General features: G+C 42.8%; 2 protein-coding genes and 2 long non-coding RNA genes across 12 annotated transcripts; 2 read left to right on the forward strand and 2 right to left on the reverse strand.

Annotated features, from left to right (window-relative positions):
• Nucleotides 1-1,328: 1,328 nt before the first annotated feature.
• On the reverse strand, nt 1,329-3,606 carry LOC125291106. Its single transcript, XR_007192925.1, has 3 exons — nt 3,171-3,606; nt 2,965-3,055; nt 1,329-1,959 (listed from the first exon to the last, which is right to left on the reverse strand). It is a non-coding gene; the product is annotated as an uncharacterized LOC125291106 (long non-coding RNA).
• A 9,007-nt stretch (nt 3,607-12,613) lies between these two features.
• On the forward strand, nt 12,614-55,254 carry cltca (clathrin, heavy chain a (Hc)). 8 transcript variants are annotated; one of them, XM_048232828.1, is made up of 35 exons: nt 12,614-12,946; nt 22,153-22,360; nt 22,839-22,841; nt 25,144-25,412; nt 25,649-25,810; nt 26,916-27,029; nt 29,094-29,267; nt 33,581-33,778; nt 34,067-34,267; nt 37,365-37,517; nt 37,680-37,802; nt 38,171-38,308; nt 38,658-38,822; nt 40,406-40,586; nt 40,771-40,934; nt 41,474-41,485; nt 43,029-43,154; nt 43,391-43,533; nt 43,699-43,933; nt 44,514-44,636; nt 44,753-44,898; nt 45,115-45,298; nt 45,479-45,671; nt 45,872-46,029; nt 46,207-46,371; nt 46,631-46,738; nt 47,483-47,650; nt 47,925-48,074; nt 48,249-48,380; nt 48,500-48,610; nt 48,747-48,917; nt 49,856-50,077; nt 50,322-50,342; nt 52,859-52,934; nt 53,156-55,254. In XM_048232828.1, exons 1-35 carry the CDS (start codon nt 12,905-12,907, stop codon nt 53,293-53,295), a joined length of 5,079 nt encoding a protein of 1,692 aa, XP_048088785.1. In that variant the 5' UTR covers nt 12,614-12,904; the 3' UTR covers nt 53,296-55,254. The 8 variants fall into 8 exon arrangements, with proteins under 8 accessions (XP_048088785.1, XP_048088795.1, XP_048088847.1 ...); XM_048232838.1 differs by lacking the exon at nt 22,839-22,841; XM_048232890.1 differs by lacking the exons at nt 52,859-52,934; nt 53,156-55,254 and adding an exon at nt 51,846-52,493.
• A 6-nt stretch (nt 55,255-55,260) lies between these two features.
• On the reverse strand, nt 55,261-56,620 carry ptrh2 (peptidyl-tRNA hydrolase 2). The gene is made up of 2 exons (XM_048232905.1): nt 56,526-56,620; nt 55,261-55,856 (listed from the first exon to the last, which is right to left on the reverse strand). Exon 2 carries the CDS (start codon nt 55,852-55,854, stop codon nt 55,339-55,341), a length of 516 nt encoding a protein of 171 aa, XP_048088862.1. The 5' UTR covers nt 55,855-55,856; nt 56,526-56,620; the 3' UTR covers nt 55,261-55,338.
• A 4,443-nt stretch (nt 56,621-61,063) lies between these two features.
• On the forward strand, nt 61,064-117,824 carry LOC125287301. 2 transcript variants are annotated; one of them, XR_007192340.1, is made up of 7 exons: nt 61,064-61,297; nt 63,742-63,914; nt 64,569-64,698; nt 103,394-103,567; nt 107,963-108,085; nt 117,266-117,334; nt 117,716-117,824. It is a non-coding gene; the product is annotated as an uncharacterized LOC125287301 (long non-coding RNA). The 2 variants fall into 2 exon arrangements; XR_007192339.1 differs by lacking the exons at nt 117,266-117,334; nt 117,716-117,824 and having other exon boundaries at nt 61,066-61,297; nt 107,963-108,949.
• The last annotated feature ends 8,691 nt before the right edge of the window (nt 117,825-126,515 follow it).

Genomic DNA, 126,515 nt, shown 5'->3' on the forward strand with positions numbered 1-126,515 from the left:
TTCCTACCGCTGAAATCAAGAAGACGCCTATGTAGTCACAAAGCCAGAACTGAGAGACTAAGGAGAAGTTTTTATCCCCAGGCCATCCGAACTCTGAAGTCACACTATACTGACTTTGCACACATTCACTCCTCAGCACTCTCAAACATTTCCCAACTCTGAACTCACACTATACTGACTTTGCACTCATTCACTCCTCAGCACTCATGACCCCCACACACACACACACCCACACACACCTACAAGAGTTTTAGCACTTTTACATCCCTCTCCCTATGCTACAGACCTTTTATTTATTTTCTTATTTCATCACACGTCAAAACACACACACACACACACACACACACACACACACATATCTGACTTTCTCCAACTTTTGCACACTTTTTATTTATTATTTTTGATTTCTCCTCCATCTACCCATGTCCTTGATTGCCTAGCCTTTCTGCCCCCCATCCCCAACACACACACTTACATCATCACTGTCATCACTTCACATACATACAGCACACTGCTGGCTACAGTAAGCCTCCTCTACATACTTGCTGCACACTGCCCCCACATACACAGCACATTGTCTTCAGGATCTTCTCCAACACACATCCTCTACATACTTACAGCACACTGCCCCCACCTACCCACACACACTACACACACACACACACAGTCACTGCTCCACTCCCCTCCCGCCCACACACACATCTTCACTGTCATCACTCACATAAATTACATACAGTACTCTGCTTGCAATAGTAAGTCCCCCCCCCAATACACAGCACATTGTCTCATGAGGAAGCTTCTCCAACACACATATTGCACACTGCCCTCTCCCCACATACACAGCACACTATCCCATCTCCCCTGTCATCCCCCAACACACACACCAAGACCCCTGGCAGTTGGGTTAGCCCCTTGAGCCGTGGATCTGCCCAAGGTTTCTTCCTTGGTAAGGGAGTTTTTCCTTGCCCCTGTTGCTCTTGGGTGCTCCTTGTTGGTGCCCCCCACCCAATCCCAATCCTCCCCCCCCCTTTTTATGCAGCCCTTGCCACTTAATCTACTAAACCCCTCTTCTACTGCACTTTTTACCCCCCCAACTTTGCACAAATAGGCTGACACCAGACATAATTTCACTGCATTTCTTACTTCCAGTAACTATATGCATGTGACAATAAACTTCCTTGTACTATCCTTGTACTTGTACTTGTACACTTATAGACCCTTTCAAGAGAGTTCCATTATCAGCATCATAGTTGGCCCCAAGACTTCCTTTTTAACATTCCATATGTTATCTTAATGCAGAGGAAGTAGATTGGGAACCAAATAGAACGTTCAAGCATTGTTTTTGTTTTTATTGTTGAAAGGGTCTATAGACAAAACGTATTGTCAGTAATGTGAGGTAAACCCTGGAATAGCCCCAATAAGAGTGTCCTACATTCAACACTTTTAAAACTCACTTAAAACAGTGGCTCCTAGAGAACCAGAGATGCACTTACTTTTAACTACCACACATGTCATCACCCATACACTAACTGTTAAACTGAATGCAGTATAGAGGTGGATGAATAATGTCTTTGTCATCATGTATTTCTGTTTGTTTTGTTTGTTTGTTTTGTCAATGTATGTCACCATTATGTGTTTAATTTATAGTGTATGAGTGCTGTATGACTGCTGGACTACTGCTTTTGTTTGTCCTGTCACCTGCATAGGGACTGCAGATGAAAAGTAGTTATTTTTACTAACTGGGCATATATGCATGGTGTTTTTTACACAATGTTCATAAATATGCATGCGGTCCCTATCAAATAAACCAATAAAATAAAAATTACTTAAAACTTATCAAATGCAAAAACATATGAGGTGCATTGCTTATTTGACAGTTTATTAACAGGTAATGGTGAATAAACCTATTCTTTGGGCTTCTATAGAGGACCACGGACAGAAGCAGCATCAATGCAGCATCTAAGGAAACAACATTTCATACATAAATGTCAAATTTATCACATAAAAGTATGATGTTGGAGGTATATCAAAAATGTGGTAACACGTTACTTGACGGGTGAGTCCATAACACATTCATAGCAGCTGTCATAAACTGCACATAAAGCATTCATGACTGTTTCATGAGACATGACTCAACATTCATACCAAACCTTTCATGAATGTGGAAGACGAGAACTTGTCAAAATAAAAGTCAAAGCAAATAAGTTTTGTTTCATAAAATGTATTTGTTGTATGATGTAACCTTTGCAGATAATTTCTTATCTTTTGCTGCTGGGAATGTCCAACCATTCCAGCATACACAAATACGGGTCAGCTGAATGTACAGCTAGTTTACCTCCCAGTGTTAAAGTGTTAAAGAATGACGACAACTTGTCAAAATAAAAGTCCAACATCGTATTTGTGTAACCTGGATACCATTCATTTAATCTCTCCAGCCTTTGTAAATATTTTATGAATATCTTATGAAGTCTACATCGAATGTCACTTTACTATACAATTTGTGATGTATTCGTAATCACTGAGTTTAACACTGGGAGGTAAACTAGCTGTACATTCAGCTGACCCGTATTTGTGTATGCTGGAATGGTTGGACATTCCCAGTAGCAAAAGATAAGAAATTATCTGCAAAGGTTACATCATACAACAAATACATTTTATGAAACAAAACTTATTTGCTTGACCATGTTCTGTCTTTTTGGCACTGGAGTAGCCCATTGACTCAAATGTGATGTGATCAGGTAAGAGGTTTGGACCAAAAACGGCAATGCTGCTTTGCGACTTTGGACTTTTATTTTGACAAGTTCTCGTCGTTCTGTCTTCCACATTCATGAAAGGTTTGGTATGAATGTTGAGTCATGTCTCATGAAACAGTCATGAATGCTTTATGTGCAGTTTATGACAGCTGCTATGAATGTGTTATGAACTCACCCGTCAAGTAAAGTGTTACCAAAAATGTTTACTCACTGGCTTCCATGACCACAGTCTGATGTGAGATCTACATACTCATGTCGACGACAACGTTCCTTACATCTTCCGTTACAAGCTGCATGGATATCTGAAAACAAGCACTATCTATAAATTACAGCACTAGTGACTATGACTCATAACTAAATGACTACCTAAACAGGTTAACAACATTAGTGAAATGGAAACATTTAGTATGATGTTACCATAGAATTTATAACATTTAGCATGACATAGTGCAACCATCATTAAAGCAATGCACAGCACAATGACAGGCCTCATGTTTTCTCTTGCAGTGTTGATATTCTCAGATGAATCTGGAGAAGTTTCTGTCTGCAGTCAGGCAACAGCTTTTATAGACACTAATGATCCCTCCTATTTCAATATTACCACACACATGTGTGGTTTCTACAATAAATGAAAACAACAAACATGTAAGTTGAACGCAGAGCTCAGATAGATAAATTAAACACAGGAAAGCACACTGGTGTCTGTTGGCCAAGTAAGTGGTGCCTGTTGTTTCTTTGCCCTGACACTGACTATTAATGATTGACATGATGTATCAATAAAAGACCGTTTATAGGAAATTAGCATCTGATATGAGGTTGTCTGGCAGGGCATTGACCCATGTAAAACATCTGATTATGCCACCCTGTGAATTTCTCTATAATAATTACATCAGCCCTATTCAGCTTTATTATACAAAGAGGCAGGAAATGTGGTACCATTCATTAATCATTTTCTCAAAATATATACAAATTAAATACAGTTAAGAACACAGGTATTCATACCCCTGGCAGATATTGATTTAATGCTGATTTTCTCTTAATCAATATGTTTATTCTGACTGAAAATGACACTGTCACATGGCAAAAGTTTGTAAGACAATGTCGGAGAAACATGGAATTAAAAAAAAAGAAGCATTTTCATTTTTTAAACATTTTTATGATAAATGGCAAGTCCAAAATTATTCATACCCTTTTTAAATAATCAGAAAAATCTTTATTTGCATTCACAACTCTCCAAATTCTTATAATATCTTATAATATCTAACAAGCCTCTCCATGTCTCCACAATGATTCTAGACCACACCTTTTTAACAGCAATCCGGGTTTTCAGTCAGGAAAGATTATTTGCCATCACTCTGGACTTGTGCTCACTTTTTTGACGGATTGAGGTCTGGACTCTGGCTCTGCCACTCTAAAATGTTGATATTGTTCTCAGTTAACCATTTATTGCCTTGTTTGGCTGTATGTTTTGAAACATTGTGTGGTTTAATGATGTTAAAAAGGTGCGGTCTACAATCATTGTAGAGACATGAAGAGGCTTGGTAGGTATTATAAGAACCATTTTGAGAGCTTTGATGGCAAATAAAGATGTTTCCATTGATTATTTAAAAAGGGTATGAATAATTTTGGACATGTCATTTTTCATAAAAATTTAAAAAAAGATAAAAACAATTATTTTTTGATTCCATGTTTCTACCACATTGTCTTACAACCTTTTCAGAACAAACATATTGGTCAAGAGAAAATTAACATTACATCAATATTTGCCAGGGGTATGAATAATTTTGTTCTTAACTGTACTGTATATATAAAATTTAGATGGTCATATTATTTCATTTGTTGAAGTGTTCAAATTATTCAATATTTCATTACTTTGGCAGTTTGTAGGCTATTGAACTCCAATGACTGCTGCTTTTGTCTCGTTCTCACGCTTCAGAAAACTGAAGAGCTTCAATAGCAAACACACACTAACCATGGTTTTTAAACATATTCTTGCCTGAAAATGTTATTAGTACATGCAGATTTTCTTTAATTTTGTAAAAGAAATGCCATGTATACAATGACCCTCTGATTAGTATTTAGATGTAATTAAAGTGGTGGAAGGAAAAACAAACTCATCATTGTGTCCTCTATGGTAAAGTAGGTTGGTCATCTTTGACAGAGAGGAAACATAATCATTGGTGTAATGACTACAGAAGGGACCCAGGTGTGGAGTTTTGTCAAAATAAATGGACACTGTGACATTCTCAGATGCTGCTGTAAAAAAAAAAACAAGGAGTCAAATGTATTTCTGCTTGTTGAAACTGTCATGGTAACTCTTGCCAGTACATCAACTAATGGATAAATTGGGAGGTGTTAGACACCTATAGGAACACATAGTAAAAAAGCTATTGGTAAGAATTGTTTTTGCAGATTGGTGAAAGAAAAGCCTAACTTTCCTTAACTACTGGAATAATCTTCAATGTAACAAAAAATAACTCTCTACTTTACTGTAATCAATTCAGAGCTGTTATCACAAACCTTCCTATGTCAAATTGTACCTGTTTTATGTAAATATTTTATTATTTATTATTGTTATTATTTTATTATTATTTTCTGTATTTTTATTTTTCCATTCCTCCTTTAATGTTACGTAGGTTATCTTATTATTTATTTTTTAATTTGTTTTATTTACCACAATTATTATACTAAATCTCTTGTAATGTCATTGTTACTGTAATCTCGGCTTCACTGAAAATGAGGACTACCCTCAATGAACCTCAGAGAATAAATAAAGGTTGAATGAATGAATGAATATACAATCCTAAGTCAGATGCCTTATTCATCCATACGTATCTATTGCCTCATCATGAATGGTTTGTGGCTTGTCTCAACAAATAATAGAAAGTTAAAAAACACAAGATCAGAGGTGTCAAAATTCGGCTTCTCAAAGTAAAAGTCCTACCATGTGTTGGTTCTACCTGTGCACTTAGCATGGGTGTTTTCACTAATTAGCTCATCTACCTGGCTGAGGACATATATATTACAAAACTAGATAATGCATTAGTGCCGCCATCTTGGTGGGGGCAGCAATCACTGGAGGCTAATGGAGAAAAAGGTGTCTCTGATTGGAAATCAGACAGGTGTCTCTAATTGCTGGCTAGTGTTTCCCATAGACAGTAGGTGTCCCCAGCAATATTGAGGCCACATTTACATATGCCACCTAATAGAACTCGACAGACATGAGTTGTGCCAATTAGAATCAGATGGTTTAGTGAATGGTTGGAGTAAATATGTGGCAGGAATTTTACTTTCCAAAGCCGGACTTTTACGTCCTCTGCACAAGATGTTAAACACAGAACAGAAAACAAAACACATTGATCACAGATACCTGAATGGCTGTTTCTTTGCCCATCTGACATTTACTGGTAATGATTGACATGATGTGACACTAAATGCTATTTTGCAAGAAATTGACATTTTTAATGTGGCAAGTGTTTGTAAAGATCTACGCGACTAACTTGCCAACCTTTGCACCCAAGATTGCAGAATTTTTGTGGTATGTTGATCTCAAGTAGGCACCACTCATTTGAGGTATAGAGCCATGCCACAAATATGTAGTGAACACAGGTCTGGGACCTTGTAGAGAAAATGAGGATGAGTTTGGCTAGAGAACATTTTGTGAAATGTACATGGGTCATTCTATAATTCGGGGTACATTTCGCGTCTCCATGATAAAGATAGTTATTATTAAAAAAAATAATCTTTATGGAATCAATTTTGAAAACAATTATGCTAATAAAACAACCTTTCACCAATAACAATGCTTTATATTTATTTTAGACCCAATTTATCCACAAAATATTAACTAAATGACTTCTACATCCCATATTATTGACTGTCTCTGACTACAGATTCATGCATTCAACTGATGTTGTCAAGTCTAACGATCTATTTTTTGGAGATTAATTTACTAACTCTTATAACATTAGTTACAATGTCTGTTTTTTCTGTGCGAGATTTAAGTAAAAAAAATATAATTTTCGTCCATCTCAAAGTTATTTTCAACTCTGTTATAAAACCGCTTAAAGGAGAATTCCGGTGTGATATTGACCTAAAGTGTGTTGAAACATGATACCGAGTGTGAATGTGTTTACGTAAATAATTCCATGGATTAGTTTTGGAATCTGATCCCTTATCATACCTGTTGATTCGTACTTGTCGCTCGACTTATCGGGACTAAATTCAAGATGGCGGCGAATGGTAAACTTCGTGAAGGTACTGTCTGTATAAATCGTCTTGTAAATAAACTACCAGTGCTTTTTCAAAGTTCTCAATGCCTCATTTTAAATGTCAAGGCCCTCGGAAGTCTACCAATGAAGTATGGAGCTACTTTGAGCCTCGTAAATGGTGTAAAACAGTGATTTATTTGCATGGCTAGGCCGATGCCTGAGGCACCCCCATCGAAAAACTGTTGGTAGCATCGGCTAACTAGCGCCAGATTTCTGAGTGCAGGGGACAAGCCGAGATGAGCTAGACATACGTTCACACTCAGTATCATGTTTCAACACACTTGATCAAAATCACACCGGAATTCTCCTTTAAAATCCCACACAGACTTTGAATATGAAGCATGACACCTACACAGAGAGATGTCAATTCCTCTGACAGGAAACTTTGGAAAGGCAAAAATGTTGAGGATAAACCAACAGTAGATTAATTATTTGTCAACTCTGTTATTTCGTTATTGGAGTGAAACTCAAAAACTTTTTAAAAAACAATAATATGATTAAAATCCATGAATTTCTGGTTTTATACATGCAGTAACTGTTGAGGTTAGGATGTGGAGCTAAGCCACAAAATGATGAAAAAATCTGTTAATTCTGTGTTAATTCTGCATAGATTAATGATAACAGTGCTGCATAGATTAATGATGTGCTGTCAACTCTGTATTCAATAGCATTTAGTGAGAGTGTCACTCTTAAAATTATGATTATGATTTTTTTGTTTCAAATGTATATCGGAAGATGTGTAACAACTAAAATTTTTACCACAGGATTTTTTTTTTTTAATTATATGTAAAAGCTCTTTACAAGGTAGCTTTTTTTTTTTTTGAAAATATGCACCTCTTGCCAGTGGAATGTGTTGTTTTTTTTTTATTTCAGGACAAAAAGTAGCAATGTTATCAAATGTAAAGTTGCTTCAGTGACTGTAGAGACAAAAGTTCTTTTAGAGAAGGCATAATTGAAAAATCACATTTGCTAAATAATTTACAGTTTGTCTCTAACAGAGTTCACAGATTTTTCTGTTAATACTTAATTTTTTCAAATAAATACTTGAAGTCTTACAGGTTTAAGCTCAGCAAATATTGCCGTTAACTTTGAAGTGTGTTCTATGACTATAAAAAAGTTCAATGATAAAAACTCATTACATTACATTCTCTCTACACTTGGAATGTACCCCGAATTTGAATGACCCACATGTAAGCAAAATGTGAGTTTCAACAGTCACTCAGAAACCAGGGCATGTACAGTAAGAACTGTTGTTGCAGGATGGGATGGAGAGTGGTGGAGAAGCGTGATTTATTTTCTCTGAATAGTATATGGCATCTCCATGTGGCAGTCATATCAGGCACCGCTATATAGTACATCACATTCCCTATAATGTCCATTTTGATAAGATTGCCTTCAATCCTGTACAGAATTTAACAAGGAAGCATATTTTACTTTAACCTTTAAAAATAGCACTCACTATTTCTCAGGTGATTTTATTTGTTTTAGAGAACATGAAAATTAAAAGAAAAGATCTCCTGTCTCCATGTCTTTATTTTGTAAACATATCATACAATGTATATAATGTGTATATATTAGAAACAACAAAACAACAAGAAATATGCTAAATCTATCTTTCATATTCAAAAGATTCTGATAAGCATGGATACAATCAGCATTAAAAAAATAAATAAAAAAAACTTGCTGTTGAAGCTGTAGATGCTCATTTTAGAAGTTTAATGCAGAACATGTTTTATAAACTTACCTCTGTTAGAACCATTGGAAGGAAGTGGTGGTAGATCTGTAATATTTCATGTTCGCCAGTAGAGAGCAGTATTACTCTGATATCTCATGTACAGTAGTTCTTCACATAAACAGAGCCACTGCCTATACATTATGACACTGGCTTTGTTAGTTAAGTTAACAAATAATCACAAGGGGGAACAATCAAATGGGCCCTTCCACTGTAAAAATTAACTTAAAGGCATACAGCAGAATATATAGCTGGAAGAAAATGTCTAGAGATGTGCCAAAAGAGTCCAAGATGTTCTCAGTGCAAAAGGTCACACTTGTCACTTTAGTCGTTAGAAACTGTTTTAATCTTATAGAAATAGGAAATATTTTTGTCTTTGGTACTGTCTACACATTTCCTGCATATTCTGGTGGTATTCTAGAGACTGAAAGTAATTAGTCAGTAAAACATTGCTAAAACATCTAATCTAACGGTGGTCTAAAACTCTAGGCTTTAAGTATTGTGCCGTCATTTTAACAGAGTTACATGAAAAAAACCATGTTTATGCAATTACAATTTGCATTATTTTGTGAACAGATGAAATTATGCAAATGCATTTTTACAGATTTTACAGTTACAGATACTTCTTTCAAATTTACATTGAGCACTCTTAACTTCAGCAGTAGTAATGCATTGTAGGCTACAAATTGTGAGTGATGCAAGTCACCCCGCTCACAATCTGTTTGATCTACTGCCCTCTGGGAAGAGGTACAGAAGCCTGCGCTCCCGCACTACCAGACTCACCAACAGCTTCATACACCAAGCCGTGGGATGCTGAACTCTCTCCCTCCTCTCCCCCTCCACCCTCAGCTACATAACATCCTGGACATTGGACCCAAAAATGGCCGCCTGCACTACTCCACTTGCACACTTGCACACTTGCACACTTGTACACTTTACAACTGGTGTTGTTGTCCTGAAACACAACACTTCTGCTGCTCTTACATAACTTGCACCACTATGCCACTTTCTTCTTACTTAGGTCAAACAGAACTACCCAAGCCTTTTATTGGCCTGAATTTGCACTAGTATTTGTATTGACTGTCTATGCACAATTTCAACCACATTTTGCTGCTCTTATTTTTTTCATTATTATATGTGCCCTCTTATTTACTTATTTACTTACTTTTTTGTTTACTTGAATGTTATGTTTGTCTGTGGACCTAAATTGGTAAAATATGTCTTGTCTTCACCGTGGGATAGTGAGAAACGTAATTTCGATCTCTTTGTATGTCTGGAACATGTGAAGAAATTGACAATAAAGCTGACTTTGACTTTGACTTTGACTTTGACATACAAGTCTGGAGAAGTTGAAACAGCATTTTAAGTTTCTGGAATCCTAACCACACCCAGTACACTCTCTCTGGATCCATCACTTACAGATCCTGACCAAGCAAAATACAGGAAAGGCCAACCACACCCTGAAATAAGTAGGCCTACTAAAGCCCCTTCTCCTTCAGCTGAACTTCTCAATTGCAAAATCAGTCTATCCCATGTAAGCTGTACTTGTTTATGCTTATAAGTTGTGAAAATAGTTCAAAGCATACACGTGTACATCAGCTTGGATATTAAGGAATGTAACTACAGCGTTGAGGTAAATGTTCACTGTAAATGTACAACATGACATAGAGATGGCAAATTATTTTACCAATATTGCATTTGAATAACATGTTACTGTACCCCCACCAGAGTCCTCCTGAAATCAAATCAGACAATCAGAGACATCGGATTGACCAAACACATATTTTGAAGAACTGTCTAAAGCGTATCATTTTAATTTTGTTGGCAGTAAACTGCATGTCACTAATGGAAACCCCAAGAAGCCCATTATGTCTGATGTATAGTCTATGGAGTTGGATGCCTTTACAAAATAATGGAACTAATATGTTTTCAAGGTGGGGAAAACTTTGGTGCTGGAATGATAAGAGAACACTGTTCATAGCAACAATGGTAGCTCAACCACTGCTGACGAGTGGAGTGTGATTCAACTCAGCCATGAATTGCTGCATTGCATCTGCCAGAAAGGAACTAGATGGTAATATTGCTGAAAAAGCAGTATGGTTGGACTCCTTAAAGACTAGTGGGAAACTGAGCCAACTGGGCAGGAAAAGAAGGCCATGTGTAGGAAACACTGCCATGCTCCTTCTCATAAAGAGTTCTGACATCTAGTCCTAACTCCCCACCACCACTCAACCCATAAATTCATTATGGTTCAGCTACCATGTTTTGGAGTGTCAAAGCATTTCACTTAACACATGAGAGACCTTCAGGTTCTTTTAAGTCTGCATGCATGTGCAGATCCTTATAATGTAGGCTATTTCCTTTGTGTGCCCCTAAATAAAGGGTTGGAAATAATCAGAAAGCTCATGATACCATTTAATTACTATTCATTTAATTACTATTCTATTAATTACTATACTTTGATTCAGGCATGATTCTTTGATTCATTTTGATTCATTATTTGCTTTCGTTGATTGCAATTTCCCTGTCATTTAATCTAGTGCTGACAACTGTGAAAATAGCTTAATGTAAACATTTTTTTTAATCAGATTGCTTAACCTATTAAAGAAACCCTTATTGTAAGCCCATATTGTAGTGGTGTTCCACTGGTTGCCCTGAGCAGCGCACATCAAATTCAAGTCGCTAATGCTTGTCTACAAAGTGGTTGCTGGGTCTGCTCCCACTTAAAAGACTTACGTTACCAGGGATGGATTACTGCACGGGCCTACCGGGCCCAGGCCCAGGGGGCCAAGGGGTCAGGGGACCCTGAAGCCCAAGCCTTTGCATGGAATCATTGCCTCAATGTCAACAAATCAGGATGTAGGCTATGAATCTACAGAATCACCAGAACACAGGAAATCACATCAAACAAATTAAAAAACCCCCCCCCACATTTGCGACAATTAGTGGGGGGCCATTAATACATCTGGGCCCAGGGGCCAGAAAGTTCATAATCCGTCCATGTATGTTACCCTTTGGCCGCTGCAAGGAACGTCGTCTGGCACTGCTGCCCTTAAACATTCGGCAATGCAGACTATTTTAATTTGTTGTTCCCTGTCGGTGGCTACCAGAGCTGAGCATCCCTCTCTATCAAGAAGCTCTTGAAGACCTAACTCTTCTAAGAGTACCTACAATAACCAACCCAACACACCTACACACCTAATATGCGCTTACCACACACACTTCCTTTCTTCACTTATTCTACTTCCCTCTACTTCTACCACTACCTTCTTTGACTATACTAATACTTAAACTTCTGCACTCTCATTCTCTGGTAGTAGGCTAGAATGTATTGTTTTATTTCCATGTAGTTTGTTGCAGGCAGGTGGGATAAATGGGCCAAAACAGCATGTCAGGAGCGATGGCCTGTAAAAGGCATTTACATGTGCAAACCACTTAATGGAATATTAGTCTATTAGTATATTTTTTCTTTTCTTTCCACCTGGCATTCTATGGATTATCCTCACAGCACATGATCAGGTCTATAAAATAAGCATAAGGAGATACCATAGACAGTAAAAGAGAGTTACACATAGACAGTTAGGCTAAGTATACTCATAGGAACTGACGTCAGCTCACGAGGACGAATGATGTGGCAAAAATCAAAGGGCGATTCGCAAAGAAATAGTGCCAACTTATCTTAATTGACCTTGCCAGTAGAAGCAGTAATGTGTCAAACACATTAGAGAGACATATAATTGCTTTGTTGAAAATATTATTCTAAGGGTTAAAATGTAATGCACACCATACTATTGACATAGTTCGTTTTTATTTTCATCTAATTGTGGATATTCTTCCGCCTCACTGAAACATAGTGCCATTTCCGGAATATTTCTCGCCCTGAACAGTTTCCGCCGCCATTGCAGGTTTCTTGAGTTCAATTCAGCGGCCGCTGTTTGTCATTCTGGGGAAGAAACACTTAGTCCATGTCAAACGGGCCTACGGAATCGTAAGATAACTGTCATCACAAGTACCTAAGAGAAGCTTCTGTCCATTTTTCGGTCTCTTTTCAAGCCGTCTCAGGACTGCCCGGCTTGGATCTGAGTGAGAAAGCAGTAGTTTGTTAGCTAGTTTTAGGCGAATTAGGAGGAGAGAGAAGAGGAACCGCCATGGCTCAGATCCTGCCTATCCGATTCCAGGAGCACCTGCAGGTAGGTTATGATGATGGGAAAATAACTGCCTGGTAAATAAATTCATTCAAAAATCAGTGCTGACCAACGCTTGTTTGTAACTTACGACAATATCATCGGTGACTTGGACAGCTATCTTACTAGCTCGCTCGCTGTAAACGAAATGACCCTTTCACTCGGCAAAGGAAGCGAAAGCTAGCTAGGGGTTAGCTAGACATTAAACAGCTAACATTCGATGTAAAATGACTAGATAACTCAAGTCGTTTTACTTACAAAAATGTGTTTTGTTCCGCACCCGCAACTCGTCGTTGGGCTGTTGTGTAGTTTACCAGGCTGGCTTGCTCTGTGTCTATGAATCTTAATGCCGAAGCACCCAGCTAGCCATAAAGTTAACTGTGAGGTAACTAGCTGCAGCTGGCTAACGTTATCGCTAGGTGGGTCCTGCGATTCGGTATTAAGTTAGCTTGCCAGCTAGCTAGTTAAATATAGCGAAAATTAGCGATAGTCCTTCGTAGTCATGACCGATTTGTTTTTTAGCTCTGCTTGTTTGGCCAGCTGAAGACATGTCTAACGTTATGTGGCTGGCTATCTGAAAAGTAGTCGACGAGTAAGATAACAAGGCTAACCTTAGCTATCGGCTGACGTTAATAAGCTTGATAGCTGGCACCAAATTGAACGCCATTTACGCATCTGGCCCTTCTGAGGTGATGTGTAAAGATTAACACATTGATATTTGTAATTTGGTAACTATGTTGTAACGTTACTGACCATTCAGAATAGACACGACTGAGAAACGTCACTTTCAATGAATGACATTCTACCGCCAGTTGCAAGTTTCCGTTTCTGATAACTGGCTAACGTTGCTAGCTTTGTGAGGTGGATTGCTAGCTGACATTGCTTATCTAGAAACACTAGCTTCCTCTTCTGTATAGATGTCATTAATGTAGTTACCTTAGGTGTCGACGTGTCTGAAAGCTTGCTCTTGCAATGATGTGAATAAACATATACTTATCAACGAAACCTCCTCTTTATCAGCAGTATTAATAACAATTATAGCTAGATGTTGGCTCTTTATTTTTTAAAAATTCATGCATGTGCGGAATAATTTAGATGGTGGGTTACATACCGAATTCGTTTAGCCACCCCTTCTTCATAACTGAATTGTGTTAGTAACTTGAGTTGTGGACATTATTGGCACCGAAACAATTGGTTGGTTATAGATAAGGTTCTGAACTGTAGAGGCGTTGGAGTATAGAACCGCCACACCTATCAGGGAATATGAGACTCCATGTTAACGTTAGTTGTCTGAAGGATGGATGAAGCATTTACAACAGAGTGACGAGTTGGGCAGTTTCAATAACGTACAGTTTTCTCCAACTCTTCAGTAGTGGACATGTTTGAAGTGTTGAATGACAGTATTGGCCAGCATGTTTTGGAAAACTGCCTGCTCATTATGTGTATCAGAATTTCAATATTTTCACTGTCGTTCACTTTGATATTTACAAATGCACTTTTCTGTGGCAACATGCACCACATATTTGATAGGAAAGTTTTAAAATCAGTGCAAGGTCCAACCTTTTGCACAAACCTATTGGAATTATTGTATTGATTTGATGCATTTCTAATACCTTGACCATGTTGTTCATTCAGTGGCATTATTGGTTGGCATGTTAATTATTGTGAATGTAATATCTTCTGTTACAAACCTGCAATACTGTGGAGCACTTCCTTGTCATTCAGTTTCAGGGATAACTCATAATGTTAATCACTGCATTTTCAGTGGCTATACTGCTTATGGAATTAACACTGGAAAGTTGTTTAGTAGTCATGACAAAAATGTGTTGCGTTTTAGAAGTTGTTGAAATACTGTTGTTTTAAACGTTCACAGTAAAGAGGTCACCCCTGTGTTGACCAGACTTATGTTTGTGCACCTGTGTCTATGGCAAGTACATGTATCCTGAGTTGGCTTTGTGTCCTTGCTGTATCAAGGTCATTTTACTGTGTGATAAATAAATAACATGTGAATGACTGGTTATCTGAATGTCCCATTTGCAGTTGAGTATGGATCTCTGTTGTATCCTTATCTGTTGCAGTGGAGTGGTACATAACAGTTTCTCTTCACATATGTATGATATTGTGAATGGGAATAATACTGGAGATAGCTATGGACTAATAGATATTTTGATTGGGTCTGTGTTTGCCTTTTAAAGGGCACGACAACCTCAAAGTTTTTTTGCATGGTTTGTCAGATGACTTAGACACCGTTTGAAACTGTAATTAAAGCCATTCATTCTAAAATATTATGGTAACCCATAAAAACGACATAAAACCTGGTTGTTTAAACATTGGGTGTCGCTTTGTCACGCAGAATTGAGGGATGTCCCTCAGGGAAGAAATTACTACATTATTACAACATTTATCACACAAGTTATGTGTAAAACATAGAATTCACCATTCCTCACATTAAAAAATAAATACAGTATTTGTAACAGCAGCTGTTGTATTATTTTGGGCTGGTTTGACTACTAGTGTTTTAACAGCTACCGCATGGTAGGTTTTTCAAACACTATGAGCCTTATTTTCTTGCACCGCTAGCAATGTTGTAGACACGTTTCATTAAAAACTTTAATTAGATCACAGAGTGCCATCTCTGCCTTGATATCTGTGAATGTGGTGTAATAAACCATCAAAAATGTGATTTGTTGCCAGCAACTCTGAAGGGATGCCTAAACTAAACAGTGTTAAGTGTGTCCATTCAGTTGCCTGTTGATTGCACTTGACCGGTCACTGGACCTAAAGACTAATTAGATAGAAACTAGTCCTCACAGGGTCAGTGGTCTTTGTGAGCCTTGCCTTTATGCATTGCCATAAGGCTATGCACAGCAAACAGGGTGACATTACATATCTGTGTCACTATAGACTGTATCATTTTACATTTTTGTTTTGGATAATAGCCCAGTAATTTGTATTTTTTTAAAAGTCTCTGGTGTGTTATGATGTTGAATTGATTTTGGCAGATTAGCCTCAGACAGAGCTGCCTCTATCTTGGATGAGAGGGATGTGCTGGGCCCCCAATTCAGAGGATCAGTCTGTCCATTAGCTAATGGATGAGGCACCATTCCAGTAGAATTCCTGATTAGCAGGAGGATCAACAATTCAGCCAGCCTCAGATTTACAACCTTTATAGGACATGTATGACACATGAATGGCACTGCCCACTGCAAGGCTAGTTAGTGCAAGGACTGTTCTCCTTCCTTGCAAGTCTTGGCCCAGGGTCTAGTTAGAAGAAACAGACTGCTGCGTGGTGGGATTCCTGACATTCCAGCACATCCTGTTTTCCCATTTATATAGCCGTGCCCCATTTCTGCCAGCTCAGTAGTACTGCTGCGCCAGTTTCACTTCACTTGTGGGGTCCTTTGTTGGAATCCAGGTTTTACACTAAATGATTATCCATCTGTGGCAGTCCCTCTGAAATGTATCTGTTGGCACTTGTGGAAGAGTGCTAAAGTATTGGATGGAGGAGAATCTCCTGGCTTTCTAAATGTGGTAGCATTACACTTTCTCAGTTGAGTCATGAAAGCTCATGGGGTGCACTGTATGGTGGTGTGAATACTGGTCAGGTGTCAGTCAGGTGCAAGGATAGCGCTTTATAGCTGTGCCCTGTTTAATGCTTCACCTTGAGCAGTGAGCTGCAGGTTGAACCTTGAACTCTCACCTGGTAACCTCTCCATTGTCTCATGACTAGCTTGTGGGGGAGTGCAAGAGTTGCTCAGGAGTGTAGATTCCTCACGAGTGGCCATACCTCCCCTCCCCAATGGCTAATAAAACCTCAGTTCAAAGGCAGAGAAGAGTGCCCCTCACTGCCAGGAAACCAGTGGGCTAGTAGTTGGTTAGTATGAAGGGAATGTTTGTAAGACCACACACACACACACACACAGTGTGCACATGCACACACGCACAGTGGACACAAATGCATGCACACATACTCAAGTACACATACACACAACAGAGTCCTTGGAGCTTTCCCTTCTGTCACTGCCTAGCTGGTCACATGTAGCAGGCTGTCACATGGTCGCCTTGGAGATGTAGTGTTGACTTAGCCCGGGACAATGGGACTCCGCTTCCTGTTATGGAGCCAGCGGACAGTGAACGCTGTGAGTCTCAGGAGTCAGCACTCTGCACATCCTTCCCTGCCCTTCCTTGAACCTTTCCCCCTGATGCCAGAGGCTGGTGTGCTTTTTGTGCTGAGCCAGGTGCCATTTGCCCCCTCTGCCGTGCAACAGAAGGGTTAACTCAGCAGCTGGGGTTCCTGTGGATGGGCAGTTGGAGCTGAGAATGAAGTGATTGTGTAGCCCCAGCTCAACTGGTAGAGGAAGGAGGATGCTGTCAGCAGCTCAAGGTTGTGGGCTCTGACTCCCAGAGGCACACATAGACATGAAATATAGCCTATAGCTTACCTACACAGCAAGTTGCCGCGGGTAGATTCTGCTATATGAATGAATAAAGATATGAATGACTAACACTGTACCAGATTGACACACAATACTTCTGTAAATAATTATATTTCTTGGCAACATGATTGAAAGCTGTGGATAGATGAATAACAATAAGCATCTCGGACGAATGCAGCTGGTCTAATTTGTACAGTGAGAGGGTGTGTGTCATGTTGGCACAAGTCATTTTAGATTCCCTCTTCCTGGCACGGTGTGGTGTAACAGAGGCAAGCGTCTGGCCCGCTCCTTGTGATGTCATAATGAAGAGGAACCTAGTCCTGCTGGTATTTCGACACGGCTACTGGCTAAAAGCAATTTCATAATATTCCTAAGAAAAGGCCCTTCCGAGCTGTAGTGGAGTTTGCTGAGGTCATCAGTGCTTCTTTCTGTCATCAGTTACGGGAGGTGTGGAATTGGGGGCTGTGGTGGTGGGGGTATCGGGTCTGCGGCGACGCTGCCGTGGACTCGACCGAGGACGGATCACAACGCACAGCAATGCAACATTTTATATCCTTTGGATGCTACGCATGCCCTCCTCCTTTAACATGCCCCACCCCGCCCCAACTGCAGTGTATGAATTGAGTTACTTTCAGTCGGACCACGCATATTGCACAGTAAGCCAATTGGCTAACTACTACAATTATTTGCAGAGGGGTTTGTGTGGTTTGCTTTGTTTAAAATTGTTTGTATTTGAGGGCACAGTAGTGCAATAATGCCTGCTGAAATTACATGTGAGCAATTTTCCTAGACTGTGAGTGTTGGGCCAGACTAAAAGGGTGTAACTAGAAAGTAGGCATTGCTAAACTTGCTTCGAAAAAGGAACCATCACTGCAAGAGAATAAAAAGTGCTTGCTCTGCACTTTCATGTCGTATTGCTTGGCTAGGATCCTGGCAAAGCTTGTGTCAAGGATGTAAGTCATGGAAGGTTCTGTCGCCATCAGTGCTTTTTAAAACCTGAAATCACTGCATTTTTGCATTTGGTGTATGTGGAGAGGATTGTTCAGAAAAGTCCCAGCCTAAATCACAAGTCTAACATGCTTGGCAGACGGAAGCTTTTAAGATGTAGATCTCTGTGTTCTGTGCAACAGATGTGAGCCAGGAAGATGAATGAAGACCACAGCTTTTATCTCTCTCCTAGGTCCCTGAAATGGGTCACGGGGAGACCAGGGCCCTGACCTTTGATGCCAGTAAAACCCAGGCAGGCTTAGGTTCAAGCCACTCGAGATCAGACCAATTCCTGCTGGATGGAAAGAGCTCAGATGTCCTATCCTGCCCACTATGAATCATACCACCAAGGACTAATTCATCCCTGTTGTTCATAATTTAATCCAGTCCCTAAATGGTTAAAGTTCCTCAGGGTCAGGATCAATTCAATGGGAATTCTTTGGTTCCGTCGCCCAATACTCTGTGTGTCTGTACCGGGGGTGCCCAACAGTGCGCTGTCTGCCTCTCTTGTCTGTTTTAGCTCAGCTGAGTCATATTTTGCCTGTGAGCCGCGGTTGCAGCACAATCGCTGAGCCTGGCATGTAATTGGCCCGCGGTCCGCTAGCTCTCTTGCGCACACTGCCAGCGTAGTCAAGGACATGGCTTCCTCCTGGCCAATGGGAGCAGGGCAGACGCAGCACTGATGTCATAGAGCGTGTCGTCATCAGTGCTACTGTAGATGGTGTGTGGCAAAATGCTCCACATAACCAGGGTGGCTACTGGGAGTTTGCATTTGAATGGCAGGAGTTGATAAGTCGGCTCATTTCTGATTTCGGTGACTGGTCACCTTGTATTACTAATCTAAATCTAAGCAGGTGCTCGGCCTAGATATTTAACATACTTTCATTTGACTATAGGCTAATAGTCTGGTTTTGGGCCAAGGGTTGAAATAATTGTTCTTAGTAGGCATGGCAAGTTTTTAGAAGGCATGGCAAGTTCTGGGTCTGTCTGAAGCAAACCTAGTACTACTGGTTTTGCCCCTGCTCTTTCATTGAGCAAAATGACAATGACCCTGGTATGCATATTACATGTGCATGGGTGTGATTCAGGGTGTGGCTACCAGGCTTGCTTCATTGATAAAAAGGTGACCTCAGAGCCGTTGAGCCCTTCCTGGAACACTGATCTCTGTTGGCTGATTACAACTGCCTGTAGTGGTGTGGATTGATGAGATTGACATACTCGCTGAAATCTGAATGTATGTGTGTGCGCGCACATGAGTACTGCTACTAGTAACTGTTTTGATCACTGACAGTATTTCAAAATAGAAAAGGTATGCTGTATAATGTTAAGTAAGATTAGTGAAGAATGTCTTTTTTTACATTAAAGCGAGAGTTAAAAGTGAAACGTTCGTTACGTTCCTGCATTTCTTCTTTGGTTGTGAAGATGTCGTATTGGAGCTTAGGCCCTACATGAAGAACACATGCACTGACCCCACCCACTAATTGATGATTACATTTTTTGCCTGATTTGGTCATCGAAGTTAGTAGACTATTCGTTCAACCCTGTGGTCTGTGAAGTAAAACAGTAAATGGGGCCATCTGCTTATTTTTTTTTTTTATACCGTATCTCTGTTTTTGTCAGTGTATTGCAGACTTGTTAGCGAAAAAGGTTGTCTTCATATGCTGAGTGTACATGTTTGGCCTGCAATCTCAACCTCGTCACCACATCCTCCCTTTGTGAGTGAGCTTGAGAACAGTGATCCTCTTCACATCCGAACCTTGGTTGACATGTCAGTGATACCTCTCTGCAGTCTCTCTGATCTTACCCTCCTGCCTGACCCATCCGCAATGTGAAAGACGTCCAGCAAAATGCCATGGTGGTGAGAATGTCATAGGAGTGGGTCTCCACATCAGTGCTCTGGCGCTCCACTGACGTGTGTGTGTGTTTTTATTTAAACGCTCAGAGTGAGATTACATAAGCTCCCCTGCACCCCCATGTCACCCCCGTCAAGTTGCATTCTCGTCAACCCCTACCCTCTGCCCCCTCCATCCCCACCTCCACCCTCAGGCTGTACAGCCTCGGTGGGAAGACGAAGAACACCACAGACGAGGATGTTTTTGGTTCCAGCTGCTCTCCCTCCACCACCGCCCAGCCCCATGTTCAGATTCAGGCTCCCTGGTATTAGCAATCCGTCTGGTATGTCCTGTGAAAGCAAGACCCACTTTTCAGGCTATACTTCAGGATCTAGGCTAATCGTTTCCAGGAGACGTTAGACCATAACAGCGTTCTGTGAAGGATCCTCAGGAAAAAAAATCCTAGAGGTTACACACCCAGAAAGGCACAGTTGATCTCACAGCTCACTGACTGGAGTGAGGCTTTACAAGCACACAGACAGAGATACTATCATGCCCCCCAAGCACTCACTGGCAAGTACCAACCTAGCCGCTAAATGGATCATTTTAACGTGTCCTAGTCCTTTGCACTGTTTTGCCCACATCCAATTTGCTCATTGATGCATGTTGAAACCAGAGTCCTGACTCCCATTGCTAGGCTGTTGTATGGCTTGTTTTCATCGAGAGCGCACAGCTTAGCTCCTTGCAGCAGCTTGTGCTTTGTCAGGAGTAGCAGCAGCAGCAGCAGCAGCAGTAGTAGTAGTAGTAGAAGTGGTCAGGGTACTGTGGTTGCCAGGGAGAAAGGTGGGGGAGGGGGGGCGAGAGAGACAGAGCGAGAGAGAGACAGAGAGCAGGAGGAGGCAGCTGGTGCCAGGTGGTTAATCTGGTGTCCCACAGGCTTTTGTTTTTGTCACTGCTGTTAACCCCCGCTCACGTCTTCATCCCTGTGCTGGCTACACGCACACACACGCACGCACGCACACAGACAGGTTGGCGATTCACACAAACCTACTATGCGCACACAGAGAGTTTGCCTGGCTGAGGTGGGTTCAGCTTCAGGTCAAGTGTAATGTTTTCAGGATTCTGTTTACCAATAGTGCACAGGTGTTTGCAACAGAGCTGCACTGCACCGCACCAGGATGTGGTGGCCCATTTCAGACACCGAGCACATGCTCAGTCACAGCACAGTGTGCAGAGGGGAGTGTATCGTATTGCCATGACGACCAGTCAGTAATGTGCAGTTGGGCAGATGTCCAGTCTCTTTCTCTCTCTCTCTCTCTCGCATGCATGCACGCACGCACGCACGTACACACAGCTATGTGTTGCAGATTTACATTGCAGTGACGAAGCAGTGTGAGATCTGAACTTAAACCAGACATACAGAATGAGTCACGGAGTAATAAATAAACTGTCTGTGCTCCATGGCAACGTGTAAAGTGTGGTGCATTGCCCATTTTCAAGTTTTAGCTCCATTGTCTAAATTGATGATCAAATTGGTGAAAAAATTTAATGTTTTTCATATCCTGTGTGCGTGCGCGCATTTGCTTATGTGCTCGGTTGCTCACTTGTTTTTCTGGTGTTTGTGAGTTTGCCATCGCACAGAATGGCTGGGACATATTGTGCCAATTGACACAGTCGACGCCTCTCAGAATAGCTGTGAGCGCCCAGGAGGATACAATTGGACAGTCAATTTTACTGGGATGAATCGGCTTGCTCTCTCTCTCAATAAATGACTCTATATCTCTCTCTATCTCTTTCTATTTTCCCTGTTTTAACTCCTCTTTTTCTCTCTACTCTCATGCTTCCCTCTCTCTCTCTCTCTCTCTCTCTCTCTCTCTCTCTCTCTCTCTCTCTCTCTCTCTCTCTCTCTCTCTCTCTCTCTCTCTCTCTCTCTCTCTCTCTCTCTCTGCCATATTAGCTCCAAAATTTGGGGATAAATCCGGCCAACATTGGCTTCAGCACGTTGACGATGGAGTCGGACAAGTTCATCTGCATCCGGGAGAAGGTGGGCGAGCAGGCCCAGGTGGTCATCATTGACCTGGGTGATCCCAACAACCCCATTCGCAGGCCCATCTCTGCTGACAGCGCCATCATGAATCCCGCCAGCAAAGTCATCGCCCTCAAAGGTACACACACACACACACAGAGCTTGTGCCAGGGCCCCTCCGCCCAAAGGCCAGCTGTTCTCTCTCAAGGACGTCAGATGTCAGCATAGCTAAACCTCGCTGGATGAGATCTAGACAAATCATAAGACTGTACAAGCTTCATTAAAACTGTTTAGTGTTAGCTTTGGGGGTTTGTGCAGCGCCTCAAAATAGCAATAAAAAAAAGACTGCTCATACACTGTCTGCATTTCATTCTGTATTTTGTACAATACCACTACATGTGGACCTGCTTGTCCTCCCATTCATTTTACAGATCTTATTTTTATTAACCGATGTTATTAATACCTGTTAGAGATGTTAATTGTAAAGATATAAACTTTACTAGTATACAATAGATATTTTTGTCCTGCAGCCATAATTGCTTTGTCTGTTTTGTTTTTCTGTTTTTGTTTGTTTGTTTGTTTGTTTTTTTTGTTACTGCTTTCTTATGTGTATGCAGACGGTGAGTTAAAATTTCAACACCACAATTTGTGGAAGTCAAAATCCTGTTCGAAGACTAAACCCCATTTTCACTGATTTGTTTTGAAGTCTCCTAAAAGGAGCTGCCCGTGCGACTTCTGAAAACCATAGTTTTTATCTCAATTGGATACTTTTGACTTCACTGTTAAATGATGTAAGCTGTGACCACATTTGTTTTTCTCAAGTAATTATGTAGAGAGACTACATAAAACATGCTTATGAAAGTACTTAATTGTGGCATCGGCTTCATTTACGCAGACCTTTTCAAGAGAAAGACCAGTACTGGCTTTGAGTTAACAGTAACTCGTACTTGCTCTTCGAGCTAACTCGAAAGACGGAAATAGAAAACATACGTTTGAACAGGATCTGACTTTCACAATTCCTCTAGCTTGAATGTGCCATCATATTGATTTCCTTAAATGTGATTGTGATCTTTTTCGGGGAGAATATCTGCAGGGTACATATTTGTTTTTATTGGTTGGAATTATTATTCTTATTTTTCTTTAAGAAACAAAAGTAATTGCATTGCTTGGCAGTTTCCCCCACATTCCACCTGTTCACCCTCCCCCCAACCCCGACTCACTGTGTGGAAGTGTCCCAGCGAGTGCTTTCCCAGCCTTCCAAGGATTCATTCCCACTAGCTGTCGGGCAGCGTAGACACCGAGAAATTGGGTGCCTGTGTTGGTCATTCACGGAGAGAAAAGTTTGGGCCGTAGAGACCTGTCCCTTTTGATCTAAGGCTTGGTGATTGAATGGATCGCCATAATTAATTCAGTTGCGGGCCCTTTTGAAAGGGACTTGAAATTGAATCTTCCTGATCAGATGTATCAGGCATTTGCTAGCAGACATGGCGTATGAGGATGCAGAAGAGTATGATGGAGTTGTCTAATGCCAGTGGAATGAAATCAGATTAGCCCTGAACTGATAGGTTGTTTGTGGTTTAAAAGGCCGGTTAAGGGGGGAAAAGCTTGTATTGGCAAATTAGATCAGTTAGGGAAACTGTTGGTCAGAAACTGTGCTTCCCTCCATGTGTCTGTTCCCTAATGTGATTTTCAGTGGAGTGTGGCCTTGTAAACACTGTGTAATGTGTAATGTGAGAGGCATTCCTTGTGAGTTGTGCACAAACCCTTCTCCTTCCTCGACCTCCCTCCCCCTTCCACCACCACCACCACCTCCACCACCCTGTCATAGTGTTGTCTGGGTGTGTTTCTCTACTGTAGTACGGTGGTCTGTCCCCCCCCTTCCTAATCTGCATTCAGACAGGTTTAAAAAACACACACACACACACACACACACACACACACACACACACACACACACACACACATACACACATATATCCTTATTGCTTGTGTGTGGGCCCCATTCCTGAGGTGCTCTGCTCCAGTCTGGTCATGTGCTTGTGTAGATCAGGTGATTCTGGGGTCTCAATGCTTCAGCTGGCTCATTGAAATTCTGCAGCTCACACCATCAGCCATTTATCACATTAAAAAAATGCTTAACCCATCATTGAGATTTTTATTTGGGGATGAGTGGCTATTTAATTAAGGTTCTTAATTTATCCTTTGGCAATCTTGACACTAATTGTTGTGTACCATTTTAAGACATAATGTAATTTGCTCATCGAAGCAAAAAAAAATAATAATAAATTAAAAATGGTAATCATATAATATTGCTGACTTTCACTATTTGCATGAAGTTCAAACCAAAGGTGAGTATTGTTTCACTAGCCTGAACATGATTGGATAGAGCAGCAATATTTCTCCATTGATTAGTATGATCTGGTCTGTTTGGAACTTAGTTTATCTCTATTTGTTGCCTAAATGCACCCTGAATTCTGCATTCCTTTTAAATTTGTCACAAAATTGTCTGATCACTGCCGTTTCACACCTTTAACTCTGCTCAACTGAATGCAGATGAACCTCATGAGATCGTCCTAGTTGGTTGAGAAAGAAATATATATTTCTCTCCCCCTGTGCTTTCCTTTCAGTCGTTTGCTTTTAGTTCTCTCTCCTGAGCGACTGTTTGACCTTTCTCAGTCATGGTGTGCTTGCCTGATGCGCCTGCTGCCATGGCTACCAAAATTTCAAGCTTGAGTCTCGGCAATCAAGTGGAATTTGGTGTTTTAATTTCCCTTTGCCTTCTGTGACAATTTCTGTATGGGTTTTTGCTCTAATAACCTGGCCAAGTCTGTCTCAAACCTCTGCACCCACCACCCACATCCTTGCCAAGAAGGCCCTGAACGTGTGTTTCTGTTCCCCCTCCTCTCCCTCACCTTCCACCAGCTGCCAAAACCCTTCAGATCTTTAACATCGAGATGAAGAGCAAGATGAAGGCCCACACCATGACCGATGACGTCACCTTCTGGAAGTGGATCTCCCTCAACACCGTTGCCCTGGTGACCGACAACGCCGTCTACCATTGGAGCATGGAGGGCGACTCGCAGCCAGTCAAAGTGTTCGACCGGCACTCCAGCCTGGCCGGCTGCCAGATCATCAACTACCGCACCGATGCCAAGCAGAAATGGCTGCTTCTCATCGGCATCTCAGCCCAGGTTGGTAAAAAGCACCGATCAGAAAAAACGGCACTCTTCACTGTCCCGGTTTTGTCTGTATTTTGTGACACTATCCATCCATCCCACTGTATTGTATATCCTCCCAGCCTCACACACACACACACACACACACACACACACACACACACACACACACACACACACACACAAAAGCGATCTCCCATCGGTCTCTTCTACTCTTGGCCTGATGTACTTGTGTGTTTGGTGTGTTGTAGCAAAACCGTGTGGTGGGGGCCATGCAGCTGTACTCTGTGGACAGGAAGGTGTCCCAGCCCATCGAGGGCCACGCAGCCAGCTTTGCCCAGTTCAAGATGGAGGGCAATGCTGAGGAGTCTACGCTCTTCTGCTTTGCCGTCAGGGGCCAGGCAGGTGGAAAGGTGGGTGACGTTACACTCTTAAGGTGATGATACACGGGACAACCTTTTGGGCAATGTTGCCGGGCAATGTTGGTGAGCGACACTTTCCCATTGAGATTGGGCAACATTAATTTCTATCTGAACGATTTGGACAACTTATTTACTTATGGGCAACGTTTTGAGATGATCCAGTCAGAATGCTAACAATGGATCGCATGACCATCTGTGAGCTTCTGAAATTTTCAACAAAGATGCTGGAACGAGAAGTACGAAAAAGAGAGGCTTTTTATATATTTTTTACTCCGGTAAGTTATGTTGAAACCCAAACTGGGCATTTTACCCCATCAAATGCTTAAAAAACTATATATATATATATATATATATATATATATATATATATATAAAAAACATAACATCTATTTTCATGTGCTGAGGTTCTAAATAACAGTTTTTTCCAGTAAAGTGCAAATGCCCGTTAGCCTACCCCGGCTCCATTGAGAATGAATGGGATTTAGTTAACTAGCAGTGGTTTTGCTAACAAAGTTATCGCAAGCTATAGGGTTGTTGCCAGTTGTCTGTTGCCCTGATTAATTGCCCTGTGTCTCACCTGGTTGCCCGTTGCCGACAACAGTGCACGTCAGCCTTGCCCAAAAAGTTGCCCTATGTATCATCACCTTTAGCTTTGCTTCTGATGGCAATATGCATGAATATGGTCCCCCTTGAAGCACTGGCTAGTCTATTCAAAGTGCGATTGAAAAAAGTATTAGACAGCGCAGTTAAGGAAGTGAAGAAGAAATTAAGCAGTAAGAGATGTCTGGATTCTCATAGTTCTTAGTGGTAGTAGACTTCTTATCATGAATATGGTTTGCAAGCCTCACCTTCACGTTCCGCTGAGTTGTAATTGGGGTTATTTAGCTCTCACTCAGCCTTCCCACACCATTACCGGCTCGTTAGTGGAGCTGTGCTCATAGAGCCTTTCCAAAGCCAGAGCCTTTCCAAAACCAGGCCCTCTTCTCTCTCACTGCTGATGCACTGACTCTCTCTCTCTCTCTCTCTCTCTCTCTCTCTCTCTCTCTCTCTCTCTCTCTCTCTCTCTCTTTCCTGTTGGATCTGCTCCCCCTTGCAGCTGCACATCATCGAGGTGGGCACCCCGCCCACAGGCAACCAGCCGTTTCCCAAGAAGGCAGTGGATGTGTTTTTCCCTCCAGAGGCCCAGAATGACTTCCCAGTGGCCATGCAGGTCAGAGTCTGATGTTTCCTCACATGGAAGGGGCAGGTTTGCCGGACAACTGCACGAGTGTTGTTATTTTCAGATTTATATGTCTTTAGAATGTCAATAAATATGCTTATTATGTTATTATGATCACACAAATATGAAATATGTACCTGGGGTTAGGGATGTCCCGATCCGATATTTGGATTGGATCGGCCGCCGATATTAGCAAAAAATGTGGGATCGGCCTGCACGGGAAAATCCCGATCCGGACTCCCGATCCAGTTTGTTTTCAAAACTCCGGTCCGTGTTTTCCAGCGCACCGATGTAGGTAATCCATTCCGTTTTTTTTCAGCTTTTCCCCCAAATCCGGTCCGTGTTTTTCAGCACACCTAGCAACCTGTCCAGCATCCCACTTGTCTGTGCATGTCCCACTAAGAATTTAAAGTTATCGAGCAAAAATTTCATGTCACAGTTGAATTAATATAGCCTAATGTTAACCGTGTCCGCGAGACCCTCTTACTATTAAGGCTCTTATGCATGTTGCTGCTGACAGCTTTGCCTGTCTAACGAATGTTATCTCTGAGATTTAAGATTGTTTGTGTAATGTATAGGCATCGCACTTTAATTTCCCTATTTTTACAATCGGCTAGCCTAACAAACGCATTTCATTTCAAAAAGCAACCTGGTCAATCGCTAACAACTAAGTGCACCTAGCCCTACAACTCTACACATCCAAAAGGGTAGAAGCTTCCAGTAGGCGCAGCCTACGACTACGATTAGTGACAGCTGTTGTCACGGTAAACTTAAGCTCCTGTCTCCTAAATAGTGTAGATAGGCCTACGTGCTATGTTGCTTGATTTTCTGTAGCCTAATAAAAGCAGCCTGTAGCCTAGGTTACTTCAGCAAACCCAGACCAGTTGTGGCATCAGTTTCGCTTTTAAAACGCAACAGTGAGAGGCTTTTTAGCGCAGTCTCACTTATCATTGATGAGCACAGGAGCAGGCTGACACCTGAGCATGTTGAAATGATCACCTTTGTGAATAGAAGAAGAAGAATCTCCCCATTATGCTCAGACTGCAGCTGGGGCAAACAGTAGAAATTGAAGGGAGTATGGAGATGGAGCAGTAAAGTGTGGAGGAGATAGCAATACTGTAGAAGGCGTGACAGTTATTTGGGTTGTTATAGCCAATTCAGTGTGTGTGGGGTAATTTGACTATTTTCTACTTAGGTTTTGTGTGTGTTGCTTTTATATAGAATTTTAGATCGTTTACAATATTGTTTACACTGATGGCTTTTTTAAGCCTTGGTTTACACTCTTGAGCAGAGCACTGATGCCAACCAATTCGGTTTGTGTGGTTAATTAACTATTTATTTTCTACTCTGCTTTTCTGTGTTTTGCTTTTTTTATACAGTTTACAATATTGTTTGCACTGGTGGCTTTTTAAGCCTTGGTTTACACTCTTGTTGTTCAAGAGCAGAGCACTGATGCCAATTCAGTTTGTGTGGTTAATTGACTATTTATTATTTTGTGTTTATTTAACCCTGTTAAGAATAAACAGGTCAGCTTCTAATTACCAACCACTGTGGATTATTCAAACTAACCTAATTACGTTGGCTAGTTGTTCTTAAGAGTAAAACCCTTTTCAATATGAGTATAACAACAAAATATAAAGTAAATATCTTTAATCTTTAATACATGCTTGGATCGGTCGGTATCGGTATCGGCCGATGCTAAAAGCTACAATATCGGTATCGGATCGGAAGTGCAAAAAGCTGGATCGGGACATCCCTACCTGGGGTGTGATTGGATCAGATGCAAGTCAGTGTTTCCCACAGAATTGAATTCTATTTGTGGTGGTAGGTTTGCAGAATTAACTTGAATGCAACAGTTTTTAACACATTAGCGCAGCGTGGCTATGATGCTAACCAGATTTAAGCACAATTTAGTAGAACCTGTAGAAATCATTGTGTGGTGGTCAATGTTGATATTGTGGTGGGCTGCCACAAATAAGTCAATGTATGGGAAACGCTGCAAGTTTGTCTCTGTATCTGTCCGTCTGATTGGATTTCTCTCCTCTGTGCGTGCAGATCAGCTCCAAACAGGATGTGGTTTTCCTCATCACCAAGTACGGCTACATCCACCTGTACGACCTGGAGACTGGCACCTGCATCTACATGAACCGCATCAGCGGAGAGACCATATTCGTGACCGCCCCGCACGAAGCCACCGCTGGCATCATCGGCGTCAACAGGAAAGGACAGGTACATGAGCATTGCTTGCCCTTCCCTTCCACAGCTGTTTGTGTGTGTGTGTGTGTGCCAGCCAGCCAGATCCCACTGATATGGTCGCCTCCATGTCTCCAGTTGTCCCTCTCTAATTGCAAGTGGTAATGCGCTGTCTGTCCATGATTCTGCACTGAAAATGTGTGTCTGAATCTGCACATTGAAACACACGAGTCTGGCATCAGTCTGTGTATGAAAATACGTTGTGAACAATATGGTCTGAAAAGGCGATTAGGGTTATTAGGGGCCGTTGCCTTGGCTGCCACAGTAGTTGTAACAGGCTAATCTACAGGGCCTCGGGGGAAACTTGAGAGATGTGTGGAGCGGAGAGGCGCTTTCGGAGCTGATTACCCGAGAGGATGCTCATCACCAGCCCTGATCACAGAGCGATAAGAAAATTACCCCCTTCCTTTCTTACTGTCCCCGGGCAGCCTCTCTCTCCCTCTCTCTCTCCTCCCACTGCTATCTGTTTCTTTCAGCTCTCTCTCTCTCTCTCTCCCTCCCTCTCTCTCTCCTCCCACTGCTATCTGTTTCTCTCTCTCTCTCTCTCTCTCTCTCTCTCTCTCTCTCTCTCTCTCTCTCTCCTCTCTCTCTCCCTCTCTCTCTCTCCTCTCTCTCCCTCCTCTCTCTCTCTCTCTATCTCTCTCTCTCTCTCTCTCTCTCTCTCTCTCTCTTGGCGCTTGCTCATTCAATGTCTTCCTTTCTCCCTGCCCCCCTTCTCCCTCCCTCTCTCTCATGCACATGCTCTGATTCTCCTTCTCTCCCTCCTCGGTCTCTCAAGTGTTTCGTTTCATTTCCAATCACGTTTTCAAGGTTAAGCCCCTGTAGAGGCCCTGGGCTGAGCGGTGAGCTCTAGATAATGTAGCGCCCCCCGATCATCATTGGCGACCGAGGCGCCACCCACTTGCAAATCTTCAGAGGTGAAAAATATTGCAGGCAAACCTGTGTGTGGGCCTCCATCCACTCCAAACCGACTCTAACCCCCGTCCGTTGTGTTGCCAGGATAACCAGATCTTGCCGGCCGTTAAATAATTTTCCAGTCAAGCCCCAGAAAGGCATCAATAATTTACACGAGGGCTGAAAGCTGATCTAGACGGCCTCAGACCTTACATGCCAGGCCCCTTAACCGGCAGACTAGAGTTACCATCACTCTAATGCACAGCGTCTGTCTGGCCAAACAATATGCGTCACACTCAGTTTTTTTTTTTTTTCAGATGTGTCTGTGTGGTTCTCGCACTCAGGTGGCTTAAGGATGTGATGAACCGGTTTATGTTTTGTTATTAGTGGTTTTACAAAGCGACTACTGCGGATAAAGACTGCATATTGGGCCAATACACAACTGGAATATCTGTGTGTGTGTGTCTTGAGTCTTTGTCGCTTGTCCATTTTCTCCTTCAAAGACTCTGCTGCCATGCTTCTTGCCTGTGAGTCATGGCGCGGGAGCAGCCAATTGGCTGCGTGTGCCACTGAGCTTGTCTTTCTGCACTCCTTGCTCTCTACTTTCCCTTCACTCTCTCCCAAAGTCCTGGAGGGGGGTGATTGAAAGAGAGAAGGAGAGAAACAAGGAGAGCGAGAGAGCTAGAGAGAGAGAGTGAGTCACAGAGGGAAGGAGAAAGTGTGAATTGAAGGGGGGATGGAGGCAGGTTGTATGCTGCTGCTGCTGCGCGGCTAGTGATGTGCTGCCGTCTGGGATGACCTTGAGAGGGGGAGGGAAGAAGGGAGGAATGCTGAAGCAGAGAACTTCTCAAACGGGCTGAAAAGGAAGGCTGGAAGAGAAAGAAGTGGTTGGTGGAGAGAGGGAAGAAAATTGAAAAGAGAAAAAAGAACGAGTGGAAGAAATCCTAGGCCTTTTATGTGTCATGTGACACCAGTGGGCGGCATTGACTGGCAGGCTTAATTCCTCTGGTGCTAGCAGGAGAGGGAGGAGCCCGGTCACTAATCTAGGCCAATCATAGACAGCGTGGGTCTCATGCATCACCATGACCCTCTTGACATCATTGTGCTCAGTGGCCTCCCCCCTCCTCCTCCTCCTCCTCCTCTCTTCCTCTTCCTCCTGTGGTGCACTGTGTCGTGTATCTCTCTACTCTGTGGTGCAGAGCCAGTGTAACTTGACACACTTGATAGTATGTTTCATCCATCAGCCTCGCATCATCCAGACTCACACGCAAACAGCCCCCAGCAAGATTTGTCTACCAAGCTTTCAATCTGGGATATGAGTAATTGTTGTGGGACTGTTCAGAGGAATATGTATTCATAAAGCTTAGATAGATAAATTGACCATTGCTTATGTATAAATTCTTAGAATGTAGCAGGCATTGAGTGAGGATGTGTGGTTGGAATGCAATTGTTTCCCTTTATTTGCTTCTACTCTTGTTAATCTGTTTAGAGTCAAAATGGGTCAGATTTATGATTAGATGCTTCCTATACCTAGCAGAAATAGCTCTTTATTTTTTGTAAATCATGACTTTATTTAAGGAGTTAGACTGAGTATCACTCTCAATCCTAGAGCACTATGTCCAGATCGTGATCCACATGAATACACAATGCTCTCAGCTGTGGCTGTAGTAGTTACTCGAAACAGAGCTGAGGTGGTGTTGTGACCTTATGCGCATTATATTTATAAGAACAGCATCTCTGTATGATAATCCCATCTGAGTGCAGCCTCCAGGATGCTGCATGTGCGTGAGTGGAGCAGGTTTATGGCACCTCCCTCGCAGTGGGCTTTGACCAGTGTCAGCACCGGACGGCACTGTGCTGTTCCAGCCGCCACTGACGTCAGGAACCCCCCAAATCTCCTTTCTTTCTCTCTCACACACACACACTGCCCCTGTGTGTGTGACTGAAAGCTGATCATCACAAAGAGCTCTATTTTTTGTGTGTGTGTGTGTGTGTGTGTGTGTGCGCATCCCTATCCCTCTATCGGGTTCTCTATTAGCTGACCCACATTTGAGGGGGGTGGGCTTTCTTCTCTCCCCTGACAGAGAGAGACAGTGGCAGACAGAAGATACTGTGAGAGAGAGGTAGATAGATGGGGGTGGGTTGCTGAAGCGTATAAACAGCTGTGGCTGTATGACCTGGTGCCTCACTTAGCGCCGGGGCCCCCATTTCAAGCCCACAATCACTCAGTCACATGGGGGAACACGCACAAAAACACTCTTGGGGAGTTGGCAGCACAGACAAAAGCACCGCTCAGTCATATACAGAACATGCAAAACACCAGCAAGTACTGCTGCAAATGTCATCGCCCGACCTGCACGTTCACATTATGGACAACCAAATATGCTTGGCACAGTCATGTAAATCATTAATCAAGCACACAATGTGTCATGTCCAATCCTATAAACAGCTGAACAGTGTGTGACAGGTAATGGCCATTCATATGTCAATTAACATAAACCACACTTGTTCGTACAAGAGTGACCAGCATCTCTGCACCCTTTGGTGATGAAGGTGAAGGTATGTTGATCATTAACTGTGAAATGTTGCTGAGCAGGTATTAAAGTGAAGCACATTTCAGTGGTTTATAGGCCGGTGTCGCTTCATGGAATGTCTCTTGTCGTGCTCGGGCAGAATCAGCAGGTATGTAGCTGGAAGTGTCACAGAGGTCACAGTCATATTTAGCTGGTTTTAAAAAGTAGTGCATGACCAGCCATGTGCAAATGGTTAGCTCACGTGCCATCTCTGACCTCCGCTAAAGTTCTCACATCAACATTATCTTGTAGTGATGAGTGATCAGAAATCTTTGGGGTGCTTTTTTGCATCGGAGTAGCAAGGCAATTAGCAGCCTCTATATTCTACGTCCATAGTTTACAGTGGAACCATAAACTCCCTCTCATCCCCATTTCACCTGACTGGTAGATCATTCACAAAGCGCCTGTTCAACCCAGGGACAAGGCTACACAGAGGAGAAGGGGACACCCTTCTGCCATGGCGTTCAATGTCCTCATGTTACAGAGGATCCTCTTCCTCTGGAGCCTCTGCTTTAGTTTGAGGGGGGAGAAACTTCAGTGTTTCCTTGTTGTTTTTAACAAGGTAAAATTAAACCAAGAGGCGGATCACGTAGAATAAGGTGGTGGGGGGGGGGTGAAAGCCCTTGGGGAGTAAAGCCTTTGACCATAACATATTGTGCATATTATTGTGCCATTGCTCATTACTCTGCTATGCAAAGCTATGAATTGATATGTACCAGAAAAGGTATCCTGTTGTCACAATGTCTGCATACTTTCACCCGGTTCTTTGATGGTGACCAGAGCATAACTCCATCCTTCCCCCCACGTCTGTGTGTTCTGCAGGTTCTGTCTGTGTGTGTCGAAGAGGAGAACATCATCCCCTATATCACCAACGTGCTGCAGAACCCTGACCTGGCCCTCCGCATGGCCGTCCGCAACAACCTGGCCGGCGCCGAGGAACTCTTCGCCCGCAAGTTCAACAACCTGTTTGCGGCAGGAAACTACTCTGAGGCTGCCAAGGTGGCCGCCAATGCTCCCAAGGTACAGCTGCTGGGCTCTGCTTGAAAGGGAAGCCCCCTCGCTTGAGCGATTCACAAACAAACGTTAGGGCCAAGCACAATCTGTTCTAAATACGACAGACCCCCCAAGACCACCCCCCCTTTATGTCCAGCCAACGTTGTGAATCGCTTTTCATTGGACTACCACAGAAAGAACTCTGTTTCAAGCGCATGTATTAGTTCTTCTTGGAATGTTTTCTTAGTTTTCAGCCTGTGTGTGTAAAAACTCACATGGACCCCACCCATCTCCTCCCTCCGTGTCGTCCCTCAGGGTATCCTGCGCACTCCAGACACCATCCGGCGCTTCCAGAGCGTTCCGGCGCAGCCCGGCCAGACCTCGCCGCTCCTCCAGTACTTCGGGATCCTGCTGGACCAGGGCCAGCTCAACAAGTTTGAGTCCCTGGAGCTGTGCAGGCCCGTGCTGCAGCAGGGACGCAAGCAGCTGCTCGAGAAATGGCTCAAGGAGGATAAGGTGAGCCACAGAAAGGGCCTTCTAGCGTGTGTGTGTGTGTCGAAATTAACTTTTTTTTTTCAGTGTCCCGCAGCTGTCCCTAATTCTACTTGGCACTGTCCCGGACTTAACCACCAGTGTCCCAAATTCAAGTTCTTGTTTTTTTCCCATTCTACATAATAAACAGCATAATAATCAGTAACTTGCATCACTTAATTAACTCATTCTGGTCCACCATGTCAGTTCTGAACAATTTATTAAACACCATTTTATTAACATTAATCATCCGCTGTTTCACACAACTCATTTTCAGAGATTGTGCTTTTGGCTCTTTTTTGAGGTTGCACTATACTTTCTCATTGTCCGTCGTTTTGACGGACAGGGTTGGAAAACATTCCGTCAATAATCTATTTTCACATGTCTTTAATTTCAGTGTCAGTTTGGCGTGATGTCATGGGCACAGATCTCAGAAAAAAAACAATAAGTAGCGTGGGAAATTACCACGAAGCTGTCAGATAGGCTACTCTCCTGCCGCGCTCTCACCCTCTCGTGCACACTCTATGCGTTCCCAATTAAATGAAGTAGCAAAACGTAGTTAGATCTGCTGCAACTATGTATCTTGATGTAACAAGCTGTTTTGACATTGTAAAAGTTCTCTAAGAAGAGTGTAAAGCAGTTTGCAGTAGCCTAACCACAACATCGTCTATTGCTGGCCTATGATAACCTAATTAAATGCTCGGCAGGCCGGATATATGATGAACTAATAAATGCTCGGCGCGTCGGATTAAAGTGCGTGGCGGGCCGCAGTTTGGACACCCCTGGCCTTAGAACTACCACAGCGAAATGTGAAATGCTAACTTTAAATAACTGTTTTCATAGTTATAGGCTACCTTGCAACACTTTTTGTCAAATCGCAGTTGCAGTAGGCTATTTAGCTCAGCATGATATTGGTGACGTTTGTCTGTCACTGACAGAAAACACGCAGCGTTTTAGAGAGGACTGTCCTCTTGTTCTTTTAAGAACACCAGTGTAACCTTAGGCCTACACTATCAGTCAAAAATGTTCACAATATCATGAAAACAAATGCCATTTACCTGCCTGCTAGTTAGGTAAGTTAACCTAGGAATATCGGAAAGTGACCCATTAGGCCTACCACCCGTGCCCTATTTTTGTGTCGGCCTATGAGTCACTTATTATTCATTTAACCAATACAGCGGATTCCTAAGAAAACGCAAGCACCCAGCCCATTTGGGTATCTTACTATATTTGTACCAAAAATAACATTGTAGCCTACAGTGATTTGAAGAGCAGTAAACAGTGTTGCAAGGCTGCGTGTACAAAACCGCTTCTTTACAGATCAGCTCGCTAACGCTGTTTTTGCAAGCTACCCGTTACGCCAGGTCAAATTTTGTATAATTTTATTCAGACGTGAAAGATGCGTTTAGATTCCCTTGTGACCAGATTAGGGAAAAAGTACCAATTTTGGAAATTTGCTTTGCCATTTTTTCTACTGTCCCAGAGTTGTCCCAGACGACATTCTATTGTGTCCCGGAAGCATTTTTTATGGTCCCCGGGACGTCGGGACATCGTTAATTTCGAGCCCTGGATCTGAGTAACGGTAGTTTTTTGTGGCTGTGAATGTGGGTCTGTGCCTGTCTCGTTTCCTTTTCCGTTTCGTCATAAGCCTGTTTGTCCCTTTTTTTAGCGGTGAGGTAATCTGTTTGTTATGTGGACGCTGGGATGTTTAGTTTTTGAGAGGCTTCAGAGAAGGAAGCATTTTTCTCTCCTCATTGACTCTTCGTTTGTTCCTGGAGGATATGTTTGTCACCATGTCATCGCGAACTGGATGTGAATGTTCACACTAGATGTGCATCAGTGTGTATTTCCTCTTTTCCTGGTGATTCACATCGTGTGTGTGTGTGTGTGTGTGTATGTGTGTATATGTATATATATATATATATATATATATATATATATATATATATATATATATATATATATATATATATATATATATATATATATATATATATATATATATATATATACACACACACACACATATATACACACACACACACACACACACATATATATATATATATACATACACATATACACATACACATACACACACACACATACATATATATATATATATATATATACACACACACATATATATACACACACACATATATACATATACACACACACACACACACACATATATATACAGTGAAAGGGAGTATATTAAGGTCCAGCAATGGATTTGAAAACATTTGTGAAAGCAATTGTGTCAAGATTTGAAAACTTGATTCAATCTGTCTAAATGTTTCAGCTCTGATTTCCACTCAAAACCTACATTTCTTTTATCAGAGGGGCCCGTAACACATCCATTTAAAGCTCAGTTAGATCAGACACTATAGCAACATTATTACCCACATTTATTACACGGCTCTTCTCAATGCAAGTAGAACGCTCCATTGACTTGAATGGGATTTCCCAAAGTTCTAGCGGTCATTATTTTTTGACTAGAGGACCTCTGAAAAAAATAATGACCGCTGTCAATGGCAACGGAGTTAGTGCTTCTAATTCAGGTCTCTCATATCACTCCGCAACTACTGGAACTACATTCAAAAGTGAAAAGCAGACGGTTGATCAGCTGTGTTCTAAAGAATGTTTGATTCAAGTTCAGTGTGTGTTGTTGCGAACTATTTGTTTCTCAGCAAATGCCACGATGAACAGTAACAAAAAGGCTAGGCTATGTAGGCTAAAGAGTCTGGGGAGTTTATTGTTTCGTTTTGTCAAGTAGCCGGTCATTAATGGGAAAATAAATCCCTTCAGGGCGGAACAAGACCCTCCGCTGCGCGTCGCGGTCCAGTTTGCCCTGTCGGGATTTTCCCAATAATGACCGGCGTTCTATACATTATCCCTTACTTATCCCACAAGCAAATTTTTTATTTATTTATTTAGTTATTTATTTATTTTTACTTATATGTAAGTGATATTTCATTCCTTGTCTATGGTCAGAGTGTGTTTATGGTTAAATAGAAGTCTATTGCTGATGTGCTGCCTTTGCTGGGATCCTCATCCTTAATGCTTTGTCCCTGTACAGCTGGAGTGCTCTGAGGAGCTGGGAGACCTGGTGAAGTCTGTGGACCCCACCCTCGCCCTCAGCGTCTACCTGAGGGCCAACGTCCCCAACAAGGTCATCCAGTGCTTCGCCGAGACCGGCCAATTCCCCAAAATCGTCCTGTACGCCAAGAAGGTATGGCAGCCCGTCTTCATCTTGGAAAATATAAGGCTGTAGTAAAGATGCCACTCGGGAAGTGCCCCCTTGTTACTGTGTAGTCTGTACTGCTGGGTAATTGACGAGTTTTGATCTCTCTCTCTCTCCCTCCCTCTCCCTCTCTCCCCTCTCTAAATGCAGGTTGGCTATACTCCAGACTGGATCTTCCTGCTGAGGAACGTGATGCGCATCAGCCCTGAGCAGGGCCTGCAGTTTGCCCAAATGCTGGTGCAGGACGAGGAGCCCCTGGCCGACATCACACAGGTCAGAGGAGATGGAGGGAAAGAGAGACACAGGGGTGGGAGGGAGAAGGGAGACCCCTTGTGGGGACTGTTGAATTTGCAGGAGTGGGATGTTGGAACGGCTGAAGTGAATGGCTATGAAGCAGATAGAAATTAGAGGAAGTGAAGGTTAACTTCATTCAGTCAGGGAGATGATGTAAGAATAAACAGGAAGCTGATCTTTTCACCTTTTGAGACATTGTCACATCAAATGTGTCAACACAAGTCTATGGGACTAATTTAGATGCATATGGACATCCTTAACTATATTTTGACACAGTATAAAGAGCCTGTGTGTTTATTAGCTGTTAAAAGCATCTTTGAATTGTATGGGTTTCCTGTGTTCTGCAGATCGTAGATGTGTTTATGGAGTACAACCTGGTTCAGCAATGCACTTCATTCCTACTCGACGCACTTAAGAATAACAGGCCCACTGAGGGTCCCCTGCAGACTCGCCTTCTGGAGATGAACCTGATGCACGCACCACAGGTAGCAAACGGCCCACACAATTATTCATTTAGCAGACACTGTTATCCAAAGTGACTTACATATGTCAACTGTATTACAAGAGATTGCATTGTCCCTGGAGCAACTTGGGGTTAAGTGCCTTGCTCAACGGTGGAAGCCAGAAGTTAAACCCACAACTTTTCAGGCTACTGCACGCTAGCCCAGCTTCTTAACCACTACACTACCACTGCCCGTAACGGAGTGTGGTCGCTCACACACACCTGCACATGATCATCTAGTGGTCACTCTCCCCCTGTAATGATTCCTCACCCACCTGCTTTGATTCATCCCTTTATATGACTGCTTCTGTTTGCTCTTCCTCTTGTCACAGGTGGCCGATGCCATTCTGGGCAACCAGATGTTCACCCACTATGACCGGGCACACGTGGCCCAGCTGTGCGAAAAGGCCGGCCTCCTCCAGAGGGCGCTAGAGCACTACACAGACCTGTACGACATCAAGCGGGCTGTGGTCCACACACACCTGCTCAACCCAGAGGTGAGCCGCAAGGGACTACACCCATTCCACACCCAGTCCTCCTCACTTCCTTAGTCCAGTAATCTCTCTTCAAAGTACACTCGTGCAAAGTACACTCGTGCCTGTTCAAACATGCCATTCCTGTAGAAAACCCGTAGCCCAATTACATGCCTGCAGGTAGGCCTGATGGGGAACATCATTCCAGTTAAGCATTTAATAATATATACTGAATATTATATTATAATATATTGGCCTATAATTAATGTGCAGTAAGCAGAATTTAGGCATGGCTAAATGTGACTTTTTTTTTTTTTTTTTTTTTTTTTTTTTCCTGATCAAAATGACACAAGCTTAAAGGAATTATCCGGAGTAAAATGCACTTTAGATCAATTTACGGATGATTGGGAGTACATACGTTGAGTTGACATCAAAATCATGTCATTCGGATGTGTTTTGAGAGTTCGATTTTACCGTTTTTAGTCAAAACTCGTTAGCCTGTTAGTGACCAGGGCATGTCATTTTGCCGCTACAAAACGCTATTTTTATACCTCTTCTACAGTTCCAAACAACATTGCACTTACGTGGTAGTGAGTAGAGGGTCCCTAAAGCCAAACCGAAGTATCCCGAGGTCTTTATGTGGTCAGATAGAGAGTCCAGAATGAATTTCATCAAGCCAGTACCTTTCTGGAAATGTTGCTGCTGCAGCTAGCATCTTTAGGGGAAAGTCTGTAGTAGAAAGATGCATCATGAGATTTGCAACGATGTGACTCAAACAGTCTTCGGTAGCATAAGTGGCATGTCGCTCTGTCTGCCACTCGTTGTCTAGCTGTGTGACATTCTGAAACGTCCTTAAATTCGGGACCATGAGCCTATCATGTGTTTCAACTTGGGACAATGCAGTCGAAATTGTCGTTTGTTTATTCAAAGTCTCAAGTCCAAAGTAGCCTGGGCTATTCGAAGTGTCAGTTTAGTGAACATCATTTTTACGCTTTACGTTTTGAATAGCCGCTGCATACCCGTGTTTGTTTAGCGTGTTGTAAAATCCGCGGAATCATTTTATACAAGCAAACTGCCTACATGGAGTCTTTATTGTTGATGTCAGACATGATAATCATACAAAACATCTTGCATCTTGACCCATGCTGTGCCCTGATTCAGTGCTGACCATCGGTTCGAGAGATACGCAAATACACACACAGACACACACACACAGACAGACCTGTAATTTCCTGTAATTTAAAGATAGATAGAGGAGATCCCAGCACAGCACAGTCTAAGCTAGAGTTAAGTTCATAATACTCAGGACAACTTTTTGTTGCTGGGTGCTGTTCTTTAAAATTGTTTCTTTTATCATCAGTCAGCACATTTTCTTGGTCATTCAATCAGGAAGTGGTTATGTGGTTGCCCAACAACATTGCCCAACAACATTGCTCAAAACGTTTTCCATGAATCATTCTCTCTTAACGGCATTGCTTCAGATTAGAACATTTACATTTATGATACATTTACTTACTGACTTAAAAAATGTACAGATATTTCTTATCTTTACAATTATGACTGCTACCTCATGAATGGTCTAATATGTGTGTGTGTTTGTGGATCAGTGGCTGGTGAACTTCTTTGGCTCACTGTCGGTGGAGGACTCTCTGGAGTGCCTGAGGGCCATGCTGTCAGCCAATATCCGCCAGAACCTGCAGATCTGCGTGCAGGTGGCCTCGAAGTACCATGAGCAGCTCTCCACCCAGAGCCTCACCGAGCTCTTCGAGTCCTTCAAGAGCTTCGAGGGTAGGAGTTTGGCACTCTCCTGTCATTATTGTTGCCCCTTTTCATCCTTGACCTTGACTCGTTAACTGAATGAATTAAGGTTAAACCCTTAGTCTGAGTCAAGCTGCAGGTGAATGTTGATGTGTATGTAGACACACACAGCAGCAGCAGCACCTCTAGTGATGCGGTTGATATTGTGTTGCAGGTCTCTTCTATTTCCTGGGATCCATTGTGAACTTCAGTCAGGACCCCGAAGTGCACTTCAAGTACATCCAGGCTGCCTGCAAGACCGGCCAGATCAAAGAGGTGGAACGTATCTGCAGGGAGAGCAACTGCTATGACCCTGAGCGTGTCAAGAACTTCCTCAAGGTACTGATTATGAAGGAGTGTATAGCTCAGCAATCATGATGTTTTTAAACATGATGAATAAAGTGACTCATTCTTACTCTCCTCTGTGGTTACTTTCTACACACTTGCACTTCAAATAGGTTGTGGTCTTCAATTGGTCATTTTTGTATACTGTGAGAATATAGTTTTGTTGTTGGGACCAGTTACTCTTCTAGCTGTCAAGTCTTTCTTATTAGAGTTGTGCTTATTTAAAAAATTGGATTCAAGCTTATTTTTTATAACATTTTGTTTTGAAATGGATACTTTAGGGCAAGGGAGGCTTTGTATTTTCTACAATTATTTCCTCATGTAAACGGCCAAGGCAGGTCCTTGAAAGTTAAAAGGATAAAGAGATTTTTGTTTGTGGTTGGTCTTTCTTTTTTACATGACTGAAAAAAAGTGTCCTTGTAGTTTGGTGTCCTCTTGCTAGTTAGTAGTAGACGTTTACAGTGCCTCAAAACATTTGTCCTGATGGCGGTTATTATCTTTTGTGCTTTTCCCTGTGTCTTTGGAATGGGCAGGACATGAACCAGGTAAATCTCTCCCAAGTACAGGACTCCCACTTCCCCTTTTTTTCTGTTTGCTTTTCTTTTCTCTTTTTTTTTTTTTTTCCTCCCTTGTTTTTCTTTGGTCATCCCACCCTGGCTCTGCAACACCAGTGTTGGGAGATTTTGTTTATTTTGTGACTGTACAAAGTCATCTGCTCCACTTTTTGGGTGCCGGTCATTTTGCTCAGTGCTGGTGGCGTGACTCAGGCGGGTGAGCAAGCCTATCGGTAGACCAGTGGCCAGTTTGTACATTTGTGCCAGTGTGTTGGTGTTTTTTTTTTTTTTTTTTTTTTTTTTTTTTTTTGTGTGTGTTTGGCTGTGGTTAGTCAATGGAGACCCTGTTTCCTCCCCCTTTTCTCTTACCAAAAAGAAATGGAAGTCAGAGATCGAGAGGTTACCCCCTGGCGACCAGGCTCATGGTCAGAATTTTTCAGAATTGATGCCACTATTGTGGTTTGTTCGTTCCTCATATAGGGGTTTGGCTGTTTTTGATTTGTTTTTAAAGAGCAGAGGACTGAGTTTTTTGGAGATGTCGGAGCCAGTAGGCTTTGTTGCGCCTTTTTGACTGGTTGATGAGACTGTTCAGTTACTGGTCTAGGACTAAGGGAAATGCTTTTATTACTTAGACTCTGAAGTCTTTTAGAATTTCCTTTGTTTCGTCATTAACCAAGTTCTGAAACTTGACCCAGAGCCTGCTTGCTTGTTCAGAACGGCACAGTTTGTTCCTGTTTGGTGTATTGATCATAGGCGCTGAAGGCCAGTGGAATACATCTCAGGGTTTTCAGACATGTTTTGTCTCCCTTGCGAGAACCTGCACTTTGTTCTGGAGTTGATGTTTTTCACTGCGTACTTGAGAACAGGGTTATGCCTGCATTGAGTGTGCTTTCAGTCAACACAGTTCTCATAGGCAATTGAAGTTGTGCAGGGGATCCAGTAAGAGTGTGTGGCAGTGATGGTGAAAAGCCAGCAGGGGGAGCTAGCAGACTTTTCTAACAGCCAGACACCGTAGGCGGCTTTGTGATTTTAAATAAATACGTATGGGGAGATATTTTTTTATTTTTAATGCATATGAGCACTGGACCCATCCTCTAACCTCTCGAAATGTGACTCATTCCATTTACTGTAGTTGAGATTTTTGTTTTATTCTCAGTATTGTTGTTGTTGTTGTTGTTGTTGTTTCCTTGGTATTGGTCTCATTATGAATCACTCCCGCAGGGCCGGTGCAATTAGAAAATGATACCCCTGTTTCATTTTCAGTGATTCTGATGATCATTATTTATAGCCTTGCACTCCTAGACACATGGTCTCTGCTAGATTACAGTCCTGTCTGCCTGCTTAGTAGGTATTAGGTCTGGGCAATGATTCTGGTTAAGAACACCTCTAGATTGTGTTGTCATATTTAAGCTGAATTGCCTGTTGCTAGTTGAGGCAGCTTGGACTGTAGTTTCTGTGGAGATGTCTGTTGTTGCTGTTCCGTTGGTTCTTCCTGTGATGTTGACACTCTGTCCTTCCTGTCTTCGATGGATAGGAAGCCAAACTGACAGACCAGCTGCCGCTCATCATCGTGTGCGATCGCTTCGACTTTGTGCACGACTTGGTCCTCTACTTGTACCGCAACAACCTGCAGAAGTACATTGAGATCTATGTGCAGAAGGTGGGTGAATGAAGTTCAGACAGATTGCCAAGAGTTAATATAGTCTGTAGTGAACCATACCAATACAGTTGTTTATTAGCTGGGAATTAGTTTCCAGCAATATTATATACTTATGCATTTTGTATGTTTGTTTTTGGTAGCTGAATTGCCAAAGCTATTCATAATAATTGTTGAACTGGAAAATTTAAATTTAAATGATGCCTGCCTAATAGTGCCCATGTTCAAACATTTTTTAGGTGAACCCCAGCCGTCTGCCGGTGGTGATTGGTGGCCTGCTAGATGTGGACTGCTCTGAGGATGTGATAAAGAACCTGATCCTGGTGGTCCGGGGCCAGTTCTCTACCGATGAGCTAGTGGCAGAGGTGGAGAAGAGGAACAGGTACACCCCTATTCACAACCATACTGTGAAACTTATGCAACACTGGAGCTACCAGTGTTTTACCAGGCCTGCCAGGTTTTTTATTTATGTAAACAATACAAAAGATTGTCTGTGAGGATCATTCTCTGATTATTTTCTCACACCTGTTGCCCGTTTTGGTGGCAGACTGAAGCTCCTCTTGCCCTGGCTGGAGGCTCGTATCCATGAGGGCTGTGAGGAGCCAGCCACACACAACGCCCTGGCTAAGATCTACATCGACAGCAACAACAACCCGGAGCGCTTCCTGCGGGAGAACCCTTACTATGACAGCCGCGTGGTGGGCAAATACTGCGAGAAGAGGGACCCCCATCTGGCCTGTGTGGCCTACGAGAGAGGACAGTGCGACCAGGAGCTCATTAACGTCAGTACCACCTTTCATTTGCAGTATTACACTTGACACTATCAACGTTTACATGGACACTTCTATTCCGATTAGAAACTAAATAACGGTTCAATCGGAATTAAAATTCTGATTGGATCAGGAATTTTCGTTCCGATTGAGATGTTTATATGACAATTTTTATAGGAATGAAAGAGGTGGTGTAGTCCATTCCTATTCTGAATGAACAGCCATGTATACAGTCATTCGGATTGACTGCTGTATCTTCTCAAGGAAAAGTAGGCAACAACAGCTATTCTGATCAAAGATTCTAAAGCAAATTCTGATCAGAATAGAACGTACCCCATGTAAACAGACGACACACATTTTTCAATCGGAATAGTTTAATCGGAATGACCAGAACTGTCCATGTAAACCCAGCTACTGATACACAAATGTAATGTAATATAAAATATGCCTTGGTCTTTATTCATACTGCTGTTACCATATTTTCCTCTTTGTCCTTTAGTGCCTCATAGTACTGAAGAACTTGCCCTAACTGTCAGCTGGTCTATTCCACTCATGCCTTAGATATTATGTTAATGTCTGCGTTTTCCTGCAGGTCTGCAATGAGAACTCCCTCTTCAAGAGTCTGTCCCGTTACCTGGTCCGCAGGAAGGACCCTGAGCTCTGGGCCAGCGTTCTGCTTGAGACCAACCCGTACAGGAGACCCCTCATTGACCAGGTCTGCATAATACCTCACATGTTGAACAAGTAAAACATAGACAGTTCACTCTCTTGAAACATTGGTCCTGTAGTTGCTTTATGTCACTGATTCCTTATTGATGTTGTTGCTTGTAGGTGGTGCAGACGGCTCTCTCTGAGACCCAGGACCCTGAGGAGGTGTCCGTCACAGTCAAGGCCTTCATGACCGCCGACCTGCCCAACGAACTCATTGAACTCCTGGAGAAGATTGTGTTGGACAACTCTGTATTCAGTGAACACAGGTAGAGACTCCTATAAACTGACACGATATTACTATTCATTGCAGGTTTGGTCCCCACTTGATTGTTTTTGAAAGACCATTGTATACATTTCAAGTCCTCAACAAATACAAATGTATTGTATTCCAAAGCAGCTGTAGTTTGTGATTGACATGGCATAGTATAAGTAAACCTGCTGAACCTGAGTGAAAAAAATCAACCTTTTTTTTTTGTTCTCAGAAACCTTCAGAATCTGCTGATCCTGACAGCCATCAAAGCAGACCGCACCCGTGTCATGGAGTACATCAACCGCCTGGACAACTACGACGCCCCTGACATCGCTAACATCGCCATCAGCAACGAGCTCTTTGAGGAGGCCTTCGCCATCTTCAAGAAGTTTGACGTCAACACCTCTGCCGTGCAGGTGCATTAAGATCACAACACGGTGCACAAGGCTGTGGGAGGCTTGTCTTATTTACAGCCTAAATTATTACCCATTATTCTGGTATTTTGAGTGTTTAAGAGTTTTTTTAAAGGCTGAAAAGTATTGACTTTTCCTAAGCCGGATTTTTCAGTTTGGTAAATCAACGTTCTTGGTCCTCAGGTCCTGATTGAGCACATTGGTAACCTGGACCGGGCGTATGAGTTTGCTGAGCGCTGCAATGAGCCGGCTGTGTGGAGCCAGCTGGCCAAAGCCCAGCTCCAGAAGGGCCTGGTGAAGGAGGCCATCGACTCCTACATCAAGGCCGACGACCCCTCCGCCTACATGGAGGTGGTCCAGGCCGCAGACAAGAGCGGTAAGCAAGGGGGCCTCTTGGCGCTTCAGGTCCGCTATGTATGTTATTTTAAGGAAAGGTTGTTTTGGTAAATGGCTACCTATATATCTCATTTGCAAATACCCGTTACTGTCAGTGTAGTGCAGTGTTATCAGTTGAAATAATTTGTCTAATTTCTGCGAGGGATTTGTCTAACCGGTGCTGTTTGACCTTGCGTTTAGGTAACTGGGAGGACCTGGTGAAGTTCCTGCAGATGGCCCGTAAGAAGGCTCGCGAGTCCTACGTGGAGACAGAACTCATCTTTGCCCTGGCTAAGACCAACCGGCTGGCTGAGCTGGAGGAGTTCATCAATGGACCAAACAATGCCCACATCCAACAGGTGTGTGTTTAGTCATGGTTGTGAATGGGAAGCATGACTGCAGTGCTAAATGTAGGGTAGAAGTGCAATTGCATTTGCGCTTTTCTTTAAGTGCTACTCCATTTCTTGTATCTGAATTGTTATTTGACTAGAGGTTGGGAATGATTTGTATGTGTTTTTTTTTTTTTTCTTCTTTAGGTTGGCGACCGTTGTTATGATGAGAAGATGTACGACGCTGCAAAGCTGTTGTACAACAACGTGTCCAACTTTGGGCGTCTGGCCTCCACCCTGGTGCACCTCGGAGAGTACCAGGCAGCCGTGGACGGAGCCCGCAAGGCCAACAGCACACGCACCTGGAAGGAGGTGAGTGTAGCAGACCCCCACCTGCCCAACTGAGACAGTCGTGTCTTACGGGCATTCTGTTCAGCTGGATTAACTATCCTTCAGATAAGTCAGTTTTACTGGTAATGATCTATGTTTTATGCTCTGGATGAAATTAATCCTTTGTTGGGTTTGATGCAGTGTTTTGATGTTTTGCTGGTCTATGTGATTGTAATGGGAATTTGAGTTGAAGTTTCAGAAATGTTGTTTTTTTAATGTAACCCTGTGTGTTGTGTGTTAGGTGTGCTTTGCCTGTGTGGATGGGAAGGAGTTCCGGCTGGCCCAGATGTGTGGCCTCCACATCGTGGTCCATGCAGATGAGCTGGAGGAGCTGATCAATTATTATCAGGTACAGTGCTGCTCTAAAACTTTAATACATACATACATACCTATTATCAGGTACAGTGCTGTTCTAAAACTTTAATACATACATACATCACCCTCAAGCACATTGGACTTTCTTAATTTAATTTATATAGTGTATTTAGTTTTGTTAGTTTTCTTATCTTCTACTGTCTTTATTGTACAGTGGAGTTTAGTTATATGTTTATACTTATACTTATGTTTACCATTTCTGCTGTAAGTGCATGTTGTGTGTGATGTCTGTATGCTACTGAGACCCTTGAATTTCACCTTGAGGATCAATAAAGTATCTATCTATCTGTCTGTCTGTCTGTCTGTCTGTCTGTCTGTCTGTCTGTCTGTCTGTCTGTCTGTCTGTCTGTCTGTCTGTCTGTCTGTCTGTCTGTCTGTCTTAGATATTGGTAATTAATATGATGTTAGATTATTTTATTGGAAGTGTAATCATTAGTTACTGTTAGTAATTACTTGTTAATTTCTGGGCAATGTCTGTATTTAATTCCAGACCCTGGCTCTGCTTTCCAAAAGCACACAAAATAAGACCCGAGCATTCCTTTCAATGTGTTCATTCTGATGCATGTTTTCCTGCTAAAAAAACAACCCTAGTGCCAGCCATTTTTTTTTTTGCCTTGTGTTTAGAGCTGCGCTCTGTTGGAGGCCTAAACAAGGCCCTGTGCGTTTTGATTGAGCATTGTAGTGGTTGCAAAACTAACCTCAGCTCGTGTGTGTGTAGGATCGTGGGTACTTTGAGGAGTTGATCACCATGCTGGAGTCGGCCCTGGGCCTGGAGCGTGCACACATGGGCATGTTTACAGAGCTGGCCATCCTCTACTCCAAATTCAAGCCGCAGAAGATGAGGGAACACCTGGAGCTCTTCTGGTCCAGAGTCAACATTCCAAAGGTAGAGTGAACCAAACGACTTGGCAGCGTGGTTACAACAACAGTGGAACTTAGAATTTTTTTTAAAAAAATTACAAGGCCACCCATGGCTTTAAGTCTTGGCAGTGACAGACTGATAACTTCCATATTATATTTCAACTGTCAAGTTTAATTCACTTAAATGTCTTTTAATGTTAACAATTATAAGGGACAGCGAAATAACAATTCATGAACAAATGAACATGCAAGTGTATTTTTGTAGAGCTAACTTAAGACTTGCCTGTCTTCCTGGTCAGGTTCTGAGGGCTGCGGAGCAGGCCCACCTCTGGGCAGAGCTGGTCTTCCTGTACGACAAGTACGAGGAGTACGACAATGCCATCCTCACCATGATGAGCCACCCCACAGACGCCTGGAAAGAGGGCCAGTTCAAAGACATCGTCACCAAGGTAACGGGACCGCTCTGTGTGATTGCTCTCAACTGCTGACCACATGACCGTGTTGGGAATGCTATTGTATAATCAGCATAATAAACATATGTTGGAATCAACAGTGTATAAATAAATCAACTATGTATAATATGAATCAACAATCCGTAATAAACACACATGTTTTTGTTCCAGGTGGCCAATGTTGAGCTTTACTACAAAGCAGTTCAGTTCTACTTGGAGTTTAAGCCTTTGTTACTGAATGACCTGCTCATTGTGCTGTCCCCAAGACTGGACCACTCCCGAGCTGTCAACTTCTTCAGCAAGGTGAGCAGTGTAGTCATCACGTCCAGCCATGATGGTAGTTTCTCCTAAAAACCGATGTCACGTTGCATATCACTGCACTCCTCAGAACACTCAAAGCCCTTTCTCTCCTCACTTTACAGGTGAAGCAGCTGCCTCTGGTCAAACCATACCTGAGGTCAGTACAGAACCACAACAACAAATCTGTCAATGAAGCACTCAACAACCTCTTCATCACTGAGGAAGATTACCAGGTAATATGCCTGTGTGTTTGATTAAAAGCTATTATAATGTTCTATGATGGAGAAAATGTTAAGTCACAGACATGTAGTTGCTCTGTTCTAAATGACCAACATATTTTTTCCTTCTTCCTCCCATTCATTCCTTCAGGCTCTGAGGACGTCCATAGACGCCTACGACAACTTTGACAACATCTCCCTGGCCCAGCGGCTGGAGAAGCACGAGCTGATCGAGTTCAGGAGAATCGCTGCCTACCTCTTTAAGGGCAACAACCGCTGGAAACAGAGTGTGGAGCTCTGCAAGAAAGACAAACTCTACAAGGTGCGGGACTTTTTCTGAGATTTTCAAGAGGAGGATGTACCAGTGATATGTGTTTTTTTTTTTTTTAGAAACACTTTAGTCTTGGTCTGGTGAAAAATTTTAATAACAAGTAAATACATGATCTGTATATTTTGCCCAAAATAATTTTTCCGTTCTCAGTTGACTGCTTTTATCAGTATCATTGTTAAGTTTTGTTAAAGGGACACCAGGCAACGTTTTCGTGTTAATTAATCATCGTAGGCGGTGGTAGTGTAGTGGTTAAGGAGCTGGGCTAGCGTGCAGTAGCCTGAAAGTTGTCGGTTCAATTCCCAGCTTCCACCGTTGTGCCCTTGAGCAAGGCACTTAACCCCAAGTTGCTCCGGGGACAATGTGATCCCTTGTAATATAGCTGACATATGTAAGTCACTTTGGTCAAGAAGTGTCTGCTAAAAATGTAATGTAATGTAATGAAATCTTCGTAAGTCGGTATATGGTTAAATGACTCATTACGGGGCGAATGAAGGCTCTCTCGCCCGCCCCTACTGCCTGTAGAAAGAATATCCCACTTGCAAGTTCGGTGTATCCTACCCGCCACCCTTCACTCTCACAAAGTCTCAGACATCGCGAGAAGCAGATTTTCATCCTGCATCCCCAGCACAGAGGCAGGCTAACGAAACACTATTGTTGCAAACGTGTGTATAATTGATGGAAGATGCAAAGAAAAGGAAAGAGCTTCAGACCGAGCGAGGGCTCGCACACGTATCGACACGTACAGACGGTAGGGTGAGCTTCGTAGAGAAAAAAGCATCAGGCTTGCCTGGTATCCCTTTAACTCACAGATTTTAAGTCAAAAGGTCATTAGCCTGTAACAAATGTATATGTAGCTCAGTAGACTCAGTAATAGCTTAATGTGGTTTGGTCAGTCAGTGACCTGTGTGTTTTATTGGGTGTCCCATCAGGATGCGATGCAGTACGCGTCCGAGTCCAAGGACATTGAGCTGGCAGAGGAGCTGCTGCAGTGGTTCCTGGAGGAGGACAAGAAGGAGTGCTTTGCCGCCTGCCTCTTCTCCTGCTACGACCTCCTGCGGCCCGACGTGGTGCTGGAGACCGCCTGGAGGCACAACATCATGGACTTCTCTATGCCCTACTTCATCCAGGTCATGAGGGAATACCTCTCCAAGGTATGGATGCAATTCTGTCCTCACACACCATGCAGTCAAAGTTTAAATCAGTAAAGGCTTTAGCATACAGAGCGGTGCCTTCAAATTTAATATGGTTCGATTATAAAGGGTTGAAATATGTTTTATTATTATTATTATTATTATTATTTAAGTTCAAGTTGCTATTCTTTTTAGCAGTTATGTCTTTCTCTCAGAAAACTTATCAGATGTACCAGTTTAAAGTACTTTTAAAATTCCCTTTCAGGTCGATTTCGTAATGGAAAAGGTGAAAACCGCAACCCCTGTTGTTCTGTCTTGCATATGATTTGATTGATTTTAATTGAGAGGATTGAACTCGAGCAATTTGCATGGTTTTTGTTTTGTTTGCCTATTTTAATGTCACACTGCCGAAACTGCCAGTATTCTCTCCTAAACCTATCCTAATTTAGATTTAGACTGCAATAGAATAGCAGCCATGTTGCCTGGATGGTCCATAGAACACTAATAAGATGCCCAAACCAGCAGAAGGAATTGTGGTAGACCCAGCCATAATGGAGCTCCTCTCAAAGCCATTAGCCCTATTTCTTATTGGCCTTCTCTTTTTATGTGGGGTCATTTTCCAAATTACTGTATTGATGGCTTCAGTATTAAGAAGGTCTCGGCACAGTTTGATCCTTTTAGAAAGATAGTGGGTGGCATATACAGGGCAGTCAGGCCTGTTATACATACCGGTATATCATTTGTAGTAGATGTATTGTGCAGAAAGTGTTAGCAGATTTGTAAAATACATGGCACATCACAGGTGAAGTTCATGAGGTACTTTTTTGAACAGATTTAACTCTTGTCAAGGTTAATGGTCTGTTTGGTCAATATCAATTTTCTCTCAGTTCTCATTCTTTCCTCACCCCACAACACAGCACACAAGTTGCAGACTGCATGTGCCCATAGCAGTACATGCCAGTGGAAGGACATGTGAAGAGAATTAGACAAGGTTTAGTGGAGAGTGTGTGTCTCTCCCTGTGTGGATAGTGAGGTGTTTATTGCTCTTTAGTAGTAGTGTTATGTACTGATAAAGCATTGCTCATTGAAAAGTGAAGGCCCTTAGAAAACATGGAGACATGGATGTTTAAGTTATTTTCTGAGGATTTGCATTCATACTCAAACCATTGCCTAAGAAATGTATGTGTGTCTTTCCGTCTGTGTCTGTCTGTCTGTGTGTCTGCGAGAGAGAGGGCGTTAGGGAGATTTTTATAAATGCACAACAACATGGAAATAATTTTCGTGTGGAGGAACAGCTAACAACATAACTGCACCTTGACGATCGTGTGGCTTGGCATTTCAACACGCATGTTGTTCCACTCGCACCCTCCCCTCCCCTCCCATGCCAGCATCTCTTGCACTGAGAGGACTGGAGCTGTGGCAGCTGCATTTGGGCTCGTTCGGAAAGCCCAGACTGGCTGGAGCAACCAACCAGCACCCCCCCCCCCGCCTTTCTTGGTCTTTATACTGATCTCTCTCTCTCTCTCTCTCTCTCTCTCTCTCTCTCTCTCTCTCTCTCTCTCTCTCTCTCTCTCTCTCTCTCTCTCTCTCTCTCTCTCTCTCTCTGAATGTTAACACGACTAAGCATGTCATTTCAAGTTGTCTTGTCTCAATACGCGGTCTTATTTGTTTGGGGAAAGTCCCGAAATGAAGTGGGAAATTACAGGAAGGCATAAATAGGCATTCATGTATTTCCTTTAACAAGACTAACTCCTTGATTGATATAGTGAACTGAACCCACTTTCTGCAGATAGATGATTTGGCGTGGCAGACAGGGGAGGACGATATGCAGGTGAAAAGCTGCAGTAAAGATCAACATGTTCTGACAAATTGAGGTGATTTACAAACTTGAAGGCCTAGCTTAGAAAAAAAAACTAAATACAGATTTTCGCTAGTTCTTACCTCTTGAAATTCAATTAATTGGCTGAGGCACATTTGCTGGGTTTCCAAGCTTAATTTTTATTTCATTTTTTTTCTGAGCTATCCCTTTGAGGCTTAATGAAACTACTGGGCACATTGTCAGTTACATGGCATTTCTTTCACGTTGCAATTTACCTGCAGCGTATTGTGAATTTCAGTCCAGAGTTCATGGCAAACAATAACGACTGCACCTGCACAGACATAAAATTGAGCATATAAGCCCACTGGCACTTTTTGAATTTGCTATGCGCTGCACACCTTTGCCCTGAGCGTTCAAATGACTTAAGTTCTCTATCTTGTAGACAAAAGGGGGAAAAAATGGTGGGATCCTGGATGATGGTCTTTACTGGCTCTGTATGTTATGTGACTGTACATTCCTACAATAGGTTACCATGGGAACGGAAATTGGCATTCCATCTCGGCTGTAGTGTCAAAAGCAGTAATCCAGCTGCCAACCATGTCAAACTATTCAAAAACAATTTAAAAAAAAAAAAAAAAAAAAAAAAAAAAAGATGAATCATTAGTGCAGAGAACAGAAATGGACTGGAATGGGATTTGTAATTGACTTGAAAGTGCACTAGGCTCTAGGTAGGCACCAAAATGTCTGGATAATTTCCCTCCTTTACTGGTGATCTTGGCAATGATGCATCACAGGCAAGAATCAAACTGTAAAATACTTCACCTCACTCCCGTTGCTTGCTTTTGTCCCCACCAATCAAATTACAGGTTTAAATTTGCGCTGCGCAACGGAGGAACACCAGTGATTTGGCTTGCGTGGCAACTTCTCTAATCTAATCGGTGAATGTACCTTAAATGTTCTCTCTCTCTCTCTCTACCTCTCAGGTGGACAAGCTGGAGACCTCTGAATCACTCAGGAAAGAGGAGGAACAGGCCACCGAAACACAGCCAATTGTTTATGGTGAGTCTCAGTAGTAGTTGCAGTAGACTCGCAGTCGGTTACTACTATTAGTCCCACAGCTTTCAAAGGATGCCAAAGGTCCTCAATAATGATATCTATAACTGTAATTGTTTGATGTCATTTTTGGAAGGGGTTTAATTTCCAGTTCACTGATGAATGAAGGTTGTTGGGAGGTGAGGTTTTCCACATTTCTGATGTGGTCTGTTTGTGACCTGTTAAAGGAACACCTCAGCTGATGCTGACTGCAGGACCCAGCGTGGCCGTCCCCCCTCAGCAGGCCTACGGCTACGGCTACACAGGAGCGCCGGCCGGCTATGCCCAGCCACCCCCAGCCCCAGCCGGATTCGGCTACGGCATGTAAAGACCGAACCTTCCAACCTGACCCGCTCCGCCCCCCCCCCCTCTCCATCCCTTCGGCACTTGCTGGCCTTCCCAACAGCTCGGAGCAATCCATCCACCTCTCCTCCAGTTCTCCAAACTGCTCTGTCATCTATTTTTTGTTTTTCTTTTCATTCAAGACGACAAGCAAGCAAATGTTTTCCCTTCCCTCTTTTTTTTTATATAAAATATTTTTTTGGCTGTTATTTTCCTTTTACACTTTTATGAAGGACTTCACTTTGTTTCTGTTTAGGAAGAGAGAGAGAAAAATTTGGAATCACGGGGATTATTTTTTCACATTCCATAAATCTAATTAGTTTTAATTTTTTTGTCTATTTTATTTTTAAAAGGGGAATGATTCATGTCAAAGTGGAGGACTTGTGGTGGGGAAAATGAAGCCCTCCTTAATAAGGTCTTTTGTGAAGCATCAGAATTGCACTTGGCATTGAGAAGAAATTAATGTAGACTCTGTTCATTCTAATGTGTGTGTGTGTGTGTGTGTGTGTGCGCGTGTGTGTGTATGTGTGTGTGAGAGCAGCTTGTTCTGTCTGTCTTTAAAATGCATTCAAATATTGTATATTCAGAGAAAAAGCAGGAAAAATACATTGTTCCAAAATACAGTATTTGAAAACAAGACTGCCACTTCCATGACGACACTACAAAATATTGGTGTACAACATGGGGGTTGTATAGCTCTTCAGATGAGACCTATTGAGTTGGCGTACAGACGTGTTGAGTTCTGGTGAGTTCAACCCTACCCTGGCCTATGCAGGTGAAACAGTGTGAAAGTCATGAGTGTATTTTTTTGTTTATTCTGTGTGCTACAGATGACTTTCCCTTGTGCAGTAAGTTACCAGTGCTCTCATGTGGGGACCATTCCATTTGAAGAGGGATAATACACACACAAAAAAAAAGACAGAAAAAAAGGAAAAAGAAATGCTATTCTTTAGATCTGTGTGTTTGACTAACCTCTCCCTATCCTTGTGCTACAGTGTGTGTATGCTGGATATCGTGGTGTTCTAGGTCATTGTTCATGACTGTACAGAAAGAATATAAAACCTACTAACCTTGATGTCCTATTTTTTGACTTTTCAATTTATCCTGACCTTACTATTTGGTGTAAGTCACTTTATTTAAAAGAAAAACACCATACTCTTATACACTTAACCTTTTAGTGCACAGATGTACAGTGCACATCATGGGGGTTTGCAAATTACATTGACGACCAATGAAGTTGACTACCAATGGCACTCTCCCCCATATACAAAAACTTCTTGTTTGTTAAAGCTTTGTTTTCAAACCTTGTTTGTGCTTAAACCACATACATGCTGCTCCTCTGAGAAACCACTATCATTTCCTACTTTCTGATCATACTCAATTAGTTAGCCCCCCCGCCCCCGCCCTCTGCCCAGGACTTGTCCTGGATGTGATCTAGACTCGACCAAATAATGTATACATATGGAGCAATCCAAATGGGTTCTAATGCATAGATTACTGTTGTGTGGAAAATACAGTATAACCATTGTCTGTGTTGTGTTTGGATGTAAAGCTGGCCCTTGCAATGACACTACGAGCACAAACTGAGAGAGCAGACTCACGCAGGGAATGTTTGAATAACCCTCTACTGTATGGTTCAGTCAAGGGAAACCTTGCTGTTATTGTTGTACTATTTGACTGTCAGATAATGCCTATGTATGTGTGGGAGGACGGTGATTATTTTTCTCTTTTTTTCCTTAAAAAAAATCAGCTCTGATTAAAGGATGAGATATAATGTAGAATATATAATGGTAGAATTGTGATTTAAAATAGATGCCTGATTAACCCAGTAGTCCCCTCTCTGTATATACACTTAAAATGCAAAAAAGAAAAATATCCTCATACATTCAATGATTGAACAGGTGAAACTAATTGCTTCTTAAAATAAATGGTCAAACAATGGAAACTTGTGTCGTGTGAAAACATTTTAATAATCCTAGAAAGCACTGGTTTTGTATTTCTAGACCACAACCATAAGTGTTGCATACATTCAATATAGTTTCAGATGTCCTGTAACCTTGTCTATTACATCGCCAGGCCCAGGGCCCACTCCAAGAACTGTCCGAGAACCTGGTGCTATCTGGGTTCTGCCGGCATCTTGAATTAAGCTGACGGGTAGTCCGAGTTCTTTAGCCTTTCGCCAAAGTTCCAAAAGACTCTGTTCGTCGTCGGCCTTCACCACAACTTTGGGCTGTCCATAGTACTCCCACTGTTTCAGAAGATCAGGGTCTCTTCGCTGCAGTTGCTTGTAGGCACTCACTGCCGCATGAGAACACTGAGCAGCAACTTTCCCCTTACCCATGCTGAGGTCCTTTCGCACCACCAAAATCAACTTCAGCTCCTCGCTGGTTCCCATGGAGGACGTCTCGCTCTCATCTCCAGCACCGTCGGTTCTTGCACCTGCACCTCTGATGGGTTTCCCAAACCGCCCTCTGAAATACCAGCCAAGTAAGAGTCCACAGCCGACACTTGCTAACATGCCCAATGGGCCACTCAGTGAATCCATACCTGAAATAGAAAAATTGCATTTTATGACCACTTGACAGACGACTGTTGTCGTCCACAGGAATGTAACATTACAGGGAAGCTACACCAGGCGCGTAACTGAAGCGTTCCGTTCGCGTTGCGTCTGCAGTAGCTGCACCAGACTGCTTCAGTTACGCGCCCGTAGTAGCTTCCCGCGCAGGGCTGTGTTGCAAAACATTCATAATATAGCCCCCCTCCCATATGAAACGCACACAAATGTTAGACTCGGTGACACACAGATCATAACTCGAATGTTTTTTTTTTTTTCTAAGCGTTTAATTCAGGCAGGCTACTAGCAACGATATTCAGTCACCCAGCTAACACTGAGCTAACGTTAGCCATGAATGAGGTAACACGTGAAGAGGGAACTACCATGTCTCTGACTTGCAGATTTCCCCCTCAATTTCAATTAATTTGCGAACCTTAACAGACCCATGTTGACCAGCTGTCGAGCCAAAACAGATTAACGTTAAACCAAAAACTCGAAAGTGGGTTAGTAAAGTTAGTTTAACGTTACACATGTTGGCGATGGCAAATATCTTGGAAAGTTACATGACATTATGATAACACCATGTATCATAAGACGACCGCGCAATCAAACTATCTTAAATCAGGGCAAGATCATTAACATTATATTTCAAAAAGCCTTACCTTCGATGTAAACTTGCGTTCACCACATTTGTCACAGGTTTAAACGTCACGTCCTCTTCAACGTGTCTCAGTCTGATGACGTTGGGACGTTCAGTCTGTGTGTGGAATGAATACGTTATTTTAAATATTTCTAAAACGTATTATTTAGGATGGGCTACTCAAAAAGAGAAACATCAGTCACCTAAGACATAACAAAATAGCATACAGGACTATTAGGCTATCCTAGGTGTCTAGAACAAGTTGAAGATATTTTTTATTATCATTTTGAAATCATCCTTCGCCCACTTCAGTTTTAAACTAGAAAATGTAATTTCGAGGAAATTACTAGTGCATGAAAATATAAACATACTGTATATTAACATAAAATGCCAAACAAACTTTTATTGGGAAACAGTTGGCAGGAGTCATAGTTGATAACAACTGACAGTTGAAATGGCTGAACAGTTCAATAGTTGAGTAGTTTAAATAGTTAAATTATTTAATAGTGAAATATTGTAGTGAGGACATGTGGGCAGAGGAAATAGTAGTCTTAAGAGAGCCAGATTGTATGCTTAAAGCCTGAGACGGAGTATATAGTTTAAAAGTTGAATGTAGATAGTGTAATGGATGTTGATAGACAGAAAGTTGAATGGATGTTGATAGGCAGATTGTTTAATGGATGTTGATGTATAGTTTAATGGGTGGATGAGTGAATGGTTTGAAGAGGATGAATGGATAGAAAGTTGGATGGAATGTGCCTTATATCCTTGTAGAATGGAGAGACACAGAGAGAGTTGGCCTAGTTAAGCAGAAAGCAGTTGATACAGGTGTAATCAGTTTAACTGGCCCTTTGATGGGTCCTAGTAGTGAGCAGCTGGAAGTTGATACAGGTGCAAATCAAGTTAATTAGTCCATTGTGATGTTATAGTGCTAATACAAAGTCTATGGGGAAAAATAAGCTTGTTTTTTATTAATATCTCAAAAAGTATAAAGTTTACAAAAGTGAAAAAATACATTCCCCACGTGTCCTTTTCAAGACCTACGTTACAAAGTTTGAACGAAGTTTCTACGTTAAACGGTTAAAGCTGAATTAGACACAGAAATTTGGTGGGAAGAAGAAGAAGAAGACTTCGGATTACAGAACAGTGCATTTTCATGCACTGTAATGAGTGTTATTAACATTAGCCTATAAAAAGAAAACACCGTGGCAAATAGCTGGATTATGTGTTTAATCGTCTTAATCACCTACAGCTTTAATTTGAAAATCAAGTTTATTTCTGAAGAATAAAGTTGATTGACAGAACTGAAGAACGCACCAAAGTATTGATTTCAAACTCCATGACCTCAGTCCTGCTGAAAACGACAGAGTCTGTCTGTCCATTTCTTTTACTATGGTTGGGACGGGGGGCACAAACATTATATTGCCTCATTGTTACTGTAACCATATTAGTTCCCCACTAGGCATTTCCAGTAATCCTCTTGTAAACTTGGCATCCGCTGGATGTGCAGTGGTCTGTAAATGTTTGAACTGTCAAAAGTGTTCCAGTTACAGTTCTTCTCAACGTTATGAACAAAACCAATTAAGTAGGCCTACTTTTGTAAAACTAAAGACTATCACGTGTTCATAATCATCATTAAATTATCTGTCATCGAGGCATATTTTAAATATTTCTTTTAACTTTTACTTCTCAAACCTTCTCCCAAGTATCAACAGCTAGCTGTCTAACATTGCATTTTAAAATAATTGATGCCCACAAAGATGGCGTAGTTTAAGAATAGGCTACATAAGCCTCTCCAGATTCATAGCAGTTTTCTCGATTAGTGTAGGCTAAGAAACTGGAACGGAGGTGAAGTTTAGGTCTGGAAGGTCAAGTAAACTTCCAGAGAAAGCTGATAGGATTGCAAAGGCAAAGATTCCTGTTTGACTGCAAAATTAATACCTTCAGATATATTTAACTCTGGGGTACTGGTGCACTACTGACTTTTTGCACTAATATGACGTTTATTAAAGAGTCATAACCTGACAGACCACAGGTTGTGAGAATGAAAGGGTGTGTGTCTGAGCAGGTAGTCAGTAACATAGGACACCACAAGGGACTTTGCTGTCTCCTTTTCTTTTCGTACACCTCAAACTTCCGTACAACTCTGAGCAATGTCACCTGCAAAAGTTCTCAGATGATTCTGCAGTTGTGGGGTATGTCAGTGATGGTGAGGAGACGGAGTACAGGCAACTGGTGGACCACTTTGTGACATGGTGCACAACCACCGTGTCTTGAATGTGGCTAAGACAAGGGAAATTGTGGTGGACTTTAGGAGGGCCAGGCCTGAGCTAAATACCATTTCAATACTGGGTGAGAAAGTAAAAGTTGTTGAGAACTACAAATATTTGGGGGTTCTTATAGACAATAAACTGGATTGGAGGTACAACACTGAGGCTGTATACAAGAAGGGTCAGAGCAGACTATTTCTTGAGAAAGCTTAGGTCAATTAATGTGTGCAAAATGTTGTAGAGTGTAGAGTGTTGTTGCAAGTGCAATTTTTATTTTCTGCCATCTGTTGGGACAGTAGCATTACAGCCAGGGACACTAAGAAACTGAATAAAATCATAAAGAAGGCTGGCTTTGTGTTGGGGACAGCTTTAGAGCCCCTGGAGTTGGTGGTGGAGAGAAGGATGCTGCACAAACTGTGTGTGAAGTGTCTTCAAGTTGGAGTCTATGCCAAACTGTAAGAAGGACAGATACAGAAAGCCTTTTTACTGCAATAGCACTTTATAATGACTCCCCCCTGAGCAGAGAGAGGAATAATATTTTTTTAATAATTTATGTGTATACAGTATGTATGTATGTGAATGCTGTGTTTGTCTGTGCTGCTGGAACACTGTAATTTCCCTTTGGGAAGAATAAAGTATATATATCTATCTATCTATACGATGATAATGTTTCCAGCGCCCTAAACAGAAAAAGTAGTATTTACAGTTTTAAAAAATAACTTAAACAAGCCATATTCATCTAGGAAACAAGTCCTGTGTACTGATACAGACAAAAAAGGCAGAGATGAAATAACGTTTTGCACAAGAGAAAAAGAGGATGCAGAACTTCATGAAAAGATCTCTCCAGCAGAGATGGATCAAGTTTGGGATTGTTTTGTTTGTTTTTTTTAGTCAGCCATTTTATTTTAATTATTAAATTAAATGTTGAATCAGACATAAAAGGGTTATGGTTAGGCTAACAGCCTTCTCATTAGAGATTACATCTCCTAGCATGTGAACATGACCAAATGTCATGTCTGTCACTGTCAGAGGTGGATTCCCGAATGGGCCTACTGGACCCTGGCGCCCTCAGGCTGTAGCCAGATCAATGTCGCTCTTGTTAACTTTGCATGTTGTTGCTTAATCAAAGACCAATTGTCATTCGTATCATTAACAGAGCCTCAAAAGCCGTACAGAAATACTGATGGGATAGTTTAAACATGTACCTATCCTAGGAAAACAAAAGCATCATGATGACTTTTATGTAGGGTTTATCTTTAGGACTTCAGAATTCAAAATACAGTTCTCCATGTACACCCTAATAGGCCTTACACCCCATTGTAGAAAGGAACGGGTTAGGGGCCCATGGTCTGTAACCTTTTCAACAACTAATACTACAAAGTAACATGAGATGGCTCACAAAGTTGCCAGTAAAACATAAAAGCCACATTACGTGATGTGATGCGATGTTGGCCCAACTGTAGTTTGTTCTACACTATTGCCGTGCCTGCATCTTCTGTCTGTGTAGTGTCATGTGTCAGTTTATGCTATAGCCTATAGGTCTACTGAATTACCCACAATACAACAGCTGAACTTGAAGGTGGATGACACAGCTATGAGTCAGACCGTTGCGTAACGTAGCCCATCTTGTTGACCACCCTGCATCCTTACACAAACAAGCTAGCCTAAAAACGAGTGTTGAATGAAGAAACGCAGCTTTCTCCATATCCACTTTGAGTACAGAATTCGTCTAGGAAAATATATATAAATCTGTCTCTTGTGACCGGATTAAATATTTCTAAAACATATTATTTAGGCTACTCGAAAAGAGAAACATCAGGCACCACAGACATAACAAAATAGTATACAGGACTATAGGCTATCCTAGGTGTCTATAACAAGTTGAAGATATTTTGTATTTTGAAATCACGCTTCGCCCACTTCAGTTTTAAATGAGTGTTGTTAACAACATTAGCCTATAAAAAACACCGTGGCAAATAGCTGGATTATGTGTTTAATCGTTTTAATCACCTAGCTTTAATTTGAAAACCAAGTTTATTTCTGAAGAATAAAGTTGATTGACAGAACTGAAGAACGCACCAAAGTAGTGATTTCGAACTCAGTGACCTCAGTCCTGCAAACGCATAGGGGGTGGGGTTTCTATTCCAAAACAATCTCCTCACCTTTGCTGTTTTATTTGGGCTGTTAAGAGATACAGTCTTAGCTACCAATTCTGTTGAGGATTTGCGATACATATCTTGGGACGTACGCTGTTTCATTTAATTATAGAATTTTAATTAGCTATTTTCCTCTCTTCAGCAGAGAATGGACAGCCTACTATTTTTGCCACTCGTACCCGCCCCCTTTCCATGTTGCGCACTTTCCCTGCTCGTACCCCTCGCCCCTACTTCGATGCAAAGGATTTTAGTTTGCCCTATTTATCTGCTTGAGACACCTGCAGAATCTGTTTGCATTCATCGGAACCCAGCGTTTGGTCTTGTGGCGTTAGATGTATTGCATGTTTTGCTTGTTGGTTGCAGCTGAGGTAAGGTGTTTACAATAAGCGCACTGTGCATTGATTGTAAAGGCGTGAAATGTGTTATTGCAACAAAAATGTGTTTCTTTGCTAACTTAAGTACATAGTATAGGCTACAATTTATGTCGTTTGAGTGGGCGTGTGTATGCGTTCTACATTTATAATTTATTCAAATGAATGAAACATTATTGTACCACTTTTCACACTGCCAAGATAGCACATTGCATTTACAGGAATTTTTGTATCATTTATTTTTTTATTTCTAGATCGTTCTATGAATGCCGTGTTCCTCGTGGTTCAGCCTTGTTTATGACAGAGTTGCTGTTGCGCAATAGTTCCTCGGAAGGCTGTTTATGCTGGACACGCCAACCTCTGCTCTAACTGATTTAAAATTCATAGAGCGGAGGATAAAGCACTGAGCCTCACTCTGTGGATGTTTTGTCTCTGAATGCTTAAAAAGCAAAAAATAGCGTATGACATTTCTGTTAATGTCAAAGTTATCCACTGAATTTGTTTCAACGTTGTGAGATATGCAACATTCAGACCTGCCAGTCAAGTTTATTGGCTTAAACTCCAAATTTATGTTTTGTGACTTGTAATCCTTGCTGTTTTTTAGGCATATGCTACATCCATACAAGGGAAATAGCCAGAACATCACTGGCTTTTTAAAGGGACACACAAAGAAGTTTTCCCTCCTCTCCAATTTCTCTCTGTTACATAAATGTTCTCTATCCGTGACCCCATCTTGAAATTATTCAAGTGTAGGATTATGCAGTCGGCTACCATGCTACCTACCACGTGTCAGTGCTTTTTAGTGTTTTCATGCCTTATCATGGAATACTAAAGGAAACGAAAGATATGTAGCATAAAACATAAAACAACAATTTACTCACATGGAGTTGTGTTTTTTCCTTTTGACTAAATTATCACTAAGTGGGTATACAGTTTCATGCCATGATGGATGGCAGTGGCTAAAGATATATGGCCACTACTCATTTATATGAGAACCACACTTGCTGTGTACACACATGGGCAGCATCAGGGATAATGTACCAACTTTCATTTATCTATATATTCAAACTGTCTCCTCTTAGTGTGATTAATGATGTATCCAAGCTAAGCTTACATTGTCTGAATCTGGCCCATTTCCCCCTGGTATGAAACATTTTCCTTCAGCGTTTTCATCATGGTGGCTGTCCCCTGGGGGTGGGCCCTATCTTTAGCAGTCATATATGGGGCACCATAGCACGCTGTCCTGTTTGATGAGCATCCAGGAGGTGGTGGCTGCTGCTGCTACTGCCGCAACTGCTGCAGCCGCCTCCCCTGTGTCGGCCTGGCAGTCAGAAACCAGAGCTGCGTTCAACTCCCACGGATCCCTTGGCTTTGTCCCTCAGCCCAGATGATGTGTTGGAGATTTGACACCAGACTCCAAAGCTCTCTCTCTCTCTCTCCCCCCTCCCTCTCTCTCTCTTTCGTGTGTGTTGGGAGATGGTGTTTGATTTGAGGGGGAGAGGTGGGGTGGGGATTTGGTCCTGGTGTGTGACATTGTATCTCTAATAAGCAGATGGCACGGTGCGTGTCTGCACATGACATTCAGAGAGGGAATAGATAGACTCAGGTCTGATGGGCGTGAGGGATTGAAGTGGACAGTGTCATCCCTGTCTCACGGAAGGCCTATACAAGCTGTGTGACCAGCTGTTGTAGCATTCCCCATATTTTGTTCCAAGGCTTCTAAATATCTGTTGTTTTTACTTGGCTGGTAGTTCTTGTTCTCATTCTCTACTAGTCTTGTACACCATGTTATGACTGTGTAATCATATAAAAAGCAGTGGTCATCCAGGGTTTTAAACACTGCTCAGTTATCTGTCCTAATAAGTCATCCCAGTGAGCCATTTTTATTTTTAAAAAGAAGAGAAATATCTTCTATGCAAGCATGACATTACTGGATTCACCCACTGTAGAGTGATGATGTTGTGATTCGTAACTATATCACCTTCTCTAAGTTGTTTACCCTTCTCCCTGTGGCGTTTAGGTGAAAAAACGCTGATAGATCTCCCCATCAACAGGTGATTTCACTTTAACTTGAACTTTAAACACGCCCATGTTTTTTGACGGCTAAAGGCTTCCAGGCTTTGTGGAGGCGGAACTTCCTCACATCCTGGCAGGCTAGGTCGTGACGGGAGGCCAAAGGGTCGTGGTGGCGGGTCACGCACCGGTGTGATTGGGTTACCAGTAATCTGCGCAACACTACCGAGCCTCAAGGGGTGCTGGGAAAACTGGGCCTTCCTGTAACCGTGTGAGGGAGGGAAGGGTGAGAGATTATGATGAATGTGGTGACTGGAAACAAATAAAAGGCACTTTCTCAGAGGTGTAAGCTACTCCCTCTCTCTCTTTCACATTTCTCCCTTCCTCCCTCCCTCCCTTCCTCTCTCCCTCTCTCTTTCATACATTAGGGTTGCTGGCATCTGACTCACAGTCTTCTCACCTTCTCCGTCTGATCCTGAAACTACCTAATGACACCACCGGGAGGCCGAGCGAGCACACAGCACACTCCCACAGAGGCGCCGCCGCCATGGAGCCAAGGAACACGACGGGAAGTCCGCCGCGGCTAACATCATTCCACAAGGTCTGTCAATTTTCGGGAAAACGGCTCTCTCTCTACCCCTCTTTCTCTCTCACTCTCTCTCCCTACCTCTTTCGCTCTCTGTCTCTGTCTGTCTCTCTCTCTCTCTCTCTCTCTCTCTCTCTCTCTCTCTCTCTCTCTCTCTCTCTCTCTCTCCTGTGTGGAGTCTGTGATGAAATCCCACCTGCGCACGCCCTGCAATTATCCCAAAGCTTGCCGTCAGTAATTGTGTGGGCAGTGGATTTTGACTGTCAGGTAGATTTAAAATAAGTGCTTTGACTTTTGGCAGATAGAAAGAGACCTGGAAGTCCTGGCCTGAGTGTTTTGGCTGTTCCCTCCTGTACAGTACTCACATGTGCACACAACACTGGTACAGTCTCCATCTGGGCCTTCATTAAGATTGGATACTCTTTGAGGCTTTGTAAAACAAAACAATCATTCTGTATTTAACGCTAGATCACATATCCTCTGTGGATGTAGGTATGGCCCGAGAATACACTACTACTGTTTACCGTTGCTCTGGGCTGTATTTGTCTGTGCATGCATATATTTGCATCTCCACTGCTCTGGTTAACTTGCATGCATACCACCCCCCCTTCCCCCTTCCCCATTGTCTCTCACTGGCTGATAAAAGCGTATGCTTTTCTCTGTCTGTAGACCGTGCAGTGGCGTGAGCGTGAGGAGTGTCTGATGCTGGTGCTGGGAAGGAGGCCTGTCTACTCACGCTACTTACGCTTGTCTACTTCCTCTTGGGGGCCCTCATCACCCTTAACCACTGGATAGGGAGGTGAGTGTGTGTGTGTGTAAGTGTGTGTGTGTGTGTGTGTGTGTGTGTGTGTGTGTGTGTGTGTGTGTGTGTGTGTGTTTTTGTAAATGTTCTTCTCCTTTTACTATAAATCAGGAAGAGATTCTGTATACACACATGCACACCACACAAAAAAGTGTAAAGAGAAAGATAAATGTGTGGGCATCTGATTTATTGTGCAAAATTATATGTTGCAAAACAAACGCAAACAAGCAAGCTGATAAATAAACTTAATAAAATTAATAAACATATATAGTCCATAAGTTGTTTTGTATAACTCCAGACAATCACAGACCACAGACAGGTAAAGACAGGATAGGTGAAAGTAATTCTGGTCAACCCACTGGCAAACCTGTTAATCTAAGCATTCCTGGCATTACAAAATCACCAAACATGTCTGGCCTTGGATATGGCCCTCCCAAAGTCTAAATGTGTGACTATGCAGAGTGGCCCTACTGCACGCACACACACTCTCACAGCTTCATGAATCAGATGTGCACAGAAGCCATTCCAAACACTCTTGCTTTGGCACCCTTTCCTGCCATTTTAGCGCATGTATATTTTCGGGGACAACCTCATGGTGTCACATTGCGCCACATATCAGAGACAGACATTGGTGTAGATTTAAGAGAAGAATATTTCCATGTGTTGAAATTTGCTTTGGCGTTAGATTTCAACATATTCAGTCTGGAATAGTTTTTACATTTTTTAATATTTATTCACACTTTTTTTTTACTATGGAAAAATGTCTACTGCTTGGGTTAGGAATATGATTGAATGTGTGGCTCAGACACAGACATCAGCTCAGACACACACACACACACACACACACACACACACACACACACACACACACACACACACAGACACAGACACAGACACAGACAAGTTCACATACTTTTGCACAAAACAAAACAAAAAGAAACTAAATGTGATTGTTTTAACGTGGTCGAAGTGTTTTCAAAATGACTAAATGCTGTAGTGATCTCAGTCGACCACACTATCTGATTCACTTGGCCCATTATTAGCCTCGATTGACGCAAACGTCTCACATAAATAGGTCATCTGCAGCTCTTTAGCCTCTTGCGGTTTTATAAGGGGGAACAGCATGTTTGTTTTTGTTTTTGAAATTACCAACGGATGTGGGGAACCACTGACATTACTATGCATGGGATGTATGCAAAGAAGTGTTTATAATGTGTGCATTTGTGTGTTAGAGTGTCTGTCTGTGCTTGTTTGTGTTTGTGTCGGTGTGTGTCTGCGTGTGTGGCTGTGTGTGTCTGCGTGTATGACTGAAGGGTTCCTCTTGTCTACACGGAGGCCACAAAACGATGGCTCTTCCTGATATGAGGCACTCTGTGTACCCGTCACATTGTATGCTTGTGTGCAGCTACACATGTCTGACTACTCCTCCTCAAATGTGTTACTGCTGACCTCCCCTTTAAATCTTTGGAAAGAGTGTTTTGATCTCTTTCCCTTTCTTCTCATCAAGGAGATGGATGGGTGGAATTAACAAGCTGACATTCCAAGGAAATAGCCTGATACCAGTTTCAGTAAATCTGTATGCATTACACGCACATGGGTGGATCTATTTGCTGACAAGAATCTATATCATTGTCTCATGTGCTGGCCGATCAGTGCTCTTTGGTAGTCTAAACCATCTGCTAAAGACTGGGGGAGAGTGTGAAGGAGGGAGGAAAGCCTTTAATGTGGTTATTGAGGATCAAAGGCTTAGCTATCTTCTCCTCAGATGGCCACTTGAACAGCGTGCGGTTAGCATGGTAAAACCCCTTGTGCTTTCTGTCTGTTGCGTGTGTTTCTCTCTCTCTCTCTCTCTTCCTTTCCTCTTCATTCTTTCTTTATTGTTTGCATTCGTTCTGGGTCTTTCCTCTATCCTCTTTCTTCTCATGTCAGGTTATGGCAATGGGGGCTTGCTTCTGTGATCCTGCAGCCTTTAGAGGCAGTTTGAACATAATATGGATCATTAGAACCGTCGCCTTAGAGGTCCATTTGTTTTAGTATTCATAATTAATGGATCAACCGACTAATTAATCAATCAAACAATCAATCAATCAATCAGTTCATGTTTTGGCTGTTCCCTCAACTTTCTATCCAAAATAGTTGAGTCAGTGTTCACTCAACTTTCTATCCAGTTGCTCTCTAATGGCCTACACACTGGCATAGATCTCTTGGTCTGGGCACATTTGATAGGAAACTGAATAAGACGTGGTGTTGACAAGTGTGGTTGAGTTGGTTGAACAAGCCATGCCCAGCGCTTATGGAGCACCCCCAACCCCCCACACCCCCATGTCCGCTGTAGCCACATTGCCCTCAGGCATGTTGGCATGGTGGAGGCGTGAGGGGCTGCACGCGCTCTTTGCAGTCAGCCCCCACCCCTCACCCATAACCACCCACCCTCCAAAGGGGAGAAGGAGTTGGCGGGGGGAGTAGGAAAAAACCTGAAGGAGCCCCTTGAAGCCACTCATAATGGAAACTGTACATTTTGCTGATGAAAAACAACCTGCTCCCCTGCAAAGGAAGGAGGAGATAGAGCTAGAGATTAGAGGAGAAAAATGGGTGAGGAGAGACGAACAGAGCAGAGAGTAAGAGTGAGTGAGAGTGAGTGTGCACGAGTGAGCGAGCAAAGATGGAGAGATAGAGAGAGTGATAGAAAAGAGAGAGGAGAGAGAGGGGACTGGCTGTCCTTGCTGTGTTGTTGTGTAAGAGCTGGCGGGCTGGATGAGAATAACACTCTTATTCTCTCGCAGCTCTGAACTCTGTTACCCCGCCGTCTCACTCCTCGAAACACGGAGCAGCAGACAGCTACTCACGCACACACTCACTCTGTCTCACATACACGCACTCGCACACACACACACTCAGCTACTCACGCACACACTCACTCTGTCTCACATACACGCACTCGCACACACACACACACTCAGCTGCTCACGCACACACTCACTCTGTCTCACATACTGTACACGCACTCGCACACACACACTCAGCTACTGACGCACACACACACACTCAGCTACTGACGCACACACCTACTCTGTCTCACACGCACTCGCACACACACACACTCAGCTTAGCCTACCTCTCTCTCTCTCCCTGTCTCTCTCTCTCTCCTCTCTCCTTTCCCTCGTGCTCTTCTTGTCTTTCGCTCTCTTACACTGTGTTCTTTCTCTCTCTTCTCTCTCAGTGCAGATCTCGGTCTCAATTCTTCCCCACATGACTTAGCCCCTTCCTTTGCTTTCTGTAGTTGCTTCTCTCTGTGTACTTCTCTCCAGCTAGCTGCAGACACTAGCCCCCATGGGGGTGCAACTGCTGGCTAGGCTTTTATTGCCGTCGCTGGGAACTGGTTTGCACATATTTCGACTATACCTGGTAAGGAACCACATTTTCTCCTCCACCTCTCTCTCTTTCTCTGTGTGTGTGTGTGTGTGTGTGTGTGTGTGTGTGTGTGTGTGTGTGTGTGTGTGTGGTCATACGCTGTATCACTGTATAGTGTCTCACATTGATCCACATGCTCTGAGTTTGAGTGTGTGTGTGTGTGTATGTTGTGTGCGTGTGCGTGTGTGTGTGTGTGTGTGTGTGTGTGTGTGTGTGTGTGTGTGTGTGTGTGTGTGTATGTTGTGTGCATGTGCGTGTGTGTGTGTTGTGTGTGTTTTGTGTGTGTGTGTGTGTGTATGTTGTGTGCATGTGCGTGTGTGTGTGTCTCTGTGTGTGTGTGTGTGTGTGTTGTGTGTGAATGAGTGCGTTTTTTGCACTTCTCTGTGTAAGTGCGTCACAGTGCTCCATGCATAACACTGTGGGTGTGCTCAGCCAGGGGTGCGTGTATGTGTGTGTGTATGTCTGTGTGTGCAACAGGGTGGTGGTGGTGGTGGTGGGGGCTCGGTTTAGTTTGGTCCGGTCCGTGTGCTGGCACTCCATGCCTGGTATTGGTTCCTATTTTGACGTGAAGTCCTGGAACGGGCGAACCCATTGACCTGCTGGTTCACATGAGGACAGCCTCTCCCATGTGCTTGTTTTTCGCTGTTGTGTTCACTCTCATGCTGTTCTTTCGTCCTGCGTTCTCTTGCTCTCTCTCTCTGTCTCTCTCTCTCTCCTTCCTTTACACGCCGCTCTATTCTCTCTCTCTGTGTTTACCTCTCTGTCCTCTCTCTCTTCTTCAGTCACACTCTGTCTCTCCCCCTCTCACTTTGCATGTTTACTTCTCCTAGCTCCCACCCCTCTGTCCATTTCTCTCTCTCTTGCTTGCTCCCTTACTCACTTTACTCTTTCTCTCTCTCTCTCTCTCTCTCTCTCTCTTTCTCTTTCTCTCTCTCTGACTCTGTTTTCGCTGTGGCGTAGTGTGTTGTGAAAGGGGGGCTGGCATTAGGGTGGAGAGCGGCTCCCAAACATCTGGTAGTCTTTACTGAGTGTGGTATTAACAGTGCACCTCCCATCTGTCAGTGACACACTTGCACAAACACACACACACACACACACACACACACACACACACACACACACACATACACACACACACTCTCTCTAAAGGAATGCTCTGTGGACTCTGAGCTGGAAACTCTCAAAGTATGTACTCTAGTTTGTGTCTGGAAAGACCACTTAGCTGCCCTAAATGTAATTTCAGGAACTTTAATTTGTTATTATTATGATATTTTTTTTTTGTGAGGGGTGGAGTTTCATGAATGACATGATCTTTTTGCTGTTGAGAAGACTCCCTCTAGTGGTGTTTGGGCCCCTTTCTAGGAAAAGTCAGTCCTAAAAACAGGAAACCAGGAGATGCTATCCTCAGAAAGTCACGTAAGCACTTGAGGGAGAGAAAAAAATGTATGAATGGCGGTTTTGTGGGAGAAATTCGATTTGTTGTCTTATCCACTTACGTTATCCATGTTCTCTTGGTCGTCACTGAGACCTCTTATCTGATTTGGAGATGTGGTGATCCGTGTCAGTGACGTATATTAGCTACAAAACTTGAGGTAATGTTAGCGCTGATGGAAGTCACAGACGAGAAAGGGAAAGTCCGTATGAGGGAGTGTTCAAAGCCAGTGCGCTGCCGGAACTATATCTGACAGCTGATGAACCTGACATTAACTCTTATTTAAAGGGAATAGACGTTGTTCTCTGAGGAGAGGGCAGTTTTGTTCTTTTCTGTAGACGGTACAGTCTTCTATTACATTATTCAATGGCACCATCAGTTCCTGGCATATTGGAAGTTTAAATGTTAACACTCTTGATTTATTTTGATGTAAAACGATATAAAACGAATCATTAGATCATTTTTTGAGCTCATAGGACATTTGAGCTCATAGGACATTTGAGCTCATAGCACAGTATCAGTGCTTGCTTGATTTTAGGAGTGGCGGTAAGGTTATATTAGTGAGTTCACTGGTATTGAGGTGGACACCCTCCTCCTCCTTTGGTGTTTCGTTGATTGGCCCATGACAACTTCAGAGGGTTTAACAGCTGCGGCCTGTTCTGCTCTCAAAGCAGAATGCAGTTGTATTTTTCTCTGTATTCTCCATACTCTCTTCTGTTGCATTATTCCATGCTAATATCAGTTCCAAGCATTTTACAAGTTTACATTTTAATGCTCTTGATTTATGCTCATTAAAGAATACAAAGATCATGGTTTGGGGATTACAATGAATGATGATTATAATCCCAGGATAAAGTCTAGTGTTCACTTGGTTTATGTTCAGATCAATCTCACTATATTGTTGGAACTTGCAAACAAATAAGAGTTGAATACATTTGTTGAATATCTAGACTATGCCTTTAGTATCTTACATATAAAATATTTCTGTTTTATCCCTACTTTATAAGCTGTTGTTATTCATCATTCACACACTTGTAAATCTTATGTGGGTCTTGCTGAGCATGTTATTGTGTTCCATTTTGCTGAGGTCCAAGCCCACTTCCATTTTATGACCATAAGATGGTGCTAAAGGCTTATTTATGATCTTTTATACTGCACATTCAAATCCAAATGCATTAGTCTTAAAATGCTCCTAAAGACTGTTGAAATGTTTGAAGGTTGAAATATTTCTAGACTTACAATGATGATCTAACTTTGAAGGCAGGAAAAATTGAAGTGTTCCCTAAAATTACTGCCCACTTGAAATGCTTTATTGTCCTCAGTTTTAGCCACTTGTGTATTTGGTTACGTATTCAGGCTCTAGTCAACAAACACATAAAAAGTTCCTAAAACATCAACATGTTTACAGAACAAAAACATTTTCCTCTGTTATCCTTCAGACACATGCCATTATGTTTTAGTGCACTTATGAATTCATAATTAGACAGGTTTGTTATACTCTCACATTTCAGTGCCGGTGCACACGCAATATCTGCATACTTGACAAAGAATTGCTATAATTTAAGCAATTAAGTTAACTAATTTCAGCTTTGAAATGTCTGGTCTGGTCCAGGTTAGCAAATGTATGTCAATGTTGCAATGTTGTTGACATGCACATGTTCAGTGGATATGAAACATGGCTCTGTGTTTGCTTGATACTGACCATAAATATTTGATTTAGTAGCTGTTTTGGAGGCATACTAGAAATATAACTTTAGGCTGACCATCTCTTGCTGTTGATTTCCACAAGCTCAAATCCTGGATGTACAGCAGAGGGCGCTGTTTTACCCTTAAAAAAAAAAAACCCTGACTTGTTGATAGAGCTGCCTTTTAACCAGACAGACTTATGTAATTTACATTACATTAAATCACTACACAGAACGTTTACACAAACACAGAATAGCACAGAACAATACGTAATAAAATTCACTGCTCACAAAAACCTCCGTTAAGTGTTTCATGATGAGAATGCAAAATATTTATCGGTCGCCCTCTTCACAGTGGGCAGGAAATGGCATATTTGCCTGATAAGAACAAGTCAGCACTGAACTCATTAGTCCTGTGGGGCAACATTTTCTAGAAACTCCCACTGCTCCAGTGATGGCAAGGACTGGGACCACATTCCCATCACACAACACTGAATGATGGTAAATCCATTGTGTATCTACAGTGCATCTTTCCCACCTTGGCGTTGGCAGTGGCTCTACCCTTAAGGCCAGGTAGACTTGTGTGGAGAGCACAAGCCACCCTCTGCCCTCGTTGCTGTGGTTTCACACAAGGCGGCCGTTGTGACCGGTGAATCACGGCCATGACGAGAGTGACCTACAGTATATGTGGCGGGCCTCACATCGTTACCCTTCACCGCACTATACCCATCACCCCGCCCCCTCCCTAGCCCCAAGAGAAAAACAGTATCTCTCAGTGGATGGGATGGGGGTGGGTGGGGGGTGGAGAGTGCTGCCTTTGACTCAGTGGGGGGTGCTGCCGCGTCATGTAGATTACAGGAGGGAGTTTGATGGAAGCCTAAACAAAGCCACTGTTATGACTGGGAGGAGCAGCAACCCTCCTGTGACACTGTGTGTGTGTTTGTGCGTGTGTGCGTGTGCGTGTGTGTGCGCGTGCTTGTACTGTATGTGTATGTGTGCAGGCAGGTGTGAGTCTATGTCTGTGGGTGTGGGTGGGTGGGTATGTACTGTATGTGTGTGTGTTCGTAGGGAGGGTGTGTAGGGGCAGCAGGAGCAGCAGGGGCAGTGACTCAGTGTTTCTGCCCCCCACCCCAGGTCCTGCTCCTCCCTTTGTCTGCCTCGTCCCTCCATCCACACCGTCCACTGTGGGCAGCTTGGACTCACCCTGCGTCTACACAACACCCAGCATCACACACACACACACCAAGGCCGTAGTCATGATGTCAACATTGGGGGGGACCAAATCTGTGGTGGGGTCTGAGGGACCCCCAAACAGAATTTCAATACATTTCCTACCATGCAAAAATATTATTAAAAATCACAAACAAGTCGTTAGTTAGGTCAGTCAATTAGGTTATTCCAAACTTTTGACGGACACAGAGTTTTGTGAAAAGAGAAGGGTGGAGAAGAAGCAACTTCACTGGTCCATCCTAAATATCTTATGATAACCTCTATATTACACAGAATGTGGTTCTTTGACTTATTACTTACACCTGAAGCCTTAGACTCATAGGTTTGGAGCCTAATAAGATTTTGTCTTTTAATTTAGATTTTATCATGCTGGCGGCTAATTACACAATTTTAATGTAGTTTGAAAGGGACAGGATTCAGGAATAGGCTACTAAGACAGACCCCTCTTCTGTCTGACTCACCACATGTTACCCCTGTATGCATTATAGACTGGGTTCTGACAGAAATGATGTTTTGTGCCAACATGTAGAAACACTAGGCCTACTACAGCCTTTAATTGGTGAATGGAGGTGCAAATTCCTTTCTTTGGTTATTGTCATTCACATTAACTGTAGGCTATCACGGATTGTAAACGTCGCCACGTTTGATCACGTTTTGCCTGCATGGATGCGCGATTAAGTGCGCATCTAAATAATATGCAAGATGCAACAATTATTTCTAAGAGGCCTATACATGGTAATTTCTGGCATTACTACTAGCATATGAATGTATTATTTATGTTGAAAGATGTGAAATAAATGACACAGGCTTGCACAAATTCATCATTTAAAATAAAACGTTTCACTTTCGCTATCATTGCGAGAATAGGTTACAATATGGAAAATGTTCCCTTTCAGTCTGATCGGCTCCAAACATGTATGGGATTTCCTTAGCCTGTGCTACACCTTTCCAAGAAGTTTTGTGAAAATTGTACCGGTAGCTTTTGCGATATTGTTGACAGCCCTACCTCACCGCAGTAGGGTGCAGTAAATGGAAGCTTTTGATAGCGCACGCCACTAACGAAAAACGGAAAATCACCACGACAAACCACTCAGGGTGTAGGCTACTCTGGAACCATAGGTCACTAATTTGTGCGTTATTTACGTTTGATTACATTTCAGATACATGTTGGTTTCCTGTAGGCCTAGTATAGCGCTTTATTCTTTCTTTATTTTTCTATGTCCGAATATTGGGGGGGACATTTTGGTCATTTTGAATATTGGGGGGGACACATCCCCCTCAATGTCTATGGTGACTACGGCCCTGACACACACACACACACACACACACACACACACACACATACAGTACACACACATACACACACATACATTACATATATATACACACACACACATACTACAGGCACACACATACTATACACACATACACACACACACACACACACACACTTACTTACAGTGTATACACATACAGTCACACACTCTCTCTCTCACACACACACACACACACACACACACACACACACACACACACACACACACACACACACACACACACACACTGCACACATTGTGCACACTCTACCCACTGTACACACACACTGTACAACTCTCAGCCTGCTCAGGCCTGTGTCCACTGTGAAACCTCCAAGGGGCCTTTCACCACCACCCTTGACCACTGCCACCCTTCCATTCAACCACACAACACAACACAGCCCCCAACCACACCTACCCATCTTAGAGGATGGCAGATGGAGAGAGTGGGTGGGGTGGCTCTCCGTCAAGTCTTTTAGACACACCCGCCCAGTTGAAGACCACAAAGATGGTGGCTCCCTTCCTGTTGAAGAAAAGAAAGAAAGAAAGAAAGAAAGAAAGAAAAAATTGTGTAGGGAAGAATCTTAAACATTTGTCAGGGTGTACGCCATGATTGTTGACTACCGGCCTTTCATGCCTTTTGAAGGAGAGCGTGTCTGTGGCTAACAAGTCCATTGGTGAGAGAGAGAGAGAGAGAGAGAGAGAGAGAAAGAGAGATGGAGAGACAGAGAGACAGAGAGACACGGAAGTACAGCTTTGACTTTGAACGAGCAAAAGTTAAGAGAATGCTGTGCCAGCCTGAGTCACCCTCCATGAAGTTAGATTGACTAATGGGTGTTGTCATTAAGCAATTATGGTCAGCCTGAAGATTGCAGTTGGAGACCATAAATCACCAACAAGAAAAGAGATTACAAAGACGTTACATTTTCACTATTCACATTTAGACTGAGATGAAAGCCCTCATCCGGGAGATTCCGTATGGCCACACAGTGTCAGTATGTCTGTGTCGGTTGTCTGTAAAAAACTCTTTTTATTCAGGAAAAAAACCCCGGTGATTTTTATGAGCCTCTGTGAGGTCTGGCAATGGCCAACGGGCCGTGCTTTGTGTGCCGTCCAGAAAGACGAGTCTGTGCACTCACTGTCTAATCAATGTAATTTACTGCCACTTGTTTTTTGAAAATAACTTTCACACAGAGAGACCAAACAGAAAGGAAATGCCACGTTCATGACTATGTTAAGACCAACTACTAAATTGTGTGTTCAACAAAGGGCTTCGTAGCACATGCAGATTGACCACCGCGAAAGCCCAACGATTAAATTTCATTGTGGGTAATTACAGACCGACGATACTCAAATTGTCGTCCGCCTGTCACCAGCAGCGTCGACGACAGAAGTGGGCCTGAGCAGGCTGGTGCTGACCCATGATGATGGCAACGCCACTCAGGAGTGCTCACTTCCTGGACACGGGGTCTGCCCCAGTTATCACTGTGTGTAGGGGTAGACCCGAGAGTCATGATGATAAAGCTCTGTTGGTCAGCTTACGTTAGGCACCGAGCAGACACACATACACACACATACACACACACACACACACACACACACACACTTTTTCTCTCGTAGACACGCACACACACACACTCAGAGCACGCACACACACGCACACACACCCATATATGTACTCCCACAAGCATAAACACTATTGCTAACCTTAAATCACATTCATAGTCTCATAGTCACGGATCTATGTGTACATAATAACTGAGTGTGTGTGGTTTCCCCGCACCTCTACCCGTCACCCGGTGCCTCTCCAGGTCTCAGCCCAGCTCCTTCCTCCCTCTCTGGCCTTTGACCATGACTAAGTCCCTGGCAGGGCTCCAGGCCCAGGGCCTCGTGTCCGATTGCCCTCTCTGAAACTGGAAACTCCTGTATGGCTTACACCATATCTGTTTGGGAGGCAAACGTTAGAGGAGGGGGCGGGGAGGAAGAGCGCCACGGACAGAATGGGAGATAGACGTGTGTGTGTGTGTGTGTGTGTGTGTGTGTGTGTGTGTGTGAGAGAGATTGTGCTGCACCCACTTTAGTGTGCGTCATGGGAGACTGGTGACTGACCAGGGATGAGCAGCTGCCCAGGCTACACACACACACACACACACACACACACACACACACACACACACACACACACACACAATAGAGCCCTACTTTAACTGGCTAAGTCATTTGTGTATCCTGGCTTATCTTTGTGTGTGTGTGTGTGTGTGTGTGTGTGTGTGTCTGTCTGTCCACTGCAGGGGCATCCATTCCGACTCCTTTTGGCTTTTGGTCTGGTCACACCAGCCAAAGCAGGAAATGGACCAAGTTAGAGTAAATGAATGAGAGTCAGAGAGGGAGGAGTAAGTGGGTGTGTATGTGTGTGCGTGTTTTCACGTGTGTGTGTGTTCATGTGTGTGTTTACTTTGTCAAAGGTGAGTGAGTAATCCTGGCTGGAGTCTGTTTGTTTTCAAAAGGACGTACCAGAGATAAAAGCATGAGTGAGGGACGGAGTGAGAAGAACTAGCTTTTTTCTCTTTTTTTCATTTATTCTTCACTATGAATTTTGGTTTCAGATCAATTAACCACACAACTTAACCCCCCACACACACACACACACCTTTAAAATCATGTCTCTGTTTCTAGAATATTCACTATTCAGAAGTCATGGAAAGATTGATATTATCTGAGCGCAGCCGCTTGTGGTTCATGTTACGAGTACATGTTGGCCTCGGGTTGCCTCAGCTCTGAGATGGGAGTCTCTACAGCTCTCTCCAGCTCTCTCTCTCCTGGAGTCCCATCATGACCGAGAGAGATCCACACACATGACCGAGAGAGATCCACACACATGACCGAGAGAGATCCACACACATGACAGAAGGAGCCTCTGCTGCTGACTAGTGTTAATTTCGTCAGACGAGACGAGAGGAAATATGTTCGTCAACGACCTTTTTTTTCATGACTAAGACGAGACGATGACGAGACGGCAGTAATGTCCTGAAACACTGACTAAGACTATCTTAAGATGAATTATTGTTGACGAAAAAAGACGAGACTAAAATGTTTTGCATGAAATAAGAACTAAGATAAAATCTCTCTTCATTTTCGTCTACAAAATGAGAAGACAGAATATCTAGCTGTTATGTTTTCAAAATATTCGAATGAGTTCATACGCTAACAGCTTTCCTGTAGGCTAGTCTACGTGCTGTTGCTGCAACCCTGTGGCTGCAACGAAACTACATGGAACAAGAACACTGGAGATTTCTGCCAGAGTTACCAACTAACTACCTAAGCTTTATGCCACAATGCTACATACCCAGAAGTTGAAGCTTCTCTCATACAAATTAACATCCACCAGAATGTCCATATAAAATGTTCATCATGTAATGTCAACTATTTAACTAGTTAGACTGATGATGCAAAGTTTGCTAGTAAGTAAGCTAATATGGAAAGTTAAGCTAGCAAGTTAGCTATGGCTAAGATGGAGAGTCTGTTTGGGGAATGTGTTGTGTTTTAGCATATAAGCCATCTAGCGGAGGAGGAGTAAAACATTAATACTTTGGTCTCGACAGTGTTTCTCAAACTTTTTCAGTTTCAGGACCACTTAACTAACCCTAGCTAAAAAAAAAAAAAAAAAATTAGACCTACTTCAACAGTAGCCTATAATTAGTCTACACAATAGGCCTACTCACTGAACCACCTTGCTTATTGTCTTTGCACTTTGCTTATTGTGTGGATTCATACTGTATGATTTAAACTGGCATATCTTACATAGACAGTGTTGCAGAACTGTTTTTACATACAAGTTGGTTCAATATTGCAAACAACTTTGAGAAACACTGGTCTCTGAATATGACAGTGATCCAGTCAAATCTTTTTACTGTCTATGGTCAAATCCCAGCCGAGCTATAACTGTAGCTCGACTTACCTGTGCATGTAAACATACTGACTGACAAAAAATCAGAATGAGTAATTATAACAGACGAGTAGCCCTGTGGACACACAATATTGTTGGAAAATTGAGATGTGTGAAACACTATTTGACTCAAATGGTAATCAGAAATAATTTGTTATAAAAAAAGACTAAAATGTGTTGACTAAAACTGACTAAGACTAAGATACCTTTAGTTTGACTAAAACTAGACTAAAATGACGAGACTTTTAGTTGACTAAAACTTGACTAAGACTAAGATACCTTTAGTATGACTAAAACTAGACTAAAATGACGAGACTTTTAGTTGACTAAAACTTGACTAACAAAAATGATATTTGAATGACTAAATATGACAAAGACTAAAAAGGACATTTCGTCACAAGACTAAGACTAAGACTAAATTAAAAATAGGTGACAAAATTAACACTACTGCTGACCACATGGCCCAGTCTCTCAAAAAGCGCTCGTCTTTGTGACCGCACAATGGAAGAAGAGAGCGGACAGAGAGTGCCAAACGTTCCCTCGCTCTTTCTCTCTTTTTTTCCTTTCTTTCCCTTTTTTCGAGGCGGGATGGAGGGGTGTGAGGACACAAGCCCACTCATTGGTTCGCCGTTGTCGTCCACTGTTCGTGGCGGAAGCGGTGGCAGTTGCAGCGGCAGGGCTGGTGACCTGAGACTTGGGCAAACATCTCGTGACTTTCTCATGGCCTCCAAACTCAATCAAAGCCAAATGCCAGCAGGATGTGTAAATAAGAACCTCAGTCTGTGGGTGTGTGTTCTATTCGTTGTTTTTGTGTGCGTGTGTGTGAGTATGTCATTTGAATATTGTGCAACCGTTGTCGCAGTCCTTGCTGATTCACAGTTTTTAATCACACTCTCACTCGTCAGCCATGTGAGGTATGCGGCTAAGCTGAGCAAGAATCTGCTGATTGTTGGGAGCCCCCCCTCCCTCTCAGCTCTGGAGGTATACCCTTTACAACCCCCTTCCCCCCCCACCCCACCCCACCCCAAAAGCTGAAAACAAAAAGGCACTTCACACAAAGCACAATGGGTCCTGCCTGTGAGTGCCTGTTCTGGTGCTTCACAGGAAACCGTGTGAAACTGCAACAGCTACGGTAAAGCCTATCTGGAGCATGCCAATCCCGCAGTTTCCAGAGCCAACATTCAGCACATTCACACTCTTACTTATAGACACACACACACACACACACCACACACACACACTCTTGCTCTCATGCAGACACAGGTAAAACAGACAAACACACATACACACTCTTTGTTTTTCTCTCTCTGTTGGAAAAGCACCATGTTTTCTTTAAGTACAACACATACAAAGACACATTCTTATACACCAACAGACTCTGTTATTTACACCTGGACCATACACTCACGCAGACCTCTACACACAATATAGTGTTTCCAAACCCACAATCCAGCCTAACGTACACACACACACACACACACACACACACACACACACACACACACACACACACACTTACATATATACATGTCTGCTTCCATAGACACACTACTACACACTCTTCCACCCTCCAGCTCTTCATTCATCACCTCCCTTCCAACACCCGGAGGGCAGTAAAAAGAATAATATAATACAGTATCTGTATCAAACATACATCCCCAGGAACAGAAATGCACTGCTGGATCCAGGGGTGCTGCGAGTTTTAGAACATAGCTATTTATTTTTCCCCTCATACATTTCACATTTTCCTTACACTACATGCACACACACACACACACACACACACACACACACACACACACACACACACACACATACACCACAAATCCATACAAATGGCGTAGACCATGGGTGGGGAGGGTGAGTGAGTTGAGATGATGTCATATGGTGGAACCTCACTGATAAATCACAGAGCCAAACCCATACCCCCTCTTTTTTTCAAATGCACATACACTGATTACACACACACACACACACACACACACAAAACAGTAGTTTACAGCCCCGTTTCCATAGGAGGGCTGTTGAGATTCATGGTGGATAAATAGACCTGTTTTAACCTCTTTTACCCACCCAACACACACACACACACACACACACACACACACACACACACTATAGTGCATATGTGCATAAGACACCACACCAATTCACATAGGCATCTATATCCATGGAAGAGCAATTACACTCAATCGGCTGATCTAATTAAAATCTATAATTCTGTATAATCTCTCAGAAACAGTGTACTGTACTTTAGTCAGCAAAGGATTCTATTATTTTGGAAATTTGATCCTATGTTTTCTGATATGATGTAGTTCTCATTACCTTTGTATGGTCTTTTTTTTGTCTGATATATTCTATATCGGTTTTGCCCACAGATACCAAGGGGCAATGCCCATTGTGTCTGTGTATTTAGTAGACTACCAAATGTGGAAAGATCATTTGTTTTCAGAAGCGATATCAGATAGATAACACAATATACAAATGTGCAAGTATTTTTGAGGAGTTTATGCATGTTCTGACATGATTCTGGATTGCATTGTTTTACACGCATTAAAGTAATTAAGTAAGTGTAAAAACTTAAAACATTCATAGAATCCACTTTGTGAACCATTGTCTGGCTACTCTTTCCCTTTTGTAGATTTTAGAAGCACCTTTTTACTTACCTGACACCAAATAGCGCATTACTCTATTTCTTAATCGATCATCAGAAAATAATGACATCATATTTTTTCCTATTTCTTCTTGCTCTGAGTGGAAAAGTCTGCTGTTATCTGTTTTCACTACCTAATTACTCTCCTCCCCTCCAAAGCAATTACAATTATATAGGGAAGTCCTGGTAAAAATATTATTTATAATTAAAATACAGAGGTGGAAAGTAACGAAATACATTTACTCACGTTACTGTATTGAGTAGTTTTTCTGTGTATTTTGTATTTTTTAAGTAGTTTATAAAATCGGTATTTTAAATTTTACTTGATTACATTTTGAGTGAAGTATTGTACTTCGCTACATAAAAAATCCCATCCGTTACTTGAGTAAAAAAATAAAGTTAAGACTAACGAAAACAGAAAGGGAGAGAAAAGAAATCGCGCCCTAAACCACTAGCCTAGTGATAATGATCAGCATGTAGCCTACAACAGGACATCAAGCTGGCGCCATATAGTCTTTCTGAAAGGGATGGAGCTGGAGCTGGAGATGGATCACGAGATGCATCAGATTACATGTGTAGCCTAACCTATGAAAGTGTATTTTCCGCTATTTCAATGGGTTGTCTCAGTTCGTTTTTAGCACTAATGATAGCTGTGATATTCAAGCAAACACCATGGGATTTCGTGTTTTGACGTTTTGTGCTCACCTTTCTTTGGAAAGAAGTTTATTAGCAGTTGTTTCCCCTCATTTTGATGTCTCTCTTTTAGTAACCTAACTTGGCTTTCTTGGAGAAAACATTGCACCAGCAGCACAACAATTAGCGGTCCACTATTAGCTTATGCTCAACTAAATAAACAAAAGATAGACTACCTTATGAATCGTGCAGGCGGACTAAACCATTTAGCTCTTTAGCAAGGGAGAGTGACCTTAGACAGTTTTCACTATGTTTTGTATACAAAATCCAGTCAGTCAAACTTTCATTCATGACAATTCTGACATTCATTTTGACATTTAATTTGGAAGTTAAAATATTCAGGTAAAATAAATATATGGTGGACATATATATATATATATATATATATTTTTTTTTTTTCAGTAATTAGCTTAAATTTCCAGTGAGTCTATTCGAAATTTTCACCACACATTATATTAACACACATTATAAAAAAATCCAAACATAAGAGTTATGTGTATTAAAGTGGAAGGACACAGGAAAAAGTACTGAACGTGCCTACTGGAATTTCTTCAATACTTTGTGGAAAAGCCTTTGTTTGTAAAGACAGCTTCAAGACCTGTATGACAAAACGTATTAGTCACAGTATCAGGTGTGATTTTGGCCCATTGTTCTAAACAGATTCCAGGGGTACCTCTTGTGAATCCTGATCTTTAGTTACTTCCAGAACTGTTCAATTGAATTTAATTGAATTGGCTGCCTTCAAGTCTTTCTGGAGCTTACTCGAAAGTGGTCCTTGGCTTTTTGAATTGACTATCCTTCTGACTCCCTGGTCAGAAATATTGCGAGGAGATCCTGCATGGCAGTGATGTTTCTTCCACTTGCAGATAATGGCTCCCATGCTGCTTACTGAAATGCTTACTTTTGAAATGCATCTGTAACCAGTTTCATTGATATGTTTTGCAACAATAAGGTTGCAAAGGTCTTGGGAGAGCTTTTTGCTTTTATCCATCATGAAATGTTTCTTGTGTGACACCTTGGTAATGAAAAACCTTTTTATAGCCCATCAATACCAAGCTTATATTAATTTGCACAGATAGAAAGGATAACTACTCTAACTACTTACAGATTCCAGCTCGTTCCTTCCCTTTTCCTTGCCTTAGTGCTTTTCTTAGCTTGTTCAATACTTTTCCCTGTGTTATTCCACTTCATTACACATGACTCTACTTTATGGAGTTGTTTGGATTTTTTATGTGTGGATTACCTGAGTTATTACTAATGCCTGGTGAAAATGTTGTACCCCCCGTATTCCACTTTTCATGGGCCCTCTCCTCCATTGGGGCCCTATACTTCCCACCTCCCCCAGTTCGGCAGCCCTTTAATCTGCTGAACCTTCTGCTCGTTTCCAAATATTAAAAAACAACTCAACATTGGCCTCCCTGCCTCAGCTGCCTGTGAGGGGCTTTTCAGTTGGATTACTGTTCACTGCAAAGCGACGCAAGGATGAGTGCAACTAACTTTGAAAATCAACTACTGCTCAAACTTAAAGGAGAACTCGTGATTTTTCACATAGATCTCCATTTTCAACGCCACCGAAAGTGCTGGGGTATGAACAAAACTGAAACAATCGGTTTTACCTAGCTCGAAGTTGCTGCAGCTACAGCGCTACACACTGGGAGCATGAACATGGCTGCCTTAGCTGCTGGCTGCAGCAACTCGAGCTAGACCAAAGTCCTTTTCAGGCAAGTACCTCCACTTTCGGCGGCCATATTGCAACACTTTTTTGGGCACTTATCGGTGCATCTATTTCGGCAGAAATGCGTGTGCGTAAGGCTTCACAACACCAATCTTGCTCCAGCAGCGAGATCACAACAGATGATTGGCACGATGTCTTCACAGCACACCACATGATTGGCTCAATGTATTTTACAACACACCACATGATTGGCTCAATGTATTCACATGTCAACGTTTTTTGCAGCGGAAGGGTTGTGATATTTGTAGACAACTGACTAACCCCATGCATTACTATGGAGGATTTTTTGAGTGCTGTATCTCCTCATTAGAAAGTCTCTGGTAAAACTGGTTGTTCTGGAACCCCCCCCCCCCCCAAAAAAAAAAAAAAGTAACTAAGTAACTTTTACTTAAAGTACATTTTAAAATGAACTACTTTTTTACTTTTACTTAAGTACATTTTCAGATCGGTATTTTAACTTGTACTTGAGTAATGTTTCATCAAGGTATTGGTACTTTTACTTGAGTACAATATTTTCGTACTTTTTCCACCTCTGTTAAAATATACACATTTTAAAAGAGATTTTTAGTAGTATGTAATTATATCAGATGCTATATCAGGTTAAGACAATGGTAGATTCCTTAATATACATAATAAAATGGCTTAAATCATAATCAGTCAATGGAAGAACATGGGGGTTTCCCCACTCTACAGTATCTTTTACATACTGTATATGCTAAAGTGTCCAGTTTCCAAATGGTAGTAGACGGATGAATTTAGTCAACATGAATTAACATCCCTGCATGTGCATACATGTATGGAGTCACTATTTTATTGATCAGATAATGCTGCCTAGACACCAGACAACTTTGAGTAGATCTCAATCCATCTCTCCATCTCACATATAGAGACACGTTTGATATTACCATAATGTCAAGACAATAAAAAGATCATCTTAAAACAGCACAGACTGCCATTGATTTCATTCTGACTTTGGAAATTTAGCCTTCAACCATGAAATCGCTTGAAAATCATATGGTGTAAGTTCGGTATAGGATGTTCCCTGAAAATATGCATCCCATATAAAGTAAGTAAATGTGTAATTTAGGAAAACAATGAAAGGAATAATTGAATATCTTACTTTAACCTTATAAGAGCAGAATAGATATGAATATGGATATTCAGTAAGAACAGTGAATGAACAACAGGTACAGATACTGTATGTGCAGCGTAGTAACAGTAACATTATAGGAGTAGTAAAAAATAAGTGTTTGTGCAGTAAGAACAGTATAAAGAGCAGTAGAATATGGCTATGTAGTGTAATTACAGCTTGTAGATTGTATAAATATAAATAGAATACTATGGATGGGATAAGGTAGTGTCATTGTCCGGGGGGAGGGGGCTGTTAAGGGGCAGAATGTCCAACTCCTTGTTGTCCCTGTCAAGGTTGCCATGGTCGTGGACAACTCAACAGGGTGGTTGTCACCGGGATCCACAGTTCAGTAGGGTGACAGCCGCAGGGACGAAGATTCCTCTGAACATGCTGGTTTGGGTGCGGAGAGACCTGTAACGCCTCCCAGAGGGGAGTGGGGTGAACATTCTCTGGTTGGGGTGAGAACGGTCCTTGATGATGCTGTGCGCCTTACGTAAGCATTGCTTGCCCTGGTTAGCCTCGATGGAGGAGAGTGAGGAACCGATGATGCGTTGGGCAGTTTTCACCACCCTCTGCAGTGCTTTCCGGTTGGAGGCAGAGCAGTTGCCACACCATACTTTTACACCATACTATTACACAGTTGATGAGGATTCTCTCGATGGTACAGCGATAGAAGTTCACCAGGATCGGAGGAGACAGGTGGACCTTCTTTAGTCTCCTCAGGAAGAAGTGATGCTGGTGAGCTTTCTTGATCAGGGTAGAGGTGTTGAGGGTCCAAGAGAGGTCCTCAGAGATGTGGACACCCAGATACTTGAAGCAGGTGACACGCTCCCCCTAAGTCCCGTTTATGAGGATGGGTGTATGTGTGCTAGCTTTTGACTTCCTAAAGTCCACAATGAGCTCTATGGTCTTCTTGGTGTTGAGAGCCAGGTTGTTGTTGGTGTACCCGAATGTTAGGTGCTGGACCTCCTCCCTGTAGGCCGTCTCATCATTGTTGCTGATGAGACCAATCACTGTAGTGTCATCTGCAAACTTGACAATGGTGTTAGAGCCATGTACAGGTGTGCAGTAGTAGGTGAAGAGGGAGTAAAGGAGAGGGCTCAGCACACAGCCCTGTGGTACACCGGTGTTCAGGGTGAGGGTTGAGGAGGTGAGGTTATCTAACCTAACAGACTACGGTCTATTGGTTAGGAAGTCCAGAATGGCATCCTCCGTGCTCCTGTTCTGACAGTAGACGAATTAGAAGAGGTCCAATGAGGGTGGTAAGCAGGTCTTGAGGTGTGCCAGGACCAGCCTCTTGAAGCACTTCATGATGAATGGGGTGAGTGCAACGCTACATGCACCATAGAGGATCTCACTTAAGCATCTCACCATCCAGTAAGAGCTACTAAAACAGCGTGTTTATCTATGCTGTAGCTGGGAAGTGATCAGGATGGTAGCTGTGCAGACCGAGCCAGAAGCTCTGGCAGTGAGCTCTCTGCACACCTCTCTGATGTGGTCTGAGTAACCCCCCCCCCCAGCCAAATGAAGAGAAGCCTCCTCTCTTCCAGGGTCTCCAAGTAGACCCAGCATCACCTCAAACCCCATGTATATAGAGCAGAAGTGTTTATGGTATCGCGTTCGGGGCCCATATTTCTTTGACAGTGACTCATGAAACAGAGGACTGTCTGATGGTTGCCAGATTTTAGATGACTGTGGGGAGGGGGTTGCCAGATACCCGTGAATCCCCACTGTGATGTGTGGATGCTTTGTGTTCACCCTCCGATACCCTTCAACACCGTCCCACCCTCCCGAGTCTCTCTTTCTCTCACTCTGTGTGTGTGTGTGTGTGTGTTCAGTGTGTGTGTCTATGTGTGTGTGTGTACTGCGGAGCTCTGCCCTATCGCTCCGACGGCAGGGAAGCAGGGTTCCGCGGGCCACCACAAAAATGTCCGCTATTTTCTTTCCATTATCACACTGCCGAGGCTTCTGGGATGGGTGGTGGGCGCAGACGGTTACTGTGGGGAGGAAGGGAGAGAGAGAGAGGGGAAAAAAAAAGACGTTTGCTGTTTTATGGGCTTCACAGCTGCTGACATAATTCAGAGATTTTTTTTTCCACTGAGAAGTGAAAGGGAGGTTAAATGGTTCCCTGGAAGATATTATGAAAATACACAAAAATCACACAGACACACACATAAACACACACACACACATAAACACACATGCACACGCAAGCACACCCACATACACACTCGCACAACTTTTTAAACCTTGTCTTGCCTCAGCTTTATGCTGCTGCCCTTTAAGAGAGTGGACAGGCAGACAGTAGTAGTGGATTATTTTGGATGGGCTGCTGTGGGCCAAGCCTTGTTCTCAGTTCACAACACTGTAAGCAGCTCCACAGGAATGGCCTCTCTCTCTTGCTCACACACACATACACACACACACACACACACACACACACACACACTCTCTTTCGCTAACTCATTCTCACACTCACTTGCTCAACACCCCGAAACGGCAGAATGCAAATATATATACTACATACTTATACTTATACTTATACATACACACACACACACACACACACACACACACACACACATACACTCTCTTTCGCTAACTCATTCTCACACTCACTTGCTCACCACCCCGAAACGGCTGAATGCAAAAATCAATGACTGCGGCCTTTGGCCCACAGTGATGTGACACAACCAGGCGCGAAACATGGCCACACACGCCAGTGGGACACCGTCAGTGTGTCAGACAACGGCACACTGAAGGCATGTTTTTGAGTTGCTCGAGTATCGATGCTGGCCTGTGGATGCCAAGTGCTTTTTGATGTTCCAGACAGACTAGCAGTGGTGGTGGTGATATGTTGGCGGTGGTGGCAGGAGGGGTGATGATGAGAGTCAGCCAGAGGCTGAGAAGTTTTGGGGGGGGTTGAGAGCTGGGAGTTTGGAGGTAAAGCTGGAGGGGGTTGATGGTGTGTTTGATGATGGCTTATTGAACTGCCGCTGTTTAGCTTTCAGCCCACGGCATAGCGTGCAGTGGGCATACGTGTGTGTGTGTGAGTCATCAGAAGAGCGTGAGAAGGAGCGGTGTTTCTTAGACTGTGTGTGTTGGTGGCGGTAAGTGTGTCTTTGTAAATGTGTGTGTGAGTGTATGTGTGTGTTTGATACTATGGGATGTTTGTGAGTGGTTCTGTTGGCCAGACGGGGTCCTGTTCCTCAAGCCGGGCCAGGACGAAGGGTTTTTTGTCTGTGCTTCTGTTTTGTAAACAGTCCTGCATTCCTTTGGAGATTCCTCTGTCCAAGCCAGGGAGAGGAGACTGACGACTCAAATTACATTTTCAAAATGTGTGTGTGTGCGCTTGTGTGTGTGTGCTTGTGTATGTGTGTGGGGGGTCTAACATGAGTGTGCTTGTATATGTATGTTTGCTCCTGTGTATGAGTGTGTTTGTGTGTGTTTGTTTGTGTGGTAATATATATAAAGTGTATATGTGTCTGTTTATGTGATTGTGTGCACATGTCTGTTTGTGTGTTTAGCTTAATTTGTGTGTGCACATGTGTGTTTGGGTTTGTTATGTTGGTGAGCACACAGATATATTTCATTTTTCGTGCGTGTCTTCCCATCTTGTCTGAATCTCGTCATGTACATGAACAACGCTGGTGTTCTTTTAGTGTCCGTTGTTGTCTGTGGTTAATGTTGCAATGCATCCTCTTTCTGTGAAACAACTGCATTTTTTGGGCCCAAGGTGTGGTAGGAGTAACATGAGGAAGCAACTAGTCAAAAAAGAGGAAGAATGAATCCCTTCTGTTTGTGTGTGTGTGTGTGTGTGAGTGTGAATGAATGAACACATTCATGTGCTATTGCAATAGTACAATAGCACAGGAACATGCGTGCGCGCGCACAAAAAAAAACACACACACACACAACCTTGTTTTGGAAATGAGGAAATAAGATGAACATGAGCCCTTTAACTTTGGTGGAGAAAATGAAACTTTGAAAGATACTTTGTCATTTATTACAGTGCATTAAAGGAGAATTCCGGTGTGATATTGACCTAAAGTGTGTTGAAACATGATACCGAGTGTGAACGTATGTCTCATAGCTCACCTCGGCTTGTCCCCTGTACTCAGAAATCTGCTGCGAGTTAGCCAATGCTACCAACAGGGTTTCGTTGTGGTGCCTCGGGCATCGGCCTAGCCATGAAAATAAATCACTGTTTTACACCATTTACGAGGCTCAAAGTAGCTCCATACTTCATTGGTAGACTTCCGAGGGCCTTGACATTTAAAACGAGACATGGAGAACTTTGAAAAAGCACTGGTAGTTTATTTACAAGACGATTTATACAGACAGTACCTTAAGGAATTTTACCGTTCGACGCCATCTTGAATTTAGTCACGATAAGTCGAGCGACGAGTACGAATGAACAGGTATGATAAGGGATCTGATTCCAAAAATAATTCAGTGGAAATGCATGGATTCCAGTTGCTGCTACTAGAAGCAACTGAATCCATGCATTTCCACAGAATTAGTTTTGGAATTCTGTTTTCGGGAGCTTTGTCCTAGAGTGCCAGCAATCTAGACAATTGTTGATAATTTTTGTACAGCCACAGCATATTCTGTGTTATAGCTATGAACACATACAATGGCACGACTAAAAGGTGAGACTTTAAGCTCTTGGAGGGTGCAAACCGTGTATTTCTACACGCCTCTGTTCCTGAGAAATCCCAAGCTAAACACAAGGATACAAGGATACAAGGAAGTTTATTGTCACATGCATATAGTTACTGGAAGTAAGAAATGCAGTGAAATTATGTCTGGTGTCAGCCTATTTGTGCATTAATGGGGGTAAAAGTGCAGTAGAAAGGGGTTTAGTAGATTAAGTGGCAAGGGCTGCATAAAAAAGGTGGGGGAGGATTGGGATTGGGTGGGGGCACCAACAAGGAGCACCCAAGAGCAACAGGGGCAAGGAAAAACTCCCTACAGTGGCTAGTTTTCATCAAAATCACTGTTTTTTTCTAGAAATGGAGATATAACGTCTTTCATGATATATGAAGTGTTGCCTGTTACTTACTTGTATAAACTTTCCGGGAAGTGATCAGCGAGACCTGGCGAGACTGCCACTTAGTGATAGACCCGCGAAAATGGCCTGGTTATGACCTGACGTGCATGCGTCACTGAGTTTTCGATCGTCATATATTTAATTTCCATTCATCACAGAGTTCCCAAAATCACATATAAGATGTGTTAGAGTGTCTAGTTTCGTAAGTTTTAAAAAAAGCTAAAAATGTAATATTACGTTTTTGGCACTCAACGCATGGGAAGGAAAAACGTAATATTACGTTTTTGGCACTCAATGAGTTAAACTGATTGCACCTTTATCAACTGCTTTCTGCTCAACTAGGCCATCTCTCTCTGTGTCTCTCTCCATTCTACAAGGATATAAGGCACATTCCATCCAACTTTCTATCCATCCATCTTCTTCAAACCATTCACTCATCAACCCATTAAACCAGTGGTCCCCAAACTTTCTTCTAAGGGCCAGATCACTATGCCTGGCTCTAAGCGAGGGCCAGAGACTCGGAGTATCAGTAACCATAAATAGCTCAGTGCTGTGAACAACAGCAGTCTACCTTAGTTGAATATTCCATTACATTTAATCATAGGCTACTGCAATGTAATACCATTGTTAGCTGTGTTTATGTTGCCATCATATCATATCAGTGTAAAATGTAGCTCAAATGAAATAATACTAATTAAAAGACTTTAGCATTCCCAAAAGTATTAGCAGGGAGTCCCAAAAGTATTTTATTCAAAATGTGTGAACTCTCAACTCTGTGTCTGCATACACAGCTCAAGTTGTGAACAAGCAATATCCTACAAATAATTCAAAGTTCTCAAACTATGAGAGTTTTATGAAGTGCTGGCAAAAACATCTGAAATCACCAAATGAGAACTTTGTGAACTCTATGAACATTTGAACGAGTGGATAAAAAACATAAATAATTTTCCCAGAAAGTCCCAGAAATATGACTTGAATAGAAGTTAGTTATTAACAAATAATTAATAAACTTTTAGAATACTTTGAGCACTGATGCAGTCAGCATAGGCCTCTTACATTGTTTGCAGGTAGGCCTACATTTCATTCCGTTTTCAATGGCAAACGTGAAACAGTGCCAAAACAACCACCAGTGGACAAAAAGAGTATTTCATGTGTATTGTTAAGACTCGCCATAGAGATTGAATGGGGGAAATTACGGAGGTCATAGTTTGACGATGTCGTAGGCTACTCCCGTGCGGGCCAGATGCTATATACCACGGACATGTTTTGGGGGGCCACCCAAAATGAGTCGGCGGGCCCTTTTTGTATGTGTTTTCAATTTCCAACGATTTCTAATTTAACTTCCCCTCGGTTTCTCTATAAATGTTACAAAATGTAGCCTAGGCCTACTATTACTGAGCAAATATCCCTTACTTTCAAAGCCCAATATTGACAGATAATCTGATTTCCCACACGATGAGTTTAGGCAATGCCAGAGCCGAGATGTAGCGGTTTACGTCATAAACCTGGCAGGAAAGTTCAGAGCGGCACAGCAAGCCGGTAAGAAAAACTATTGTCAAGACATTAGGCAATTAGGCTACTGTACCCCGGAATACAAAAATAAACTTCAGAAAGACAGAAAGTTTGTTGTACTGTATTCTGTAGTTTGTATTCTGTAGTCTCAATGACCGAATCAGTAGATATACCTGTTGTCAGTTGAGTTCGTTCAATTCATATATGTAGGATAGTAGCCTAGGAAAATATGAAACGGAGATGTAACATGGCTACCGGCGGGATTTTGAACTTGCATGTTTCATGCATTTTAGGGCAAAAAATACCATGGGATTGATGTGTTCTCCATTTGAGGAATGTAATCAGTTGCGGACGTGCACAGACAGCTCAGACACAGAGCGCATAGGCCTAGGTTAGCCCAGTAAACAAAATAAAGTCCTGGCGACGTCCCCTAAAGGTCCCCTGGTGAATGTCACCTCCTCGACATTGTGTAGGGTTCCATTTACGTCCCGCGGACCTCTGTTCGGGAGATCTAAAAGACGTCCACGAGACTTTGAGAGGACGTCTTGTAATGGTCACCGCAAATTTATCTGTAGAACGTTTATATTTCGCCACAAAAAAAAAAAAAAAAAAAACATGAAGCGCGATTTGGTATGGTATTACATCCTGTAAATCTCAGCGTTGCTAGGAGAGAGGTAGACGGAACATGAACACGCATTAATGACTTGTTCTACAACTACGCAATCAACCTTACTCACCTCATATTTTCACGCATGTATGATGAGTAGACATGGACATTTATACCGGGCTAGGATATGCTGCTTTCACATCTACGGTGTCATTTTCTTAATAAAGTAAAACGACGTTTTAATGGGCATATCTCGTAGCATATTGTTCAAAACATCACCAGAGTAGGCCTAGGCTAGCCTAAGATAAATTGTTCAAACCATATTGTTTCAAAATATTAAAAACTAATAATAGCCAAAAATACTAAATGAATCGCAATGCATGCTGGGAAGCAAAACTCAACATGAAATAAAGTACATGAAACATAACTAGAATCCACTCGTTTTCTTGGACCTGCTGTGATCAAACAGGGACAGCCTATAAATGTAAGCCTTTCTTCCTGGAACATTGCAGATAAAGAAAAATGTATCGTTTTCTCTAGGTTATGAATGCTCTTTATAGCCAACTTTAAAATGAAATAAATAGATTCTGATGTTTCTATTCTATATCATTGTTTTATTAATAAACAGTAAGGCTCTGGTGAGGCAGAGAGCTTCTGCCCCTCGTTAGAAATCTCATCGGATATGTGCACTCTTTGCTGTTTCCACAAGGAGCTGCTGTAACATCGGGGACAGCTAGGCCTATGCGTGACAGTTTTAAACGCGAGCATGCGTCAAATAAATTACAATGACATTTAAACAAGTCATGAAGAAGCAGTATCCTTAATTCTTCTGCAATGTAGAGCTAGATCGTTTTGCTTTACAAATTAAGTAGTCACATATGTTGCTAGACAACCCTAAACAAATGCTACGTGGTCTGTTTTTAATTTCTCTAGTTTTATTGCATCGTATTCAGCTCCAAAAGGCGGTTCAGTCCCAATTCGGCCGTGTGTGTGTTTCTGAAAATAAAACAGATAAACATGTAGCACATACATTTTGAGTTTAACGTTAACCTTTTTCCCCAGTTTATGAAGTTGTAGTCTATGAGCAAAGTAGACATATGGTTCTACTTTGCTCATAGACGCTACAACTTCATAAACTGTATGATATGTTGCCTTAGACTACGGTAGGCTAATGCAGCTACTGCTAGAGACTAGATAGATAGATACCGTAGTCATCCCCAGACGGTAAAGTGGAAGTCGCGCATGGATGTGATGTCTCCATCCTGCAGGCGTAGCCAGAGCGCTCTCAACTCTGCTGCCATGTGTGAATAAACAAACGTCCCCCCCATGTCCCCGGTATAACGTTATTGTCGGGTCCTTAGGAGGTATTTGAAATGACCAAATGCAAATGTCATCCAAGGGACCTGACGGTGACGTCCCCAGAAAATCCTGCACCGGACGTCACGCAATAACCAAACGATAACTTGCTGTTCGACGTCAATAAGGTCACCGAACGTCCCCCGCTAGAGAACATGACGTTTCGGGACCAATCGGGACGCCGTGAATGTCGGCATGAGGTCCGGGGGGCGACGCCCCGCGGTTTGTCGGGAGGCTACTTTCACTTTCTAGAGCGCATTCATTAGGCTACGTAAAAGATGCTTCATGGATGCATCAGATTCCAAAAATAATTCCGTGGAAATGCATGGATTCCAGTTGCTGCTACTGGAAGAAAGTGGAATCCATGCATTTCCACTGAATTATTTTTGGAATCTGATCCCTTATCATACCTGTTCATTCTTACTGGCCGCCAATTTATCGTGACTAAATTCAAGATGGCTGCAAACGCTTAAACCGAAGAAGATACTGTCTGTATAAATCGTCTTGTAAGTAAACTACCAGTGCTTTTTCAAAGTTCTCAATGTCTCGCTTTTAAATGTCAGGGCCCTCGAAGTCTACCAATGAAGTGTGGAGATACATTGAGCCTCGTGAAATGGTGTAAAACAGTGATTTATTTGCATGGCTAGCCCGATGCCGAAGCACCACCATTGAAAAAAGCTGTTGGCATCGGGCTAACTAGCGCCAGATTTTTGGAGTGCAGGGGACAAGCCGAGATGGGCTATGAGACATAACGCTCACACTGCATCATGTTTCAACACACTTTAGGTCAATATCACAATCGAATTCTCCTTTAAACTATTTACTTTTCAAAGTCAAAGTCAAAGTCAGCTTTATTGTCAATTTCTTCACATGTTCCAGACATACAAAGAGATCGAAATTACGTTTCTCACTATCCCCGGTGAAGACAAGACATATTTTACCAATTTAGGTCCACAGACAAACATAACATTCAAGTAAACAAAAAGTAAGTAAATAAGTAAATAAGAGGGCACATATAATAATGAAAAATAAGAGCAGCAAAAAAATGTAGTTGAAATTGTGCATAGACAGTCAATAAAAATACTAGTGCAAATTCAGGCCAATAAAAGGCTTGGGTAGTTCTGTTTGACCTAAGTAAGAAGAAAGTGGCATAGTGGTGCAAGTTATGTAAGAGCAGCAGAAGTGTTGTGTTTCAGGACAACAACACCAGTTGTAAAGTGTACAAGTGTGCAAGTGTGCAAGTGGGAGTAGTGCAGGCGGCCATTTTGGGTCCAATGTCCAGGATGTTATGTAGCTGAGGGGTGGAGGGGAGAGAGGAGGGAGAGAGTTCAGCATCCTTACAGCTTGGTGTATGAAGCTGTTGGTGAGTCTGGTAGAAAAGGGAGCCGCAGGCTTCTGTACCTCTTCCCAGAGGGCAGTAGATCAAACAGATTGTGAGCGGGGTGACTTGCATCACTCCACAATTTTGGTCGCCCTTCTTGGGTGAGGTGGGTGGTGTAAATGTCCTTCAGGGAGGGAGTGAAGCACCAATGATCCTTCCAGCTGTGTTCACTATAAGCTGCAGGGCTTTCTGTTGTATTCAGTGCAGCTTCCGCCCCACACAGCGATACAGCTGGAGGGGATGCTCTCAATGGTGCCTCGGTAGAATGTGGTCATGATGGCTGGTGGAGCACTTGCTCGCCTGAGTTTCGCAGGAAGTACAGGCGGCGCTGAGCTCTCTTAGCCAGTGATGCAGTGTTGGTGGTCCAGGAGAGGTCTTCACTGATGTGCACCCCAGGAATTTGGTGCTGCTCGCTCTCTCCACCACAGCACCGCCGATGGTCAGTGGCGGTGTTGGGTGTGACCTCTCCGGAAGTCAACAACAATCTCTTTGGTCTTGCTGGACGTTCAGCAGGAGGTTGTTGTCCCTGCACCACGTGGTCAGATGGTCGACCTCCAACCTGTATTGAGTCTCGTTGCCCTTGGTGATGAGACCCACCAGAGTTGTGTCGCCAGCAAATTTCACTATGTGATTGTTGCTGTAGGTTGCAGTGCAGTCATCGGCCAGCAGGGTGAAGAGCGGACTGAGCACGCAGCCTTGGGGCCCCTGTGCTCAGTGTGATGCTGCTTGAGGTATTGTTGCCAAACGCATTACTACTTGGGGCCTCTGACAGAGGAAGTCCAGTAGCCAGTTGCAGAGGTAGGTACTGAGTCCCAGTTTGTCAAGTTTGCAGATGAGTTGTTGTGGTATTATGGTGTTGAATGCAGAACTGAAGTCTATAAACAGCAATCTCACATATGAGTCTCTTTTTTCCAGGTGGGTGAGGGCTGGGTGGAGGGCAGAGCAGATTGCATCCTCTGTAGACCGCTTGGCTCGGTATGCAAACTGGAAGGGGTCCAGGGTGGGGGGAGAATGGCTTTGATATGTGACATGACAAGCCGCCAAAGCACTTCATGATGATGGGTGTCCAGTGCCACAGGGCGGTAGTCATTGAAGCAGGATGGAGCAGTTTTCTTCGCACAGGTATGATGGTGGCAGCTTTGAAACATGATGGGGACGATGGCTTGCTTCAGGGAAGTGTTAAAGATGTCTGTGAAGACATCCTTAAGCTCCCCTGCACAGTCCTTCAGCATCTAACCTGGGATGTTGTCTGGACCTGTTGCCTTACGGGTGTTGATGGCAGCAAGTGTCTTCTTCACGCTGTCGGCAGAGAGGCACAGGGGCTGCTCATGTAGAGGGGGATAGGTCTTCTGTGGGCAGGTGCTGTTTTGTGCTTCAAAGCGAGCAAAGAAGCGGTTCAGGTTGTTGAGCAGAGGGATGTTGCTCTCTTTATTCAACTTTTAAACTATCTACTCTTAAACCATCAGAATTTATTAAACTATATCAACATCCACTAAACTATCAGCCTATCAACATCCATTAAACTGTCTACCAGCAACTATTAAACTATCTGCCTATCAACTAGTGCTGCTGCGATCTGTCGACTTAGTCGACGTAATCGACCAAGGAAATTAGTCGATGGCATTTTTTTTAGTCAACAAGTCGTGTTACTATTGACTGCCTATTTATTTTTGGTCTCCCGTCTCAAACGGCTTACTGTAATGTTATTAACTCTATGTTATTAACTGTATTTGAATGTTAAACAGGCTACTTAAACTTTGGCAGTAATGTTTTAAACCCCGCCATGCATGCAAGTGTAAACACAAGCTGCATAGCTGCGGGTCTGCCTGCTTTCAGCGCGATTCATTATTAGGCAGAGCTAAGCTAAGCATAGTATGCTAGTCCTGACTCTGACTACCATAAAACCGAGTCCCAAATAGACGCCTGTCTCTGGTGTGGCTACAGGTTTGGGTAGCACTCTAGTTCATCCAAAACAAACCAGAAAAGGGACTCAAAGTGCTAAATACCGGAATTTTCCTGTAAAGGCTGGTCTCCAATAGAGGCCTGGTCTGTTTTTTAGTTTCGGGTTGTATTTAATAATCTAAAACCCGTCAGATCGTCTGTTTAAAGCCCAATTCACACCAAAGATTCGCAAAGACACGAAACCGTTGCAGAAGGAGTTGCAGCGGTGTGAATTAGATGTTGCGCGTTGTTGCAAGCCGTTGCAAAGCATTCACCATGTCTAGTCACAGTTGCAAGGTTTTAGAATGTTTCATCAAGTTGCTGGTTTATAGAATGTTGCAGCTCATCTTGTCGCGAATCTTTGGTGTGAATTGGGCTTAAGTCAGTATGGTGTAGACTGTGCACGCTAAACGTTATGATTAGATGCCATTAAAAGACTGTGGTGGGGAAAAGCTAGAGTTCCAAATTATATAACTTTTTTCCATACGACTTCGTCATCGTTCAATTCATCCCTTTTGTTTAAAATTTGCGGATAGGCCAATGGTAAGCTTGTTTTTATGCTGGCAACAAAACAAAAGGGTTCGCAAACGTTATTCTTCATTCGAAATGTAAGCTGACTGTTGTCAAATTTGCCAAATAAAATACGGGAGAAACGATATGGTTTATGCTCTCTCATGCTGTTTCATTTGTGCTGAAAAGGAGGGATAATGAAACATTACGCACGTTCCACTTTTACGTAAATAATTCCTGAACAGCCCCAGCTGTGGCGCAACTGGCTGGGGCACCTGCACTGTATGCCGGCGACCCGGGTTAGATTCCCGCCCCGTGGTCCTTTCCGGTTCCCACCCTGACTCTCTATCCCACTCGCTTCCTGTCATTCTCTACTGTCCTGTCACATTAAAGGCATAAAAAGCCCAAAAATATACTTTGAAAAATAAAATAAAAATAATTGAACTGAAATTGAATTGAAATAACTGAACAGTTTTGGTCAGGGCTGATAATGAAACTGTATTTGACAAAGGACCGATATAGGCTAGGTTGCTAGTGACAAAATATGAGCTTTCAGTGTGATGTGATCTCTTTGTAAATTACGTTTGATTAAAACGTGTTTCATCTCTTCTGGCTATCCCCATTATTTGGATCTTATCTCACTCAATGAACAACATCTCAACACTAATATGGGTAGACATTCAGTGTGTTTGAAATAACTAATTCGATAATATTTTCCATCTTTGCAGAGGAAAAGTTTTGTGTAAAGGGAATTAAAGGCCTGTCTCATATAGACGCCTGTCTCTAATACTAGCCGGTGCAATTTGGCGATTTGGAAAAATAAAAGCCTGGGCTATTATTTGAAGAATTTGGACAGGCAGCTTAAAGCAGACCCATGGGGGCAGTGAGGAGTTACTTTCAGTTTCAGTTTTGATGCCCCAATGGGTCTGCTTGAAGCTGCCTGTCCATAACTTGGCCTATGTTGTCCCAAATTGTCTCATTCTTTTTCCAATGGGCTGCATTTGGTGAGCTTATACAACAGGGCTATGGGTCAATTTACACTGACCTTACACTTTAAGTCCCGCCCTCCATACAAATGAATGGCCGAGGCTAGGCTAGTAAATCCGGCCAATTCATAGTCAACACCATATTGAACATAGGGGCTCGGATCCAGCGCCAGTCGGCTCTGACCATGCGCCAAGTTTCAAAGCTGGAAGTGACGCATGGACCAACGTCGATTTTTATTGGATATTCTGTAAAAAGTCGTCCTTCAGTTCAGAGGGTGGCGATACCTTGCTTGCCATGTAACAACAAGAAGTTGCTCGGGAATGCGCGTGGAGTGGTGGAGTCCGAGTGGAGACGCCCTGAAGAGCAACTTAATTTCATTGGTTAACAGCGGCTCTAACGAATAGCGGTCTGCCTGCCGTCCTGCTGCTGCAAGACTTGTCTATAGGGCTGTCACTTTTTATTCGATATTCGAATATGCATTCAGACATGACGTGAAATATCCATAGTCGAACTATAAATAAACTATTCGGTTTTTACTAGTGCCATGTGTAGCGCAGTTTTATGATTAGCCTACTTTGTTTTTTTTCTATTGTTTGCCATCTCATCCAGTAGCGGGTGCTCTAAACGTATTGTAGTGTTGGCCCATGACCAAATCAAGCCAATAATAGCCAGTAGCCATAATAATGACTGGAGCCAGAGCCCTCAATAGCCACCCTGTTTCGAAAATGGATGATAACGCACAGAACAGCCAACCTGAGCGGACAACATGCAAATTCTATGTGTAGTTCTTCATTTGACTGACAGTAGACAAAGACAAGACGTCCCCAACTCATCTAAATGTGATGTCTGGAAATACTTTGGGTTCTACACCGTAGATGGGAAAGTAACCGTTAAAGATAATGTAATTTGCCGACTCTGCAAAAAACAGTTTACTTACGCATCCACGACATCCAATCTTCGCGCTCACCTGTCGAGTTAGGAGTTACCATCCAAATGAGGCAGCGGAGTCAAAGGCACAGTAGACGGCCAGAGCATCGCCAGGCGTCCAACATATGATTGCACACTTTCCGTAAATCCTCACATTTTGTGCGGGGTCTGCTATTTACTTAGGCTGCGCAAAGCACAGGTATATATTTGGGGCAGGCTTGTATTCGAGGCAAACCTTTATTTCTTACATTGCGCGTTTTATTGTGAGACATGCGTTTCGTTTGGAGCGGCATACCAGGCTATCAAAACCAGACGATTTTCGGTTTGGTTTGGGATTTAATTTACTTTTGGACTGTTTTATTATATAGCTAAATCTTGAGACTGATGGGCACTTAAATCTAGGGGGTATTTGATGGTTCAGTGTAAAGTTTCATGTAGTTGAAAAAGTGTCAGAATTTCTAGCTGTTTATTGCGAGACAAGGCAGCCGCTTTCACTCATTAATTGAACGTGTGCTGTGCTCTAATGGAAACCTTATTGTGTAGCCAAGTAGCCTAAATTGAGTTATTTTTTTTAATTATGCATGGTTTACTTTTTATTCAGTTCCGCTGGAATGCCTTGCGGCAACAATTGTGTTTAAATGTAGTAGCCTGCTGCTCCAGCCTCTGGCAAGCTCAGAAGGGGGCGGCTAGTGATGGGTAGCTTGAGAGCAACGTGTTGGAGACCCATGTTGTATAATGAGACAAGGGCTTTATGCCGCTGTTGTGTAATTTATTGTCTTTAATCTTATTTAGGCTATTTTTGTTCGGGACAAACAACAACGGAACAAGATCAATACAATTTTCTTTATTTGTCATATCATATGATGCATAAATAACCATAATATACACATCTTCTCATAGGCTCCTCAAGAAATATGCACTGAATAATGTTTGGCTGTAGCCGCCGGATAGGTACCCACCCACCAACATGTACGCGCATGAGAGCTCATGCCCAACACGGATTTTCGTGCATGGAGCTGGTTCCAAATGCTCCATGCAGCACCATACTTGAAAATGGCATATGCTAGCATGCCGAAGCTAATCTGCACGCTCTTGACCCCCTGGTTTTAACTATACATGATATTTTACCTAACAATTTTTGCATTTTTTATGCACTGGTAATCCTTTGGAATTGCATTTCTAGTTATAATTTATCATTACTGATAAATGATCATTCGGTTTCCATAATAAAGAACATACAGCAAGACTTTATTCGCCAGTGTGTTGTGATAGCCATGATGGAAGCCCCTCTCAGAGACAGAGTGTGAGGCCTCTGTCTCTGGACGCACAAACAGTGTGCACAAGACTCACTAACAACACTAAAGGCCTGTCATGGTGGATAATGAGATAATGGTGTTTGAAACATGCCTGTCAGAAAGCTGAAGAGAGTGTGTTACGTGTGTGTGTGTGTGTGTGTGTGTGTGTGTGCGTGCGCATGTGTGTTTTCTGTGTTTCTGTGTCAGACTGTTTCTGCGTCAGTGACCTTGCCTTGCCCTGTCCTCTCCTTTTTGTCCTAGTTATGAACGGAAGTTGTGGGGCCCCGCCCTATTGCGAAAGACTGTTGGAGTGTGTAAAAAAGTTGTGTAATGCTGCTTGGAGTGGTGTGTAGCATGTGCGTCAGCGAATCCTCTCTACACACCCAGAAGTACACACACACACAAACACACACAGACACTGCCATCCTCGTCCCGCTTTTTGTGTGTGTGTGTGTGTACCCTAGGCATCTACAATATTTCTTCATGTGAATAGACATGGGTGTGGGGTGCATTGTATTTGGATTTGGATTAAGAGAGTTTGTATCTTCAACCGTTTGCAACAGGCCGCCTGTTCTATGTATACAAGGCTCTGGCTCTGTCTATGGGAAGCAAAGTGGACTCATGAGTTGTAGCGCTGTCCTATTGCGTGCAGAGGGAATTTGAAAGACAACCGATTATCCCGCCCCTCGGACTGAGCACAGGCAATGGTGAGTCCCCAGACCCTACATTTTAATGCGCACGCAATAGGACAGCGCTACAACTCATGAGTCCCATGCGTTTCCCCACCAGCGGAGCTAGTTGGCTAGTTCAAACTTTTGCTAACTTAAAAAAAGCTTAACTCGTGTCAAGCTGTTCGCCAACAGCAACATCCATCTTCTTTGTTTTCAAGTAGCAGGGAATTCAAGCCGAACCGTCGCAAGCCAACGGAGAGTTGCTAGACTAGCCCGGGCAGCAAATTACATTTGCAAATTACACTAGCTGCCGCTAGGGTGCGTCTAGATTTCTAGGCTAGCATTGAATATTATCTACTGTATACTGGCTATGTTTTAGGACAGGTTTGGGGATGATCATGAGACAGCTAGGCTGGGTTCTCACTGCGACCTCAATGGGCCGCATGTTGTGCTTTCTGCTCCGCATTCTAACTGCCAGAGTAAACAAAGTGTGTTGAAGTGGTGTTGAATCACGCTGCCACTCCCGCACCTGTCAAGCGGCCATCACTGTCGCAAGCCTAATTGTTATCTCCACTTACACAGGGGTATGCGTATTCATGCACAATGAAATCTGAAGCATCCTCTGACACACACAACACACACACATATATAGCCCACAAACATAGATGGGTGAACATTCTTCACCATATTGGGCAACATTTGATTGACTCATCCTTTCTGTATGTGTGATATGAATGGGCTGAGTGAGAAGTTTTGAGTGTTGCATTCTCATGCTGTGACTGGGCTGTTTAAGTCAGTGTGACTGTGTGTGTGTTTGTGTGTGTGTGTGTGTATGTGTGACATGCAGGTGCAACTCTCGCTAACCGTTGCCCTCACACATCAGAGTTCTAATGGGGGCCCATCCTCCTCTCTGCCTCAGGCTCCACTGGTCCGCACCTTCTCTCACTCGCTCTCTATTTCTCTCTCTCTCTCTCTCTCTCTCTCTTTTTACACTCCCCAGGTCTGCTGGCCTCCTCCTACACTCCTGTCCTCGTCCTATATTTCTCCCTCTCTCCTTCTCTGTCTTCGATATTAAACCTCTCATCACCAGGCTTCCTGACCACAGTGATGGGTGAGCCTCATGCTCATCACTGAAGTTCGCTATTATGGCTGGCTTGGACAGCTGTCCGCACGTCACTATCTCACCACAGGGGTCCCCCAGGGCTCAGTGCTGGGCTCCCTTCACTTTGCTATCTACACCACCTCTCTGGGACAGATTATCCATTCGCACAGCTTCTCATACCACTGCTATGCAGACGACACACAGCTCTATCTATCCTTTCCACCTGATGACCCCTTGGTCACGGCACATATCTCTGATTGCCTGGCCATGGATGAAGGCACACCACCTCCCAGCTAAACCTACTGTACTTCATCACATCAACATCAAAATTGACTCCCAGTCTGTTGCACCTACCAGGGCTGCAAGAAATTTAGGAGTCATGCTTGACAACCAACTAACCTTCTCCAATCATGTTGCCTCGGTCGCCTGTTCATGCCATTTCGCACTCTACAACATACAGAACATCAGGACTTACCTGACTCAATATGCTACTCAACTCTTGGTATAATCATCTCACGGATACTGGATACTTGGATACTGTAACATCCTGACTCCCAGCCTGAAAAGTGAAACCCCTTCAGATGACCCAGAACGTGGCGGCACGCCTGGTCTACAACCAACCCAAAAGGACACGTTACTCCGCTGCTCATCCAGCTACATTGGCTACCTATGGCCGCTCGCATCAAATTCAACTCTCTAACGCTTGCCTACAAAGTAGTCTCCAGTTCTGCTCCCACCTACTTGAATGCCCTGATACAGGCATATGCTCCCGACCAATGCGCACCTCACGTATGACGTCTAGCTCTGTCACCGGTATGCTCAGGCCAATCCAAACTTTTCTTATCTATTGTTCCTTGTTAGTGGAACGTGCTACCAGTTCCTACTAGAGCAGGGACATCCCTCCCCATTTTCAAAAAACTCCTGAAGATCCAGCTGTTCAGAGAATATCTCCACTCATAGCACTACTTACAACTAGTCTTGCTAATTCTAGCTCTTATCACCTGACTAGAACTGACACCTGACTGTATAAAAACAGCACTCACTGGATGCACTTGTTCTTATTGTACTCTACTTTTTAAATGTTTTTTTTTCTAGAATTGTTGGGAGAATTGTTATAAAAACCTTTGAACTGTTTACCATGTTGCCAAGTCGCTTTGGTTAAACATGCATCAGCCAAATCACACACACATATATGTTCATATGTCGGCCTGTTTATGACTTTGATTATGATGTATGTGTGTTTGTCTTTGTGGCTAGTGTGTTTTGAATCTATGATCTTCCTTCCTTGTCAAAAAAGAGAGGCATTATTAACTCATTGAATGCCAAGCTGTTTTCGGAAGCTTTGTCCTAGAGTGCCAGCAATCTAGACCATTGTTGATGATATTTGTACAGCCACAGCATATTCTGTGTTATAGCTATGAACACATACAATGGCTCGTTTAAAAGGTGAGACTTTAATCTCTCAGTGGGTGCAAACCGTGTATTTCTACACGCCTCTGTTCCTGAGAAATCCCAAGCTAAACAGTGGTTAGTTTTCATCAAAATCGCTGTTTTTCATGAAATATGAAGTGTTGCCTGTAAACTTTCCGGGAAGTGATCAGCGAGACCTGGCGAGACTGCCACCTAGTGATAGACCCACGAAAATGGCCTGGTTTTGAGATGGCGTGGATCGTCACTGATTCGACCAAAGCGGCAACCGAAGTTATGATAAAATGTCCAGATAAAATGTCCAGATTGTGCGTTTTCATGAGTTTTCGAACGTCATATATTTCATTTCCATTCATCACAGAGTTCCCAAAATCACATATAAGGTGTGTTAGGCCTAGTCCACACATACCAAACCGACCTTTTTTTCCTCTGTCTTCCCTGGAACCGTATCAAGAATATTTGTGTCCAAACGGATCCATCTCAACACGACTCAACACGTTACTTCATATCCCAGGCCTGCAGGTGACACTGTTTGTTACATACGTAATATTACGTTTTTGGCACTCAATGAGTTAAAGATAGGCACAAAAAACGAATTTCTTCCCGTTCATCGTGCTAGTGATATTCATACCTCTCATGACCCCCCCCCTCTCTCTCTCTCTTTTCTCTTTTTCTCTCTCTCCTACAAGATCTTCCATATTGCCTCTCTGACATGCCTGCATATGACCAAGGACTTCCCTTGGCCCCTCTACCCAGGCCGTATGACCATCAATTCAACCCCCCAACCCATGCTCCTACGGGGGTCACTGGAGGGGCATCTGTAGGCCATAATGGCGAACGTCCGGATGGGGGTCTGTATGTGGGTGAGTGTTACTGTATCATTGTGTCTAACCGATCTCACCATAACACTTAACAGTCTCCACTAAGTAAGCCCATCGAAAGGCCGGGAAATAACCTGTCAGCATTTGGTTAGGTCTCCCGCCTTGTGGTTTCACACTTAACACTCAGACGCACAATTGATGTTTCTTTTGTGTGTGTGTGTGTGTGTGTGTGTGTGTGTGTGTGTGTTGAATTCACATTCAACACAAGGGCATGACTATAAATGCACATGCAAACACACACACACACACACACACACACACACACACACACACAACTTCACACATTTCAACTTTTCAAAGGCTGAGTGGAGTTGTTGTGTACAGACAGCAGGTTCCATTCAGAGTCATCGAGGCCAAAGGTGAACCCACCATACCATTCAAGTGATGAATAGTTGGACCAGGCTTTTACCTGCCATTTCAAGTTAAATTGGGTGGAACCTGTTGTTAGTCTTGTCAGGCAACTTTGCAGCTTTCTTCAGTTTTAGTGCATGCTGCTCCCAAAGTTTTCACAAGTTTATTTTTAAGATATATGTCTAGTACAGTATGTTTGTTCAGGCCTTAGTATGTTTGTTTGCTAGAAGTACATTTATGTTCGCATGTAACAGACACTTTTATCCAAAGCATCTTACACATGTCAATTATATTACAAGGGCCATTCTCCCCAGAGCAACTCGGAGCGACTTTTCAGGCTACTACTCCCCCAGCTCCTTATCCACTACGCCACAACCACCCAGACGTAGTGCTTCTCGCCGCTTGCTGAGGACCTTGCCTTACATTTACGTCCATCTATTCCTTTAGAACAGTGGTTCTCAAACTGGGGGTTGGGACCCCCAGGTGGGTCGCCAAAAATATTGGAGGGGGTCGCAAAATGATTTGCATTTGGATTAAAGACATTTTTGTAAAAGTTTTTAGTCAAAGGCTGCTATTGACATAATGCCTTTGATGTTGACATAGCCTATACCAATGAGAGAAGACATTTTTCTGCCTCTGCTTCCAATGCCCATCTCACAACATTTCAAAACCAAATTCAGCCGGTTAGAGAGAACGGGGGGTCGCCAGACAAAAACCCATGAGGCTGGTGGAGTTGGCCCCGCCCTCTACCAGTTGAGTCACTGGCATGCGTGCTGCAACACCTATGCAGAAGCTTCAGAGAAATACAGCGTGCCTCAGACACGCACGCACACACACACACACACACACACACACACACACACACACACACACACACACACCACACACATACTACCACTGCTGACAAATTCATTTTCTATATATAAATATACAAATTCACACACACACACACACATACCACACACACACACATACCACATATACTGTCACCACATCCATATTCATTTCCTTAATATATCAAACTTCTGTGGCCTGTACGATAGCAAAGCAGAAATGGATTTGCGACCATGGTCACATTTCTCACATCTTTCTCTATGTTTCTGGTAAGCTACTGACACATTCGGGGCCCTCGTTCTGATAAAGTCTGAAATGGAACACTTGACATACAAAAGACATTTTCTGAGAATGGTGTCTCAGCTTGTTCGAGCACCCATGCACCTCCCGTTCTTGACAAACATGACCTTTCACAACTCCCCAACTGAAGCATCTGAGTAGTTTGTGTGTGTGTGTGTGCGTGCGTGCGTGCGTGTCTGTCTGTGTCTGTGTGTGTGAGTGTTTGTGTGTGCGCGTGTGTGTGTGTGTGTGTGTGTGTGTGTGTGTGTGTGTGAGTGAGTCTAATCTTGTGCCAGTCTAATCTTGACAAACGAACAGTAAACAATCCCATCTGATCATGTAGACCTGTTCTCTTCCTGTTGGTTTTGCGTGTGCTGACCGCTGTGCGTCAGACCTTTATCTGAAATCAAGAAGTTCCCCTGAACAGCATCGACTCAGGCTTTCTGCTAAATCTTTTTCAGTCTAGAGATGTCGCTTCCCACATAGTGTTCTGAGAATATTTTCAGTGGGGGCTCCACCAACACATTCACAAGTACTTTGACTGAAAGTACACAAAGATAAAATAAAAATAAATGTTTTTTAAGTGTGCAGCCTGACTATTATTTGCTGTTGATATAAGCAATGACATTAATCGTTTTTTTTTTTTTTTTTAAGTTAGCTTGGCAGCTTCATTCACTGGCTGTATTGAACTTAAAGCAATAAATGTCACTTGGTGAGGTATTACTTTTATGAATGAACTAGAAGCCCCTCTCTCCCCACACAGACACACTTATACACAGACATACACACAGACACACAAACACACTTAGACACACACACACACACACACACACACACACACACACACACACACACACACACACACACATACATACACCTATACGAAGACACAAACAAACACACACACACACACACAGACACACACACACAAACACACAGTTTTTGATTTTTTTTGTTTGTTTGTTTTGGAGAATGAGAGACCATTTTCTCTCTGGGTGCACACCTGTCCAGGATGGTCAGGGTACAGGTGTGCCCTTGCCAATCTTTGCCAGCCTCGTGGGCAGCTGTGTGCCCTCAATAAGTAGGTACTCCGTTTCCGTTCGTGAACCAACATTTGAACCGGTCGGAGCATTTCAACCAAACAAATCACGGTTCAGAACGTGCCACTTTGGTTTGGAGCTTGATCCAGAAAATAGTTGTTTTTTCCTCCGAACCGGAGTGGGCATGTTATTTTACCTTTCAGAGGGGAGAAGGCTAGCATAAGTTTTCTGTCCATATCAACTGTTGCCATGAGTAAACAAAACTAGTCAACTAGCATTACACTGCAGACGTTGACTAGCATTTTAAACAGCTAATTTCTGCCGTTTTTACGGGGTAACTGTTCATATCGTTCTCCCGTTTATGCATCTCATTAACATTTGTTTAGCATGCAACACCCATTGTTGATGACGCATCCTTGGTTCGGTTCTAAACTGGTGGAAATGTGGGCTGGGCTGGTTCACTAGATAGCACCAAGGTTCAAAAAATTCTGAACGGAACCGGTTCAAGAACAGGTTCGCTGTCAGTGGAAAAACACCCAATAAGGCGGCCTTATGTGGGGCTCAGGTGGGCTGTGGTGTTTCCCAGAATGCTTTGTGACTCCATTTTAACCCTTTTACCTCACCTGACATGTAAGACAACATGAACATGCAGTCCCAAACACAGAAATACAGCGCCACCCTGACTTCTGTTCTCCCACTACTGCTATTCATTTAGCCTGAATTTTGGGGAAGCACTGTGTATGTCCTGGTTTAGTGAAAGTGATGTGTAAACAAGCTTAGTATTATGAACACAAGACAACACACACAAGACTACACGCAGAGTCACTTTTTCTCACGCACATTCACACACAAATACCACATACAAACACAAATACATTTTCATGAAGTGTGTTAATAAAAAGTCTCTTGAAGCAAGGTATGTTTCACTAGTGTGTGTTCACTTGCTGAAGTGGTGTATTGACCTGTTTCTAGAGATCGCTCATTACATCTCACCCTCTGTGGGTAGGTGCTTATCAATACATTGAACTGACTTTCTCCATTCTGATACTACGTACACACACACACACACACACAAACACAAAAGCAAACGGACAAATACACACAGACAATTTGCTTTGCCCACTGCCCCTCCCATTACTTCAAACACAAGTGGACCTCTTAAACTAACCAAGGAGCAGGTGCTGGGGACAGACATTTCAGCCAGGCTGAACACAAACACACACACACGCATATGCACGCACGCGCACACACACACACACACACACACACACACACACACAGACATGCATACACACGCACACACACTCACTCACACACTCACAAACAAACACACACACATGCACGCACGCACAAAGACACACACACACACATGCACACACAAACATGCACACAGAAAAAGAGAGAGGGAGAACCAATGAAAGAAACAGCTGCCTCGGAGATTAAGGCACAATCACTTCATGAGAAAATTGGCGGCTCTGATCAAAGTAACTTGTCTGGAAAAGGAACAGGATGTTCTTATTTAATGACCTGGTCAACCCTCCCCCCAACACAAACACACAAACACACACACACACACACACACACACACACACCATTTTGTTCTTTCGGAAGGAAATAAAATTCTAATTCTCTTTTCTCCTTTCCTCTCTCTCTGTATGTATTAACACAAACAGTCTGTTGGTCGTCATACTGTATGTCGTTGTTTCAGTCATGTCAGTATCTCCTGTAGTACAGCCAATCACCTCTCTACTCCTCCCACTTAGTTATGCCAGTTGTACCGTAATATTAAAGTGTGTGTGTGTGTGTGTGTGTGTGTGTGTGTGTGTGTGTGTCTGTCTGTCTGTCTCTGTCTATGTTTTTGTGTTATTATAAGGCTGCAGTTGGAGAGCTCCTGGCATAATTCAGGGCTGGAACAGAACGGCTGTTGGGGGTGCGGCCTGACGACAGGATCTGTGAGGAGTTTGGGGAGATGCTTCAGCGGGCAGAGAATGCACAGGTGCACACACACACAAAACACAACACACACACACACACACACACACACACACACACACACACACACACACACACACACACACACACGCTCAAACATTAGCCAATATTTTTATTTTTACTTTTTATTCTCTTCTGGTCACTTTTGATGTTGCATGCATATTACGTCATGCATGTCTGTCTCTCTATCTCTCTTTGTGTGTGTGTGTGTGTGCACGTGTGCGCGCATTGATAGCTACTGTGTTGTACTATAATGGGAACTTTAACCTGAGTGTATGTGAAACTCCATCTCTGTGGAAGATTACTGTTCCTGAGTCACATGAGTCTTGTGTGTGTGTGTGTGTGTGTGTGTGTGTGTGTGTGTGTGTGTGTGTGTGTGTGTTAGAGAGAGATATAGAGAACCATCCACAGGGTTGGGCAGGATGATCCGATCCTCCCACAGTCATGTGTTTTCCAGTCCTAGGACATGACATCTATGACACAGTCTTGTAGTTTTATAAATGTATCCTAGTTTTTTAAGTGTTCTATGTTTTTTTATTTACCTAAAAAAATGATAATTTATCCAAAACTCAACAAATTTCATCTCATAAATATTGTAAAAGGTTGAGGAAATGCATAGCAGAGCATAGCAAATGTTTGACAATACTGTGACCAGGAAACACCTGCTCAGGAGAAAATAGTTCATTTGTCAGACTGAGCGGATGTCCTACAGGAAAGGTATCACATGGCGTTGGGCATGTAGGGGGACATACGTGGACATAGTTTCCATTCCTTCTGTGAACAGTGCACTTGTTGTAGCCTTATTAAGAGAACGGGGACGAGAGAGGATGTTGTTACTTCCTGGGGATAATATGACATGGGTGCAAAGGTCAAAGCACAAGGCACACACACATACTGCCTACCTAGTCAGTCTCTTTCTCTCTCTGTATCACTCTGTATCTTGGCATCTTTCTCTGGTTCCCTGTACCAGTCTGTCATACCCCTCTTGCTCTGACTCTTTTTTATTCTCCTTCTCACATTCTCTCCTTCAGATGCTCTCTCTCTCTCTCTCTCTCTTTCTCTTTCTCTTTCTCTCTCTCTCTCGCTGTCTCTGTCGCTCACACATGGCATTGGTTGCACAGCACTGCCCAGTTAAAAGTGTGGTCCAGTATGTGGGTCGTGGCACCAGCCTCCGTGCAGGTTGGCATGGGCCTTAGGCGTTGGCACTGATGCCATGCCCACACGTTTGTGAACACCACACGCGGCTGCTCACAACCACTCACAACCCTGACATCATCACCGAACCTGACGAGTCCTCACATCAAATCTCAGATCTTGTCACCGTGTCGTGTCACACGCACAGCCCATAAAGTGGGGCTGGAGCGGGCTGAGAGATGGACAGCAGTTCATTGAGCAGTTCATGTCCAGTGAGGACCGGAGTCGAGCCTCTGGAGCTCCAATGGCGTGATCGGGCGTAGAGGGTGGAGAAGTGGGTGCAGAGGTGAACGAGTTGACAGAGGACCTGCCCCGGGGCGAGCACCGCCAAATGGAGTGTGAAATTGTGACAACCCTGTAGTGTGATTTCTTCTTTTTCATCTCATTCATGCTTTGCCTCTCTCTCTCTCTCTCTCTCTCTCTCTCTCTCTCTCTCTCTCTCTCTCTCTCTCTCTCTCTCTGCCTCTCTTATTCTCTTTCATCCACTTGTTCACTCACTCTCTCAGTATTGTTTTCTCTCTCTCTCCCTCCCTCTCACTACTGCTGTCTCACTCACTCACTCACTCACTCACTCAGTCGCTTGCTTGAGGTCTTGATTTTTCATTCATTTTCTCTGGTGCTCTCTCTCTCTTCCTCTCTCCCCCTCTCTCTCTCTCTCTCTCTCTCTCTCTCTCTCTCTCTCTCTCTCCTCTCTCTCTCTCTCTCTCTCTCTCTCTCTCTCTCTCTCTCTCTCTCTCTCCTCTCTCTCTCTCTCTCTCTCTCTCTCTCTCTCTCTCTCTCTCTCTCTCTCTCTCTCTCTCTCTCTCTCTCCCTCTCTCTGTCTCTCTCTCTCTCTCCCTCTCTCTCTCTCTCTGTCTCTCATGCAGCGCTTGCTTTCTTTCTCTTTTTCTCTTTCTCTCCTTCTCACACACATGCTCTTTCTGTACCTCTCTGTCTCTCTCTCTCTCGCTCTCCCCATCCCCTGCTGGTGGGGAAGTGATGTGTGTGTGTGTGTGTGTGTGTGTGTGTGTGTGTGTGTGTGTGTGTGTGTGTGTGTGTGTGTGTGTCTGTGTGTTTTGTCTCATGTCTGCGCATATATGGACAGCATCTGGCGGCAGCTCCTCGGCTCCACGCGGGATGTATGGCGTTTGCAAGTGCTTCTCTTTATATCTCTGCCACGGCAAGACTTACGGGACTGGCGCTTGCGTCCATCACAAGCACAACTCCATACCGAGTGAGACAGCTGCTCGCTTTGGCTGCTTTTTCCGTCGAAAATGCCATTTTTTGATGCATTTTCAAAGGATGTTACAGTAGTTTGAGATATTGTAATATGGTAAAAATATTGCTATATATTTTTTTTTTCATCCAATGGATTTCCGTTTTGTCTTGTTTGGAGTTGGAGTTCTGTGGTTTTGGCATTTTGAAGGATTTATAACAATCACGGGATATTGATATTATGATACCAGTACAGTGGGTTAATTGCACTAATTGAAATTATCCAGATTTCTGAGAAAATTGTTTTATAAAAGAGGAATCATTAGAAGTGTGTAATTTTCTGTATGTGTGTGTGTTGGGGGGAGAGTTACTGGGTGTATTTATGGGCATCTGTGCCATTTGGCATCATATGTTGGTGCCAGTCTCCTCTTGCCCTCGGGCAATGGGCATGCCTGTCTCTGCAGCTGCAGGGCATCTCCCTGGCACTTCATTTCTTGGCATCACCTGTTGCTGTGTAGCATGGCGATATGCCATGGGCCAATCACTCATTCTCAGATTCGCCCGCTGATTTTTCCTGCTTAGGCAACAAAGCCAGACTTTTCTGCCTTGCTTTCATTTAAAGTAGTGCAAGACATGCAACTCCTTTTATTTGTTTTGGTTTACAGCGGAAGCCATGGAAATGGGGGTGAGGGGGTAGAAATTTGTTGAAGAGTGATTTGTCAAACAGTGAAGAAATGCTTTGACATTATCTAAGTCTTTAATCAAACCGGTAGACCCTCCTGCTCTTTGAAGTTTTTTTTGTTTTTTTTTTTTTTTTTTCTTTTGAAATGTGCCAGCAATGAAGGGGTTAACTGGTCTGTGAATTCTTGATTGCCAACTCCCAGGCAGAAGGCTAGTCCAGCTCTGAGCCATCTGTGCTGGGCTGGGCCGGGCGTGTGTCTGCCTCTCTCCGGCTCGGAGCTCCTCGAGCTGTGGTTAGCCCTGCCCAGTCACGTGACTTCTCTGAAAATCCCCCCTCCCTCTCCGGGCCCCCGTGTTTCCAGTAAACTGTTTGAAAGGAGGGGGGTGACTCAGACTCAGAATAGAACCAGCTTCCCTTCAACCACAGCTTGTTAAAGAATTTGTCAACGTGGACTCCAGGGCGTGCATTTTTTTTTTTTTTTTTTTTCTCTCTCCTTCTCTCTCTCCTTCTCTCTCTCTCTCTCTCCCTCACTCTCTCTCTCCCTCTAACTCTTTTTTTCTTTCTCTGTCTCTCTCATTCGCTTACTCTGTCACTCTCTCTTCTCCCTCCCTCCTGCTCTCTTGTTCTCTTTCTCTCCTCTCTCTGTCTTCTTCCCCCTGTTCTTTTCCCCTTCTCTCGCTCTGTTTTTCTTTTTTGCTCCTTCAGTCTTTCTCTGTTCTGCTGTTGTGTTTTTTTTTCTTGCGATAGATAGGTTTGATTTTTTTTTACGCCCTCGGCAGTAATTGCATCAGGCACTTTTAATTACTTCACTTCCTGTCCCGTTTTTTGTGTGTGTGCGTGTGTGCGTGTGTGCGTGCGTGTGTGTGTGTGTGTGTGTGTGTGTGTGTGTGTTGTGTTTGTGTTTGTGTGTGTGTGTGTGAGAGAGAGAGAGAGAGAGAAGGTGCATATTCATATTCGTAGGTATCTGTGTGTGAGTGTGTGCGTGAGAGAGATACATTAATGTGACTGATCCTGATACTTAAGTCATGTAGAAAATCAGATAAAGTTCATTTCACTCTCTCTTGGACCAGACAGAAAAATTCATTCAGAAAACAAAGAAATTACAGTATGTTAATCATACTTAAGTCTCAAGTTATAACCTCTAGATCACATACTCCCTGCTGTAGGTGAAATTAATTTAGCATCTATTTCTTGAGTAGATGCATATCAAAGTATTACAGAGTTGTTTCCTTCCTTAAATTACTATCATGATCATAGATACTATACTGTATGTACTTGCAAAATCCATGGTCAACATGGTTTTACAGTAAAGTAAATTAAATTCCTGTTCCTTTGAAGGGACTTCCCCGTGAGAATGCCATAAAGTAAATTCAAACATAAGTACGTCGTTCTCTTTGTTTCTGCGCATACAAAGAGAGGAATTCTGTTTATATAAGCTGTAATTTACATTTCAGGCAGAGTTCTGAATAGGCACCAGTATATCATTAAATATGTGGTGGGATCACAGAGGTCTCTTCGTTTTTTCTCTCTTTCTTCTGTCCTTTTACGTCAGCCCTCGTCATTGCTTTTGGCAGGAGGATTTGGTTGGGATTCAAACTGTAGACTCAGAACTTGCATTAAATACTGGATTGTTCTGGGTAATTAAAATGAGCCGTCTAAGATAGAGTGCAGGTGTGGGAGGAAATTTGCAAAAAAAAAATTGCAAATAAGAGTCATTAAGCGTGAATGAAACGGAAAGGTAACCTCCCCTCCACAAAAAAATAAATAAAAATAAAGTGCTGAATCACTTTTAAAGTAAGAGCATGACAAAGCACATCAAAGACAGAGTCTCCAAATGTTTTGTTGACACAAAAAGCTGAGACGTCGGAGAGAAGAAAAGCGCCGGCTGATGAGACGCGGGAGACAAACATGTGTGCAGGAAAAGAGCTGAGTAGAGCTGAGCAGGGAGCCAGGGGCTGGAGGCGTCCTCCCATGCTCTTAATGACGGGGAGCCTTGACAAGATCTCCCAACATTTAATTGCTCTTAAACCGCGCCCCGGAGTTGTGGGGTGGGGTGGGGGTGTGGTAGAGGAGTTTGGGGTGATGGTGAAGGAAGGGCGGAGGGGGTTGTGCAGGAGTGGAGGCGCGGCGCTGTATTGGTGCAGGCCTGGTGCAGGCTGACGATGGCTGTTGCCAAGATGGTAATTTTCCATGAACCGGCGAGAGAGGAGGGTGTGGCTTGTGCATCTACCAAAACTCCCTCCGGATGATCGGCGCTGTTGTGGCTAAGAATCGCTGTACAAAAAGAAAGAAAGCAAATAAAAGCCAAGGAAAAAGGAAGAGGAAAGAAGGAACACACACACACACACACACCCACACACACACACACACAGGCAGCCCTTTCAATTCTGATGTGCTGGTATTGCTTGACATGAACATGAACAGTATGGTCTTAGGCTATCATCTTTACAGAGGAAGTGCCTTTGTGGGCATTGTTTCATGCTGTGGAGGATGGCGTTCATCATGTGTCGGTGGTGGCCTTTCAGGGACAGGATGGGTCAAACGCTTTTCAGTGACTCACTGGCTGGGTTTCCAGTGACACCATGGCACAGAGAGAGAGAGAGAGAGAGAGAGAGAGAAAGACAGAGAAAAATCCCACAACAAAGTCAAAATATGGACAAAAGAAAAAACATAGGAGCCAGAGGAAGGGGGAAGGAAAAATTCTGCTGTACACGGCATTCAACGGTACACCGTCACGCTACACAGAGTCCCACCACCGCCACCTCAACCACCTCCACCACCCACACACAACACACACAAGACCCACACGCCTCAAAACTCAAATCCCCGCCATTCAAGACACAAGTGTCAGAGGAGTGTGTCTTTATGGTGAGCTCTTCATCTGACTGCTGTGAGGATAACAAAATGGCAAATGAGTCTGAAGTCACCATCAGATACTGAGGGCATCGCCCCAAACAGAGTCATCGGATAATGCTGTCTGGCTCGCTGATAGCAGCGGATCAACTTTGCATCAAATAATCAGGTGCTGACACTTGATTTCCTAGTGCCTTGGCCTGGCTGGGACTGGGCTGGATTTGGGCTGGGGCTGGGGCTGTCAGAGCCATCTAATATGTGATTGTGGTCTCATGGATGGCCCAGTGCTGATCATGTTTCAAACTATACACATTCCAATGCACTGAGCTGAGACTGTACCGTTTGTGTGACTCGTGTTGTCCTGGCTGAAATCAAAGAGTACTGGTGTGTATGTATAAGGAAAGACTTATCCCATTGGGCGGCAAGGGAGTTTCAAATTCAAACTGGGCCAATAAGATGTCTGACCGTTAACCCCCCTCCCCCTCACTCCCACCTTGTGCTCAGTATTACTCATTTGATGACCATTTTAGGTATGAGAAGAGTCAAAAAACCTTCCCTCCATCACAGCTACCATAATCACAAAAGAACCATTCAAACATCTATTGTTTATGTTCAAACAAAACAAAAAAACACATAGTTGATTCATGAAATATCAATCCTGACTTTTTCATAATATTAGATATGCTTATGTTTGTGTAATCTGAGGATTTATGTGATTGAGGAGCTGTGGAAACTCTTATCTTTCTCTTCAGAAAGCTGTTGCTCAGTCAGGACGGGAGAGATTCTGTTGTTTTCTTAGCCTTACTGTAAGGGCTTGAATGTGAAAAGGTGTTCTGTGATGTGTTTAAATCCAGGAGTTGATTGATGTTATAGTCCACAGTTTGAAATGTAGGTGTTTGTAAATATAATGTTTATTATAATGTTATGTTTATCTAATCACCCATTACCAATGCATAGATATAAAATAGTTGCATTTATTTCATATCAAATAATTTTATGAAGTCTTTTTTTTAGTCTGGTTATTAAAATGCCAAAAAAATGCATTCATAACAACTTTGCTTTGTTTCTTGAACTCTGTGTGAGTGAGTGTGTGTGTGTGCATTGAGAACATTTTTTCTTATCAATCCTGTCCAATAATTTACAAGGTTGTTTTGCTTTGAAAAGCTAATGAACCACTCAAAATAACCAATTAGAATTATACTTCAGTTTCAGATTACAGATTGTCTCATTGCAAGAACACTTGCACATGTAAGAGAGTCAGAATAGTACTGTTTCACTGCAGCACAGAAATAACATACAGACACATGCAACATTGAAGCACTACTATTGGAGGAACACATATTACTACAAATTATTTTTTAATTAATTTAAATAAAAATCTAACTGTATGCAAAGGCTTTTCCCTCTTACATCCAAGCCTAAAGGCAAGCATTAGTTCAGATGCCTTAAGAAATAACCCCTTACATCAAGTTCCCATACATTTGCATTGAAAAAAAAAACATACCCTTCTCCCACCTCTTCCCAGAAGAGGTATCTTCAGGAAAATTGCTTGTCATTCTTTTTGAATAAGAGCTTTTTGTTCAGGCAGGAGAAGGGAACATGTTGAGAATCAGAAGATCTCTCTGTGACTCACTGGAATGGCCCAGATGGATGCCCATGTTCTGTTTCCCCTTCCTCTGCCTGCCCAATAATAATGGAATTTAAGTGACATAGAAAGAGCTGCTGTCAGTGATGGTAAGGGTTAAAGTTTTACTGTTGCATTTTTTGGAGGGGGTTGTGGTGGTGGGGTGGGGGGGATTTACCTATTCACACATAGGGCAATGTGGTGAACAGGACAGTAAGAATGAGAGACAATGCATGGTTGATTGAATCACTGAGAGAAAAGTAAAACTCATGTTTTAAGAGGTGTTGCATATAGGGATATAGACAAGGGCTGTGCTGTGAAATCTTAAACTGGAAACTTTTCTCACAAAATGCTAAACATATGGACTGTAGACATGTGTAAATAGTTTAAAGGGTTAAATCTGAAGTATTAATTGCATGTCTTGAGCCAGCTGTGTCTCGGGTAATTTTGGGTTTGTTTCAGTTCAGTTGCTTCTGTTTACACAGCCTCAGAAGGAAATATGAACAAGACTGCAAATATATGAATATGACACAAATGTAAAAATCCTACAGTTGTGAAAGATTTAACATGGGGCGCAATTGTGTGCCTGTGCACATTTTTTATAATCTGAAGTTAGGATCATCTGGATTGAAATCTGTTTTTGATCTTGGAAATCTGACTCTGACTGAGTGATTTTATTTGCCCTCCCAGACGTTTAAAAGTGAATATGTAAAATCGAATTAGAAACAAATTTGTAGCATCTAAGTAATTAGTCTGTACAATGTACTGACTTTAATTATAGATGGTTTGCACACATAAAAACTATGCTTAATTGAAAATTATAGCCTAAACTGACTCAGTGTTCTTTAACAAGTATTATGTTTGATATAGATTCTACATGGTGAATTGTGCTGCTGTTTGTCCTAAATCTGTACAACCCTCTGGGTCTGAAATAAAGGCTTGATTCATGCACCAATAAATATTGTTACACACTACTCATTTTATATGATGAACTTTTTTGTTTAAATAAATCCTGAACGATTTAAAGATGTTGACAAAGCAGTCTTGCATAAATGGTTATTTAAAATATTAACCTCTGCTCAAAGTCATCCTTGTGAATTTATTCGTTAGGAAAGATATTAAAAACTTGTTTTACAGTGGTCTTGGAGTGTCTATCAGACCTAACGAACTAATATATTTATGTGTTTAAATGACATGAAAAAGTCAAGCATTTCAATGGAGAGGGGGAGTGGTATCGTATCGGTGCAAAAAATGACTCAACCAGTGTTTTAAAATCACCAATTTTGTCTGATGTCAAAACAATCTCCTGAACTATTATATGCTATTATTTTTTTATTTATTCCTAAAACATAGATTTAGCTGTTTATCTGATATGCCCTTAATTGCATACTGTTAGAATTCACAACCAAAACAGGGATCTTTCATTTACATTGACAAATGCTTATCTAAAATAAAATAATTTTTAATTTAACCTACAAAATGTTTTCCTTTCCATTTTGTATCTTTTCAGAGGTTGGTTGTAAAATTGTGTGTGTTCAAGCAGGCATATAAATTATATTTTGAACACTGACTCTCTTAAGAGGATGAATTATTAACAGGTCATTAACTACAATTTTGGCCATTGTTCTCATTTACAGGACTTTGCCACCGGAATAGTCAGCTGTCCAGAAAACAGTACAGTCTCTGGAATTCTAGCCTATGCGTCTGTAAGTTTCTGAAGTAATATAATCTGTATTGTACCACCTGTAGTTGTCTCCAATAATTGTAGTGACTCCAACATAAAATCTTTGTCTATATAATGATTTCCTATTGCCCTAGAATTTTCTTTACAGTAAGCTTTAAATGAAAAGATCTGTCATCTTACAATTCTTTATATTTTTCTGGCATATGAGTGATGGCAAAGGTCATTTTATTTGTTTTTTCCTTTACTGGGGGAAACTAAAAAACTTAAATTATACCCCTCTGAAAAACTGAATAACCACAAGAAATGTAAATTCTATATTAATTCTATATATAAATGTATATTAATAAATAAATAATGATATTAATGTCAAATTGCATTACATAAATGTCTTATTTGCTTGTAGATTCCAAATCCACTATTTGACCTGGCAGGGATAATATGTTGACATTATCTTGTACCTTTTCGGACTTCCTGGGGCGATTCTTTGATTGGGAAATCTATTGTGAAAAGGCACACTCAGGTGAGGATGTTGGTTTTATGATTTTTACTATAAAGCGATATTCATCTCATCAACAATTATTTCTTTATATGTATACTTGTTGAATAATGTTGTTGAAGTGCTGAAATGTTTGAATGCATTTGAAGTATTAATGCATTTCTTATAAGCTGTTTTGAATACATTTGGCTGGGCTTTCCTTTCAAATATGCATTTTCTTAATGTACATAAGACAAACTGGACAGTCAGCTTCAATTTGTCTGTCCAGTTGGTCTTTAAAAGATTATGCTGGTGATGTTCCATTACCCAACCCTTATAAGGAAGCCATTTTGTGTGTACTTCCCTACTATCGTCCTCCATTTTGTTGCATAAGCTGCTGAACAGCTCAAAGAATACTCCCCTGGGCATTCCAGAATGTAGCCAACGAGGTTGAAACTTGAGACAGTGGATTGAAAATATTGCTGAGAGATTAACAGTTTCACGATGGGGTGCCCCTGTGTAGAGAAAGGGGGAAAATGTTTTAAATATGAAGATCCAAATGCCTCTTTGCCCCCTTTGCAAAAGAGATGTCCAGCTGTGTTGCCTAAATATGGGTAAAAAAATATGTATGCCAACACATTTTCATTGCCCATCTTTCATTAACTTCCCCTGGTTTTAGTTTACATTACTTGTCATGTACAGCAGTTTCTTTATTGATCTTTTCAATGGGGAAAGTTTCGGATTACTCCATCACCTGTGGGACAAGCAGGTCTCAGTCTTACTAATGTACTTGTGTAGGGTCACTGCTACGGCGTTTCTCTGGAATGTCATGCTAACTCATGGAGTGATTCATATCTGAAGATGCACAGGCACACAGAGTGAGGGCAGTGGATTATTATTACTCACTTTATATTATTAGTCGTTAGATTTTGTCTCATAACTGGCAAGCACATGCATACAAAGACACAAGTGCTCAGACACACAAACACAGAGAAAGAGAGAGAGAGACGCACGCACGCACCCATCTTTGATTCGTTGCTGCTGTGTCAGAGAGACAAATAATGTACACTGGGCCTTGAATGGCCTGAATAAGCCCAGTTTATAAAGTGCACTTGCCAGCTAGGGCATTGAAGTGTTTGGCGTTTGCGTGGGGGGCTTGAAACAACAGAAGAGCGGGAGAATGCGCTAGAAAGAGCAGGTGAACTGAGCCTCGCAGGCCCTGGCTGTGCACACACACAATGAGAAGCCTGCTGGCCTTTGATCACGGATGCCCGCTGCGTGGGCGTGAATCCCCTGTAGATCATGTCTCAGTGCCTCAGTGACCATGATTCACCTGCAGATCAGGTGTGCAGAGACACACGATACCTGCCAGCTCAGAGTGACACACTGTTTGTGTCATCTGTGTGTGTGTGTGTGTGTGTGTGTTGTTTCTTAATCACAATGCTTGACCTTCCTCCGAACATAATTGCTCATTGTCACTGTGAAGGTGACATTCTGTTTAGCTATGCTGCTTGTAAAAAATATTGGCTGTGTCTTACTCACTGTGTCCGACCTGATAACAACAAAGGCAAATGAGCTGGTTTCCATCAGTCCAATCATGTGGTGCTTGTGGTGACCGAGACCCAGGGCACCGCCTATAAGCTTTCAACCTTAAAACACTCCAAAACTGCCTGTTAAGCACATGTATTACTTTTCACTCCCTTCACAAATCTTTTTTTTTAATCTACCTCACCTGAAGATTGTTATACACAAACAGAAGGAGAGGTAGACCATAAGTAACGGACGGCATCCCTGCACAGGAGGCGCGTTTAGAGAAGAGAGATGCTGTGTATGGTTGACCATAAAGACGCCCGTCTGGACCCCTGACACAGACGTCTCTGTTCTCCCTCTCTGTCCTCTCACTAATGCCTCAGTTCAGCTGGAAGACTGGAAAGAACATGCTCAAATGGGTTACTGTAGAGCAGTCTTGATGACTACCTATCAACAAGTTGAAGGCATGTTGAAATGTTCCCTTAATTACTCATAGTTGCTAAAACTGAAAACATGAAAAACCTATCCTTAAAGTCATGAAGCTATACTTAGATAACTTACAGATTCTGTGAAAATATTTACATGAGCTCTAATAGAGACACAAATATTTTTTTCATATAATGACTGTAAAACTAAGGACGTCTTAGTGTATTAGTCAAATATTGTGCTGCATGCTTTATAGTCTGTGTGCCTGATGCTTTGTATGTGTGTGCAGTGCTTTAAAATGGCCTACATTAACATCACCTTTTAAATGCCATGTGCTAGATAAGGTACCCTCTTTAAAACAGCTCACATCTCTCTCTCTCTCTCTCCCCCTGTATCAATCACTCCGTTTTTCTTTACTGATGAAGCTTCAGTGCTGTTAAAGTTGTAAACGGTGATGTCAGCCTAAAGGTTTTTTTCCACTGTCTTCTTCCACCTTGGAGCAGTGTTTGTAGGCAACTAATGTGTTTGTGTAATCATATGACTACATACTGTGAATGATCATGTGCAAACCTGTGTGCAGTGTCTGTTGGTCAGTTGGTCAGTGTCTGTTGGTCAGTTTTCCATTTACATTTAGTCATTTAGCTGACGCTTTTACCCAAAGTGACTTTGTATGCTCAAGGTACAGTAAAGGTGCAGTGCCACTTGGATATTGTTAGTGCAGCAGTAAGTTTGACCAGTAGCCAGAACAAAGGCCTGATATCCTTACCTTGATTTCCCTTTTCTCTGGAGGAAATATGCCACAAAAGCACAATGGTGTTTTTCACAAAAACCCGACTCTGTCATATCCGAATGTTTTAACTGAAAATGAAAAAGAAAAAAAAAAAAAAATCACAGACAACATGATGATTTCACTTCCACAATCTACCAATGCAGACAAAAACAGGAATGCCCCTTCTGTGTTGAGCTTCTCTGCTGCTGTGACTGTACTGTATGCCTGGGATGCTGTGCCCTGAGTGGCTGATGGGAAAGACCTCTGACTAGGCTCTTTTTCCTTCCGACATGAGAGAGGTGATCTGTAAGGAACTGATGAAGCTTTTATGCCTGTAGAAGGTTGAACGCTTCTCTTTCTCTCTCTCTCTCTCTCTCTCTCTAACAACATATTTACCCCATATAGACTCTCCCAGTTTGCCCCCAGCCTAATGGAGGGCTAACAAGCGCGTCAAAGCTTCGCTTGTTGATGAGAACCTTACAAGTGCTTTGCAGAGTGACTAGGCCGTGGCAGTGACCGGCATCAATCCCTCAATGTTCAACCCCAACCCTTTCTCCATACATCCCTATCCTACAACCCACCCCCTCCACCCACCATCCCCACAAACCACAAGTCCAGGATGATGACTAAGCAGGATCCAGACAGGACAGGATCTCAGAAATTGGTTTAACTTTGAAACGGCTGTTCAGTCCCCACCAACGGCGAGGAAAGGGGGAGGGGGGGAGCTTTAAAAAGAATAGACCCCCAGTGTGGTGCTGTTAAGCTCTTTTAACTTCCTGTCTTGACACTCTACCTCCCTCCATCCCTCTCCCTCCCTCCTCATATCTCTCTCTCTTTTATTGTTTTATCAGCAACAGTCATCCCCCTCTCCCCTTCCCAGACTGGTGTCCTCTCCCTCATTTCCCGAGCAGGGTGTGTGGTAATGAGTGTGTGTGTGTGTGTGTGTGTGTGTGTGTGTGTGTGTGTGTGTGTGTGTGTCAGTGTCTGTGTGTGTCACAGCCACCGTGACTTCTGATGCAAACCCTTATGACAAAGGCCTCTTTTCTGCTGACCACCCTGACTATACGTGGTGGGTGAGGTGGGATGGGGGGTTTAAGGGGTTGAGGTGGAGGGGGCTGTTCAAAAATAATTGAGTCACAGACATAATCTTCCATGACTTGTCATACTGCTCTTAACTGGTGTTACATGGTACATGACTGAGCCTGTCTATCCCTCTCTCTCTCTCTCTCTCTCTCTCTCTCTCTTTATACCTCTCTCTCTCTCTAGAAACTTTTTGTGATCATAACCTTCAGCAAGCACATTGTGGACCAGATGGTGGCCCTTGTTGGGTGAGTAACCCAAGCCACTGAGTAATATTAAGGGTGGGGGGTGGGGGCTCCATGAAGAAATGGAAAATGGATCGGGTGTGTGTCCATATGTGTTTTTGTGTGTGTGTGTGTCTGTGTGTATGTTTTGTGTGATGACTGTTGCTATGCATATGTTTATGTACGTGTGTTCCGTGAACCTTCATGCGTAAGCCGTGGGCGTGGTGTTAAGCGTTAAAAGGGGTTCAGTTCCCCCAAGGAAAAAAAATCCCCCTTTTGTTATAAATATGATGAAAGGGTTAACTGAGAAAGTGACGGTTGAAAAGCACAAGGCATCCGATAACTGTGTGCCTTTTTGGGGCTGCCACGCCACTGGTTGGGGAAATCCTTTGGCCCTCATTTACATGTGGGGCCCCTGGGGCCGTGATGGTTATGCTGACTGGAGGTTGTTATCTCAAAGTGCCTCAGTGTTGGTCCAAAAGCAGAAGTAACAGGCCCCTGATGGTCCAGAGCCGTCTTTGATCTTTTTTTTATATATAATGCCATTTTGGTCACAGATGATTCAAAGGAGAGTGCTGATGACTTGTCCTTTCAAATGCTTCCTAGTCATTTTGATGAAGGGGTCGAGATCACAATTGCCAGTTTCTGGTTTTATTGTTTGATTGAAATGAGACCACAATGAACTTACACTTTCCGCTCCTTGTGAGGGTTTTTTTAATTGGGCCGGTGGTTGGGTTTGCAGAGAAGGCTGATGACGTCTTGACCTGACTAGACGTGTACCTCGAGCCCTGGTAAGCCCTGGTGTGGGCCTGTGGCCTGTGCTTCTCTCCCCCGTTTTCAGTAGTAGGAGATTGTCACCGCCGCTGCCCTCCAGCCTAGAGACCTCCCTCACATACACATGAATAGATGAGTGATGTGTGTGTGTGTGTGTGTGTGTGTGTGTCTGTGTGTGTGTCTGTGTCTGTGTGTCTGTGTCGACAGTAAATGACTTCTTCGTTCACTAAAGAGAGGTTGTTTTGGATCGCAGGGGTTTTTGGGCCTTGTGTATAAAAGACACGTGACTGATCAGCTAGGGAACAGAACTCAATTAAACAGTCTCATTCACTGGCTTGTGTTGCGCCTGTTTAATTGCTTAAAAACGCTGTTATGACAAAGCGAAGTGTTGCCGCATCCCCGGGCACACAGCACCAGACACCTTGCCCAGGGAAGGGTCTAGTGAAAGTGTTTGGGGTCAGTAGAGAAGTGGGCCAGGGCCAGGTCACTTGTTCCATCGGAATGATGGACACCCACGCCGGCACCTGTATCCCCCCCACGCTGTCTGCTGCCACCCTTCCAAACCCCTCTGCTGAAATCCTGTGCAGAGATTGCATCAGCCATCCTCCTCCTTGCATACTAACTGGGCTCCTCGCTCTCCTCCCTCAGTCGTCAGAAATGCTGATGCAGAAGGCTTTTTCTTTTTTTTCTGGACGTCTGTTTTTGATTTCATTTGTTTTTTAAACTACAACAAAACTGTTCTGTACTATAATCACAATCAAGGTGTGCTTTATGCTACTTTATGAATGTTTTGTACAGTTAATCACAAGATAAATCAATTAGAAGATGAACTGTCTGATGCCCTTTCATGGGTGCTGGATCAATTGCTTGTATGTGGCAGTGTAGTAAGGACAAAATTCATGGATTCATTCAAATTCATGGATCTCATAAGGTACAGGTATGTTTGCGTGTGTGTGGTTGACGGTGTCTAACTCTGCATGACAGCAGTCATGACGCAGACATGTGTTGTTTTGTACAGGTTTTTGTGAATGGCGCAGTGTGGTCTTCAGGGTTACTGTGTGCAAGGTCACAATGTACTCTAGTCAGCACTGAACACCTTAAAAACACAGGAAGTGGTCTCTGTGTCTTTGTACGTGTGTGTGTGTGTGTGTGTGTGTGTGTGTGTGTGTGTGTGTGTGTGTGTATCTGTGTATCTGTGTATCTGTGTTGTGCCCGTAGATGCATGCTAGTACACTTTGTCCACATTGTGCACATCGCTCGCAGACGCAGCCGCAGCAGGTACGTACTGTAAGCGCAGGTTTCACGGGAAGCTGCTCTGCTGGGAAACTGGCAGACGTGGTGAGCCGCACCGCAAGGCACGCACACGGCCGCAGCTGCCGGCACTTGTGCGCCGGTTTCTGTCTTCGTCAGAACTCTCTGTTTTACTCGCCGCGTTTCCCCCCTGCTCTGAGACCTGACCGCCTAACGGTTTTCCTCTGTGCCGAATTCCCCTTCTGCTTAACGCCAGTTCAAATTTGCCGCCTTTTCACTGCGTCAGTCCTCTGTGTAGGGGTGGACATCAGGTACTTAGAGTTACTGCTGTGTGATTAGTGATGTCTTAATCCATGCTTTTCATTATTTCTTTGGGAGATAATAGCTGTTATACCTCCAATATTTAATCCTCTCACCCAGTAATAAAAATGAAAGGAGGAAGGCTTTATGGTTCTGCGCACAACAATATTGTGAGTGCTGCTCCTGTTTGGTGCATTAAGAAACTAAAATATAATGCATAGTATACAACGTTAGCCTATGAAGTAGGCCTACTCCACAGCACCGATGTCATGAGACATTTACATACAGCTTTAGAAACCCCCTGTTTTAAGATGAAGATGAATGAACCAACCCTGTGGTGTTCTGTTTGTTATCACCATGCATGACACATTGTGTGATTTATTGGTAATGGGCGAAAAAATACTTTTTTTATGGCGCATGGTGGCCAGATACATTCTCTTCTGACAGGAGCTGTGCATTCACTGAAGTGTGCTGTTAGTGTTTTACAGAAGTCAGAGCATGTTAAACCATTGACGCTGTATTTACGTGGCTTGCACTGTTACATTATTGATACTGTACAGTAATGAACTGTTCACATATAGCGAGGATATTACAAGGCAGTTGGTCTTTATTGTGTAGAGGCTTTATTATGTCGAGAACTCAACTCAAGAGCCTGCCACTCCTGTGGCTCCTCATGGTTTGAACTTGAAAGGCTTCGAAGTCGCTGTGTAAACTTTGGGATTAGTGCGAGGCATGTGGTTTGTGTGCTTTCATCCTCAAACTTGTGCCTAAAATCAGTCGCTAAGATAGCCACTTTGAGCTTTTGCAAACCATGTCTGCAAAATCATGACTGGATTTGAGTTCTTTTTAAAATGAGGCCTTAAAAAACTTGTTTTCAAATTACAATACATTTAGTGTACATGCATAACCTTCTGTGATATTAGTGTTAAGTGTGAAAAGCCAAGTCCCACAGCATTGTGCAATCCCTGTATTGATATTGATGGCCCCCATGCTGTGCAATGCTTCTGTGGATAGGTGTGTGCAGAATTCATGGATATGCACTTTATTGCAGGAAGTAGCCTCAACACTCATTGACCCAATGCTCACATGATAGATTGCCTGTTGTTCACTTCTCTCCTGCAGACATAGAAAAAAAAGAACTGGAAAGTTCATTGACCGAGTGTTCACTTTTATCATCGTCATGATCTCTTTTTCAAGATCAATTACAGAGTATGATAAACAGGGTGAAAAAATGATAGTTATCAGCAATATGAAAAAATATGATAAAAAATATGATAGTTATCAGCAATGTATGGGTGTGGGCAACCATGCAAAGGAGATATGATGTTTAAGAATAATGTATCTGTTTTATCTGTAATTAATATAAAGTATATGAAATACACACATAAATGAGCAGCTTGATGATATGGACGTTAAGTGTGTACAGTCAAATAGAGAGATGTTGCTAATATAGATAAAGAGCAACATTAGATTTGTAGTTTTGTAAAGACAGTCATCTCAAAGTAGGGGGAAAAAAACAGAAAATAAGACTTAGTGAAAAAGAGTTGATTGCGCTTGAAAAGAAAGAGAACAAATGGTAAATCCCCATTCTACAAGTAAGAACAAGATCGTGCACTCACAAGCTGCAAACACACTGAGGCCTTGGCCACTTGAGCAACTTGTATTTTCACCTCATATTTCTGTCTTATGACAGATAAGTAGTTATTTGACATAGGGCTTATATTGTACATAGCACATTTGATATGGACAGGTTATATTTAATGAATTTAGAATGCTGTGGAATCTGTTGTTTTGTAAGCTGGGGTTTCTTTTTTGGATTGAATTTTGAAATGCCTTTTTGTTATTTAAATTCAGGTCTCCAAGGTAACTAAAGAAAAGGGCATAGTGAACGTGTTCTCTGCACTGCATTCCTGTGCGTCAACACATTTCTGCCATGTTGTCAGTTTAAGCTGTCTTCGGATATATTCATTAAATTTTACAGACATTCTTAAAAAAGGTCTGGACATTTCTTTAGCGCTGAAATAAATAGTCCTTATTTGAGCTGTGGTGGGTGTAAGAAATCCCCATAGAGCTTAAAAGGAACAAGTGATTAACAGTGTGGATTGGAATCCACCCCCACCCCTCCCCGGTCCCCCACACATTACATTTTTTGGTTGTTGTTTGTGTTACTTCTCATTCTTGGTCCCCATTGTGTGTGGACTCTCTCTGCGGCCCATGTGCGATGGGCCATCTTTGTGAATGCTTCCTTGTGGAGTGCCCTCCATTGTCAGTCATGAGGCCGCACAGTGGCATCTGACAGAGGCCGAGCCGGCCCCCCATTTGAAAATGAATGGCGGAGGGAAGTGTCTGTGTGTGTGTGTGTGTGTGTGTGTGT

The sequence above is a fragment of the Alosa alosa genome, chromosome 2 (genome assembly GCF_017589495.1).
Source record: "Alosa alosa isolate M-15738 ecotype Scorff River chromosome 2, AALO_Geno_1.1, whole genome shotgun sequence".
NCBI lineage: Eukaryota > Metazoa > Chordata > Actinopteri > Clupeiformes > Clupeidae > Alosa > Alosa alosa.

What these genes read in the sequence shown, in the direction of transcription:
- ptrh2 (XM_048232905.1), bottom strand. Translation starts at nt 55,854, where the DNA reads ATGGATTCACTGAGTGGCCCATTGGGCATGTTAGCAAGTGTCGGCTGT.
- cltca (XM_048232828.1), top strand. Translation starts at nt 12,905, where the DNA reads ATGGCTCAGATCCTGCCTATCCGATTCCAGGAGCACCTGCAG. An exon ending in GGGGCCAGGCAGGTGGAAAG is followed by an intron (nt 25,811 to 26,915) that starts GTGGGTGACGTT and finishes TCCCCCTTGCAG; the next exon opens with CTGCACATCATCGAGGTGGG. An exon ending in CCCTGGCCGACATCACACAG is followed by an intron (nt 37,803 to 38,170) that starts GTCAGAGGAGAT and finishes TGTGTTCTGCAG; the next exon opens with ATCGTAGATGTGTTTATGGA.